A 142,003-nucleotide genomic window follows, 5' to 3' on the forward strand; every position below is an offset into this window, starting at 1 on the left:
GGACAGATGAGGACCAAAAGCAAAAATTTGAAACAACAACAAAACAGGAAACCTTTCAAAATAAAACAGGAAAGTGAACTCAATACATGACAGAACAAAAGAGAAACAGAACACAAAAGCAAAAAACTAAAACCGTAACACCCCAAGGTAAATTGAGTTTGAGACCCCTGCCATACACTGTTTTTTTTTTTGACAAACCTCAATATCAGTGACCTTATTTAACCATTTTTCAAGTTGCATAGGAACCAAACTGAATGTGAGACAAATACAGCATTCTCCTCTCGGATGTTTTATACATGAGCTCAGTTGTCTCTGCTCTTGTCTTTGCTCCATAACCTCTGTCTGAATAAAAGTGAGACCTAACAGCATTATGTCAGAGATTGTCTGGTGCCATTAACCCCCTTTCGATCAGATGCTGCTAAAAAAATAAACATTACAAACATTCAAATAGAAGATTACAGCTTTTCTGCTGGCACACTGTGGTGAGAGGTCTTTTAGTGTCTCCAAGCTTAGCTGTGGCAGGTCAGCAGGAGCATAGCCATAAATGTAAACTTCCCCTAAAGTCAGCTTTGTGGCATTCGAAAAAAAACAAAGGGCTTTGAGCAATGTACCCTGATGGTATGATCTGTGACATTGTCAGAGGTAAGCAGTTCATGACAATAATGTGTTAGAAGAAAATATGCAGTCCTGTAGACATAACACACACACTCACGCGCACAACACAGTAAAACCAGATGTTAGAAGCAACCTGACCAAAAATGTTTATCAGGTCTTATCTCCACTGATCAAATGAAAATGAGTAACAATATTTTGTATCTAAGCAACAGGTTGGTTGCCTGGTGACAGATCCAGAGTCGGAAGAGCAGAGTTGGTGACAATTCCACATGAATGAGCAGCACATCAGTCCCTCTACATCGCAAGCTTTTCTTCGGCTTTCATCATCATTGTCACCATTAAAGCAGCTTTGTTCTGTTGGAACGTCCGACAAGTAAACGCTAAAGATGAACAGAAAAGAGGAGAGTAAAACTGAACAACAGGAAACATGTTTTATGCACCTTTTTATTGCAATTTATGCAATCATAACAGATCACTAATGTAAGAGGGTACTTAATTCTGAAAAGTATTCATGAAACCCACAGCTGATCCAGCAGTTGGAGCCAAAAACAGTCAGAAGTGGTGAGATTCTAAAGATGATCATTTCCAAAACAGTTTGGCAATCATTAAAAGTTTTCTTCACCCCCTGAGCTGTATGTGATTGCTGGACACTTTGATGTAGATGCTTGGGCCATTTGTTTAGTATCAAAAGAAAAATGTTCTAGAAAATGGACGATGGTGTTCTGACTGACCTTTTCTTGCAGGTTTTCAATGGATTCAGACTTACGGAAAACATGTGCCTTAGCTGTCAAAAGAGCTAACCCAGATGGATCACTGTGGTTACCAACTAGCAATACAGTCTGGCCATGTTCAAAACCTGTTATGGAAACAGATTTTGATAAGACTGGGCAGACTGTTCGCTTGAAACCCAGCACTATACCATCTGTGTTACCACAGCAGCAGGCAGGCAACTCGAAACTCGTAATACAAGACACAGGAACTGGGGAACATCAGATTATGGACCAACACAGGAGGAAGGGAAAGACAGGACTTAATTACATAGACAAACGAGACACAGGTGGAAACACTCAGGACAGATGGGGACCAAAAGCAAAAGTCGAAACAACATAACAGGAAGCCTTTCAAAAGAAAACAGGAAACTGAACTCAAAACATGACAGAAACAATCGAGAACCAGAACACAAAAGCAAGGAAACTGAAATCGTGACATAATCTCCCCCTTCAAGGAACCGCTCCAAGGTAAAAAAAAAAAAAAAAAAAGTCAACCAAGGAAAGAGGGGGGACCCGTTGGCCAAACTAAACGGGATCAAGAGTTCATGTAGGCCGGGCCAGGGGCTGGGCCCACCACCTAGGCAGAGACCAAGAGTCCGGAGCACGGCAGGGAGACCGCACAGTCCGACGAGGCTGGTCCGGAGGACGGCCAGGAGGCCACGCAGTCCAGCGAAGCGGGTCTGGGGGAAGGCCAGGTAGCTGTGCTACCTGGCTAGCGGGTTGACTCAGAGTCCGGAACAGGCGGGTCAGGCTCAAAGTCAGGAACTGGCGGGACAGGCTCAAAGTCAGGAACTGGCGGGGCAGACCAGCAATCGACTGGCGGGTCAAGCCAGCAGTCTGGGACAGTCGGGTCAAGCTGATAGGGCTCAAAGTCAGGAACAGGCAGGTCAGACCAGCAGTCGGCTGGCGTGTCGGGCTCGGAACCTGGAACAGGCAGGTCAGACCAGCAATTGGCTGGCGGGTCGGGCTTGCAACCTGGAACAGGCAAGTCGGACTAGCAGTCGGCTGGCGGGTCGGGTTTGGAACCTGGAACAGGCAGGTTGGGCTCTGAGTCCGTGGCTGGTGGGTTGGGCCAGGAGTCTGGAACTGGAGGCTCGGGCCAGGAGTCTGGAACTGGCGGCTCGGGCCAGTGTACATCCGGCACCTCGGCACCTCCCCGGAAGCAGGGAAGGGTCGGGGTGCATCCGGTACCCCCCCACCCCCCCCACCCCCAGGCAGCTGGGGCGAGTTGGGGTGAGTCCGGCACCCCCCAGGAAGCAAGGGCAAGTTGAGGTGCATCCAGCACCTCCCAGGAAGCAGTGAACGTCTGGCTCCTCCCCGGGAACCAAACTGGGACGGCGAGAAAGGCAGCGGCGGCGAGGACCGCCCCCTTTCAATATATTTACCATAGACTCCCGACGAAAAACGAGGAGGGGAACTGGGACCAGTCACTCTTTGCTGGGTACGAGACTGGCTGGTCCATAATGTTACGACGGGGAATGAGGGAGTACCCAGATGCAGAGAGGAGGAGGCAGGAGGCTTCAGGCAAAAGGTCTTTAATAACCAAAGAGTCCAAAAACTAAACAAAATACCACTGCAGCAGGCAGGCAAAATCGAAACTCGAAACACAAGACACAAGAACTGGGGAACATCAAACTATTGACCAGCACAGGAGGAAGGGAAAGACAGGACTTAAATACATAAACAAACGAGACACTCAGGACTCAGGACAGATGGGGACCAAAAGCAAAACTCGAAACAACATAACAGGAAGCCTTTCAAAAGAAAACAGGAAACTGAACTCAAAACATGACAGAAACAAAAAAGCCACGTATCTCTTCCATCTTATTATTCCTGCAGGGTATCTGATTTATTGCCCAGGACTTATTTTTGCCATTGAGCTGGCTTCTCAGGAATTGCCTTACTTGTTGGAGGTATTTAGCTGTTGCAGCTTTCCTTGTTGCCTGCTCCAGGTTGCCATTTGCCTGTGGAATTCCAAGGTACTTGTAACTGTCCTCAATGTCTGTTATTGTTCCTTCTAGGAGTGAGACCCCTCCTGTGTTGACTACCTTGCCTCTCTTTGTCACCATCCGGCTGCATTTTTTGAGCCCGAATGACACGCACAGGTTGGTGTGTCGTGACCTGCAGTCTTGAGCGACTGTTCTGTCAACCAGGAGTTGGTGTTTGGCTCCTCTGGAGTCTCTACCAATGCCCTTCTGTGTGTTGCTCATGCATTGATCCATGTGCCTATTTATCTTGGTTGCAATGATAACTGACATGAGCTTCCATGTTGTGGAGAGACAGGTTATTGGTCAGTAGTTGGATGGGACTGCACCCCTTGAGGGATCCTTCTAGATGAGGATCATTCGCCCTTCTGTTAGCCATTTCGGGTGAGTCCCATCTCTTAGCAGCTGGTTCATTTGTGCTGCCAGGCATACTCGATTCTGATTGGCTGCTGGGTGTGCATTAAAAAGTGATATACCACAGGATAACCGCACGGTGAAAAAAGAAGTTCCAGTCACCTAGCTTAAATGTTTTGTATCACTGTGCCGGCTTCTTTAAAACAACATTTTGCTTCATAATTTGTACAAAAACAGGCGGTAAGAGGTGAACTTTCTCTCTGAACTGATGCTTTATTCAACCCATCGGAAAGATCAGCATATATATATCGCCGAGTCTTGACTCCATCGGTGGTGCAGCGTGGCGTAGAGAATTTGTCACAACGCGTCGCACCACGTAACAAATAGTCCGCTTTTTGTGAGAAAAGCGGTCCAAATTGGAAAAAAAATAAAAATTAAAGACTAAAGACGTGTTACTATTTATTTCTTTTGTAAGTGACCTTGGTATAAGCTGGTCAATGGCCTTCGAGTTATGCATTATCACTTTTAAAGGCACTACGAACCGTACGACGCGAAGGCTTCCACGGCGTGAGTTAAAAAGTGATATTGCGTACTTCGTCGGCCATTTACCCTTACATACATATATATGTATATATATATATATATATATATATATATATATATATATATATATATATATATATATATATACATATATATATATATATATATATATATATATATATATATATATAAACATATACATATATATATATATATATATATATATATATATATATATATATATATATATATATATATATATATATACATACATATAATGTGTGTATATATATAATGTGTGTGTCTGTGTGTATATATATATATATATATATATATATATATATATATATATATATATATATATATATATATATATATATATATATATATGTCTGTGTGTGTGTGTGTGTGTGCTTTTATTCAATTTATGTATATAGAGAGCATTGTCATGTGGGCGCGACGACCTCACCAAGATGGCGTCGCGTTCCGCCACCGTTGGCAAGGCTTCCCAAGTGGACATGTGCTTCTAGCGATTGATCTGGATGATTAAAGAAAAGCATCGTGTGTTCATTACTGTTGGCATTTTCTTCTGTTTTCATAGTTGGTGAACTATAAATACGTTCTTTTGACCACTTGATTTGAGATATATTTAGAATATATTATTTATGAGTACTTTGAAAGAAAAAGAAAAATGTATAGAAACTTTAGGGCAATTTGAAAGACTTCTGGCTGAACTGCCACTGCTTTACGTTTGATTCTTTTGCGTCTTTCCCCTGAGTGCTGCCTGGCAGGCACTGTGTTTTGCCATCATGTGCCCCGTGTAAAACCTTGCAGGCAGAACGTTAAACACTGGTATTCAAGGATTTAATGCTGTTTCAGTTTATAAGTACGTTTATTTAGTTTAAATCAGCATAATATTGAAGTTGATTTAAGCTGTCCAGACTGAACATGTTAATGTTACTGAATGTTGTTTCTAATTTTGTGCATCATAAAATGATGGGAATCAATGGTCAAACATTGGCGCATAAGGTGTGTTTGTATATTTGCTTTTGTAAAGAATAGAGAGACCTGGAGAATTGAAAGATTTTATTCAATATTGGACTGGTATACATTGATTGTTTAAAGACTGCAGTTTTGAAAATGCTGAAAGAAAACTTGGCACAGATGAAAAAAAGGGTTTTATGTTAAGTGACTGTAAATAAAGAGAAGCAATCTGGACGACAAAAGATAAGCATCGTTTTTTCATTGCTGTTGGCATTTTCTTCTGTTTTCAACAGAAAATCTATTTTGTTGCTTTGACGCCACTCCTGGTGTCGGTAACACATGACTTTTTAAAGTGCTAGCAGCTACGCGCTAACATTGCTAACCGGTGGCTATTGATGACGTCATTGAGTGGTAGTAACGTACGAATTTGAAGACACAATTTTTTTTTAGTTGTAGGGAGAAACCGAAGGGGTAGGGAAGCAAATTAGATTCAGCTTTTGACTTAAGGACACCAGTGACGAAGCTTAATCAGCAGTTTCCCATTTTACGGAATTTAAAATGACAGTATGACTTTATCACAGTATCTATTCTTATTAAGGGCTTAGTTCTCTTCTTCAAATTGAAACATTTGTTGTAGAATGAGGATTATGGTGAGCAGCCACAAAAACCTCTGTCAGTGAGACCACTTCAGCTGCCGAGCAAGGATCATGTTCTTATATCAAAATCTGAAGCTCGGCTGACACCATGCCTAAACATTGTTTAATGATTATTACTTTTGGACTTTCTTATGGCGTTTCATGGCTGCCATTAATTAAATGAGCGCAAAGAAAACTGAGCGAGTGTATTCAGGAACTGAGTGAGCGCACCTTACAACCGAACAAGTTTGACACAAAGAGCTGAAATTTTTAACTGACCTGTTATATTCTGGTTTTCCTCCAAGAAACGTAACACAGAATATTTCAATTCTACCCAACAGAGCAGTACTTTTAATTAACTCAGGCAGGTTAAACTCTTACAGTGCAGCTCAGGTGCATGCTCTCATTCATTCAGACTGTGCAACTTTCAACTAGAAACCAAATACACAACAATAGTTCCTATTGTTACATCCTTTCTCTTTTTTTTTTTTTAAACAAAAGGTGTCAACTTAGACTCTGCCTAGTAAGTGCTCTACTGTGGAAAAATTAAACATATTCTTTACAATGTCAATAACATATTTCCATAACAAGTCCTGGTAAATTATAGGTCTGAATACTTTTACTCAAAGGAAAATAATCCTTACCAGGTAATACTTTCAATCAATTACCTGAACAGAACATCTCAAACTATCTTGACACTTTAACACATTTCTGAATTAACACATTTCTAAATTATTTTCTTCTTTCTTTTCCTTTTTGCATGACAAAGTCCTTGTAACGCTGTGGCAGTATCACTGTTCGGCCCGATCTGGTTGTGAGTTGCGTGCTACAGTTTCCTGTGTGCGTCCGTGCATGTCTGTGTGTCCACCTCTGAGCTTGTGGAGCGAACAGTCTCTGGGTGAGCGGTCTCACTGTGACCTAGTCCATGTGCACTTCTCAGATGTTTCCGGTTTCAGAACGCCTCCAGAGTCCATCTGCACCTCATATGAGCGTTCGTCAATTTGTTTCCTCACTGTGCCAGGTCTCCAGACAGTGTGAGGTTCAAATGGTTGTACTCTGACACGGTCTCCAGTTTTCAGAGTGTGCAGGTCTCTGGCAAATCTGTTGTAATATGAGCACTGGCGTTGCAGATTGGACTTCAAATCCAGCTGTGCTTGTAGAATTGTCGGTTGGGTGGAGAGGGAGCGTGATGCTGTAGTAACACGAGACCCAGTGAGACGAGTGTGGTGAGTCGACTTGGCGGCGCGTAAGCATTTGAACAAACATTTTCGATCTTGTTTCATTTTTCCGCCATATTAAAATATTTCCTGCAAACTAACATAACCTGTTAAGAGTATTAAGCTTCTGTCAGCCTGGAGGACCTGGAGAATTTCATTGACGAGTGTTTTAAAAAGTAAAATAGTTAGAGAAGAAACAATGAAAGCAGTAAAAACTTCAATCTTTACAATTTTAATACGTACAGTCTCTTCAAAGCTTTCTTTCGTTTGATTATCGCAACCAAAAAATGGAAAAATATTTCATGTCTGGTTGAAATCAACAAGCCAGACTGGTTGAAGGAATTAAAAAATATAAACATTTCAATATATATAAGTAAATAGAAGTTTCTAATTATATAAAAAGTCTGCTTTGCAGGTTAATTGAGAACTCTAAATTATAAAAATACCTTTTTAGTTGACTCAACATGGTTTCCACAGTTTCTGAGTTTAAAATTGCAGAATTTGAGCATTGCGCGATCACACAAGGAGCGGAAACTCCGGGTGAGGCTCTGGAGCACTTTGCCTCATGTGTGACTGCAGGACTCAATTTTCACAGTGATGTGCCGTCACAGCGGTGACTCTGAGGGTAGAGAAAAGGCAGCCAATGAGGCGAGCCTTGCCAGCAGGGGACAGACGTGAGCTGCCAGCTGCTTTGTAGCTATCAATGTGCAACAGAACAGACCAAGGAGGTCTTATTAAATTATTAAATGAAAGGAAAATAAGGAAAACTTTTACAACAGATCATAGAACTGTGGAGAAGGATCGGCGGATGGACTCAAAAAGTAAGGCCATGGTTTTCAATTTTGTTTTTTTTTAACCCTTGTGCTATCCTATGACTCCGCCCTTACATTGACGTGTTATCCCTACCATGACAAAGGTGGATAACGGTGAAGAGGATTTCATGTAATCCATGTAAACCAGTGAAGATCACAAATTATTAAAGAAAAAAGGTCCAGCGCACTGTCTAGTGGGTCTAGATGACCCAACTCCCAATGTTAAAGTGCCTGTTGTTAAAGGGTTACAATACTGTAGCGTCTCTTTCCCACACTGAGACGTAATCTCTTTTAGCTTCTTTATTCTGGTTACTGAAGGCCGTAACCCACACCGTACAACTCGCCCAGAAACTCCTAAAACTCCCCTAGGGCGCTCCCCCCAACTTTTTATTCCCTCGCTCCACCTGCCCTCCTCTTTTTTTCATTCGGCCCATACCTGAACCCCATTGGTCCAATCTCCCCAATGACAGGCTGAGCGACAGAACTGAGGCCCAACCAGCATCTCTTCCTGTTGCTTTCAATGAACCCCGGAGTATTTGAAAACTGAATTTTAGGCCTAAAATAATTATTTTTATAATCATTTTCACTGACAACATTTGATTACACGGATTAAAGCACCAGAATTTGGAAAAATATCAGAAATAGTTACTGAGGGTCAAAATAAATGTGTGCTGAACACATCTGTATACTTTAATTTGTTTACAGTATATATGAATAATTTACACAAGAAGAGTGTTCTATCCATGTCTATATAAGAAATATTCTCTGTAGGACAAATATGTTCTTGTGTGTATGCTATTTCATGCTGTTGGATAAATGGTGAAATATTCAGTTATTGCAAATTGTAAATCTGACTCCAGAGGAGCTGGTGCCTCACCAGCCATTAACCTCACCGCATGTCACTGGTTGATACAGTTGATACATCCAAAATACTGCAGGTAAATAATCTTTTACCAATAGTCTACCTACATTTTTTTTCTTCAAAATGTCTAAAGCGACAGCCGAACATAAATAAAATAAATGACTCAAAGGAGGCCAGAAGAAAAGACAGTTTATGTGAATCTGTCACATGGCATTTGTATTCACTCTGTACAGTATTACAGTTTTATTATACAGTATATCATTTTTTCATCCACAAATACAGACTCCAGAATAGAAAGTCTCCTCACAATAAAATATAGGAAACAGTGATTAGGATCCGGTCGGAGGACATGATGGAGAAACACAACATCCGATGACTTTCACAGGTCAGAGCGATGTACTCAACAACACACATATATACATGTTTCCAAAGTAAAAAAAATAAATATATATATATATATATTTACATTTTTGTTTTAAAGATACAACTTCATACTAAAACACACAAAAACTGGTTACCCTATAAGTAAAGAGGTAAAGCAGCATGTTCACTACGTAAGGAGAACTGTGGGTACTGGGGTGATTCCCCAACAGCTAGCCTAAAACTGTGCAGGTTGCTACCAACAGACAAGAGAGTTCTGCAGCTGTGTTTCATTCTTTTCACTTTCTTATTTGGGCTGCTTAAGTCACAGTGTGAATCGGTGATTTTTGTTTTTGGATGCTTATTGCAAATCTGATCTGATTGTTTTGTCGGATTGCTACAGTGCAGATGTCACCATTCTAAAAGTCTCTCTTAATCAGTTGGGAAAATTCTTCTTTTTGCGCCACAAGAGGAAAGGTTGGGAAAGGTCAAGTATGTGCTGTACTTTTCTTCACCATGAGGCTTAAGCTGGAGGAATTTGGTATGAATGATTTTGCAGCACTAATGCAAATTGATTCAGAACAAGAGACTTCTGAGCTGGCTTCTGCATCACAGGAGAAGCCTGTGTTGTTCATGCTTGTGCTAAAACTAACTCCTGGAAGAGTCAGCACCAGGTTTCCATTGATCTGGTTTTTCTCTTCATCTCATCACAGAGTTTTGTAGGATACACAAACATTCACACACATCTACATAGCAGAGCAGTTTGCCTATTGAAATTACTGATTTAATCAGAAGCGGAGATGACTCATGTCACATTTACAATATCGAACTTTTTGTCCTTCTACATTGTTACACTTTTAAAAATTTCATTAAAGTATATATTCCATTTCAAGAATACAAAGTGCACTAATAACACATCTCAATCTTGCAAAAGGGGGGTAACCACGGCAAGAAAAGGTGTTGGTGAGCATCATGACACTACTTTTCAACAAACCAACTACCCTGTCAATCCATTCACTCCTTAGCCCTGTGGTATTTACAGGAACTAAGTCCGCCGAGCAGAAAATGTCAGTTGAGGAAATTCTCCTGGAGTTGCACAGATCAAATCATGAAGGCTTATCAAAGTCCTTTCCGAAAGAAGCTGGATGGTTGACGGTCAAATGCTTCAAGTCTTTGCATTGTCCTAGTGGGTCTGTGGCTCCAAATGGGTTCCTCTGCTCAGGATGACAGTCTTATCCTGCTGTCATTCAAACAGAATCATCTAAATGAAACATAAACATTTCTCTAACTATGTGAAATGCACCAAAGCTTTGCATCAGAAGATTCTGTCGTGTTTAATACAGTGAAGCAGAACATGAAAGCAGCACAAACCTACAGTCCTCTACACACACATCTACAAGTCTCACTTCTTCTGGATGGAAAAAAGGGTGTGACTCCTCAGTTTGGTGCAGAGACGTGGAGAAAACATCCTAAGGGCCATTGTTCGGCTGCTATTCTTTTTATTTTTGCCAAGCCTTGTGCCAGATATGTCTAGCTTCGAGACAGTTGCTAAGCAACCTTGTGCTAAGGATATAGACATACTGTAGAGATGGGTGAGGCGCACTGCTACATGGGGGTATCTGCCAGTCCACACCTGTTGCTGATAAGACAATTTCTTCCTACTATGCTAAACTACTCAAATAAATAACAAACACACTCATAGATTATAAAAACAATGTGCTTTTTAAAGTGGATTTTCCCCTTTTTTTCTTTTAGCAAACAAATCAATTTGGGGCAAATATAACCAAATACTGGTCTTAAATTATAATAATGTTTTCTGTTTATATTACAGTATTAACACAACAGTAAGCCCCTTAAGATAATGCTATATGTGAATGAGCCATAATAATAATTGTTGAGATTGAGATGCTGCCACAAACAGATAAATGAGTGACTCCTGTATTAGTACAAATGCACAAAAGCAGAGATTTCAAACTGTTACGCCTCCTCTGATGCTATCAGGACATTAAAATAAAATACTGCTCCCTGCTTGTGTGAAACCACTAAAGACGACCTCTTTGCTTTTTCTGTGTCAACAAACCAAAAACGTATCTGAAATAGCAGAGAAAAAATGAAACCTTGGCCAGCATCTTGTGCATTTAGACTGGTGAGGCCTAAGACAAACAGAAAATTAACAGTAGTGAAAAAAAAAACTCTGAAACTGGAGCTGTGTTCAAACTGCCCATTACCTTGAGAAGCACTTTAGATACAAAAATGGGTTAAATGTGAAATACAGATGAAGCTAAGTTTAGCTGTAAGATGCCTTGGCTTTATATTTATGGTGAAGTAGTACCATTGTGATCAAGCATGAAGAAAAAATGCTTAGTTTTAGCTGTAATAAAACTATCTGTGACCAGAAGCTCACCATCTTTTGGGAAATGCTAATGTCACACAGCCACTACGTACATTTTCCACGTATGAAACTTTGGGCTTTTGTGATACATGTGACATACGTAATCCATAAGTGTTTCTTGTGTTTGTCATTCGTTGATGTGCGCAGATGTTTGTCGAGGGTTTCGGCAGACGGGTCTTTAAGTAAATTCGGTGTTCAAATTATTTGGTCGGTTGAGGTTTATGCAGTTACGCCTATTTTACCTAGTAGTAGTAGGTTTAGGGGCAGTCACCTGGACTTAATTATTAAAGTTAGAACATGTTTTACCTCTTACACAAAAGGTTTTGTCAATACTTTTATGTTACCTAGTCTATACGCAATTATTGTGTAAATCGTACACAATTTTGTGTGATTTTTGCAAGATGCACACACAAATTTGTCTTTCCATGACCGTTCCATGTATGTCTAACAGACTTTACGTGCACGTACCACCGATGTGTAACCTTTATTTTGCGTACATGGCGCTCATATCATGTCCTACGGAAGAGGATTAGGACCATGGAAAAAGAAGAAAAAAAAGGGCATAGAAATGAACCGAACCGAGACAGCCGTACCGAAACGGTTTGGTTCAACTACGTGTATAGTTATACCCCTAGCTGTTTATATGGGATTCATTTGTGATTTGTGCATCAATTGGGTAATTTTAACATTATGAAAGAGGATTAGGGCCATGCAAAAAGATAAAAAAAGGGCATAGAAAATTCTGACTTTTCATCTCAGGGGCGGGAGTCAAACTATTAAAAATTATGTCTGTAATTGAAATAAGTGACTTTTTGCATGCTCGAGGCTTACCGGAGGAGGTAATTTTACTAATGGACGACCTAAAAAAGAGATTGATTTACACGGATATGAGGTCTTTTTTTTATTGTGCAGGATGCTATTCGTTTATCGGGGTTAAATATATGTATCTGAACCACAAACCACAGTTTTACTGAGTTTTAAATTGTAGTTTCTTTTATTAATCTACCTTATGCACGTTTTTACAGTCAGAATTGAAGGGCTCTATGTCTAGACACTTTTAGCACCCCCCATTGTGCCCGTTATATGAACAACTACCTTATAATCTCATGTTTCATAGTCTTCAGAAAATACTCTCTCAACGTGTGTCTCTAAAAGATTGTCTTGTTTTGTAACTACGTGATACCCACCGATCTTTATTTACACTCCAGTACAATAACATTCCGTTTTCACCCTACTCATCACGTAACACCTTCTCTCTTTTTATCGTCAGGCCAGTGTTAAATTATCTAAAGTTTTTGGTTCCTGGCAGTTAATAGTTTTTCTTATTTTATTAAGCAGATCACCTACATCAGGGGTGTCAAACATACGGCCCGCGGGCCGTATCCGGCCCGCCAGGTGGTTAAGTCCGGCCCACACATGAAGAGTAAAAATCATAAGGATGGTTAAAAAAGAAAGCAAGTTTCTAGTCCATTCCTTTGGCGAGTTGTGATTTTTTAAAGAAATAACCGAAATGCGCAATTCCGCCACTAGGGGGAGCAAAGGAAAGACAAAACAGGTGAAACAGCATACCTCTGCACGTGGCAAAAGTGAAACCTAACAGCTCTGTGTCTGGCTAAGATGCACTTTGGTTCCCTATGAGCCTTACCGCTGTTAACTTGCTATAAGGACGATCAGTAGCAACACCCTAATGACCAAAATGTTGTCAAAAAGTGAAGTGGAGTGAACAGATTTCCAGGAAAAATTGACAGTTTTTTTTCTTTCACTAAGCTGAATGCAAAACCCCCATGCTTGTCATGTCATCAACAGGTTGCAGTGTTCAAAGAATATAACATTCAGCACCACTAAGAGACTTAACATATAGAAAAGTTTCTGGATTGCTTCAGTGTCAGATGTAAAATATTCAGTCTGTATAAAATTAAATAGACCAACTTTTTTTTAATTGAAATTAATTTTATTCAAGATCCATTGGCCCCAAGTGATTAGGCTACTATGTTGGTTGAGGCATTTTTTCAAATTGAGTAAAAAAAACTAAAACAAAGCTGTTATTTTGCTTTTATGTTATGGTCCGGCCCACTTGAGATCGGACGGGCTGAATGTGGCCCCCGAACCAAAATGAGCTTGACACCCCTGACATACATAGTTCAATTTTATTCATTGTTATGTAAAACCAATCAATGCATTTTGTGAGTAATTTTTTTCTGCCTTAGTTTTTGTACCCAAAAAATACAGAAAATAGATTTATAAAACTTTATTAATCTCCCAAGGGAGAAATTCAGGTGTCCGTCAGCAAAACACACACAATAAATAACAATAAAATACTATTTCATAAAATAGCAGTACGTATCAGGCAGATCTGTTAAACAGCAGTACCGAACCGAAATGTCCCGAACCAAGCCCTATGAAATTCTGAATCCAACCAAATTGAGATTTTAGCGCATCATTAACGTAATTGCGTAAACAGCGCAATAATCACGCACGCTTCCTTGTTGTTTGCTTGTTTACGTGTTCTTTGCGTGGTTTATTTGTACTTCTTCTGTGGTTTTAACGTGGTTAATTCGTGATACATCTGTGAATATTTCATGTGAAGACCACAACTTTTCTCTCTTTTTTCATTTATATTCACGTATGACTGATTTTCATCTGTGCATCAATATGTAAATTATAAGTAGTGACACGACCTTAAAGCGGAGTGCTTATTTTTCTTCTTGATGTCGCCGCCGTGCATTCTGCTTGTTTTCTCCAACAGATTTGGAGTGTACCAGGTATGATGTGTTAGATGTGTGCGCCTAAATTGGCTCAATTTTGGGCGGAACAAACCAAAAAATGTGCTTAATATTAGTTTAATTCATCTATGTCCTGAAGCCAACCACAAAAAAGCTGTATTATTGTAACAGTTTTTATTTTTATTTTATAACCCATTTAAAAAAGTGTGACACTTAAACTGTTAAACTCTGAAAGAAATCTTTCCCTCTGAATATGCAAAATCTATTTATTTTATTTTCATCAATTAAGCAGAAGAAATGCCGGTTTAGCTCGTGCTGGTTTGCAGCGCCTTCCGTCCGTGAAACCAGGGTTCAACTCCGGGCTGCTCCCTGTTCCCTTCTCTACTTCTGTGCCGGTCCCAAGCCCGGTTGCTTTGAGAGGGTTGCGTCAGGAAGGGCATCCGGCGTAAAACATTGCCAAGTTTACCGTGCGACTCGTTCGCTGTGGCGACCCCTGATGGGGAAAGCCGAAAGGGAAACAACAAACAAGCAGAATAAATGTGAACATTTCTAGCTGCAACAGTGGCTCAGTTTGGTTTTAGTGAAATGTTTTTGCAGGTAATTTCAATCTTTGGTTTTTTTTTTTAACGAAAGGCTTTAATACTCAGTGAACGAAAATCGAGTTCCAATCTTTCACTGAGCTATGGAATAATCTTCTAAGTTCTGCTTCTCATCATGTTGGGTTTTGGTGTAAGCTTATTTGGGATTTGCACCAGCGCTTAACTGGTGCATACTAAAGCAAATTGTGATGTAGTGAAGTACCGTGGATAATCTGAACACAGCTTCTAAAGTTACCTGTATCCTTTCTCACTCAATTCCCGATAGATTTTCAGTTATAGCACAGCTTAGTCAAGGTTTTCAAATAAAGAAACATTTACCATCCCTGATTAGTAATATGCATTTATGGCTGCTACTTTTCTGATGCTACAAGTTATTTTTTTTTATTTCAAGTTCCAAAGCACAACACTCTGAAACAAAAGTGAATATAAAGTGACGCATTGGATTAAACATATCAGTGAAGGATGTTAGCCAAACACATGTTCCTGTGATGTCATGACAGCCTTTACAGATTGTCCACGTTGTTAACATCAACTACAAGTTCTTGTCTGGTAGTCTGGGTTTTGGGTTCAGACGTGATACCTGAAGCCTCACAAGATGGAGGGAATGGGAGAGCGAGAACGACGCAGTGGGCAGGGTGATCCGTATGGCGAATTCACTGGAGACAACCTCAGGGCATTCCCAGTCATGCCAGTCATGCTTGCTATGTTGGTCAAGCTCCTAGATTTCTCATAGTCTTTAGATGAGGAGCGACAAAAGGTAGAGGTGGAAGTTAAGGTTGTGCAGGCACATGAACACACACAGTCAGGCAGGATGCAGGCCAGCAGGCAGGCAACGATCCACGTCCGAGCCAGCAGGTTGAACCGAGACAAATCAGGAGACAACAGTGAGACAGGAAGCAGTAACATACAGTATCATGTGTGCAGGCTCGGTTTATTTCCCACCCAAAAGGGACAGAACTCATGTTATGTGGTGGAGGTACTCCAGAAGAAGCTTTGACCTCTCTGAGTATGAACCCAGGTAATTCAGGCTTCTGATACAGCTAAGGGTGAAACTGGAAATTTGTTTTCAACAACCTTAGACAGAATGACTAAAACTAGAAGAATGAGACCTCAGAATTAGAAATCAAAGCAGCCGTTTCCTTTTTGTAAACATTGTTAGATTTAGCTCATTAAAATCAAGTCATCGATATGTTTATGTAAAGTTAACAGTGCTATTACATCTCAGGGAAAAATTTCTCCTCCTTCACCACTGTGCTTGACCATTAATATTAATGCTATTACACAGCTCACAGTTAGGGATATTGTTATTTACATGAGTTCTTTTCTTATTTGTTCTGAATTTCACATAAAAGTTTCGATTGATATCACTAATAATGAATGAGAAGAAATACCATTTTCATTAGTTTGATATGTAATACCCCAAAATGAAGACAGTAATAAAGATAAGTCCATACAACAAACATTGACTGTGTCAATAGCAGGCTTGACCTTGACGTCTCCTGCTCCTAAATAACTAATCCCATGATGTTGTTCTGAGGGGTTTCACTCTTCTACAAGTGCTACATGCAGTTCTGCCGAGTCACTTGGGGGTCCGATCATCCGGTCTCTGTTACAGAAGGTCCCAGATGTGCTCTATGGCAGTGGTCCCCAACCTTGTGCTATCCCAAGCCCTTTAACATTGGGAGTTGGGTCATCTAGACCTACTAGACAGTGCGCTGAACCTTTTTTCTTCAAGGATTTGTGATCTTCACTGGTGTCCATGGATTACATGAAATCTTTCCACCTTTATCCACCTTTGTCATAGTAGGGAGAACACGTCAATGCAAGGGTGGGGTCATCTAAGACAGCACAAGGGTTAACACCGCGGACCGGTATGACATCACCCAAGACCCAACCCTGAGCTTTTGATTTTACATTGTACATCGCACAGGTGTCATCCTCTCCCCTTCCCACACTCATGCAGAAAAAAAGAAGTACTGTCTATTAAATGTAGCTTTCGTTTTTTGGGGGAGTCGAAGGCTCCTCTTCTGTCACCTGGCTGGACCCTTTCCCCTTGGCAAAGAAACTTTCTAAAGATGTATTTTTTTTTACTCATTTTGCTAGCTCCTGGGGCCTCATTTATAAACGTTGCGTACGCACAAAAGAAGGCGTACGCCACTCTCTACGCAATAGTTGAGATTTATAAAAAGCAAACTTGACGGGAAAATGTGCGGTCCTTCACGCAAGCTCTGACCCAGGCGTACGCACAAAAACGGGTGAAATGAGAAACGGCGACGCCGTCGGCAGATGGAAGAAACACGTGAAAGTGAAAATGACAATACTGCCTCTCAGAAATAACATGAAGACTTCACAAAGCAAGTCTTACAATTAACAGCCTACACGAACACCCGTTGGACCGATCAGCAGTGAAACAAACAAACAAAAAAATCAAGCGAAAATTACAACAGAAATTCAAATGAACACATATTTGCAAAAAGAAAAGTGAAATATTTTCTGCAATATTGGCATGTTGTGCAATTCATCCTCATAAATAATATATTTAACAGAACGAAATAATGTACAAAACTGATATTCTCGTCAATGTGTCCGTCTGGCGGAGCAGATATAGGTGCAATTAGACAGACAAATGGATAGATAGAGAGAGATGCATTAATTGTCCACTAGGGAGAGTTGTTTTCATAGTAAAACATTTCTTCATAAGCTACAGAATTATGGTATTCATGCATATGCCTTTAGTTTGTTTTATTTTTGATGAAACAATGTATGGCGTATGTCTCGACCATTCAGAAAGCAACAAGAAATTACATTTGCGCTGATCAATTTCCCATTTCCACGTCGATTATTACCGACATCTGCAGCTTGTCAGATGTAATTAAATGGAGGGAAATAAAATGCCCCATAACAATGCGTAATGACGCACAATGGCTGATCTTGCGCTCTTAGAAGATGTGGCAAATGGAAGAATTCGGAGTGAACGCATCTTTAGACAGCAAGGAGACTTGTTGGCAAACGAGGACGAGTGGCTTATGAGCCGGTTCCGACTTCCTCTGCGGGCTTTTGGGGGTGTGTCACCCGGTGCATCTGGCGCGTCGGTGTCCCCCTGCGCCTCAGTCACCACTCCACTTAAAAGGGATTCCCCAATTATTGCTGCCAGTCTCTCATCAGGAGGGGTCAGCTCCGGTGTCCCCCCCCCCCCACACCCGTGGCAGACACGGGTGTGTGTGTGTGTGTGTGTGTGTGTGTGGGGGGGGGGGGGGGGGGGGTCCAGCGCTAGACGTTTTTTTGCCTTGACTTTTGATGTCCGACCACACTGTGCCCTCCAAACAACATTATTCTCCTCTTTTCCACCTCGCCAACGATAACTTCTACTTCACATTGAGTGAAGTTACGTTTTTTTGATTTTCTCTCCGTGTTTGGCATGGTTTCGCAATCAATGAATATTCATTTGTGGGCATTTCACGGACTATTTATGGGCAACTATAAGCGTGTCATAAAGCCGCAAAAGCTGCGCTGCGTTTAGAATTGGTTGTGATTTATTAAGGGAAAGATGCGTAGGATGTGCGTGCGCACGGTTTTATAACTCCGAATATTTCTGTGCGTACGCACATCCTATGTTTCATCCGTACGCCACTTCTGACGCAAATCCTACGCAAAGTTTTATAAATGAGGCCCCTGGATTTTATTTTAACGGTAACCTATCACGTTACCGAGAAGAGTGCCTTGGCCTTGCGTCAAGAGTGACATAGACGGATGTAACAGAGAATCAGGCAACCTTTTAAATTAAAACATCTTTCAGATTCCGAAATAAATAAAATGGAAGTTGTGTAAGTTATGTATTCTTTGTGCGACCCGGTACCAAATGACCCACGGCCCGGGGTTGGGGACTGCTGCTCTATGGGGTTCAGGTCAGGGGTCATTGCTGATTAATTAAGGCCACTCCAACTTCCCTCTAGTCCAGCTGTGACATTACTATTCATGAACTGAAAGTTGGGGGTGTTCTGGTGGAACTGGGAGATTATGATGGTTATATGATGTCTCAGAGATAAGAACCTGCAGCAACTGGACTATCTACATAAACCATTGGTTTTGCTCTGACTGGTGATGCCTGTCCAGACTTGTGATTCTCCTCCCCCAAAGGGAACGCTGGGGACCATGTTGACCTTAAGTTATCACTGCCATCGTCTATCATTCCAGTCAAAGCGGTGGAGCCGGTTGTGAAGGGTTGGTCTGGAAACCCTAGTACCCCTCACATGTGGTAAATGGGCCTGCAGCTGTGTGGCATTTGATAAACCATGTCTGAGGTCAGAGGTCCTTAGGTTCTGGTCATAGTTGCGGTCTGTCCCTGGCGGGGCTCCACTCCTGGGTTTGCAACAAACTCTGACTGTAGTGCTTTGTCTTGATGCAAGTCCACTGATGACACTTTGAGACTCACCAAGTTTACCTGCAACACTTGACTCTCTACTACCAACCTGAAAGCGCTAAGGCCAGGTGCCAGAGCTGCTCGTCCATGCAGCAGCGTGTGTTCATGACTGTTTGAATGACAACCTGACTGACAACCTGACTGACTAAATCAGGTTTATATACAAACAGAATGTTGACATTGATGAAACATTGAAAAGGCTTTTCTTTCAGAATATATCAAATATATATCAATATCAAAAATCTGTAAAGTGAAACAAACATCATGAATTCTACATCCACTGATTTTTTCACAATGTCACTACCTGATTGTGAATAGTTTATGTCTTGTTTGGTGTTTTATCATACTACTATTTTTAGCTGTCATGCTGTCTTTTGGAATATTTAACCCTTGTGCTATTCCATGACCCTACCCTTACATTGACGTGTTCTCCCTACCATAAATAGATTGATAAATGTGAAGAGGATTTCATGTAATCCATGGGGTTACGGCCCCGACAGGCAAACCTGTCCCAGTCTAGGGGAAAATCACAAAGGGGCCAAAACCTATGGACGATGGACACCAAATAAGTTTAGGAACAGTTTATTACGAGGAAGTAGTAACCTGTATCCTGTGAAACAAAAGAAAATGAATAATTACTGTGCTGGTCCCAACAAAAGACAAAACAGAGGGATTGGAGCCTTGGCCAAACATAAAATAAGTCAGGGAGACAACTGACCCAGCCAACGTTGACCGTCGGAGTCAGCAGCTCCCTGCTAAGGCTGCCTAACAGAATCTAACTATTGAAAGTAAATAAACAAAACCCAGCAGTATAAGACTGCTGAGGACCAAAAGGGAAACAAACCAACCAGTGGGAAAGGATAGACGTGAGAAAGGATACACGACACGAGACGACACGAGACGACACGAGACGACACGAGACGACACGACACGAGACGACACGAGACGACACGAGACGACACGAGACGACACGAGACGACACGAGACGACTGCTCCTCAGCCTCCTGCTCTGCTCTCTCTGCATGCCTCTCCTTTGGTTGTGGCCTCCTATGACTTAAATACCTGGCAGGTGCTGATCAAGATCATTGGCTTCACCTGCCAGGTGAGCAGAATGAAAGGGGATGCAGCAAAGCAGAAGCAGCAAGACATAACAATGGACACCAGTGAAGATCACAAATTATTGAAGAAAAAAGGTTCAGCGCACTGTCTTGTGGGGTCTAGATGACCCAACTCCCAATGTTAAAGTGCCTAGGATAACACAAGGGATAAATGACATCAAATTTTACTACATTCCAAACATTAAACCTGTTCTAAAATCTCCACAGCAGCGCTGCCTTTTAGAAATTCAACCTCCCAGTCTGCCAGTTTATGCCAGAAGCACTTCCACTGCTTTTTCAAACGGAAAAAAAGCCATTAGCAGTCATTGACTGTATGACATCATTATCAGTATTTTTGTTCACAAAGAATTGTTTGAAGGTGATAAATCTACGGTGGCCCAGAAGGGTCACAACACATTAACTTTACACACAACACATTAACTTAACACACAACACATTAACTCACAACACAACACATTAACTCACAACACAACACAATAACTCACAACACAACACAATAACTCACAACACAACACATTAACTCACAACACAACACAAGAACTCACAACACAACACATTAACTCATGGCCCAGAAGGGTCACAACACAACACATTAACTCATGGCCCAGAAGGGTCACAACACAACACATTAACTTACCTCACAACACTTTAACTCACAACGGAAGTAAAGCAGCAATTGAAGTGCTTTTATTCTGAAATTTGAGCGGCTAACTACCTAACAGAAAGTAACGTCACAGTGAGCTGTGGAGGGAGCATGATTTTTCTAAAGGACAGCTGTATAATTTAATATACCGTATTTTCCGGACTATAAGTCGCCCTTTTTTTCATAGTTTGGCAAGGGGTGCGACTTATACTCCGCAGCGACTTATATTAGAACTAAATTGAAATAAATACATTGTTAACCCTCCTGTTATGTTCATTTGTGAGGAACAGAGATGATGTTCCTGGGTCAATTTGATGGATGAGGTATGTTAAGTGTTAAGAGTATGTTAAGTGACTCAGAGAATCAGCAAACTTTTTTTACAGTAAGATCTTGAAGGCTAACAACATAATATTCTATTTTCCAATGATTTCATAGATTCAGAAATACAATAAAAATTACAACTGTTTCTACAAATACAGGATGAAAACAGAGTATTAGTTGGCCAATGATGCTTCATGAAAGGAATAAATAAATAAGTATGAGAAAGAATTACTGTGAAATTATGAGATAAACAGTCTGCTATGATTGTGTCATTTGAGGTTGTGCAAGTTATTAGTTCTTGGTCTCAGATTTTGTCAAATAAATTTCTCGTCAAAATGCGACTTATAGTCCAGTGCGACTTATCTATGTTTTTTTCTACTTTATAATGCATTTTTGGGCTGGTGCGACTTATACTCCGGAGCGACTTATAGTCCGGAAAATACGGTAAGTTTATTTTTTTGCTTGTATATCCCCTTGCGGTTATTTTGAACATTTGATGTACAGTTTGTTGTTCCTTGTTCTTTTGCTGTATGTCACTTTTGTTCTGCATCAATAAAATAAAAAAATTTAAAAAAATTCTAAAGGAGCAGCTAGCAGCAGTGTTGCCAGAAACTTTCTCTTTATTACGGTTCTCCTTCCTCTAAACACACACAACATGAACGCACACTCCTCCCTCCACTCTCACACCCCTCTCTGTCGCTGCACGAGTGCTCCTCTCATCTCCTTTCTTCCGCTCCCTCCTGTCACACAGGCACGTACGGTCCCCAACACACACACACACACGCACCCACACACACACGGAAGAAAGAGCCGCATAGAGCGGGTTAAGAAAATCAATGAAAGAAGGCCGGTCCGCTGAAGAAATATTCAATACTGTCCTCCTTTTATTAGATCAGGAGAAAGAAGAATACACAGCTTTCGTTGAGTTTTTCCCCCTACTGGACTGATTTAGCACCCGATCCGATGATTTTTCAAAATAAAAGACAGTTCAGACTAATAATAAAAGGATTGATAAACACAGACACCGATCCATGTAGCGATCGGACCATAACTTTAGCTGGTGTCTCCTCCTACACGCAGCCGCAGTGTCAGGCTTTAAAGAACACAATTTCTAAGAGGCGGGGCGTTGCACATCCCCAACAACAGGTTAGATGACAGAGCCCGTTAAGCGTCTCTGCCTGGTGCGTTTACTGAGCTTCAGTACATAGAAGTTCAACAGCCACACGGCCTCACGTAGTCCGCTATTATATATTCATGAGGGGAAAACAAACCCGCCGAACCGACCCTAAAATCGCCCAAATTATGCAAACCCGGCCAAAACCATTTTTGTTGAGAGGGAATTATTTCTAAATTTTTTAACAAACTCATTCTGCTTCAAGCCTGTAAAGACAAAAATACATTAAAATTACTGATTTTGAAATTGCTTTTTAAGTAGAATAAACAAGCAAGCCAAACCAGGAAAATCATTTATGGACCATCCCGATGCACTAACATAAACACTTCAGAGGAGTATCTGATGGAAAGGTTTCTTCTTCTGCATGCACCATCTCTTTGTCTTGCTGGAAAAAAGAGTACATATTAAACTGCCAGCCGGGGTAGTGAAACAGAGAACATTCAGAGTCTGCTCCATCAGGTAGAGAAGCCTACAATTTTATGCATCAGCATGATGTTGAGTGCAAGGCAGGACTACCAGCTAAGATGTTTGAAATGAAGATGCAATCTGCAGTGAGGATGTAGTCAAAATGAGCATTTTTATAATATTTAACCATCTTAACCTGGAGTTTTAAAACCAACTCCGGCATGTATATATTTAGCCTAAAAATGCTAAATTTCACCATGCATGATTTTTTTTCTTCTAAATAGACTGATGTCCCACTCCGATTATCTTTTGTTCTATTGTGAAATCGTTTTCAGAGGTCTTTTAATCATGATTTTTACCACCCAAAATTTAAAAACCTGAGTCATTTCTAGAATATAGTTTCTGCAGAGCACTAGCAATTCAGAAATTCACCTCTAAGTTGTGGGCGGGGCCATTGACACAGAGGAAGCCTGCCCCCTTTACATTCTCCATCTGTTTACACCTTTTCCCGCTAGCTTATAGCCCCTCACACCCCCAATCTAACATTAGCGCTGAAACAAAAATTGCTAGCAACATCAGAGCTATCTAACCGTGCAGTTTTTATCCAGATTTCAGCTCAAACGAGGAAAACAGAGATTTTTGATTTGATTTGAAATGGTTTATTTCAAGCAATCAAATAGGAATAATACACAAAAACAATACATTTATCAGTTATACATTCATACAATAACTAATCAAACTTGGAATAATTAGACATAAAATTAAATATTGCTTGAAAGGGAGTGGAAGGAAGCGAACTTATATAATCCCACCCCTGTTCTACTGTAACCATTTTATTACATGATTTATCAATATCCGGTCCCTAGCTTTTATCAGACAGAATTAAGAATCTTGAAATATCAATAAAGCACATGACAAGGATGAATTACTTAAATTATTTTGTAAAAAATAACTTTTAGAAATCAACATGGCAATGAAGTATCCAAAATATATGCAGATTATGTTACTTATAAAAGTCATTGATGTGATTAAAAATAATACTATATCAGTAAAATAGACATAACCCTGTTTCAGGAATTTTCATAGAAAAATTTGGTCAAGTATCATTATTATTTTTTGTATTTTTATTTATCTTTTTTTTTCTTTTTTTCTTTTTTATGATAAAGTAATGCTGTGAAGTAAAAAATAAATAAAAAGGGTCCATATTTGTCGAAAGACAAAGGCTGGTATTCCTTCTTCTTCTGCTGATTAACAGCCGATCTTCTGGGTTTAAACAGTTTATAGTTCTCTTCGCTGTTGTGTCTGCAGACATTAGACAGAGGTCCATATGTTTCTTCAGCTGATATCAGCAGCGCCTAAGAGTTGAGGTCAAGTTGTCTGCATGTCAGAACTTTGCTGATAATCAGGTCACTTCAGACTTATGGAGAAAGTGTTGTAACCAGGCGTAATATTTCTTGAAATTATTTGGCTCTTTGATTTATTACTGCATGTTGTTTCAGACGACTGTGATCAAACACTTCTCAAAGTCCTTCATGGTGTTCACAACCTGAACCTTGGACCGGTCCGGTGGACCGAGTGGTTTGACGTAAATCCTGCAGCCTTTAACCCAAGTGTTCTCAATCTGCTTACGCTTCCTGAGAAGCCTGGCATGTTTGGCGATTTCAGCATTCCTTCTGGTCAGATGGTCATTCAGATAAGCAGCCGATCCTTGCAGATTACTCCTTTGATTCATCAGAGCTAACTTGTGTTTTTGATTCACAAACCTGATGAGGATTGCTGGTTTATCCGTCTCCTTACCCCTGGGGAGCGGGTGGCAGGTCTCGATAGTATTGAGATCCAAGGAAATCCCTTTAGATGTGAGAAATGATTCCTCTTTGTGTTCCAGAGTCTCTCCACCGCTCTCCGTTTCAGAGCTCCAAGCGCTATTAGCATTAGCAATGCTAACTCCAGCTGCATTTAGCTTTGTCCGAGGTTTGATCGGTACACCAGTGAAAATAACATTATTCATCCTTACTTGTTGTTCCACATCGTCCAGTCTTTTCTCCAGAATGTCGACCCGGTTACCTCGTTGCTCGTTCCGAGCGCGGAGCCTCAGGAATTCTTCCAATAGCACTGAGAGCAGAGTTAGCTTCGCGTTAACTTGTTCCATAAAGGGATACAACGTAGCTTGGATATCATCAAGAGTCTTTTTAAGGTCTTCCTATTCCTGGTTTTTCTTAGGGGCCATGGTCAGCTCTCTTTTTTGGAGAAAATAAATTTTTTAAGTCGTTTGAAGATAGTTGTATAGCCGCCGTGAGCCCACACGCGTCCGTGTTGTAACCCGGAACCGGAACTGAGATGTTCATGGATCTATTTGTCTGAAGGTAGATGCGGATGAATGGAGCGGAGAAGGGAGCTTGTGACTGGCCGTAGTAACTTGTACATCATACTTACAAGCTATCGCCAACAATTTTTTTTTGTCTGCTCCTGATTCACAACGATTTAAATAAAGAAATACTCAGAAATGCAGTTTTAAGCATAATTTTTTCTATGTCCTCCATCATCAGAAAAATGCTGAAACTCTTGGTACAAACAGTGGTTTATGTGCTTTAAAGTGTGTGAAAACGCACCGGACGTATAAAAAGAAGAAATGTTCAAACCTCGTGGATAAGCTTTCTAAAAAAGCAATTAGCTGAAACTGAGCTCTTCCTCTTTAATGCCCCAAGACACACAAAATAAGATGGAGCCTTTAACACACACGTGTCAAACTCAAATTTGGCCCGCAGTCAAAACTTCATGAAAATGCAGTGTTCCCTCGCTATATTGCGGTTCACTTTCCGCTGTTTTATGGATTTTTTTCAGTGCAGTTCTTCATGTCTTTTTTGTCACCATGAGGAAGAAGGAACAGGAGAAACTATAGAAATAGCAGGGACTAGGGAAAGAACTGGAGAATGCCTGGAAGGCGAAGGTAACAGTTAGGGATTGCAACAGATCACAAAACTTATTGTTCGGATCGTGTCATGATTTCAGGCACGGTTCTGATAATTTCCCAGATCAGTACAAAATACAAAATACCTTTTAAATATAAAAAGTATCTTACCACATCCTATATGGAGTGAAATTAGACTCAGTCAGATTTGTGCCTGCGTAATTCTTGATTTGTGCGTAAATTAGGATTTGTGCATAAATTTGGATTTGTGCGTGATTTGTTACTCACATAATACGTTTTGTGTATAAATTAAAAAAATATAAAATGAAAAGAATACAAAATGCAATTTACGTGCGCACAAATTAAGATTACAACAGCTTGAAACTACCGTATTTTCCGGACTATAAGTCGCTCTTTTTTCATAGTTTGGCAAGGGGTGCGACTTATACTCCGCAGCGAGTTATATTAGAAATAAATTGAAATAAATACATTGTTAACCCTCCTGTTATGTTCATTTGTGAGGAACAGAGATGATGTTCCTGGGTCAATTTGATGTATGAGGTATGTTAAGTGTTAAGAGTATGTTAAGTGACTCAGAGAATCAGCAAACTTTTTTTTACAATAAGATCTTGAAGGCTAACAACATAATATTCTATTTTCCAATGATTTCATAGATTCAGAAATGCAATAAAAATGACAACTGTTTCTACAAAAACAGGATGAAAACAGAGTATTAGTTGGTAAATGGTAAATGGCGTATACTTATATAGCGCCTTTCTTCCTACAAGGACAAAGCGCTTTACAGTCACAGACCCATTCACCCAGTCACACACACATTCACACACACAGTCACACACTGTGACTGTGTGTGTGATGCTTCATGAATGGAATAAATAAATAAGTTTGAGAAAAAATTACTGTGAAATTATTAGATAAACAGTCTGCTATGATTGTGTCATATAAGGTTGTGAAAGTTAAAATGCGACTTATAGTCCAGTGCGACTTATCTGTGTTTTTTTCTACATTATAATGCATTTTTGGGCTGGTGCGACTTATACTCCGGTGCGACTTATAGTCAGGAAAATACGGTCCTTACACACACACATCTTTAAAAAAACACGCACTAATCCCTTGTTACGCACACACGAAGCCAAAGTTACGCACGGATCTACCGTGAGACTGTTTTGACGTCTCACAAATTCGTCCGTAAGTGCTGCGTTTAAATACCAGTGGAATGCTCGGTCATTAGAATTTTCCTATCAGCCTTCCCTTCTAAACGTATCCAGACAATGACTCAATCAAGACATGAAGACAGTAGACGTTAGTGTTGAACATAGAGGCTACTTACTTCAGGGCGCTGACCACCGAGATGGGCCGCCATTCTTCCCTTGACTCTCTCAGTCTGACTGCCTTTGATTTTCCCGAAGAAAAAACAGTGCCCCCTACTGGTCGTTCCTGTTACGCATTTTGTATCAATTCGGAGTCTCGGAGAATAAAATATTTTTAATATATATATTAGCGTTTTAAAGTTAACATCACATTCTCAGATAATAGATTTTATTTTCCTTTTTCCTTCCTGTTTTTTTAAGCCCTGCTACACCCACTGAAGGAAATACGTTTAGAAGGGAAGGCTGATAGGAAAATTCTAATGACCGAGCATTCCACTGGTATTTAAACGCAGCACTTACGGACGAATTTGTGAGACGTCAAAACAGTCTCACGGTAGATCCGTGCGTAACTGTAAAGGAGAAATATGTCTGCAAATTTGTAATTTTTATTTTGCCATTTGGAGTTTATCTTTTTAGCAGCTCAGTCATCCGTTTTGTGTCTGGTTAGTTTTCTTGTAAGTCCTACAAAATGTTTATTGTAAATCAGCTCATCTGTCTGTGATCTTTGTCCATCTTTTGAATGAATCCTGATGACTGTACTTTGGCTGAGCACCAGAGGGTGGGGGGTGCTGTCTGCTACTGTGAGATTGTAGTATAATAAACTGTTGTGACAGTTCTGAAGCACAATGTTCAAGATTATTTTATTTCATATATTTTACCTAAAGCATTTTGAGTTACATTATGTATATATGAAATGTTGACCAACTCCCACAATTACTGAATGTCATTAATTAATCCCACATCTCAATTTTTTTTAACCAATTTAGATCATTACAGTGTTGGACATTTTTAATTTGTTTGGTGTTTTGTTATCTTTTTTGTGTAGCCTCTTAAAAGAAAGGTAAATGTGAATATGCACCTGAATCAACTAGAAATTAAATAAATGTAACCTTTACACAAAAATGTGGTTTAATGTTGTTCATAAAGGTCTAATCAAATTGAGTGGACCAGATGGAAATGTTTGATTTGAATTTGTCTGCCAGTCCAATATGTTGTGGTGCATAACTGCCTCCCTGGCAGATGATAGCGAACAGTTCATATTGGAGCCAAAGATGGGCAACATATGTATGAACGGCCAAAAAAAACTGAGACCCAGAGTGAGACATTTATTCAAGTGTTTCCAGGCAACCAGGAAATCTGAATAGATAGTACGAAAGCAACAGCTCTGACTCAGCTGCACGGACACACAGCTAATTTAGAATGGCAAAAAGGATCTTCAGTGACAAGTTGAGACGTGTCATGCCAGCAGATTAGTTTACCTAAACCGATTAGCCTGAACAAAAGTCGCAGTAGACATTGATCAGCTGATGAGATTTCTGTTGCCTGTGTTTTTTGTACCCTCCATATCTCTTTTCTATTAGTACTAAAAAAAAAAACCAGCATGCTATCTTAGAGCTATCTACTTCATAAATAGTTTGAATATATTCGACTGAGATAGGATTTTCCTTTAATCTCACCTGCTTTTCTGATGCCTGGGCAGGTGTAATCACCTGCAGCGAAGAGAAAACACGTTCCTGCAGGGTAGTGGTCCTGTTCCTGAGTGCTGGACCTTCGCATGGGAGCGCTCTTCTCTCCTGACATGGTGAAGTCGCTGCTGCAGTCTGCTGACGGAACTGTGACAATAGAAATAGTACAAACAGTAACCTATGGTATTACAATTAATTCTGTTTGATTCAATCAACACTTTTTTGCACAAGTTTTTTTAATTCACGTTTATTTGTCATTTTTTCTAATTTATCCAATTGTGGCCACACTTGTCCATCGTGACCTAATAAATAATATGGTAGGGGAATACCCCCCCTCGTAAAAATAGGATCAGCAGTGAAAATTTGAAAACTGAATTGAAAACAGAGAACTGAAAGCAAAGAGGTAATCCTCTTCATTTGTAAACAGAAAAAAAAGTTGAAAATACAAATAGACATACTGTCATGGTTTGAGTTTGTTTTGTCTTGGTTTTTGTTTTAGTTCTTGTTCTGTGTTGTTTGGTTCTGTTTCCTGTTTTATTTTGAAAGGGTTCCTGTCTTGTCATGTCTTGAGTTGTACTTCCTTTGGTCCCCATCTGCCCTGATCGTGTTCACCTGTGTCTTGTCTGCCTTGTCTGTATATAAGTCTTGTCTCTGCCTTCCTCTTGGGCTGGTCCATTAGCTTGTGTCATGGTGTTTAACGTCTCTTATGTCTTAACGTCTTCATGCCTCGTCGTCCCGTCATGCCGTGTTCCATGTTTCATGTCACGCCACGCCACGCCACAGTGAGTTTTGTTTTGTTTTGTGATTCTGCTCTGCAGCACCTTTTGTTTTGAATTAAACCCCCTTGCCCTTGAACCGTGTGACTCCGCCTCTGCATTTGGGTCCTTACCTGCTCTCGAGTCCCCCCACCGTGACAGAATGGACCAGCCCTACATTTACCTGGACCCAGCAGAGCGGGACATGCGGCTGCTAGAGGCCTACTGCCAAGAAGCAGAACAGACCGGGACATATTGGTTTTTCGACCAGGCCCAGTTCTCCTTGTATGCCTGGAGTGGGAGCCACCTAGACTTTACTGGGAGCCGTCTTGCCCTGAGGGGGGGTCGTCGTCGCCGCCACCGTCCCCGTTCACGTCCCGTTTTTGTTCCGGCGGTGGTCCCGGACGCACCACAACCTCGTCCAGTGGTGGTCCCGGACGCACCACAATCTCGTCCAGTGGTGTTCCCGGACGCACCACAACCTCGTCCAGTGGTGGTCCCGGACGCACCACAACCTAATCCAGTGGTGGTCCCGGACGCACCACAACCTTGTCCAGTGGTATTCTGGACGCACCACAACCTCGTCCAGTGGTGGTCATGGACGCACCCCGACCCATCCCGGCTCCCAGGGAGGTGCCGCCTGCACCCCGATCTGTCCTTGCTCCCAGGGGGGTGCTGGCTGCACCCCGACCAGTCCCTGCTCCCAGGGGGGTGCTGGCTGCACCCTGACCGGTCCCTGCTCCCAATGGCATGCCTAACCCGCCAGAGCTCGGCTCCACGCTTGACCTGCCAGAGCTCGGCTCCACGCCTGACCCGCCAGAGCTCGACTGCTGGCCCGACCCGCCAGAGCTTGACTGCTGGCCCGACCCGCCAGAGCTTGACTGCTGGCCCGAAACCGCCAGAGCTCGAGTGCTGGCCCGACCCGCCAGAGCTCGACTGAACACCTGGCCTGCCGGCCGACTGCTGGCCCGACTGGCCAGCTGACTCCAAGCCTGACTCCAAGCCTGACTCCAAGCCTGACTCCAAGCCTGACTCCAAGCCTGACTCCAAGCCTGACTCCAAGCCTGACTCCAAGCCTGACTCCAAGCCTGACTCCACGCCTGACTCCACGCCTGACTCCACGCCTGACTCCACGCCTGACTCCACGCCTGACTCCACGCCTGACGCCTCCACGCCTGACGCCTCGGAGGACTCCATCCCGGACCTGCCTCGCCGGACCGGTCGGCCTCCTGGCCGTCCTCCGGACCTGCCTCGCCGGACCGCTCGGCCTCCCGGCCGTCCTCCGGACCTGCATCGCCGGACCGCTCGGCCCCCCGGCCGTCCTCCGGACCTGCATCGCCGGACCGCTCGGCCCCCCGGCCGTCCTCCGGACCTGCCTCGCCGGACCGCTCGGCCCCCCGGCCGTCCTCCGGACCTGCCTCGCCGGACCGCTCGGCCCCCCGGCCGTCCTCCGGACCTGCCTCGCCCGCCGGCGCGGTCTCGCGGTCCTCCTCTGAACTCATGTTCTCGGCCTCGCTGGTGTGCCCAGCCCGGCTTCCTTGGACTCTTTTGCCCGTCGAAGTTTGTCCTCCGGGCCCCCCCCCCTCAGTTGACTTTTGGAACCTCGGAGCAGTTCCTTGAGGGGGGGGGGGGGGGTGTACTGTCATGGTTTGAGTTTGTTTAGTCTTGGTTTTTGTTTTAGTTCTTGTTCTGTGTTGTTTGGTTCTGTTTCCTGTTTTATTTTGAAAGGGTTCCTGTCTTGTCATGTCTTGAGTTGTACTTCCTTTGGTCCCCATCTGCCCTGATCGTGTTCACCTGTGTCTTGTCTGCCTTGTCTGTATATAAGTCTTGTCTCTGCCTTCCTCTTGGGCTGGTCCATTAGCTTGTGTCATGGTGTTTAACGTCTCTTATGTCTTAACGTCTTCATGCCTCGTCGTCCCGTCATGCCGTGTTCCATGTTTCATGCCACGCCACGCCACAGTGAGTTTTGTTTTGTGATCCTGCTCTGCAGCGCCTTTTGTTTTGCATTAAACCCCCTTGCCCTTGAACCGTGTGCCTCCGCCTCTGCATTTGGGTCCTTACCTGCTCTCGAGTCCCCCTCACAGTGACACATACATTTTTGTATTTGGTAACAGTTTTAGATTTTTAAATATCACACTATAATTTTTAATTTACACTTCACTTCTTATTTTTAATATTTCTCTCAAGTTTACAATATTCCCAACATTTTTTTCCCTCAAATTTACAATCTGGTGGTGTTTGATTCACTTAAAGCTGATCCAAATCTGACCCCATATAAGTAACCTTAAAATCCATTTTTTGCACAAATGTGGAGATGTTTGGCATCTCAGATACATCATTCAGTGCAAGATGATCAAATCGGAAATAATATCATGTATGACTTGATGAGTTTAAATTGAATCAAACTTTATCTCTAAAGCGTTATTTATAAGCATAGGCATCATTTATAAACACAACGTATTTTGCAAAAAATATATCTAGTAAACTAAAACAAAACAAAACAAAACCAAAACACAGACCTTCCCATAAAAAAAACATATATATCCATAGCCTAAATAAAAAAATGCCCTAAACCCCACACCCCTTAAATGGGAAGCATAAAATTATATATAAAAAGAATAGAAATGGAAAAGTGCCTTGATGTTGAAGTAAGAACATTTTACTAGGGAGATTTCTCCACTGACCCTGCGGTAGACTTACAACCTTTTTCGGGGTGTAGCCTGATTTCACCCAGTGACCCTCACCCTTTTATCAAAAAATGGATGGATGGATGGATTTTTCCCCACTTATGATCACAGAGGGCATCACCATTGGATCCCACCAATCAAAGCAAGCAGCCAGACCCCGGAAATCCACTACCACATTCACTTAAAAGGCTTAGTCACTGGTGAGGAGATATCCCATAAGAAAAATTAGTAGTTTAAACAAAAACCATCTCAATGAAGAAAATATCTAAAACAGGGGTGTCAAACAGGAGTCATATCCGGCCTGGCAGATGATTTAATCCAGCAAACTCATAAATAGTAAAAATTACAAGGATGTTTTAAAAAAAAGCACATTTCTTGTCTGTTCCTGTGGCGAGTTATGTTTTTTTAACCCTTGTGCTATCTTAGATGACCCCACCCCATACATTGATGTGTTCTCCCTACCATGACAAAGGTGGATAAAGGTGGAAAGATTTCATGTAATCCATGGACACTAGTGAAGATCACAAATCATTGAAGGAAAAAAGGGTCAGCGCACTTGTCTTGAGGGTTCTAGATGACCCAACTCCCAATGTTAAAGTGCCTAGGATATCACAAGGGTTACAGAAATAACCGAAATGTGCAATTTCGCCACTAAGATAAAAACAAAACAGGTGAAACAGGATATCTTTCTACTGAGCCATTCAGGTGCTAGTGGTAAAAATAAATTAAAAAAATCGGATAAACCGTGCGCACGGTTTAGGCATCCCTGCCCACGGATTGCTTAACCGTGCGTATCAGCTCCGCGTCATGGTAAGGGAATGATCTCCTTTCTGATTCCAGAAAGCAGGTTATGTTAGCTCCCACGGTAAGTGTGAGGCTAAGGAAGTTGATATCCTCAGCTTTCGGTTCCAGAAATGGAGGTATGTTTCAGGGTATGTCAAGTTGCCATGGCAACTCATGCTCTGAACATAACCTGGTCTGGAGCAGGTTCAGTTGAAGGTTAGTTTGTGTTCAGAGAGTTGAATCAGCATGGCATATCCATTGGAAAATTTAGTGGATGAATAAGCTCAGATAATACTTTTTCCACCGTGAGAGGGTGATAAGACCTCATTAGAACGTTGGAAAAATAAACTTTTTTACTTTGATCTAACTCAGGGGTCGGCAACCTTTTTTACTCAAAGAGCCATTTGGGACCGCCCCTAATAAAAAAGAAAGCACTCGGAGCCACAACCCGTTTTGACATCATTATATATATTATGCATGTATATATTATTCAAAGGTGCTCATTACGTCGATCGCGATCGACCTTCAATGACATGAGTGTAGATTGCGGGCCAGAAAAGATTAAAAAAAAATTACTTCTTTAAAATCCACCAGCCAATCAAAATCCTCACTGAGAAGTAAGGGACTTGATTGACATGTAGATTGGCCAATCGGACATCGTCTGAAGCATACACCGCTGCAAATGCACATTATATTCTTTAAAGGATGATACCGCGGCCGCTTGTGGGAGGAGCTACTGGTTCTGGTCTGATCGCTGCATGGAGCGATGTGTTTATCAATGCAGTATATGCATAACTCTCAGTATGTCATCAGCGAATTGGTCTCTGCCCCACAGCACGTCAAGTTCCAGAAGATCGGAGTGTTTATTGAAGCCGCCCCGTGTGCCTCTCCCTGTTATCAGCTCTGCAGGTCTCGCCCGATAAATACGAGCTCATTACGAAGCTGTTTTGTACGTGGCACTCGCTTCGTGCGGAGCCAGCAGCGCCTTTGAAATGCCATGAAAAATGAAAAAACTAAAATAAAATTTAATTATTATAAAATACTCATTATTTTCCAAAGTCACAGGGAGCCACAACAGATGGATGAAAGAGCCACATGTGGCTCCGAAACCATGGGTTGCCGACCCCTGATCTAACTTAATGATTTGCTTCAGTTAAGATCAATCTTTTTTTTTCTTAAGTCAGCTTAAAAATAACACATAGTTTTCAGACATTTATTTTACTTTCATTCAAATTAATTCAATTAAGTAGGTGTAACTTTGATGCTGCTATCAGATCGGAACCGCAAGGGATAATGGGATACCATTCCCTTTGCCTGTCTGGACGGATTTGGGTTTAAGTGTGGGTTTTTGACCAAATGTGTTTAGTTGTTTAGCTGTTTTACTGTGTTTTGCCGAGTTATTTTGTTCTACTATGCTTAAGTCTTTGCACCATGAGTGAGAGGGAGGGAGAGGATGATGAGTTTATATAGCACCCCTCTACTAAGTGCTGTAATGACAATGATGGCATGACTCTGTGCATATTGTGTCGTTCTTTTTATTGTTATACAAATGAGTATATATCTGCCGGCTCAAACTTAGACATATGAGAGTTCAAGAATTATAATTAATTAAGATGGAAAAAATATTAATTGAATTGGAGTAATAGGACATTTAGTTAGATAAATATGTAAATTTGAGTTGTATAAACAATTATTGAGTTTTATAGACGTAAGAAATTAGGTTGAATACATTCAACTCAATTACTTGTTACCAATAGAAGTAATTCATTTTAGATGGCAAAATTGGATAAGTTATATATGCGTCACAAGGAAAATGGAAATGAGATATAAACTTGTGCGTTTACTTTGTCTGTTCATTTTCTACAAGCAGAAACTCTTTCTTTTGATGATGCAGCCGTGTTACTTTTTTGATGGGCGTATAATCTTCATACGCCGTCATTAAAATCCCAGACTCCATCGAACTGAAGTGTAGCGCTTTTTTTTTTTCACCATGCTTTTCCATGGTGACTCCCTAAATCGGAAATCCATTGAGAATGTCTTTATGTACTTGACGTGCACGTGCATTAATCCAGGGTTACAAAGTCGAGCGTAATTATGCAAACTCATATCCGGTCTTTTGGAACCGACATACCCAGAGTAAGCAAGTTCAGATTTTAGCAAGAGTTCAGGCTTAAAGTCAGGCTAGTTTAAACATGCTTCCTGGAATACCCCCCAGTAGTGACATCCTAGTTACAAAAATGTTGTCAAAAAGAAAAGCACCCCCTACACTGCCAGCAAGCAGCAGATGTCCTGTCAGCACCCTGCCCGCCAGTTTTAACTACACCGTAGACATTTAGGGCCGGCCTTCTCTATTCCATCTATGGGTGGGCCTGGTCGGGTCATAGTAACAACACTTCTTGTGGACCCCACAGCCCGGGGCGCCTTCCACCTGGGCAGGGGTGGCTGGCCCCTGTGTTGCTCTCACCTGGACCAACTATGGACTCGGTGGGCGGTTGTCTGGAGCGTAGGCCGGGTCTCCCTTGGGGGGCCCGTGCCCGGGGTCGAGGGATGCCCAGAACTCCTGGGTTGTTTGTCTGGGGCTGGGGGGTGCTCTCCTGAGGCGTGTGTGAACATCAGTTGTATAGTTTATATGTTGACGTGTTTTGTATGTGGGCATTTTTGGAGTCCGCAGGTACGTTTGTGGAATTTGGGTGTGGACAGGCCACAGGCATTTTCAGATGGTGAACTTGTGAAAAAGTGCATGCTGAAGGCTGCAGAAGTCTTGTACCCCAAAAAACAGTCGAGTTTTGCTAACATAAGTCTGTCAAGGATTACGATTGCAAATTCAACATCTCTGAGGAGACTCTGCCTAACAAATGAAGGAATCCTGTCATTCATTGTATTTTCGGTGGCTATTGATGAAAGAACCAACATCGCAGATATTGCAAAAATGTGCATATTAATGGAAGTGTTAATGAGAGTTTTTTGAGTTGGTTCCTATGATGGACACAACAGCTGATGACATAGTAAGCTCTCCAGTTAATGCGCTGGACAATGTTGGAGTGAACTGGTCACATGTCAGTCTGGCCACTGATGGCGCCCCATCAAAGGTCAGGAAGAAGGCAGGTGTTGCCACAAAATTCAGGCAGCAAACCAGGAAAATATTCTTGGACATTTTGTTTCGTTAAGCACACTTGAATGACAGTACAATGTGTTGCTGCACAGGATATAAATCCTGATATTGATGGCAGAGTGACGTTTCAGGAGAGAAAGAGAGGTTAACTCCAAATTCTTATGTTCACAAATGTTTGCAAGTTCAATTTTGTGTAATTTTTCATTGATTTGCACATTTGCATTTTAGGCAGTGTTAAAAAAAATCTGTAGCCCCCTCTTGAGTTTACTATTGGGATTGCTGATGTAAATTATTCAGTCTGTACAAAATTAAATAAACTAATTTTTTTTTAAATTCAAATACATTATATTTGAGATCCAATGGGCTCTGTGAATGAATGTGTAATAATGTTGATATGTGATTAGGCTACTATGTTGGTTGAGGCGTTTTTTTCCAACTGAAAAAAGGACAAAAACAAAGCTACAGAAAACAAGCTGACCATTGGTTATTTTACTTTTATGTTACTGGTCCGGCCCACTTGAGATCAGACGGGTTGAATGTGGCCCCTGAACCAAAATGTGTTTGACAGACCTGATCTAAAAGTACAAACAGATTAAATAAGATGTAGTTTGGCTCCTCGTGAGCCTTACCACTCTTACATTGCTATAAGAATGATCAGTAGTGACACCCTAATGACCAAGATGTTGTCAAAAAGTAAAAAAGGTTAAAGTGAAGTGCTGAGCTTTCCAGGAAAAATGGAAAGAGTTTTATTTGTTCATGCTGTTTTTTGCTCTTGTTACTGGTCCAGCCCACTTGTGATCATACGGGTTGAATGTGGCCCCCGAACCAAAATGAGTTTGACACCCCTGGCAGAGATCAATGTCCCATGAACAGACAGTGCACAGGTAAAGGTACCGTAAAGGGAGCAGGCAGAAATTGTGGCCTGTTAACCAAAACTTGAGTCATAAACTTAGCAGGCGGGGATGCTAGGGAAAATGTAAAACGTAGCATGAGAAGGGCTAGGTTCTCGCCTTGCCATATGTTCAAGTGTCCTTGGGCAAGACACGGAACTTCACCTTGCCTCTGGTGGAAGGTTGGCGCCAGTGTTCGACAGCAGAGTGTTTCAGTTTGTGAAAGTGTGTGTGAATGCGACTGTGACTGTAAAGGGCTTTGGGCCTTCAAGAAAGGTAGAAAAGCTCTATACAACTATATTCTATTTCCCTGTATTTGTGGTAAAATTGTCCATTTCAGTGAAGTGTGTTTTAATATTATTACTTTATTATGAGTTTTAGCTGTACCTCCATAAATCTCAAGAGTACATACTCCTAACGTCTATTTCAAAATCAACTTAACTAAGTGCATTAGGGTTAGGACAATTTAATTTTTTCAGGGTAATTGTTTACGACCTTCCTCTAAAACAGGGGTGCGCAAACTACGACCAGCAGGCCAAACCCGGCCCGCCTCCATTTTTGGTCCGGCCCCCTAAACAATATCAGAGCCGCATGATTTTTTTTTGTTTTCCTCTGGCCACTCAATCGAGACCCACATAGAACATATTTGAATCCATCGCTATGCAGTCTGTGCCCCAATTTAAACCCCTCTAAAAATCCCTGTCAAGTAGAACAGAAGACAGTGTTCCCTTCGTATGTTGCAGTTCATCTTTTGCGGTTTCGCTCACTCTGTTAGAAAGATTATGCTGCTTGTTTTTTCAAACAGGGCCCCCTGTTTTGTGTCCTGATTGGCTGGAGATCTTGACATCAATCTCCTCAGTGCCGTGTCACCTGTACAGAAACGCACAGCTCTTCAGATCTACATAAATCTTTGATCGCGATCAGATCTCTAGTTTTCATTCTATACTCCTGGACTTAATTACTATGAAGGTTTAAACTTTGAGAATTTAAACAAGAGAGAAAAGTGTAAAAATGTTCATGTCTGTCTGAGAACAGTGTATCAAGTGGGTAGTGAGGAGTTTTACTGCCATAAAACTTCTGTAATCCTACTCCGCGGATTTCATTGTTCGCAGTTTCTTTTTAGAACATAACTCCTGAAATAAACGGGGGAACACTACTAGTGAAAAGGTAATGCAGATATCTGTCCAGCTGCAGCAGAAGACGTAATAATTTGACTCTTTTTTTCATTATCACTCTATGAGAAACAGACGAGCTGGACACAGCACAGCTCCTCAGTGTAATTTGTGAAGTTTAGCGCAAACTATGAGATGTCCAAGGAGCTGCAGTGCTTCAAAGTCTCAATGGGACTAAGATGGGAGAGCATAGACTATTTATTAGTTTTAATTTTGCAATTAATTATTATTATTTTTCCTGACTTTTTTTCTTTGAAGATCACAAAGAGAGTTATTTGGTTCTTTTTTATTTCATAAATAGTGTTGTTTGTTTTCTTCAAAGGAGAACGAATGAATGAATGAATGAATGAATGAATGAATGAATGAATGAATGAATGAATGAATAAATAAATAAATAAATAAATAATTAAATCTTGATTCACATAGCACTTTACAACTCCTTTAAGGTACCAATGTGCTTCATAATAAAAGACAGACTAAAGAAGTTTAAAATTAGACAAATCATAGAGGACAAAAGTAATGTGGACCTCACAAGAAACGTTTGGGGACCACTGCTCTAGCATCCATGTGGTGTTGGAAGATTTGTTGTTTTTCATCCTTCCAATTATTCAAACACCACATGAAAGCAGCAATTCTCTAAGTTTGCGTTTTACATGAGGTCAAGCCATTGGTACAATTGGCTCTAAAATGAGAACAAAAGTCACAGATTTGAAATAAAAACTCAAAAATGTTCTTTTTTAAATGATACCTTATTTTCAGTCAAAATGTTTTCATCCAGATTCTTATTTCTTTCTCTTATAATGTGTATTACCTAAACACTTCTATCAAAGGGTTCTATCAAATTTTAGAACCCCTTTGTGGCCCACGAGTCGAAACGTTTGCCCACCCCTGCTCTAAAATAAGGCAGTTTCAGAAAATTCTAATTTTCATTGTTTGTTCCAACTTCCTGAATTCTCAATAAAATTCTTTACATTTGCCATAGAATGGTCTTACCTGATCGGTTGCGTTGCAGTACTCTACTCCCTTTGACATGGCACAGGTCGGCTTGACTGCTGTTGCAGGTCATGTTTAGATCAGCTTTGGAGTAGGTCGGAGATCCTCCCTGCACTACCTGAGGGATGTGTTTCTTCCTTTTTTTGGGAAGCTTCTGTTTGGCCATGGCCAGAGAGTAGTACATGCCAAAGTTATTGACAATCACAGGCACAGGCATTGCTATTGTCAGCACACCAGCTAAAGCACATAAAGCGCCCACTACCATGCCTGACCAGGTCTCTGGGTACATATCTCCATAACCAAGAGTTGTCATAGTTACGACAGCCCACCAGAAGCCAATGGGGATATTCTTAAACTTGGTATGTTGGGAAGCAGTAGGGTCGTTGGCCTTAGCGCCAATACGTTCGGCATAATATATCATGGTTGCAAAAATTAAAACTCCCAATGCAAGGAAGATGATAAGCAGCAGAAATTCATTGGTGCTGGCACGCAATGTATGACCAAGCACCCTTAACCCCACAAAGTGGCGTGTCAATTTGAAGATACGCAATATCCGAACGAAACGCACAACTCTGAGGAAGCCCAGCACATCCTTGGCAGCCTTTGAAGATAGGCCACTCAGCCCTACTTCCAGGTAAAAGGGCAAAATTGCCACAAAGTCAATGATATTGAGAACATTTTTAACAAACTCCAACTTTACTGGGCAGAAGGTCACTCGTACCAAAAACTCAATAGTAAACCAGAAAACACAAACACCCTCCACATAGGTAAGCGCAGGGTCCGTTTCTATCTCATACTGTGGAACCAAGTCTTGGCAGCTGTTATTCCGCATGTTTGTCTTGTTGATGATGGTATTAAATGCCTCATGAGTCTCCAAGCAGAAGGTGGTGATAGAGACCAGGATGAAGAATAAGGATGCAAAGGCAACAAACTGCAAGAGAGAAACAGAGAAAAAATAAAATTAGTAGATTATTGTCAATTTGTCATGCTACTCCTATTCTAAACACATGAAGAAGTAGACCAAGTCACATTTTTACATATATCTTACTTTTCTCCTTAACTTTCCTCTAACCATCCTGGCATCCACTGGTAAATCCTGGCTACTTTGTTCTGAAAAGGTTGTTTCTCACTCATATTTGGAGTGCATGAAAAACACACTTTCAAAATTCAATTGCCCCAATATGGGTCAGCCTTACACTCTGTGTGAGCTCTACCTCTGCATCTTGTCAAAACAATAACACGCAAGCATCTTTATTTCACTGTAAACTCTGGTGTCTTCATTTCCTCCATTCCTCAGTCATTGCTGCAAAAAGGGTAACCTTCAATTTTTGATAACTATTTTTTTTTTTTTAAGTTTGGAATTTGCATGTTCTCCTGGTGCATGCATGGGTTTTCTCCGGGGACTCCGGCTTCCTCCCACCGTCGAAAAAGATGATTCATAGGTTAATTGGTCAATCTAAATTGTCCCTAGGTGTGAATGTGAGAGTGCCTGGGTGTGTGATGTGGACACTCTACCCTGCGACAGACTGGCGACCTGTCCAGGGTGCCCCCTGCCTTTACCCAAAAATGGGCGGGATAGGCTCCCGCAGCCCCATGACCCCGAAAGGGAATAAACGGAAGAAGATGAAAATGCCAATCTCTTAAGGCCTCCTAAACAAGCTGACCTACTGAGCTGTTAGTCCTTACTTGAATCTAGTGAAAGTTGCAGTTTAAATCATGTGAGCAGTGAGAGGCCAAAGGTTTTACCGGTTTAACAGTAGTTCTTCTCCTCCTCAGGGCTACAAATGTAGGCTGAAGTAAACAAGTTATCATTGTTGCACTGGTGTTGTAGGCAACCCACACATTCACAGAACAGTGTACTGTTCTTAGCTATTAGCAAGTGCCAAGAATAAAGAAACTGTTGCCAGTTAGTCTTTGAGGTTGTTTCTTTGTGATCGTTAAACAAGATCAGAATAAATTCATATTAAAATGAATTACTGCCTCTTATGAGGTTTGTTAAAGACCTATCAGCTAATCAAATGTAATAACAAAAAGAGGCCTGAGAATTGAGAATCATTATTCCTCATTCTTTAGAATTTTACCTAATTTTAGAGCTTGTTTCCAGTACAAATTCGATCAAAACAGCTGGTTAAAAAAATAGTTATTTGAAAAAAATCATTCCCTGGACATCATCTATAAGGCTTCTGTAGTCTGGAAACGGTTATTTTAATTTAAAACATCAGAGATGAAAGTCGAACAAACAAGAAAAAAAAAGTAATTTTTTTGTGATTTTTTTCTCTTTGCGTGTTACAGAAGACTTTTGCAGCAGCAGTCCATGTATGGCCAGTATTGACTCCTGACCTGAATCCCGTAGAGCACATCTGGGACCAGCTTAACCCTTGTGCTATCTTAGATGACCCTACCCTTACATTGACGTCTTATTCCTACCATGACAAAGGTGGATAAAGGTGGAAAGATTTAATGTAATTCATGGACACCAGTGAAAATCACAAATCATTGAAGAAAAAAGGTTCAACACTGTCTAGTGCATGGGTGGCGGACAAGTTTGACACCAAGAGCCGAATTTTTTCACTGTGGGAGGCAAAGAGCCACACCACACAGTGACCTGCCAAAACGTACACACACAAACACGCAATTAAAGCCGTATTATTTTCCATAACACATTAAATACATTACATTTCAGTTGTGTGCAACTTAAATTAATTTTTATCTTCATTACAATATCTTGCTTTTATAGGTTTTTATATTTAAAATTTAATGACTGACTTTTGCATCAAAAGCAAGTAATTTATCATATGTTAATAAGACATTGCAAGGACTCAGTTCATTCTTAAATGTAGTAAGCAAACAAGTGCTAAGTTGTCATTAAACTGGCTGCGTTATTTGTGCCCACCCCTGTCCATTTTAAGAGCCAATCAACTTCAACACACATATACAGCCAAACGGCTTGCAAGTCACTTCTGCTCACAGCTCCCTGGCTCATGGTTTTACACTTAAGATTCCCCACTTTCCATTAGTCTCAGGAGCTGAAGGCGGGGCAAACCCCCGGACCAGTTGTAGCCTCTCTGATCGGTTCCTTTACGTGAGTGTCAGTCAGAACGGACCAATCCCTTGATTTCACGTGTTTCAAGGTAATAAACAGGGACTGGCAGACATATATTGAGGAGAACATCAACAGCAGCTTGAGAGCAGCTCTTTTACACACGGCTATTTCTGTGTTCTCCAAAATGTAACAGGGCCTTCTTTCAAAGAGATTTCAGCTCAATCATCTCTAGTTTGCTCGCTGCCTCATCAGTGACAAGCGGGCATCTCAGGCTGTCAGTCTCTGCATTAAAGGGTCCATGAGAAAAGTGATCTGCGGTCGTTTCCGTCCAGTTGCGCAAGCAGCGTCACGTTATGCGCTTTATTCATTTGGATCGCTGCTTTCTGCTGTGAGCTCCACAAAGAAGGTAAGTGGAATGATGGCCGTTTTGAATGTGCACTTTGAAAAGCTTCAACTTTTTAATAAAGGAGACATTTTTTGTCAGATCAGGAAGTTTTGTTCTTTTCTGCCATGAACTATTTTACTGCTTCCAAAAGCTCATAATAATACACACAGTGACTTGCTATTCTGTTCAGTAAAAAAGTATATTCTATATATACTGACCAAAAATATAAACGCAGCACTTTTGTCATTGCTTCCATTTTTTATGGCATGAACTCAAAGATGTGAAACATTTTCCACATACACAAAATAACCAGTTCTCTGAAATATCAGAATCAGAAATATTTTATTGATCCCACACGTGGGAAATTTGTTTGTCACCATAGCAACTGACAGCAGAGGGCAAAAAAGACTTAGAATGAAATAACAAACAAGAACAAAGAAAATGTGGCATAAATGCAAACATCAAAGTAGTAGTATAATTTAAAAAGCTATTTACAGAACAGTGCAGGTAAAAAGATGTGCAAAAGAAATGTGCAAAATAGAAAAAAACGAAATAAATAGATAGTAAAAATGTGCAAAGGTTATCTTTTACATTGTGTGTTGTTGTACAGGGTTATTGCATTGGGTATGAATGATTTTTGGTACCGGGCAGTTTTGGAGCGGAGCTGTCTTAGCCTCCTAGAGCAGGAGCTCCGCTGTTTGTCCAGAACATGGTGGAGAGGATGGTCTGGGTTGTCCATGATTGAAAGAAGTCTGTTCAGTGACCTCCTCTCCATCACTGTTTCAAATGTGTCCTGTTTGCAGCCAATGACAGAACCCGCCTTCCTGATCAGCTTGTTCAGTCTGTTGGTGTCACTGACTGCGATACTGCTTCCCCAGCAGACCACAGATGAGAATAACGTTCTGGCTACCACAGACTGGTAGAAGATCCCCAGCATCTTGCTGCACACATTGAAAGACCTCAGCTTCCTTAGGAAGTAGAGTCTGCTGCAGGCCTTCTTGTACACAGCAGTGCTGTGGCTCCTCCAGCTCAGTCTGCTGTCGATAGTCCCACCCAGGTATTTATAATCCTCCACCACTTCCACATCCTTGCCCAGGATGCAGAGAGGTTGTAAGACTGTCCTTTTCCTCCGGAAGTCGATCACCATCTCCCTGGTCTTGTCCACATTGAGCAGCAGGTGATTCTCTCCAGCCCACTCCACAAATCCGTCCACCAGCCTCCTGTACTCTTCCTCCCGTCCACCGCTTATACACCCCACAACCACAGAGTCATCAGAGAATTTCTGTAGGTGACATGACTCTGAGTTGTGCTGAAAATCTGAGGTGTATAAGGTGAACAGAAATGGAGAGAGCACAGTGCCCTGTGGGGCTCCTACACCACTCAGCACCACGTCAGACAGGACGCCGCCCAGTCGGACAAACTGTGGCCTGTCTGTCAGGTAGTCAGTGATCCAGGAGACGGTGGACGCACCGGCACCCATCAGCCTCAGCTTATCACCCAGCAAAGAAGGCCGGATGGTGTTAAAGGCACTGGAGAAGTCAAAGAAGGTGATTCTCACCATGCCTCCACCACCATCCAGGTGTGAGTGAGTTCGCTGCAGCAGATGGATGACAGCATCATCCACCCCCAGGCGCGGCCGGTAGGCAAACTGCAGGGGGTCCAGAGAAGAGCTCACCAATGGTCTCACTTGAGCCAACACCAGCCTCTCCAGCACCTTCATCACATGAGAAGTGAGGGCAACTGGACGGAAATCCCCGGTGTAAGATGGAGAGGTCTTCTTGGGTACAGGGACCAGGCAGGAGGTCTTCCAGAGGAGCGGCACCCTCTCCAGTCTGAGGCTCAGGTTGAAGAGATGCTGGAGAATCGCAGACAGCTGGTGGGCACAGGTCCTCAGGGTACAAGGGCTGACGCCATCCGGGCCGGCTGCTTTGTGCTGGTTAAGTTTCTCCAGCTGTTTCTTCACCTGGCAGGCTGTTACAGTCTAAAGGCCTGTTCACACCGGGACGAATTTCGCCGGCGATTTTCGCCGACGTTTAACGCCTCGTGACTAAACAAAGGGCACCAATGTGAGTGTGCACACCGACGCGAAAAAACGCCACGCGCCAAAGCGTCAAAAAAAAAAAACGCCTCGGGTTCTTTTTTTTTTTTTGAAGCGTCGCGTCGAAATCTATTCGACCAATGAGAATGGCGGTTTTGCACACGTGTCTGGAGCTTCTGAAGTTACAGTAAAACACAACTTGGGGGCGCTCAAACACAAAACTGCCTTGCTGAGCACACATACCAGCGAAGAAGATAGACGCCAAGTAGCGTCTACACTGCCGCGAAGAAATAATGACGGACATTCTTAAATATCCCCTTACCAAGTACCAGTTGGAGCTACTGATGCTTGAAATATTCATGTTTTCTTTGTATGATTCTGACAAGGGCGTAAATACTTGCTCTCTTCTTCTGAGTGAAAAGCGACTTTAAGAATCGTAAAGTTGCGCAGCGCCACCTTGTGTACAGGAGTATTTCTGTTTACATTAAGCGCCATCTAATGTCAGGGAATGAAATTGCATGTTCGCTCGGCTCATCGTCAGCGAAAATCGCCTGGGTGTGAACACAAAAGACGTGGCTAAAAACGCTGGCGAATAACGCCTGGCGAATATTCGTCCCGGTGTGTACGGGCCTTAACAGGGAGGGAGGGGGGTGGTGGTTGGACTGGGGGGAGGGGTGATGGACTGTGGGCCCAGTAGGTGTGGTGTATTAGAGGGGGGAGAAAGGTGAGGAGGTGTGGGGGGTTCATAGGGGGGAGGTCAGAAAGCTGAGAGGCAGCAGGAGCGGGGTGGTGGTGTGGTGGAGGGGGGGGGCTGAGGCATTCAGAGAGCTAAACCTATTGAAAAAGGTGTTAAGCTCGTCAGCTCTCTCTTTGCTGCCTGTGATGGGTCTGCTTCTCCCCCCACATCCTGTGATCTTCTTCATTCCAGACCTCACCGCTCTCATGTTATCCTGCTGGAGTTTGGATTCCAGCTTCCTCCTGTAGGAATCCCTCCCGTTCCTCAGCTGATCCCGTAGTTGGTGCTGCACCCTCTTCAGGTCCTCCCGGTCTCCAGACCTGAAGGCTCTCTTCTTTCTGTTCAAGAGGTTCTTCAGGTCAGATCCAGGGTTTGTTGTTGGGGAAGCATCGAACAGTTCGAGTAGGCGCAACGGACTCCTCACAGAATTTAATATATTCAGTAATGCAGTCCGTCATGCTGTCAATGTCCTCCCCATGAGGCGTGCATAGAGCGTCCCAGTCTGTGGACCCAAGACAGTCCTGCAGGGCCTGCTCCGTTTCTGGGGTCCACCTCCTCACAGCCTTTTTGTGGACACGTTCCCGCAGGGCAATAATGAATGAAAACTTTATTAATCCCAACAAGGAGAAACTCAGTTCCAGTACATCTCGATGAAGAAGGTCAGACAAACAGCAACACAGGATACACACACACATCTCGAGAGGTTACTGAGGTCAATGCAGCCGAGCGCCTTAGATGACCTGCGCCGGCGCACCTTTGTATAGCATGCAGATGGACCACGAAGGGGGCCGGGGGTTGGGTTTGGTGACAAAAAAAAGTCGTATCCCTACACTGCGTACAATGTGTTGATACAAGAAAAAAACTACACCGTTTAAACACAAATAGCACATATTCAGACAAAGACATAGTACATGAGGCTCAGGGGGCAAACGGTGGTGGACGGGAGTGGGGGGCCCCCCATGAGTCTGTCCATCAGGTGCAGCTCCGTGAGCCAGGCACATCTTCCGGGCAGCTCACAGAGGAGGTAGGGAGGGGGTTGGGAAGCCGAGGACAAGCAGGGAGGGGGTGAGTTGCAGTTATCAACCCTCAAGAACAGCTGCTGTAGTCCACTCTGTAGAAGCGGCTTTGTTTTGGTGGAGCCAAGGACAGTTGTCCATAGCTCCTTCGGGGAGTCTGATTAGATAAAATACTTTTGGGCGCCAGCAGGTTGTTTGTACTGCCGGCAAAGTCCTTGACTGGCTCTTCGCTTTGTGTGAGGCAGAGATTGATCCGAATGAGAAGTGGGTGAATTTAGCTTTTCCCGGGTAGAACAGTTCACATACTGAGTGAAGTCCCCAAGGGCTCTGTCCATGGTGATGTGGTTGAAATCTCCAGTGATGATGCAGAAGGAGTTAGGCTTCTGTGTCTGCAGGCGGGAAACGGTGGTAGTGATGACGTCAGCGGCGGCCTCAGCATCGGCAGATGGAGGAACATAAACATTCACCACCACAACCGATGTGAACTCCCTCGGCAGATAATAAGGCCGGACTCCCACCGCCAGCAGCTCCACATGCGGCGTTCAGAGTCGCTCCTTCACGCAAACGTGTCCGGGGTTACACCACCGCTCACTCACGTAGAGAGCAATCCCGCCTCCCCTCTTCTTACCGCAGGCGGCTGCATCTCTGTCCGCTCTCACAGTCGTAAAACCGGGAACTGCGAAGTTGCTGTCCGGGATGTGGGAGTGCAGCCACGTCTCAGTGAAGCTCAGTAGGCTCTGCGACCCCGACGTCTCCTGCGTATCTCCTTCGGAATCTCATACCGAGCTCCATGATACAGGCTAGGCTCCTTCAGAGCCAGCAGCTGGTCACGCGTGTAAACGATGGCCATGCTTTCCAGTGTTATTCCCTCCGATGCGAGAATATCAAGCGAGAGAAAAAAGTAAATAAAAAGCACAAAAATGACAGAAATAATTGAAGAACAACAAAAAAAGGGAAAAACGTAAAGAAGACGATGATTACAGACTTGAGTAAAAGAGCGATTACAGGAGCTATGGCAACAGGCGTCCGTTCACGGCGCCATCTTGGAATTGTTGACAAATCTGTCTAAATCTGTGATAGTGAGCACTTCTCCTTTGCCAAGGCACCATCCCACCTCACAGGTGTGCCATATCAAGATGCTGATTAGACAGCATGATTATTGCACAGGTGTGCCTTAGAGTGGCCACAAGAAAGCACTTAGAGGACTTGGTAAAGTTAGAAAGATCCTCACAGATTCGGACTTCCTGCTTCAATAACTCTTCTGATAAACGTTCAAATGCGACAGCAAGTCTCTCGATCATTTTGTATTAAAACACGCCGAGCTCCGCGGAGAAAAGAGAGGCCAAGGATCCCAGCCGTCGGTCAGCGGGATCCTCGACCCTTCCCTACATGATAAATGCATTTGCACAACGAAATAACGCTGGAACACAGAATAAGAGGCCAGACAAAGAGAGTGAAAGAGAGATCTTGATGCGCACTCGCTTCATTACGGGGAGAAATTCTGCAGCCGCGGTGCGTGTTTGCCTTTTCAGTTCCCCTGTCTTAAGTTTATGCTTGACTTCTTGCTGCTCCATATCAGGGATACCTAAACAAAATAGATGCGAACTTGCGGAGGGAAGATTACATTCACGACACATGCGCAGAGCTGCGGGTGGCCTGTGCTGGACCACAGTGTATTCTTTCCAAACTCTTCCTAAAGGTGTTTGATGTTATTGGCCCAAAGTGTCACTGAAATGGTAAACCTTTCGCTTCCATTGGTGTGTTCCCAAACTCATTTAAACAAGCCATAGTGGAGCCTTTGCTGAAAAAGTCTAATTTGGACCCCTTAGTCTTCTAGAATTATAGACCTATCTCCAATCTTCCATTTCTTTCAAAAATTCTGGAGGTAATCGGTGGTAAGGTGGTCTGTGAACAATTATCAGAGTTCTTAAATAAAAGGAGCATCTATGACACTTTCAGCCAGGTTTTTCCGTAAACATCACGCCACAGAAACAGCCCTGCTGAAAGTGTCCAGTGACATTTTGATGTCTGCTGATTCTGGCAAATACACTGTCCTAGTTTTACTCGATCTTTTATCAACCTTTGACACGGTTGACCACCAGATCTTATTGGAAAGATTGAGGGACCTGATTGGTTTGTCAGCGTCAGTTCTCCACAGATTTTCCTCTTACCTATCTGGTCAGAATTTCAGCTAACCACATAATGTCTCAGTCAGCAGACTTACTGTGTGGGGTTCCTCAGGGCTCTGTTCTGGGCCCTGTTCTGTTTTTTACGATACACGTTCTCCCTTGAAAAGGTCATCCAGGAGTTCAGCGATTTCTCCTAGCACTTCTTTGCTGATGATATCCAGCTATATTGCCCTTTTAAGCCCTCTGAGACACAGAAGCTGGATTCTCTGATGAACTGCCTGATGCAGATAAAACAATGGCTCTGTAAAAACTCTCCGCAGCTGAACTTAGAGAAACGCTAGTTATTGCCCCTGATGCTATACCAGGGATAAAGCAGCATTTCTGTTCTCTTGGCCAGGCTGTCAAACCTAGTCTTAAAAACTTGGGTGTCATTTTTGACAAAGATATGTCGCTGGAGCAGCACTCCAAACAGCGGACCAAGAACTGTTTCTTCCAGTTAAGGAACATTTCTAAGCTCAGGAAAATTGTGTCATTTGGAGATCTTGAACTTCTTATTCATGCCTTTGTTTCTACACGTCTAGACTATTGTAACAGTCTGTTTTCCTGTCTGAATAAGAAGGAGCTGTCTCGCCTGCAGATGATCCAGAACTCTGCTGTGAGGATCTTGACCCGCACTAAGAGAAGAGATCACATCTCCCCTATCCTTAAAGCTCTTTATTGGGTCCTGGTTGCTTACCCCTTTCAATAAAAAATCAAATTGCTGACTTTTAGGGCACTCCATGGTCAAGCTCCTCCATACGTTTGTGATTTGATCGCCCCCTAGAGATGTTGTTGATGGTCCCTCGCACACGGTTCCAGACAAGAGGAGACAAATCCTTCCAAGCTGTTACTCCTTAACACCGGAATGAGCTTCCGTTGTCCCTACGTTCCCTGGAATCTACGTATAAATTCTTTTAAAAGTCAACTAAAAACTTTTTAATTTTGCAAAGCATTTTAACTTAAAACTATTTTTATTTGGGCTTGGGATGATTTTTTTACGTGGTATATGCTTTTGCCTTTTATGTTTTTTACAGATACAGTACAGACCAAAAGTTGGGACGCACCTTTTCATTCAAATGAATAGGAAGTTGTTTCCAAACTTTTGGTCTGTACTATAAATATTTTAACCTGTGAAGCACCTTGTGACTTCTGTCTGTGAAAGGTGCTATATAAATAAAATTTACATACTTACTTTCTTACTAGGTACCACACAACTAACAACAGGGGGCACCAGCTGAGCTGCCTGTCACACACACAGAAATGCATGGTCACATCCACAACACCTTCCTCCCTCGTTCTTCTATGCAGACTTGGAGCTCAACCCCAGCTGGAAGCTGAGACCCATGAGCAAATGCATCCTTCCGTCTGCTGCTTTTCATCTGTCACTCAGTGGCGTTCTATCCTTCAAAGCAAAACCTGTGCTTCTTTTCTCATCACTTCATCTCAATTTGCTGCCAACATGCTGGGGAACAACACAGATCACTTAAATATTACCGAGTGTCACCATGAATTACCCTCATCTTTTTCTGTAGGTGTGAACCTAACCCAATTAATTAGGACTTCTATTCCAAACTGGGAACTTACTTTCAGCTTTGTAAACACCAGATTTGAGGTTTTTGTTAAGCAGACTGGAGACCTGGATCCACTGCAAAGAATTGTAATCTGGCCATGTTCCTCAAAAGGAAGTAGTCCTGGGATTCAAAACTTGTGAGGAATGAAATCCATGTGTACAAAGGCTGACAGAGCCTACAGACAAGAGGCTGGCTGTCGGTGATTCAGAGGAGTAAAAATCTAGTACAGTCATCTGAAAGGATTATTAAAAAAGACACATCCCATCGTTTTAATTCTGTGGTGACAAGTAATGTGAAATAAAGCAGCTGCCTGGGAAACAGTAAGTACTACTAAGGAGCAATAGCAACAACTCCAACAGTAAGGAACAACAGGATTGCCAATAACTAATGACAATGGAGAGAAAAAATAATAGAAAGTTGGAACATTTTTCAGTTGCTCTAACAGAAATCAGCCCCCCCCCCCCCCCCCGCCTGCATGTTTTACGAGTGCAAGTTCACTGCAGAAAATAAAGGGGAGAACACCAATAACGACAACTTCATGCTTTTGAGAGAGTCAGCCAGATGATCTGTCTCATAAGCACCAGAAAGAAGAGGAGGTTGAGGATTTCGGGGAGAGTCAACAATCGTGCCCCACAGGATGGTGCCTCACAGGATGGTACCACTCATTGGACCTAGGAGCCTAAGGTCAAAGCCTCAATGCCTGACTCCTCTGCTAGTCCTGCTGGTTGTCCGTCTGGATGTCTGTTGTCCCTCCTAATCTCATTATCCAGGTGTTAAAGTGGGGAAACTCTTCTCGCTTGGCGTGCTACCCTGGAATTAGTTGGACTGCTTTCCTTGCGGCTCAGCGTTTTTCGTTCCCAACTATGTCCTTAGATGTAACAGCTTTTATGACCTCATGCCCAGTATGGGTGCATCGAACCCTTACAGCTGAACTCATACAGCCTCTACCTATAACTTCCAGACCTAGGTCCCTCATAGCCATGGACTTTTAAACTGACTCACCAGATTCAGGGTTAAAACCGTCAGTTTGGTGACTGTAGACAGATTCTACAAGTTGGTTCATGCTTTCCCCTTGCCCAAGCTTCCATCTCCCAGAGAATTAGCTGCAGTTATCTCAACATGTGTTTCACCTACATGGACTTCCTATAAAACATCACCTTGGATTGGGGACCCCAGTTTGTGGCAGCTTTCTGGAAGGAGTTCTTCAAACTCCTTGGGATCATGGTCAGTTTGAGTTCAGGGTTTCAACCTCAGACATGACCAGGTAGAGCACTATAATCAGGATTTGAAGACCACTCTGCGAGCCATGTGCTCCCAGCACATGGTCTGTACAACTGCCGTATGCAGAGTACCTCCATTCCAACTTGAAAGGTTTTTTCCCCCTTCCTGGATATCAGCCACCTCTCTCCCCCCACCAAGAGCAGTTTGCTTCCACATCTGGGGCCTCATTTATAAAACTTTGCATAGGATTTGCGTCAGAAGTGGCGTACGGATGAAACATAGGACGTGCGTACGCACAGAAATATTCGGATTTAAAAAAACGTGCGCACGCACATCCTTTTTTTAGATTTATTAACATCTAAAATCTTATTAACACTTTCAGGTATTTGCAAGACATCTATAATGCTAATAAATATCTTACTAGCATATGACACATTAATAAAGACTATTAATTTGTTAAGTTAGTTAATAAAACTTATTAAGCTTATGAACACTTAGGCTTGTGTCGGGCGTCTATGATGCTAATAAATATCTTACTAGAACCCCAAACAATAATAATACTTCTTAATTTGTTAACAAAGGTTGTTAATAAATCTTATTAAGCTTATTAACACTGACACATTTGTTTAGCACCTATAATATCAGTAAATGCATCATTAGCATCTTAAAAACATCCTAATAATAATGCTTGTAAATGTGTCAACTAAGTAATTTAATAAACCTTATTAGACTTATTGTACTAATAAATGTCTTACTAACACCCTTATAAATTCATTTATAATGCTTGTTAATGTGTTAACAAAGCTTGTTAAGGAATCTTAATATAAAGTGTTACCCACTTTTCTTTTCGCAAATAAGTGTTCATTTGAATTTATGTTGTAATTTTCGTTTGATTTTTTTTGTTTGTTTCACTGCTGATCGATCAAACGGGTGTTTGTGTAGGCTGTTAATTGTAAGACTTGCTTTGTGAAGTCGTCATGTAATTTATGAGAGGCAGTATTGTCATTTTCACTTTCACGTGTTTCTTCCATCTGCCGACGGTGTCGCCGTTTCTCATTTCACCCATTTTTGTGCGTACGCCTGGGTCAGAGCAAACCAGACACCTATACCATTTGCAGGCTGGGTGGAATTAAAGTTCAGGCTTAGAGCGGAGACCCAACCACAATTAGAGTTACTTGTGCCAGTTCTGGTGTCTAGCGAGCCTGGAATTGCTGAACCCCCAATCATAGGCTACAATGTGATTGAGCTACTGATTAAGAATGGAATGGAGCAACAACCGGAGGTGAAAAGCAGGGCAGTTGGGGAAGCATTCTCTATCACCTGCAAACAGGCCAGAATGCTGATTCAGATTGTGAAACATAGTGATCAAATCGACAGGGAGGGCGTGGTCAAGGTCGGAGGTTTAAAAGCTACTGTTCCTCCAGGTCAGACCAGAGAGATCAGGTGTTTTGTCAGAACAGGTCCACTTTCCTCAAAACAGGATGTGCTTTTTGAACCTGAAAGCACTTGTAATTGGCCTGAGGGTCTGAGCATAAACGAGACAGTTGTTGTTTTGCAAAGAGGAAATCATTCGAAAGTGACAATCCCGGTAGCAAACAACAGTAGTCGTGATATTACAATCGTGCCTCGCACAGTGTTGGGACGACTGCAGCAAGTGAAAGCAGTTTATCCAGTAGCGGTAAGACCAGTCAGCTCAAGTGAACAGACCGTAGGAGCTACTAGCAAGGTGAAAGATGGTGATACTGACATCCTTGAAAGTGTCACATGTGAGCAAAGACAGCCCGAACTAGATAAAAGGGAGTTGTGGGATCCTCCAGTTACTATCGACCACTTGAGCTCAGACCAGCAAGAAAAAGTGAAACAAATGCTTCGAGAAGAGTGTAATGCATTCTCCAAAGATGACAGTGATGTAGGATGTATACTCTCCTTGCAGCTAAAGATCAGGCTGAAGGATACAACACCAGTGAAGCGTACATACACTTCAATATCGAAGCCACTGCTGAAAGAGGTGAAAGAGTATTTGGAGGACCTATTGAATAGAGCAAGGGTCGGGAACCTATGGCTCGCGAGCCATATATGGCTCTTTTGATGGTCACATGTGGCTCGCAGACAAATCTTTAATTATAGTTTTTTTTTCATTAGACCAGTCCTTCTCGGGCGCGATGCGATGCCAGAGGCGCGCAGTAGTAGCAGTGCTTAGAGAGAGAAATCTGAGCCAGCGCTATCAGTTACTATTATCTATTATTTCACAGAGTTTGTACCAGCTGGAAACCTGTGAATTGCCGTGCCTAAAACTGCGCGCTCCCGTCTCTGAGAAAGAGCGCGCAGATGCGGGGACGGGATGTGTGAGGGAGAAAGCAGAGGGTGGGGGTGAGGGGTTGTGGGGACAGCAGGTGAATCGCGCAGGGATTGTAAAAACGTAAAACCCGCTGCCTGTCACTCACTGCAGCGTGTGAGTATATGTTTGGCTCCCCGTCTGCATGTGAGCAGTCTTTCTCACATCTACAGAACATTCAGACCTACGATCACGTTTAAAGGCTCAACGCCTGCACGAAGCAGAAACTCACCACGTATCAACCAGACTAGACCATCAGCAAAACTACCACGAGAAATACTCATCATTTATTAGCAACAGAATAACAATGTTATTAAAAAGAATCCACAGACTTATTGTACTTTAAAAATGTTGAAATTAAATCAAATGCACACATTCATTTGTATATTTAGTTTTAAACAAATTGTCGCGGACTAAGTTGGATGGCTGTTGGGCCGCGTTAAAAGTTCTGGAGTTCATTGAACGCGTCAAGCAGAGATCTGATTGGCCCTCAGTTCTGTCGCTCAGCCTGTTGTTAGGTAGTTTGGACCAATGGGGTTCAGCTATGGGCCGAATAAGGGAAATGGGAGGGCTGGAGCGGGAGTAGGGGAATATAAAGTTGGGAGACGCGCTCTCGTCTCGGCGGGAGAGATTCAGGAGTTGCTGAATTAATTGAACGGCCTTTGTTGCGGTCTGCAGTAATTGGAATAAAGAACTTTAAAAGAGGTTAAGTCTCCGTGCCTCAGTGTGGGGAAGGGACACTACATTATTGTATGGCTCTTTCGAAATTACATTTCAAAATATGTGGCGTTTATGGCTCTCTTGGCCAAAAAGGTTCCCGACCCCTGGAATAGAGGATGGATCCAGAAATCTAGATCTCCTTATTCATCCCCCATTGTCTGTGTTCGTAAAAAGGATGGAGGCTTGCGCCTGTGTGTGGACTATCGTGAGCTGAACCAGAAGCTGATACCAGACCGTCATCCCATTCCTCGAGTGCAGGATATTCTAAACAACTTGAGTGGAAGTGCATGGTTCTCAGTTTTGGATCAAGGAAAGGTATACCATCAGGGCTTCCTAGAGGAGAATAGTAGACCACTCACAGCCTTTATTACACCTTGGGGACTATATGAGTGGGTTAGGATCCCCTTCGGTCTATCCTCAGCACCAGCAGAGTTCCAGCGCAGTATGGAAGAGTGTCTTTTGGGACTTAGGGATGAATCATGCCAACCATACCTCGATGATAATCTAGTTCATAGTAAATCATTTGAAGATCATCTGAATGAGGTGAGAGAGGTGCTGCGTCGATATCAGGCACACGGTGTTAAGCTAAAGCCGACCAAATGTGAAATATTTAGAGATCGAGTGAAGTTACTGGGAAAGATCGTAACCAAAGATGGCTACTGCATGGATCCAGCTGAAGTTGCACCTGTGCTAGCTCTCAAAGGTCGTGAACCAAAGACAGTGGGTGACCTTAGAAAAATGCTGGGCTTTTTGTCATACTATCGCCCTTACATTCCAAACTTTTCACGTATTGCAAAGCCACTCTATGATTTGATGACCGTTGACAAGAAAACATCCAGTGAGGTTAAACGAGCGATCCCAAACCAGAAAAAGGGGAAACGGAACAAAGCTGATCAGTTACTATCGAGCACACCAATTAATTGGTCCAAACAACATCAAGATGTCCTGTGTGAACTACTCGAATACCTGGTTTGTCCCCCTTTACTAGGATACCCTGATTTTGAGAGCCCATTTATATTGCACTGCGACGCCTCTCAGGAAGGTCTTGGTGCAGTATTGTACCAAAGGCAGCAGGGAAAACTGGTTGTCATCGGTTACGGCTCAAGAACGCTAACTGCTCCAGAGAAAAATTACTACCTGCACTCTGGAAAGCTAGAGTTTCTAGCAATGAAATGGGCAATTTGCGACAGGTTTAGGGAGTATCTGTACTGTGCACCATCATTTGTTGTTTATACGGATAACAATCCCTTAACTTATGTGTTAACCACAGCAAAGCTAAATGCTACCACGCACAGATGGATCGCAGAGTTAGCTGATTTCAACTTTTCGATAAAATATTGGCCCGGAAAAGTTAATGGCGATGCAGATGGCCTCTCAAGGATGCCACTTGACATGGAAAAGTACATGCTCACCTGCTCACAAGAAATGGACCCAGAAACATTTACGTCAATTACACAGGCAGTGGAATTGAAATCGCAAGAGTGGGAGCCATGGTTGTGTTCAGCAACAATCACAAAAGCATGTAGTGATAGAGAGAATGAGAAAACATTGAGATCAGTGGCCGAAATTCCGCTGCAAACTATAAAAAAAGCACAAGAGGAAGACCCAGTGATTGGCAAAGTGAAAGACTATGTTGTGAAAGGACAGTGGCCTCGTTTTAATAAGAGAAACTGGCGGGATGACATCTCTGTGTTGACAAGAGAAATGAAAAAGTTGTTTGTTGATGAAGACGGCATTCTGTACAGAAAGTCAGCCACTAAAGTTCAACTCGTGCTACCTAAGGTATTCCATCAAGTAGTCTTTAAGGAATTACATGAAGAAATGGGGCACTTGGGGGTGGAAAGAACACTTGGATTAATTCGTGACAGGTTCTATTGGCCTTTTATGAAGAGGGACACAGATCACTATGTGACAAAGGTCTGTAGCTGTCTAAAGAGGAAACGACCAAACAAGCCAACAAGAGCTCCACTTGTTAACATAGTCACTACATACCCGTTTGAGATGGTTTCGATTGACTATATGCACTTAGAGAGTTGCAAAGGAGGCTACGAGTACATCTTGGTGGTCATTGATCATTTTACCCGTTTCGCCCAGGCGTATGCATGCACAAATAAATCAGCAAAAACAGCTGCTGAAAAGATCTTTGGGGATTTTGCTCTCAAGTTTGGATTTCCAACGAAATTGCACCATGATCAAGGCAAGGAGTTTGACAATAGACTGTTCTCTGAGCTTGAAAAGTACAGTGGAATCCAAGGTTCTCGCACAACACCATATCATGCTGCAGGAAATGGTCAAGCGGAGAGATTTAACAGGACGCTCCTGTCTATGTTGCGAAACTTAACAGAACAAGCCAAGTCGGACTGGAAGAGCTCATTAGCCAAAGTCGTTCATGCCTATAATTGTACGCGAAGTGAAGTGACAGGATATGCGCCGTACTACCTCTTATTTGGCAGAAGTCCCAGATTACCTATAGACATCATGTTTGGTTTGACTCCTGGGGATCAGAGCACTTCTCACAGTGAATATGCACGAAAATGGAGAAAGCGGATGCAGGAGGCCTACAAGTTGGCAACAGAGACAATGCAGAAAGAACAAAACAGAGCTAAAGTAATGTATGACAAAAAGTGTCATGGGGCAGAACTGCAGCCAGGATGTAGAGTGCTGGTACGTAACTTCAGAGACAGAGGTGGGCCTGGAAAGCTTAGGTCTTACTGGGAAGAAGATGTCTATGTGGTCACAGAAAGAAAACACAAAGATAGCCCTTTCTATGCTGTGCATCCTGAAAAAGGTTCAGGAAAGATAAGAGTTCTGCATAGGAATTTGTTATTGCCATGCGACTTCCTACCACTTGAGAAAGAACCTGATAAGACAGTGCAGACAGAAAATAGAAAGCGAAACAAAGACAAGAGACGAAAGAAAGCTGAAAAAAATGGAGATTCTCACAGTGATTCAGAAGATGAGAACCCGAACGGAGCCAGCTGAACAGGGTGAACATCAACCCAGACTTGTTGACGAGGAGATACAACCAGAATCAGCTGATAAAGAGCAAGAACTATGCAAAACAGCGATGGAAGCAGTGGCTGAGCAGGAGTCATTTTCTGATGAAGCTGATGACAATGAAGCTGAGGCGGCAGCAACCTCAGATGAAGCAGATGAGAGGGGAGCTGAAGCAGTAGTATCATGTGATGAAGAAGACGAGGAGCACCCGGAGGAGCAGTCATCTCCTGCAAAGCTATATCCTTTCAGAAACAGACATCCACCTAAGACACTCACATATGATAGATTAGGTCAACCAAGTTTTGTGACTAGACCATAGTAATATTTTGTTTGTTAAAAGGAAAAACATTGTTCATTGTGTCTTGTTCTGTTAAACACAATACAGTTGAAGCAGAGTTTATTATTTTTATTTCCGATTAGAGTGGATCTGCAGAGCTGAGACCATAATCACATGTGATAGTACTATGGTGGAATGTAAAGCTTATAGTGATATATGTGGGTCTGAGTAATTAGTGAAAAGGTAAATGTAGGTTAACACCTTTCAATCTGAGACACATCGCCTGCAAAAGAAGCAGAGTATTATTTCAGATTTCGCCTGGCCAGTGATGTCTACTATTTGGAACGTGGTGTGAAGAGGGAGATGCATGCCATGTTCATGAGTGTGACTGTGCACCGTGTCTTGTAAGATTGACTCCCAGAAAATACCTTGGACTATCTAAAGATTGGACTGCTTAAGATTCCTCGATGTCGGGACGACATTTTTTTTTTGGAGGGGAGAGTGTGGGGGACCACAGATGACCACATGTGATCTGATGTCATTTAAGAATGTAAAGCTCACAGATTTTAAGATTCAGGCAGTTTTGGACAGCTAAAGGGTCCTGAAATGAGGTCCTGAGATGCTTTTTGGGTGTGAGCGCTGGGGGGTGAGAGAGAGAGTGACGAGAGAACCACGTGTGTGATGGCGAGAGTCGTGAGGTCCGAGCAAAGATTGTAAAAGAAAGACGAATTAAAGAAAGTTCTACAAACTTATGCACGCCTGAATTATCATCATTCAAGAGTGTGCAACAATTCTGCACTTTATTCTTTGGTTTTGGCTTCATGCTTTTCCTCCGTGTGTGCTGTTTGTTAATATATCCTTGAGACTCTGTACTACCTCAGCTTGTGGTTCTTCCTGCATCTGGGTCCTCACCGGCTTGCCTGATCATGACAGTAACTGCATATCAGCGCAACAGTGCTTTTCTCAGCTTCAGAATCCATGGTAATTGTGTAAATGGTTGAAGATGTTTGGTAAGTCATAAAATGTCAACAATAGCACTTAAGTGCTGTTGTTAAAAGCACAAGTATTTATTTTTCCTCCTAGCATTGCATTTTACGACTTCAAGTGTTTTTCCCCCCAGATTCTGCTCCAAACAAGTTGCTGAGCCCACAAATTATAAATGACTCTGACACATTTGTCAAACTAACAGCTGTATATTTTTCCTCTCATCAGTGACAGCACTATTTTCCTTTTTGTGACTTGGTAAATGTGAAGGGAAAGGGAGCCAGGTAATAAGGAAATGAAAGGTTGTGTCATGGTTTGAGTTTGTTTTGTCTTGGGTTTTGCTTTAGTTCTTGTTCTGTCTTGTTTGGTTCTGTTTCCTGTTTTATTTTGAAAGAGTTCCTGTCTTGTCATGTCTTGAGTTTTACTTCCTGGTCCCTATCTGTCCTGATCATGTTCACCTGTGTCTTGTCTGCCCTGTCTGTATATAAGTATTGTCTCTGCCTTCCTCTTGTGCTGGTCCATTAACGTCTCTAACGTCTTCATGCCTCGTCGTCCCTTCATGCCATGTTCCATGTTTCCTGCCACGCCACGCCACAGTGAGTTTTTGTTTTGTCATTCCTGCCCTGCAGCGCTTTTTGTTATTAAAACCAATGAGTTATATCACTAGAGGAGACACGCCCGGTTTAGAAGCCTGGCCGACGGTGGCGGAGCGTGACGCCATCTTGGTGAGGTCGACGACGCCCACATGACAATGATTTCTATTGCTTTTAGTGGTGTCTAAGTAGCTTTTATATACTATATATGTTTTTACAATTTATATATATTTATACATATATGTAAATGTATTATCTTCATATATATAATATATATATAGATACATAATTTGTTGTTGTTAAAGAAGAGAAACAGTCAGCCTTAAAAGCTCAAACTTTAATGAAAATGCATTGTTGCAGGACTTCTTACAAATAAAGAAATTATTACAAAGAATTAAAAAAAAATATTTGTAAACATTTAGGAGTTTTAGACCTCTGTAATTTAAATTATTTAGAAAAACCCAACAATAAGTCAATAATAATAATAATAATAATAATAATAAATCAATAGTAAGTCAATACAAACCATAAATAATAGCAATACATACATAATAAGTCAATAAATAATAAAATATAAGTCTATTAATAATAATAATAATAATAATAATAATAATAATAATAATAATAATAATAATAATAATAATAATAATAATAATAAATATTCAAAAGAAGTCCAAAAGTGAACAATAGATTTACCCTAAAATAACAACAACAAAGAAAAATAATAGATTTATACTGATTCATGTGAGTAATCAATTTGTGTAACACAGATGTTATGGTGTCGGGTTTCAAGCAAACAGTCTGGCCTCTCATCAAAATGTGTTTCCACAAAATGTTTTGAACAGTCAGACTGTATTACTAGTTGGTACCACAGTGATCCATCTGGGTTAGCTCTTTTTATTGCTAAGATCCACTTTTTCCTTAAGTCTGAATAGTGAAAAGTTCAGTCACTGAGTCAGAAATGTATAAATCTATATTACTATAATAGCCTAGTATGCTGTATACAGGTTTAGCAAAATAAAATGTACATTTATGTTGACAGCAAATTCTCCGTACATCATGCAGCATGTTGATAATAGCCCTGCAGCATCATGCATGTCAACATGTGTTCTATTAATAAAGCCCCTGCAGCATTAAAAGAAAAAAATTATAATACTTATCTGTGAAATTATATATTTCCTCCTTCATGGACTCAGTTCTCTGATTTTGGCAGTTGAAACACAATGAACTGGTATTATGCAAAAAATGTATTCAAATGCATTCACTGCAGCAGTAACTTGACCTCACCAAGATGGCGGTGCTCTCCTCCCATGAAGAACCACGTGATGTCTCCTCTAGTGATATAACTCATTGATTAAAACCCTCTAGTCCTGAACCCGTTGGCCTCCCGTCTCTGCGTCTGGGTCCTACCTGCTCTCCTGCCCCCCACACCTTGACAGGTTGCTCCTCAGCAGTAAGGAGGGTGGCCTTCTTTCATAAATCCCAATCAGTTCCTTCTCCTGAAACCAGTTGGGTTTTGATATTGAGCAGTTTTATGAGGCCTGCTCTAATTGAAGATAAACAAAAGGACAATCATGAGCTGCATGGGCAAACTCTAAAAGAAAACGTGTTTTACTGAGCAGTGTGATGTTTCTTTTGTTGCATGGTCATGTTCCCTTTATTTGTACAGAAACACATGTGCTTTCTCCTAGTTCTCATTGCACGGCTCGTTGTAAAATGACAGCTTGCATACTCAGGGAACCCAAAAAAAACAACATCTTTAGCCAACCAAGCACACGTCAGGCTAAAAATAGATTATCAACATAATACAGGCAGTCAAATTAGAATTTTTCACCTTAAAAAGATGAAGACACAGCTGGAGAAGAAGATGTAATTAGAAATCTATTTAATATAGATAATTGCATTTAGTTACTTTACAATTTCAGAGCTGAAATATTAATTTCTCTGCGTCTGCTTTTTTGCCACTTGTTATTTTTTCTATTCATTTTGAATTATATGGAGATTTGTTAATTAGAAGGGTGGGGTGTATTGTGTTTTCCTCCTGTCTCAGTCTAACCAGATTCAACAGCTCTCTTCAATTAGGTTAGTCATCCTCACTTTATTTGAATGTCTGGGTTTAAATGTCACCCTCCGCCGGTGGTTTCTCCTCCAAGCTTGGGTCCTCTACCAGAGGGCAAGAAACTTGAGGGTCCTGAAGTACCTTAGCACTACGCTTTTCTGGACTGAGATGTCTGAGGTCTTTCCAGGGATCTGCTGTCTAACTGTTTCTACATGATTACAAAGAATAAAAACATAAAGACATGCATTTAAAAATAGTTGTGTCCTTTTTATTTTTAAAATCAGTTCCGTTGCTCCAAAAAACATTTTCCTTCTAAAAATAGCCCCACTGGATTGAGGAGGAAGATGAAGGCATGCAGCATGCAGACAGCTGCGTATCGTAACATCACTCAAAACCCAACAACAAAATCTGCCCTCTCTCTCCAATCAGACAAAAATACTCCCTCTCAGATCTCAGGGAGACAGCAAAACTAAATATAACTTCACATCTCTGTTCTCACAGCTTATCTCTTTTATCTGCCCATCCATATTTCATGGCTTCACCAATAGCTCAGACAAACATAAACGCCTGTGTTTATAGGAGCTTGTCAGCAGTCCTGGTGCAGCAGGGATTCTTCTGAAGGTTCAGGTCCAGCCTTTGCCTTAGCTGGACCAGAACCATCATTCACACTGAACCGTCATTAAATAGAAGGCTGGATATCTGATTTTCAGGTTTCACTTTACTTCACATCATTCTTTGACAGGAGCAGAAAACGTGATCAGTTTTGTCAGCAGTGTATTTCTTTAGATTTCTTTATTTTTCTTTCATTCAAATTCTACCTCTCAAATCCCCAGATAACATCCTCCACTTTCTAAGGCAGCAACACTTTTGAAGTCCACACTATGATCTTAAGATGAGGGGATAAGAGATGTTTCAGCTGAACTAAAGACAGCTGAAACATATTCATATTCATATTCTCTGTAGCCCCTCTTGATTTAGTGTGGCAGATTATGCTGTCACTTCTAAAACATTTGATTTTTAAAACATCCGTTTACTCAAGGATCAACAACCAGAAACAAAACACAAACAAATTGGCCAGGAGCCTTTGCTTGGCAGTTTCCAGTGCTTCAGATATGGGCATCTGGCTGTATCTATTAGGCACTTGCTTTTTTCATTGCACTTCTTTGGGCCTCTGTCAGCTGTCTTGATTTTAGCTTCCAACCGTTGCTTCCATGGTGGGTATTGTTTTCTCCTATGGTTGCTCTTATAGCCAAACATCTCAAACATTGCTGCTGCTGAAGTGTTAACCAGTTCATTGGTTTCTGTGATTGTTTTGATAGGGATTGCCCTCAATGCTTCATTCACAGTTTCCAGGAGACTTTAAGTTGGTACACCACTTAACCATTGTAGCTGGTGTCAGGGTTACCTGGTGTTTATTCTCGACATGATCTTGTCTTTCAGGTCAGTTGCTGCCTCGCTCAGCGTATCTGAAGTTATTGGGGATGTGTTCCCAAGATCAGGTTCGGACTGTAGTATAGCCTCCTCTCTGACCTGGGGCCTCATTATAACCGTTGCGTATGCACAAAAGAAGGCGTACGCCACTCTCTACGCAATAGTTGAGATTTATAAAAAGCAAACTTGACGGGGGCTGCACGGTGGCGCAGTGGTTAGCACTCTTGCCTCACAGCAAGAAGGCCTTCGGTTCAAGTCCCGGCTGGGGGATGTGAAAAACTTCATCGACGGGGGACCTTTCTGTGTGGAGTTTGCATGTTCTCCCCGTGCATGCGTGGGTTCTCTCCGGGGTCTCCGGCTTCCTCCCACCGTCCAAAAACATGCTTCATAGGTTAATTGGCAACTCTAAATTATCCCTAGGTGTGAGTGTGAGAGTGAATGGGTGTGTGATTGCGGACATTCTACCCTGCGACAGACTGGCGACCTGTCCAGGTTGTCCCCTGCCTTCGCCCACAAGTGGCCGGGATTACTATTAACAGCCTACACGAACACCCGTTTGATCGATCAACAGTGAAACAAACTAAAGAAATCAAACGAAAATTACAACAGAAATTCAAATGAACACTTATTTGCAGAAAGAAAAGTGAAATATCTTGCAATATTGGCATGTTGTGCAATTCATCCTCATAAATAATATAGTTAACAGAACGAAATAATGTACAAAACTGATATTCTCGTCAGTGTGTCCGTCTGGCGGAGCAGATATAGGTGCGGGCGTGCGGACGGACGGACAGACGTACTAATTGTCCACTGGGGAAAGTTGTTTTCATATTAAAACATTTCTTCATAAGCTATGGAATTATGGTATTCATGCATTTGCCTTTAGTTTGTTTTATTCTTGATAAAACAATGTATGGCGTATGTCTCAACCATTCAGAAAGCAACAAGAAATTACATTTGCGCTGATCAATTTCCCATTTCCACGTCAATTATTACCGACATCTGTAGTTTGTCAGATGCAATTAAATGGATGGAAATAAAATGCCCCATCACAATGCGTAATGACGCACAATGGCTGATCTTGCGCACTTAGAAGATGTGGCAAATGGAAGAATTCGGAGTGAACGCATCTTTAGACAGCAAGAAGACTTGCTGGCAAACGAGGACGAGTGGCTTATGAGCCGGTTCCGACTTCCTTGAGCCATCCTCTTGGACCTCTGCGGGCTTTTGGGCCCGGCGTTACAGAAAAGCACTCGGAGGAACCACGCGTGTCACCCGGTGCATCTGGCGCTCCGGTCCCCCCCCCCCAGTGGCAGAGACTTTGATGTCCGACCATTCCTTCTTTATTTCGGCCACGGTCCGAGGTTGTGAGGCCACAGCATTTGCCGTCTGCCACCGTTTGCCGCTGCTCTACAAGTTAAATGGGCTGCATTTAGAATCGGTTGTGATTTATTAAGGGAAAGATGCGTAGGATGTGCGTGCGCACGGTTTTATAAATCGAATATTTCTGTGCGTACGCACGTCCTATGTTGCATCTGTACGCCACTTCTGACGCAAATCCTACGCAAAGTTTTATAAATGAGGCCCCTGGTGTTCTGGCACTTCCTTCTCTGTTCTTCTCCAGAAACATCCTTACAGCAACAACTTCAACACCTTAAAGAAAACATTGCTTCTGACCTCGCTTTTGCTTCCACTACTCTTTTCTATAACTTCATTTTGTGACTCATCAGCTTTATTTCTCAATAGTTTCCAAAACAGAAATGTATAATTTTAAGCGATGCTTACACCTCTGATAGATTCATTCCTGATCCATTCTGGTCACTCCCAAAGAGAACCTCAGGATCTTCATCTCTGTTTCCTCAATCTCTCCTTTCTGTCTCTAAACCAACATGGCTCCACTCGCCACAGTTGGCTACACCTTTCCCTTCACTCTTCTGACACTCTTTGGTCACATATCACACTTGGAACTTTCCACCATTCCAACTTGTGTTTAAATTAGCATTTTTTTAGTGTTCTTATAAAGTCTAGGTGGCAGGCATTTGTTCAGACATACAAAGATTATCTGAATACCCAGATACATTACTGCCCTTTAACCCTTGTGCTATCCTAGGCACTTTACCATTGGGAGTTGGGTCATCTAGACCCACTAGACAGTGCTCTGAACCTATTTTTTTCAATGATTTGTGATCTTCACTGGTGTCCATGATTACATGAAATCTTTCCACATTTATACACCTTTGTCATGGTAGGAATAACACGTCAATGTAAGGGTGGGGTCATCTAAGATAGAAGGTCACTTTCCTTTAAAGAGTTTGTAAAATTCAATGCCTGCGAGTGTATAAAGCTGTTCTTTTAGTCAGCAATGTATGTTTAGGTCGAACGAGTGTTAGCATTAATCGATTTTCTCAATCCAGCCCTATCAATCTCTTTACCTCAAAAGTTTTTTGCTCTGACAAGTTTCCTGATCGACATTTTACGGGCTTATTTTAGATAAAAGCTTAAATAAAGTAGGTCAAATACAAAAATTAAAATATGGGCTTTTCATAGCAGACCTTTATCCAGCACAAGCATCAACACACCCCAGATGTGTTAGCTTTGGATACAAATCATGACAATTGTCCATCTCCCAAATCAGAAGGAGGAAGAAGGTATTCCTCACCTCATTGTTCAGAGCTTGAGACTCAGCAGGGCATCACTTTTATACCGTTGACACTGAACAACAGATTAGGAAGACAGGTCTATGTAGAGCAAGTAATAAAGAGGGAATCATATCTGGGAACCAAAGCAAAGTAAAGGATTCTGTTCTTTTAGGCCACCTGCACTTTAACCCTTGTGCTATCTTAGATGACCCCACCCTTACATTGATGTGTTCTCCCTACCATGACAAAGGTGGATAAAGGTGGAAAGATTTCATGTAATCCATGGACACCAGTGAAGATCACAAATCTTTGAAGAAAAAAGGTTCAAGGCACTGTCTAGTGGGTCTAGATGACCCAACTCCCAATGTTAAAGTGGCTAGGATAGCACAAGGGTTACAAGGATGATCTCAAAGCAATTCAGCTTTGGGGTAAAGTTGCTATAACCAAAAATATCCACCATTTTGTTGTTGAAAAGTCTGTCTTATTTCTTTCTGGTAACCATGAAAATGTTTGTCTGAAACTCAGATCCAAAAATTTAGGGTTAATGTGGTTTAATTCTAAAATAAACATTTCAGACGGACTGTTTTCTATGGAAGCGATTCTGTAGCAAAATTAAAAATAAATTTTTTTTTTGAAAATTTCATTTTCAAAATGAAGCTGCATTTTTTTGAATTACAATGAAAAAGCAATCCTTCAAAATGCTTTTTCCTTTTCTACTTAAACACAGCTTATTCTGTCACTTAACTATGTTAAAATGATAATGAAAATGGTATTTGACATTTCATTTTCAAAAAGTTCTCTGGTAAATGTGTAGCAAAATTAATTTAGAAATGTCTAATTTGACAATTAAAATGAATTAAAATAAATGCTGGGCTGCACGGTGGCGCAGTGGTTAGCGCTCTTGCCTCACAGCAAGAAGGCCCCGGTTCAAGTCCCGGCTGGGGGACATGATAAACTACATCAACGGGGGACCTTTCTGTGTGGAGTTTGCATGTTCTCCCCGTGCATGCGTGGGTTCTCTCCGGGATCTCCGGCTTTCTCCCACCGTCCAAAAACATGCTTCATAGGTTAATTGGCAACTCTAAATTGTCCATAGGTGTGAGTGTGAGTGTGAGAGTGAATGGATGTGTGATTGAAGACATTCTACCCTGCGACAGACTGGCGACCAGTCCAGGGTATCCCTTGCCTACGCCCAAGTGGCCGGGATAGGCTCCGGCAACCCCGTGACCCCGAAAGGTCAAGAAGATGAATGAAAAAAAAAAAAATGATGAATAAATGCTTTTTAATTTTCAAAATGTAACTGCATCAAATGACTCGTGGGAGCCGGTTTAGCTAGTGCTGGTTTGCGGCGCCTTCCGTCCGTGAAACCAGGGTTCGACTCTGGGCTGCTCCTTGTTCCCTTCTCTACTTTTGTGCCGGTCCCAAACCCGGTTGCTTTGAGAGGGTTGCGTCAGGAAGGGCATCCGGCGTCAAACATTGCCAAGTTTACCATGCGATTCGTTCGCTGTGGCGACCCCTGATGGGAAAAGCCGAAAGGGAAACAACAACTGCATCAAATGACTCAAAATTAAATAAAATAGCAATCCACCAACATGCTTTTTCATCGTATACTTTAAAACCGCTTATTCTGTGTCATAGTTTAAACGAAAATGCAAAGAGGCGATTGCATGCATTTTAACAACCACCCTGCGAACATTGTCTCAATATTCAATTCGAATAAGCATTTCCAGCCGGGAGGCGGGGCGATGACATCAGTGCTTTCTTCGGCTGGCTGGCTCCTAAGAGACACAGACACACCAGGAGCAGTGGAGCTTTGTGTTAGCGGCAGACAAGAGGGCTTTGTGATGGTTGTGAACTTCTGATGATTGTTCACAGCTTCTCAGGACTACGTAGCAGCATTTCCGCCTTCTGAGGTCCTCCTTCATTTCGAAGAAAGTGTCCTGCAGCTTCGCGCTGAGTGCGTATTGGTCCAACCAGCAAACGTTTAGCATGGTGAAATCTGTCTGCTAGCTGTTGATGGGGCTCCAGCTGTCATCGAACAGCAAAATCAGCGCGAAGCTGCAAATAAAAATGTAAATATGTGGGAATTACATCATCCTTTATTTTGTTCTGGACACCACTGGACACACAAATTCATATGATGGTTTCACAGATTATAGCAGTATTTCCGCCTTCGGAATTGCCCGTGAATTGATGCGGCGCAATGCGCAATTTAGCCAATCAATTCATATAGTCCGCTTTTTGTGAGTTTTTCTTGATCTGACTGCAGAATAACCACCCACATTGATCAAAACTGAAACATTTGAATACATTTCTCTATCTAATTTATTTGTATTTCTTAATTACCATGATTTAGTTTAGTGCAGTGGGTTTTTTTGTGCTGTAAAATTTTCTCATGTGAAATTCACTGCATTTGTTACCGTTTTGATACTTTTAATCCATCCAACAGCCGCTGTTTCATTTCTATTAAAGCCCAAAAATGAAAGTCCCGCCCCACTGCTTGACATGCAAATTTTAGCCAACCACTGAATACCGCCCCACAAGTGACAAAAACGCCCCCTTAACACTGAGGGTAAATCCAGGTGAGCACGCAAAAATGATCTGACCGAGCAAGATCACTGCTCAGTTAGGATTGCAGCTGTGCAATTGTAAAATATGGGTCGCTTGGTTAGAATTACGCCAGTGCGGTTGTAAGGTTCACTCACTCAGTTCCTAAATACGCCCGCTTAGATGTCTTTACGCCCTTTCAAGTTGTCTTTACGCCCTTTCAATTTATGGCAGACATGTAATTCCATAAAGCTCCACTGCTCCCGGTGTGTCTTTGTCTCTTACCGGACAGACGAACAAAGCACTGCCGTCATCACCCCGCCTCCCCGCTGGAAAAGCTTTTTCGAAGTGAATATTGCGACAATGTTTACAGGGTTGATGTTAAAATGAAAATGCAATCCCCTCTTTGCATTTTCGTTTTAATTATGACACAGAATAATCGGTTTTAAAGTATACAATGAAAAAGCATTTTGGTGGATTGCTTTTTCATTTTAATTTTGAGTCATTTGATCCAGTTACATTTTGAAAATTAAAAAGCATTTCTGTTAATCCATTTTAATTGTCAAATTAGACATTTCGAAATTAATTTTGCTACACATTTACCAGAGAACTTTTTGAAAATGAAATGTCAAATACCATTTTCATTATCATTTTAATAAAGTGACAGAATAAGCTGTGTTGAAGTATAAAATGAAAAAGCATTTTGAAGGAATGCTTTTTAATTTTAATTTTGAGTCATTTGATGCAGCTTCATTTTGAAAATTAAAAAGCATTTTCTGGTTTTGACTTTTATTTTTAATTATGCTACAGAATCGCTTCCATAGCTTTCATGATCTGCTTTCCTTGTTTCCCTCTCAGGCTGGTTTACATTACAAGTCACATCTGTTCATCCTTGTCCTTGCTTGAGAATCTTTCAGGTTACTTACTTGATGTTTCACAAATGAACTGGTACAGTCACAGATTCAACATTGAACTTTTGACTGTTTTAATGAAGTCTACACCCTTTTACGAGGCAAAGTTCTTAGATAAAGATGAATTGATCAGACATCAAATGTTATTAATGAAAATAGGTACACATGCTAAAACCAGGAGAAGCTGTTTTAAATGGCCTCATGATGGAAAGTGTTATAACAAATTTTACAAAACAATTCTCTATTTAAGAATGATTAACATAATAAAACTGTTAAATGGTTCATTTTAAGTCTTTTTTGTAAAGGGTTTGTAAAAATGCTTTCTTGGGCAGAAACTAAAATACTAAACTATAGATAGATCTGATTTCTAGATAAAAGTTTTAAAGTTGCGTAGGAGTGTGAGAACAAAGCCGAAAGGTAAATTAAATCTCTTTTGGATGGTTTTCCTTTCGAGATGACAGTTGGCCCAAAACATCAATTGAATTGTTGAATGTATATAACAGTGTGTAGCAATAGACCAGGACTGTCCACAGTTTCTTCAGTGAGGGCCTACTGCCGAAAAATAAACATACACTAACACATAAATACTGTTATTCAAACTGACCTATTATATGAAGAACCTTGCCTTTAGTGGAGTTGGCCTGAAGGATGGCTGACCAGTCAGGAGAAAGGTCAGAGGTTGAGACACAAAGGACTTCACGTCATTCTGGTTCTCAGTCTGCTTTCGTTCAGATTTAACAGAAAAAGTGTTTGCTTACAGATGTATGTTGAACCAAAACGACAAATTATTATTTTTGTTTGGGGTCCCATAAGAGGAAACTTGTCATTATCCAAACTCTGAAAGGAGTTTGTTTCATTGTATTCTGATTATAGGTAAATCCACTAAAAATACCAGGCCTGGGAAGAAGATCCCTCTACTCTTCAAGAGGCAGACCCTTCTCTTTCAAAAACTTGTCAACAACTGACTACCACAGAGACTAGGCCAGCGCACATCCCAGTGGTAAAGTACATTCAGATATTTTGTATCCACATCAGATAGGCAAGCTTGAAATTCTCTGTGGTACAGTCCTCTGGCTTGAATTAACATTACAGTTTGGACAAAAGTGTTCATTACATCACCTCTATTGTACTCAATGTCTGCTATTGTCCCTCTTGGGAGTGAGACCCCGTCTCTGTGGACTACCTTGCCAATTTTTGTCACCATCCGACTGAATTACTCTAGCCTGAATGACGTGTCGAAGTCAGTGCTGTGGGTTCTTAAAGGTGTGGATCAGGGAGTCAGTGTTGTTCTAGCTCTTAGTGTATATGATTTATACAGTGTTTATATGCCCACCACATATCCACTCTGACAACAGTCAGGAGTTAAACAGACAAGCACACATAGATCTGCAGTGCAAGTGACACTCCAGCATATTTATTTTTGCATCACTGCCCCAAAACTAACAAGTTGCCTCACATGGGGTCAATATAGGTTCACGCTCTGATAGATCTCTGAAATTAGCTCCACAAGCTGGTCAGATCTCAATGAAATTGTGATAAGTGATGATGTTGTCATGGCACCCTGACAGTTTAGTTTTTAACCTCCTAACCGCTGCAGGACTGCTTCCACTGCACAGACTGGCAGATCTTCAAGTAAGGAGCTATCTATGAGGGACAGGTGGACCTGGAGTACTGGACATCAGTTGTCCTGATGTGCACAAAGGATGTCACCAGCACCATGACCTAGCAGGGACCCTTCACATGGATTTGGATAGCTGAACTGCTTCTCTCTTGTGTGACTTCAATTAACATGTTTGCAAACAGACAAATTGCAGACAAACAGATCCTTGCACGTCTTAGTTTTCCCCGTCTGACCTGGAATCTGGATCCAAACTGTACGGATGGATAGCTCCAATATTGTTCGCCATTTTTGATGCACTGATAATGTTACGTTGGGGTTGTGAAGGGCTATAAGCTAGCAGGGGAGCTTGTAGACAAAGGGATGATGGGATATCAGCTGAGGCTTACTTCCGCTCCAACAGCGGAAGTAAGCTGCTGTTGTATCACTCGCGAGCCTCTGACTACGGTAGCCATAATGCGCCAACAATCCACCTCTGAGAAATTCACGACTAAGAGGTGAATTTTGAATGAATTTTAAATGAATTTCAAATGAATTTCCTGGCGCTCTGCAGAAACTGTGTCTTAGAAAACGACACAGGTTTTTATATTTTGGCTACAAACAACATCTTTATGATTAAAAGACCACTGGGAACACATTGAAAATAGATCATAAAATGATCAAAGTGAGACTTCAAAATGACTTTGAGCCTGACACTGACACCGAGTAACAGAGGAAAACATTGGAGTAAAGGAAAACTAATGCAAGCCACACAAATACCCCTCTGACCCTGCAAGCTAAGGACATAAAAACTGGAATACAAAATAAGGTATATAGGTGTTGACTTTACAGTCTGAACTTTTGAAATACGAAATTAAAGAAGTACATGTGTCTGCCCCCTGTTATTCATAAATGCAGAAACCCTGCTGCATTTGTTTGGTGGTTTATTGGCTCCAACTGTAGACTGAGCAGAGGGTCATGATGTTATCTTTGAGGATGAAACCAAAGCTCTTCTATTTTGAGTAGAAATGAAAGAAGGTCAATTAGTATGGTAAAAAGCTCCAAAAATATCGATACAAGAGTATTTGATCAATGAAGACTTTTGGCTTGCTGTCCTTCTCCTTCTATTTGCTGTATGAAAGCAATACAGCAGAAAACATTGTAAGGCATCCAAGGTGACCCTTTAAAGGGAATTCAGACGTTTTTATACACAAAAAAAGAAGATAAATAAAAACAACAATTAAAAGAATTAAATAAATAAGACATCTGCTTGCCTCAAACCTCTGAAACAAATAAATAAAGGTTCAACCTTGAATATTTGTAAGAAAGAGATCCAAAACTAACTGTCTGAAGATTTAAAACATCTAGATTTAAATTAGTAGAAAAGGTTTAATTTAACAAAAATACATTTGCAACAGTAAAGAAATTGTATTAGCTTATTTTTGAGACGTTTTTGCTAAAGGTATTTCAGTATTTTATATAGAAACTTTAAACAACTAGAGGATTAAGTCTAGTGTGTTTCAGTTTTAGAAAATGTACTCCTAATGAAAATTTCAAATTTAAGCATAGAAGGAATTTGAAACTTTATCATTGAGTTTAATTACTGTACTTTTTGGGTCATAAGGCAGACTTGATTATAGGGAGTAATATTATTAATCTGAGCTGGAACCGGCTGTCGTGAAAGGCCTATATAAAATAAGAATTATTTTTATAATGAATATAAGACACCGGGTCATATGGTTAAGCAAAACAAAATAGTTAGATAGTGTAGTATAACTACACTACTGTACGGTCTAGAGGGGCCAAGAGGCAGGCGATTGGTCACATGGGTTGATAGGAAGTTTCCCTTTTAACTACAACAGGCAGCCTTTGCAGAAATGTTGCAACATGGGAGAGAATGTATTTAAGTAATTCTCCAAATTCTCAACATTAATCATTTGTAAGCAAATAAAATATGTTAAAAAAAGACTTAATTTTTCAGTTCGTGGTGTTGAAGCGCAGTTTGTTTGACTCTGCGAGGCTCCGACTACGGTAGCCATAATGCTCAAAAAATCCATCAAGCAAGGCCACTTTATGGTTTACCAAAGTCACACAGAAACATTTTGACAGATGTTTTAGTATCGTACCACATAAAACCAGTTCAAAGTCAGTAAAGCACAACCAAGCCTCACACAAAAGACACTATTGATTTTAAAGAAAATTAAAGGATGCTGTTTAAATACAGCCACAAATCTAAATGACAGAGGTTTGCTGACTACAGCCCTTCACTTTAACTGATCATTTGTCAATGTTGAACTCTTCCTAAACTCAACTCAATTCTAAGCTTATAGCAAAGCACATATTCCAACTCTGTCTCTAACAACAGCTTTCATCCTGACCTCCTGCATAACAGTGAGAGACAGCGCCGTCTCCTGCTGTAATACCCTTCAGTTTTGAGAGCTGCTGAAAGGACCCCCCTGTTCATGACATCTACAGCACCTGTCTCATCCGCAATGCTCTCCACATCGAAGGTGTCACAAGAACAGGCAGACAGCTGGTTCCAAATGCAGCAGGTTTATTAGCTCAGCTAAAAGTCCACAAAGCTAAATCAGGGTTAGGCAGGCAGGGGTCAATAAGGCGCATGGGAGCATCAGTCAGGATCCAAGCGAGATTCAGGGCAGGCAGCAGACAAACTGAGTCAAATACAAAACAGGATCAGGGTGATCAGAGGTGATGCTGTAGTATCGCGAGACCCAGCGAGACGAGTGTGGTGAGTCGACTTGGCGGCGCGTAAGCATTTGAACGAACATTTTCGATCTTGTTTCATTTTTCCGCCATATTAAAATATTTCCTGCTAACTAACATAACCTGTTAAGAGTATTAAGCTTCTGTCAGCCTGGAGGACCTGGAGAATTTCATTGACGAGTGTTTTAATACCTGCAACATGGTGAAGCCCAGAACCGCCACCACCACCCCCTCCGCCATGCGTGAACGGCCTGAGGACTCTCCCGGGGCTGTGTCCTCTCCAGGCAGCGGAATGAGCGATATCCTGGATTCGATTGATAAAAAGCTCTCCAGCTTTGATGGCCGCCTCAATTTGCTGGAGATCCTCCATAGAGAATTTCAAGGTCTGCGGGAGTCTCTGGAATTCAGCCAGCAGCAGGTGCGGGAGCTCGCAGCGGAGAACCAGGCCCTCAGAGAGACCGTCAAGATCCTGGGCAATGACACCGCCCGTCTCTCCGAGGAGAACCGATCCATCAAGGAAACCCTCCTGGATCTTCAGTCGAGGAGCATGAGGGACAATCTAGTGGTCGCGGGGGTTCCAGAGGAGGCAGGAGAAGACCCCGAGGCCACCGTTAGATCCTTTTAACAGGTCCACCTGAAGCTCCCCAAGGAGGAGGTGCAGAAGATCTCTTTCCACAGGGTTCACCGCCTCGGAGGAAGAAGGTCCGACCACCAGCGCCCGCGTCCTATTGTGGCTAAATTCGAACATTTCAAACAGAAGGAGTTGGTGAAGGGCCGCGGACGGGAACTGAAAGGCACGCATTACAGCGTTAATGACCAGTTCCCGGCAGAAATCCTCCGCAGAAGGAAGATCCTGTTCCCGCTGAGGAGGAAGCATCTTGCTGCTGGTTCGAGAGCGATTGTGGCCGTTGACAAACTTTACGTGGACGGCCGGCTGTTCCGGGACCCGGAGATCACCCCCTGGCTGTGCTGAAGGCTTTCAGACCCGCGCTGAGAACATCTGCGCTGCCCAGAAGAAACCCGCTAAATTTACTTCAATGAATGGAAAACCGGATCATCAATAATCCACACCTCGATCGCAGGAAAACAGTCTTTTTTTTTTCTTCGTCACCTCAGTCCCACTGATGTTTCTATTGTTGTTTTGTTGTTGTTGTCGTTTTCCCTTCTATCTCTTTTTTTCTTTCCTTTACTCCCCCCCCCCCCCCTCTCCCCCCTCATTTTATGTAAATCACCTGGAAGCAACTCATCCTCGGTAAGTATTTATTTATGCACGGAACGGGCGCGCGCACACACAAGCGCACACAGGGGCGTGCACATGCGATCCCGCACACACACGCCGACATACTGCAATCACCTCACACAGGCTCTCATAGGACGCACGCGACACGCAGCTCACATAGCCAGAAAACGTTCACGCGCACAGCGCTTCTCAATGCGGGCACGCGCACACGGACTGGTACACAAGCACTACTTAGCTTTACACCTTTTCAGTCAGAGCAGTTATGAACAGTCTTAACATCGTTAGCTGGAATGTGCGTGGACTTGGCTCTGAGCCAAAGAGACTGAAAGTGTTAAATCACCTGGATGGTCTAAAAGCAGATATAGCTCTACTGCAGGAGACCCATTTATCGAATTCTTTGAATCACCTTATGTGCTGCTTACAATTTCCAGTTATATACTCTGCCAGTTACAACTCCAAACAACGAGGAGTTGCTGTTTTAATTAATAAAAATCTTAATTTTACTCATAAGGATACAGTTACTGACCCAGAAGGCAGATTTGTAATCATTAATATATCCATTCAGAATAAGGACTTTTGTATAGTGAGTATTTATGGTCCTAATGTTGACGACTCTTCCTTCTTTCACAGATTCTTCACCTCACTCTCAGTTCACTCTGACTCCACAATCATTATAGGAGGAGACTTCAACCTTGTTTTGGACCCTGAACTTGACAGACTCAGCACAGCAGCAAACCAGCGTACATGGCGATCTGCAAGTATTCTAAAGCAGTAACTGAATGATCTGGGTCTCTGCGACGCGTGGCGCTCATGTCACCCAAGCACTAAAGGGTTCACCTTTTTTTCTCCAGTTCACTATTCACACTCCCGTTTAGACTATTTATTAATCAGTAACTCTCTTTTAAAAAATATTCAAAGCTCCAATATCCATCCAATTATTATCAGTGATCATGCACCAGTCTCTGTAAACATTTCTAGGGAAAAATCCACACCCTCTGGTACAACCTGGAGGTTTAATACGTCTCTGTTAAAGGACCAGGAATTTCTTGAATTCTTTAAAAAAGAGTGGGCAACCTTCTTAGACTTCAACAATACTCCAGACATCCCACCGTGCGTTCTTTGGGAAACGGCAAAGGCAGTCATGAGAGGGAAAATCATTTCTTATTCAACGCACAAAAAACGCAAAGAGAAAGCAGATTTATTAGAATTAGAAAATAAAATCAAAACCCTGGAGACTGCTTATGCTGCTTCTGCACAGGAACACATTCTGGGAGATCTGAAAAATTTAAAGCTGCAGTTAAATGACATCATTAATAAACAAACACAATTTCAAATACAAAGGCTACGACTTGAAAGATTTGAAAACTCTAATAAATCTGGCAAATTTCTGGCTAATCAGCTTAAAATTAACAGAGAAAAATCATCAATCACCTCTATTATGGACCAAACAGGAAATGTCACCCATGACCCGGTCAAAATTAATAACGCATTTGAAAACTTTTATAAAAACCTGTACACACCGCAGATCAATCCGTCAGAGCAAAGTATTGACTCATTTCTTAATAATGTAAACCTACCCAGGCTAAATGAGGATCAAATCACAAACTTAGATTCTCCGCTCTCGCCGTCTGAACTTCATGAAGCTCTGTTACTTATGCCCAATGGTAAAGCACCAGGGCCTGACGGCTTTCCTGCTGAGTTTTATAAAGAATTCTGGGAACAACTGGCACCAACATTTTATAAAACTGTCACATCTATTAATGAGAGCCAATCAATGCCACCTAACATGAACTCAGCCAACATAATTCTTCTTCTAAAACCAGACAAAGATCCCACTAGTCCTTCAAGCTATCGCCCTATTTCTCTAATCAATGCAGATGTAAAAATTATCTGTAAAGCACTAGCACAGAGAATAGAAAAAATCACTCCTCACATAATTCACTTCGACCAGACTGGATTCATCAAAGGCAGACACTCGGATGATAATGTCCGTAGACTAGTTAATATAATAGACTTTGCCACCATTAAAAACCAGGAAATGACGGTACTATCGCTGGATGCTGAAAAAGCCTTTGACAGAGTTAATTGGAAGTTCCTTATTGCTGCCCTCCATAAGTTTGGTTTTGGAGAAGCATTCATCAATTGGATCAAAATATTATATCACAACCCCAATGCATCAGTTAGAACTAATAAACAGACTTCAAACAGGTTTTTTCTTGGAAGAGGAACCAGACAGGGCTGCCCACTCTCTCCTTCTCTTTTTGCTATATTCATTGAGCCTTTAGCTGCAGCAATAAGACAGAATGAGAGCATTATAGGAATAAAAACTAAACACAGCCATCATAAAATTAGTCTTTATGCGGATGACATATTACTGTTTTTAAGGAATTTACATTCTGTAAATGAAACAGCAATGATCATAAATGAATTCTCCTCCATATCAGACTATTCCATTAATTGGAATAAGTCTGTTTTATTACCACTCAACAGGAATATGGAACAAAGACTCACAATTCCAGTTAAAACAGGAAATATCAAATATCTGGGTATCTACTTTTCCCCCAAACTATCAGAACTGGTGCAGCTAAACCACACCCCATTACTGAAAAGCATACAGGACGATCTAACACGCTGGACCAACCTGCCTCTGTCCCTTATGGGCAAGGTAGCCACGGTTAAAATGAAAATCTTACCCAAAGTTAATTATCTCTTCTCAATGATTCCCACACAACCGCCATTAAAATGGTTCAAAACATTAGACTCATCCATATCAAGCTTTCTATGGAACAACAAACCTGCAAGAATTAGTCTAAAAACTTTAAAATCTGCAAAAAGCTGTGGAGGATTAGAACTACCTAATTTCCACAAATACTTTCTTGCAAATAGATTACAATATATCTTAAAATGGTTAAAAAATAATCCAGAAACCAACTCATGGTTAGACTTGGAACAGGTGTTATGTGGAAAGATCAACCTGTCACAGCTACCATTTATTAGCCAAACAGTTAAAAAACAGGATTGTTTCAAAAGCATTAATATAAATGCCACCTTAACAGCCTGGTGGGAATTTCTCAAAATATCAAAATCATCAATTCAACCGTGCAAAATGACACCCTTCTGGAACAACCCGGACATCCTTATTAACAAAAAAATGATTCACTTCCCAGCCTGGCAAGCAGGGGGCATAAAACAACTAGAGCACGTAATTATTGATAGAAGATTCATAACCCCCCAGGAACTTCAAGACAAACATGGAATAAATAACTTCTTGGAATATCAGCAACTTAAATCAAGTATTACTAAAAAGTATAAAATTAAAGACGACGATTTAAAGCTACCAGATGTAGTTACCACTCTGATTAATTTTTCAATGAATAGAACTCTCTCCAAAATATACAAACTTTTATGTAATTTAGATAACAATATTGCCCTTCCAACAAAAAAATGGGATGCAGATTTGAGCATCAGCACAGATGAAAGCTTCTGGTCAGAACTTTGCCTAAACACCTTTAAACTGACAAAAAGTCCAAATCTGCAGCTAATCCATCTCAAAACTCTTCACAGAATTTACTACACTGGACAGAGGATGTTCAAGATGGGTCTCAGTAACTCAGACATTTGCGAGCACTGTGATAATAATCTACCCGACAGCTACATGCACGCACTGTGGTTCTGCACTCCTGTCCAGGCTCTATGGCAGCAGGTATGTGCCGATTTATCAGTCTGGCTTAAGGTTTCAATCACTGCCTCACCGTCACTTTGTGTGCTTGGTGACATGAGTGCCATCGATATAGAAGAAGGATTAGCATCTATCATTTTCATAACTCTTTGTATTGCCAAAAAAACTATTTTAATAAATTGGAAAAACAAGAAAAATATAAACATAAGTCAACACAGAAATCTGCTGTTTGATCATATCAGCTTGGAAAAAATGTCAGCCCAAAGCTCAAGTAACTTTGAAAGAATTCAGTCTCTCTGGTCTCCTGTGGTTGACTCCATGACACATGACACATGACTCCTTGCCCTTCTGCCGTGGTTTGGGGTGGGGGTTTGGGGTGGGGGTCGGGGCTTCCGGTGCCTGGCGGGGGCGGTGGGGGGCTCCGTTGGTCGGGGGGTCGGGTCCGGTGCCTGGGTGGGGCGGGCTGGGGCGCTGCGTGGTCCTCTGGGCTTGGGTGTGGGGGTGCGTGGTGGGGGGGTGGGGTGGTGGTCTGGCTTGGCTTGGGGGGGTGGTCCCTTTGCCTGTGCGGGGGGGGGTTGGCGGGGGGCCCTGCTCGGGTGGGGGGGGCCCAGCGGCGCCGGATGGGCTGCCCATCTGCACCTGGGGCTGGGATCGGCCCTTCCCTGGCTCTGGGACGGGACGGGACAACCCTCTCGGGGCCCCCGGTCGCTCTGGGTGTCACCCGCTTCGGCTGCGGGGTCTGGGGTGGGGTGGGGTGGGGGGCTTGTCGGCCCTGTCCTGTGGGGGGGCGTTCTGGGGGGGAGGGGGGGCCCATTATTAGTACGGGTCGGGGGGGCTAGCGGGTCGGGGTCTCCGCTGAGGCAATCAGTGGTTGCCTCGGCCGGTTGGCCTCCTCGGTCCCGTCGAGGCCTGACCAGAGCTCTTCTAGGGCCGGCGTCTGGGGGTGGGGGCCTGGGCTTGCTCCGGGGGGGGGCGACGCTTTCTGGCTCCTCTCTCTCTGTGTGGGGTGGGTGGTGCCGGGCCTGGGGTGTCGGCGCCTCCGGGGGTGGGCCCCTGGGCTGGGTGGCCCTGGCCCCTTTGCTGGGGGTGGGCTGGGGGACGGCTGTTTGACCACCGGGGGACAGTCTACCAGCTGTCCCCAACTTACCCCCTTCCTTATATAACCTCATATTAGGGTGAGGGGGTGGGGGGTCTAGCCTGCGATGCGCCTTGGGGGGGGGCTACTTGGGAGTGGCCCCCCTCCTATGGTTGCCGTATGGAGTGGGCCCCCCCTCTTTCGGTTTTATTTGCACCTTAGACATGTAGGGTCCTTGGTAGGGGGGGTGCTTGGACATCACTGCAAGCAAGCAGCAGATGTCCTCCTGGCACCCTACCCGCCAATTTTAACCGCACCTTAGACATTTAGGGCCCCTTGGTGTGGAGGGTGAGGGGACATCACTGTGAGTAATCAGGAGATGTCCCCTTAGTGCCCTACTCGCCAATTTTAACTGCACCCCCCTTAGTACACACACCCCTCCCCCTTCAATATATACATTCAAACATAAACACACACACATGCACACAAACACCCTCTCAAACACCCATACACGCACACACATTTTACAAGGAAGGTGGGACCTGGGTCCATCTGTCCCCTACCCCTTCCCTGGTGGGGGGTGCGGGCCCCTTGGCGATGGCGGCCGTGTCCCTTGGGTGCCGGCTCCCTGGGCCCGGCGGTGCTCTCTCCGCACGGTGGGGGGGTTCATATTACACCTGAGCCGGGGGTGTTCGTGTCCCTGGGGGGTGGGTCCTGGTCCTTGCCCCTGGGCGCTGGGCCCCGCCAAACTTCCAACATGGCCGAGCCTGGTCGGGCCATATTTATAACATCCCTTGTGGGCCGCCCTTTTTTCCCCGGAGTTCCCCCCTCCTGGGCGGGGGCGGCGGGCCCCTGCCTTGCTCCTACCTGGACCAACCGTGGGCCGGGTGGGTGGCTGCCTGGAGTGCGGAGCGGGTCTCCCTTGGGGGGTCCTGGCTCGTACCTGGGGTCGGGGCGGGGGGATGCCCGGAACTCCTGGGTGGTGGTGGGGTGCTCGTCTGGGGCTGTGGGCGTCCCTCTCCGGTGGGGCCCTGCGTTGGGCTCTTCCGGCGCGGCGGGGGGCTGCTTTCCTGGCTGGGCTGGGGCGGCGCTCTCTTTCCCTCTGCGCCTCCCTGCTCTCTGGCTCTGGGGGCCTCGCGGCGGTCCTGCTGGCCCTGGCCTGGGTGGCGGTCTTGGTCGCCCGGGGGGCGGTTGTTCCCTGCCTGTTCCCGTGTGGCGTTGGGGGAATTCCGGCTGCCGCTGCTGCTGCGGCGTGGGTATGGGTGTGGGGGTGGCTGGGCGCTCCTCCTCCTTCTTTTCACATTCCACCATCCATTTTAGAATAACATAAACACTCACCTGAGCACAGGTGTTAGCTCACCTTTGCACTAATAGTTTGCATGATTGAATGAATGAAAGATTTCACACTAGTTGGTTTAAAGGCATAGGTATGCGTTCGTGAACACTATCTGTTTTGTGTGCATGTTGACATGTGGACATTTTTGCGGCTAGCAGGTGTGTTGATAATATTTGAGTGTGTGTGAACAGGCCCCGCCCTTTTTGTACTACATTTGAACCGTACCGTAACGATAAACAACCAGTGAACCTGTCTGCTCTATGCTGCTTCATGGTCTTACCCCCCTTCCCCTCCTATTATCACCCTCCTACCCCCCCCCTCTCTCTAACGTCCCTCTCTCTTCTTCCCCTCTTTCCTTTTCCGTCCTGTCCAACACCAAAAAAAAAGAAAAAAAAAAAAAAACAGGATCAGGGAATCAGAAGATCACATCTGGATGTAACGCTTGGTAATGCAGGCAGAGTGGCACAAACAATACTTCGCACTGAGTGAGGCTCAGTGCAGTGCTGTGAGTGATTGAACATGAGAGTCAGGTGTGTGGCATCCAGAAACTGTGCACCGGGGCTGCTGGGATATGAAGTGCATTTAAAACTCTGGAGATAGTTCTCGCTGGTGACCAAAGGGGGAGAGAGACTTCTGACAGATTACCTGTCAGATCACTTGGATCACCTTCCAACTTCTGACAGAAGGTGATCCAAATCATCTTTACCCATCAGAGTCTCCCGTCCAGAACCAGTAGACTAAAGCTGTGTTTTTCATACGGGGTACAAGAGATGGTCAGGTGAGCCGCGGAAATGATTCAATTTCACCTATTTGGTCTAAAAATGATTTACCATTGCATCCAACTGTGTGTACATCCAGACAGGTCCAGGTTTGACACTCAGTAGGTGGAATTATGAAAGACTTTAATTCTGTGCTTATTTGATTCTTATTTTTGCACTTTTTTTACACTTTGATGAGAAAGACTTTATGTTGTTAATACCGAGTTTCTTTCTTTGGTTGGTGGTGTGCCTTTTTATTGAGGAAAAGTGCTACCTATGTTGGTTTAAAGAAGTTTGAAAAACCCTGGACTAAAGGACAGCTTTATGCAACTGGTGCTGAAGCCCCCTTCCCAATACTGCCCAAGCGTCCATCCCCCATCCCCCACATATAATATCAGGCATTTTTTTTAATGAAAGTAACTTAGAAGTTCAGATTTAGTTTGTGTTAACAATCTCACAGGTGTATTTTAGGTGAGATAGGCCCAATGTTTTGCCCCTTACTTAAAGAGAAGTGCTGACAGTGCATTTGAATTCAAGATTAAGGCCTTATAATCCCCTTCCATTTAATTATCTACTACTGAACAAATGATTAAAAAACTTCTATTGCTACCCACTATAAAGAGACAGATATAGCACAAGCCACACAAAACATGACACTGTTTCCCTCTTAAACGCTTGAATAATTGATTTTCTTCAAAAGTTCATTAAATAAGATTTTTGTCGATGAAGAAATCAAAGCAGGAAAACCCACAAACAGCCTTTCTGTTCAGAAAAGTCAGTTTGACCCAAAAATGCAGGAATAATGGAGCTGTGACCCACATGACTGAGTGATGCGCAGCAGTAGAGGTCACGATGGCTGTGGCGCGTGTCTGGCACCAGCTTTTCCTGGACATAAATGAACCCACGACCAATGAATCAATGACTCACTGAAAAGCATTTCTCGTTACTTGAAGGCTTTTGTGATGAACACTGGGGAGTTGTGCATGTGGAGCTTTGCGTGCGCTCTTACCCGCGCTGCCCTGGAGGAGTAGGGGTCCTCGAACAAGTTCCAGATGACTGGCTGCCACTTCCTCCACAGTCCCGCGTTCCCGTCCACATGGACGTCCTCGATGCCGAGCCCTCCCCCAACGTCGTCGTCCTCGTCTCCATTGTCCACGTTGAGCTCGAAGACGTCCAGCGCCTCCTCCGCGTCCCGGTGCTGCCGGTATGTCATCCAGCAGCAGGGCTCCACGTCCGTCTCATCGATGCCCCAGAAGGAGAGCTCCTCCTCGAACAGCGGCCCGCACACGTCCGCGGGGCAGTGCAGCTTCCCGGTGCGGTAGTAGTTCAGGACGTAGGCGAAGACTCCCGGGTGTCGGTCAAAAAAGTACTGCTTGGTCCGTGCGTTGTACTCGATGAAGCCGGGGACTTGTTGCAGCTGATCCAGCACGGAGTCAATGTCTGAGTCGGAGGCGAGCAGCGCCAGGCGTGTCCCCGGCAGCGTCTTCAGGGTGCTTTTGTACGTTTCGTGCCTGGTTCCTCCGACGTTGAGGATTATCCTCTCGTTGTCGTCAAACTTCCCCATCGCTCCGTTTCAGACATGGCTCGATGAAGGGAGAGTGAGGGCGTGCACTCCGGGGGTATTGGCGAGCCTGACGCGCACACTCCCACAGTGCTGATGATGGAGCTCCGCGGGTCGCCGCTCATCCGCCGCTGAACTGTCTGTCTCTACTGACAGTTGGGATGCGCCCATGGCTCCTTATCTCTTCGGTTAATGTTCCACAGCCGCCAGCACAGAGGACCGATCCTCTCCGGTGGCTCCGAGCAGACTGCCTCGCCGCTGCGCATCAAGACTCACGACGAGCTGAAGGCGTCTGACTGGTCTACTGAGAATGTGCGACGACAGAAAACCGATGTTCTCCGAACAGAAACCTATAAAACTGTCAAATCCGCGAAGACTTTATCTGTATGTGTGTTCTATTTTTTATGACTGGAAATGAGAGGAGAACGTCCAGCTGGAACCTTTAATGATAATACTGCAAAAACAGTTGACAAATCCACTACTTTAAGTTTTAACTACCTACTACATACATTTTGCGCATATTGCACGGATAAAAATTGGTCATGCGTAAATATACATGGAAAAGTGAGTTATGTGAAATGTTCACAGATGGATCACGAATTAACTACGATAAAACCATGTATAAGAATATGTAAATCAATGTTCTACCAATGTAGAACATGAACTGTGCGACAATTGCACTGTTTTTATGCAATTCATTAGTGATTCATTCCTCAATCACGTTATTTTAATGTGATATGTGCGCTGTATACGCAATATAAAAGTTATACATCAGCGGTACATGTGTTAAAAGTTCTGTAGACATAGGTGGAACGGTCATGAAAGATACAGATTTGTCTATGCATCTCGCAAAAATCACGCACAATTGCGTAACATTTACTTAATAATTGAGTATAAACTACTTAAAGCACGTGTAAACTGCATAATTCTCCACCGACCAAGAACTTTGAACACCTCAAAACCAAATTCCGTAAGGCTGAAACCACTGGTGTCAAGCCAGCCCTCTCTCGTCGAACGGCTGTCAAGTGAGCCCTCTCTTAAAAACAGTGTGCCGCGTTCTTCCGTACATTACGGTAACAGCAAGAAGTAATATTTTTTTAAAGGTAAAAACATAGTTTAAGAACTGTCATTACATTTATATGTATGTACAAACATGCCCCCGTATAAATATATATCTATATCTATGTATATATTTAAAAGTCTGAGTAAATTTCAAAATAAAACACAATTCAAATCATGAATTGAGGAGTACTTATAATGTTGACATGGGTCTAAAAATTCTGCTAGTTTTCAGTGAGTCATTTAACTTCTCACTGATAGTAGCCTACCTGGTGATGTCACAATGAAAGTTTCGGAGGGATCTGATGTGGAATTTCAAAATAAAACCCAAGTGAAATCTGCTATAAATGTGTTTTTGCCATAGGTTCACATACGTCTAAAAAGATAACTGCTAGTTTTCAGAGAGTCATTTCACTTTTCTCTGATAGTGTCCCACCTGGTGATGTCACAATGAAAGTTTCGGAGGGATCTGATGTGGAATTTCAAAATAAAACCCAAGTGAAATCTGCTATAAATGTGTTTTTGCCATAGGTTCACATACGTCTAAAAAGATAACTGCTAGTTTTCAGTGAGTCATTTCACTTCTCACTGATAGTATCCTACCTGGTGATGTCACAATAAAAGTTTCGGAGGGATCTGATGTGGAATTTCAAAATAAAACCCAATTGAAATCTGCTATAAATGTGTTTTTGCCATAGGTTCACATACTTCTAAAAAGAAAACTGCTAGTTTTCAGAGAGTCATTTCACTTCTCACTGATAGTGTCCCACCTGGTGATGTCATTAAATAAGTTTCAGGCAGATCTGATGTGGAATTACAAAATAAAACCCAATTGAAATCGGCTATAAATGTGTTTTTGCCATAGGTTCACATAAGTCTAAAAAGAAAACTGCTAGTTTTCAGAGAGTCATTTCACTTCTCATTGATATTGTCCCACCTGGTGATGTCATTAAATAAGTTTCAGGCAGATCTGATGTGGAATTACAAAATAAAACCCAAGTGAAATCTGCTATAAATGTGTTTTTGCCATAGGTTCAAATATGTCTAAGAAAGAAACTGCTAGTTTTCAGAGAGTCATTTCACTTCTCACTGATAGTGTCCCACCTGGTGATGTCATTAAATAAGTTTCAGGCAGATCTGATGTGGAATTACAAAATAAAACCCAATTGAAATCGGCTATAAATGTGTTTTTGCCATAGGTTCACATAAGTCTAAAAAGAAAACTGCTAGTTTTCAGAGAGTCATTTCACTTCTCATTGATAGTATCCTACCTGGTGATGTCACAATAAAAGTTTCAGAGGGATCTGATGTGGAATTACAAAATAAAACCCAATTGAAATCGGCTATAAATGTGTTTTTGCCATAAGTTCACATAAGTCTAAAAAGAAAACTGCTAGTTTTCAGAGAGTCATTTCACTTCTCACTGATAGTGTCCTACCTGGTGATGTCACATAATAAGTTTCAGGCAGATATGATGTGGAATTTCAAAATAAAACCCAATTGAAATCGGCTATAAATGTGTTTTTGCCATAGGTTCACATAAGTCTAAAAAGAAAACTGCTAGTTTTCAGAGAGTCATTTCACTTCTCATTGATATTGTCCCACCTGGTGATGTCATTAAATAAGTTTCAGGCAGATCTGATGTGGAATTTCGAAATAAAACCTAATTGAAATCGGCTATAAATGCGTTTCTACCAAATTTTCACAAAGGTCTAAAAATAAAACTTTTTTTTTCTTTTTCCTAATGGGGGCCTTGCAGAACATAATTTAGAAGCACTTATGTAAACCAAGGATCTGCTATCTAATGCTCCGGAGCTGTCATGCAGCTCTGTTGCTTTAAAGAAAAATGCTGGTAAAAGTTAAATTTTTCCATTTATCATTATATATTTTTCAATGACGTCATCTTACCCACTCTTGACATAACACTAAATTTAGGAGGCCTTGTATGCTTGATGATGGTTAAATCCACTGTCAGAACTATTTATTATTAGATTCAGTTCAAAACACATTCCTATGTTCTGTTGCACCACAACACCTTCTGTTCAGAGAATGCACTTAAATTATAGAATTGCATTATAATGATAACTGCAAGTAAATCTGCTCAGCAGGAGGATTGTTTTTGACACAAGGTAGCCAGTTATGCTCATTTCAGTCATTGTTTTGGGCATTTTGACTCCAAACGGTTGTTGTGTGTTCAGACGTTTGAAATTTAAAATTAACAACCAATTAAAATCACTGAAAGTGCCCCACCTGGTGACGTCACATGCTAAGTTTCAGACGGATCTGATGTGCAATTTCAACAACACTTCACTCCGTAGAGTTCTAAAGTTGTCCTCCATTGCGTTCTCGAACCGAAGTCAAAATTCAATATATAAAGCGCACTGCACCACAGGACACTACGTACATCTTTGTGGAAATCTGAAGACTTTTACGCGCGCCCCATTGTTGCAATTCATCGAGAGCAGGAAGCGGAGATGTCCAAGAAAAAACCTGGGTGAGTGATCTTATCTGATAACTTATTAATATGTATGAAAACATTGCTAATACAGATAGGGTAGGATTTGTCTTTGTAAGTTGCAATGCTGTTCATTTAAAATTCCACATCAGATCTGTCTGAAACTTATTTAATGACATCACCAGATGGGACACTATCAGTGAGAAGTGAAATAACTCTCTGAAAACTAGCAGTTTCTTTCTTAGACCTTTGTGAAAATTTGGTAGAAAACGCATTTATAGCCGATTTCAATTGGGGTTTTATTTTAAAATTCCACATCAGATCCCTCTGAAACTTATTTAATGACATCACCAGGTAGGACACTATCAGTGAGAAGTGAAATGACTCTCTGAAAACTAGCAGTTTCTTTCTTAGACATATTTGAACATATGTCAAAAACACATTTATAGCCATTTCAATTAGGTTTTATTTTGAAATTCCACATAAGATCTGTCTGAAACGTTTTATGTGACATCACCAGATGGGACACTATCAGTGAGAAGTGAAATCACTCACTGAAATCTAGCAGTTTTTTTCCTGAGACTTACGTAAACATGTCAAAAACACATTTATAGCCGTTTCAATTGGGTTTTATTTTGAAATTCCACATAAGATCTGTCTGAAACTTATTAAATGACATCACCAGATGGGACACTATCAGTGAGAAGTGAAATGACTCTCTGAAAACTAGCAGTTTCTTTCTTAGACATATTTGAACATATGGCAAAAACAAAATTTATAGAAGATTTCAATTGGGTTTTATTTTGAAATTCCACATCAGATCTGCCTGAAACTTTTTATGTGACATCACCAGGTGGGACACTATCAGTGAGAAGTGAAATGACTCTCTGAAAACTAGCAGTTTTCTTTTTAGACGTATGTGAACCTATGGCAAAATCACATTTATAGCAGATTTCACTTGGGTTTTATTTTGAAATTCCACATCAGATCCCTCTGAAACTTTTATTGTGACATCACAAGGTAGGATACTATCAGTGAGAAGTGAAATGACTCTCTGAAAACAAGCAGTTTTCTTTTTAGACGTATGTGATCCTATGGCAAAAACAAAATTTATAGAAGATTTCAATTGGGTTTTATTTTGAAATTCCACATCAGATCTGCCTGAAACTTTTTATGTGACATCACCAGGTGGGACACTATCAGTGAGAAGTGAAATGACTCTCTGAAAACTAGCAGTTTTCTTTTTAGACGTATGTGAACCTATGGCAAAATCACATTTATAGCAGATTTCACTTGGGTTTTATTTTGAAATTCCACATCAGATCCCTCTGAAACTTTTATTGTGACATCACCAGGTAGGATACTATCAGTGAGAAGTGAAATGACTCTCTGAAAACAAGCAGTTTTCTTTTTAGACGTATGTGATCCTATGGCAAAAACACATTTATAGCAGATTTCAATTGGGTTTTATTTTGAAATTCCACATCAGATCTGCCTGAAACTTATTTAATGACATCACCAGGTGGGACACTATCAGTGAGAAGTGAAATGACTCTCTGAAAACTAGCAGTTTTCTTTTTAGACTTATGTGAACCTATGGCAAAAACACATTTATAGCAGATTTCAATTGGGTTTTATTTTGAATATCCACATCAGATCCCTCTGAAACTTTCATTGTGACATCACCAGGTAGGATACTATCAGTGAGAAGTGAAATGACTCACTGAAAACTAGCAGATTTTTAGACCCATGTCAACATTATAAGTAAATAGTGAATTGTGTTTTATTTTGAAATTTACTCAGACTTTTAAATATATACATAGATATAGATATATATTCATACGGGGGCATGTTTGTATATACATATAAATGTAATGACAGTTCTTACACTATGTTTTTACCTTTAAAAAATATTACTTCTTGCTGTTACCGTAATGTACGGAAGAACGCGGCACACTGTTTTTAAGAGAGGGCTCACTTGACAGCCGTTCGACGAGAGAGGGCTGGCTTGACACCAGTCTGAAACCCTCGATGGACATCTGAGCACATCGATGAATGACGAACGCAAGAAACACTTATGAATGACGTACAGTAAATCAATCATGGATCAAGAAAGACCGAAATTCATACGGGAAAAAATGCAAAAATATGCTGAATGTATGGCACGTGTAACTGTCATTCCAGGGCATATCAAGGCCCAACTGGCCCTAAAAGCATGGAGCTCTTATCTTTTAATCCTAGGGCCCAATTTCACAGCACAAGGTGGCCTGGGGGGCATATAAACAACAAGTCAAGTGGATCTTGATTTAATTTGTATTTCTTAATTAACTATATATATTTACTAGAATTACAGAATAAATCTCGTGAAATTAATATGATACATCACATAACATGGTAATTGTTCAGATTATTTACTACAAAAATGCCTTATTTAAACAAAAATCTTGAGAAATTCTAATCAATAAAATTATGTGAAAAAACATTTTAAACAATAAACATTTCTTCAAAGAGAGTAAAAGCAATCAAAGTAAAGTGCAAACGAAACTGTTACACTAAGGATTTCATCATCTGTTAAAATCATCCTCTCCACCCTGTCCTGGACAAACAGCAGAGCTCCTTCTCTAAGAGGCTCAGACAGCTCAGCTCAAAAACTGAGATCCAGACAACAGATACTATCTGGGTGGAATAGGGGGTTGAGATTGTTGGGATTCCCCATTTGTCGCCACAATGGGGACTCCTGACCTACATTTGTATTTATGGGTTATGGGTGATCCTTTGTGACAATTGTTAGGTAAATTCTTAATTTTGATTGTGAAGTTGCTTTTTTTTAATAAGCTTATCCGTTGCATAAGTCAGTGTGTATTGCAATTACAAGATTTTCTGCTCCTTTTAATTGCCGTAGAGCAAATTACATTGGCAGAAAACAGCAACCACATTTGTTTCACACCCACTCAATTCTCCCCTGAATTCTCTAAAAATAGAATGGCCAGGTCTTTATCCAGAATTAAACAACAGAGAAAGAAAAGTATTTGAAAGACTGACTTAATTTATGTTACAGAAGAGCATTAGTTTACACCAGGGATGTCCAAAGTCCGGCCTGTGGGCCAAATGCAGCTTATGTTAATTTCTACTAGGCTAAACAGGCTAAATTAGGTTTTGTAGAGAGAGTAGAGACTACTGGTTTTGCCAAATCACAGCAACAACCTAAGTCATTCAGAGTCTTTATGGAGTTCAGAATTTCTGCAACTAATGACATTTTGCAGGGCCAGCATGAGTCCTGCCAATGTTATTAGGATCATAGTGTACCTCCTCAATGACTTGTTGTTTGTCACCTTTTAGGCATATCCCTTTAGAGGTTGCCACAGTAAATCAGCTTTTACTGATTCACACAGGTGGTTTGGCAGAGTTTTTTTTTTTATCCTGGATGTCCTTCCTGACACAACCACATCTTTTGTCCGGGCTGGGACTGTCACAGAGGGACCGAGACTTGGGCCCCCTTGGGGCTATATAGTTTGGCTGAAGGGTTAAAGGTCTTGCCCAAGGACCCACACTGGATGAGGTTCATCGCGCCCCATGGGAACGCTGGTTCCCCATGTGACAGTCAACTGAGCTGTCAACTGGGCTCTCAAGACATCTATAATAAAAGTTTTAAAAAAATAATTAACTTCTTTGTGGATTTTGTCTTTTGAGGGTTATTTTTAAAACATAACTCCTGCAATAAGGAAAGGACATGAAAGTCAGATTAGAAGAAGCAGTACGTTCCACACACAAAGTCCTGTAATGCAGCGATCCCCAACCTTTATTGCGCCACGGACCGGTTTGATGTCTGGCAAAATTCTCACGGACCGGTATGTTATATGTGGCGGACACACGCTGCAGCAACGCAGCAATAAAGGCAGAGACACATGCACTTTTATTTTGACAGGCTAAACAATGTACACCGCACAGGTATCATCATCCTCTCCCCTTCCCACACTCATGGTGCTAAAAAGAAGTAAACACAACAGGAAGAAATAACTAAGGGTGAAACAACATAACTGCCAGATGAAAGGACCCGTAGGCAAAAAGAAACACCCATGCTCAACCCATTTTGACCAAAGCAGGCGAAGGGGATTGATTTAATTCCCTGTGATGCCAGCTCCAACAGTAGCCCCTGCAGCCTGCGGAACTCCGACAGCAGACCAAACATGCATGTGACCGACACTGCAGTACAACAAAATAATATGACTTGCATGAAAACTGTGGTATTTTCTGAACATAACAATAAACACAAATTATGACATGAGCAACGTCCTCTCTGCCCGCAACACTCCCTGGTCGCTATTATTATAAATTTAAACATGCCTTCAAAATAAGCATGGAAAATCAAACTCACCACAATGCTGGATGGTTCGAGGGAATCTCCCGTTGGGATAAATCCGTATTTTAAGTAGGACACCTGATACTGTCTATTAAATGTAGCTTTCTTTTTTTGGAATTCAAAGGCTCCTCTTCTGTCTCCTGGCTGGCCCGGTACCAAATGACCCACAGACCGGTGCCGGTCCGCGGCCCGGGGGTTGGGGACCACTGCTGTAATATTTTTCAACACTTCATAATCTTGTTATATTGACATTGACATATTTGACATGAGATGCAACTCAGCCTGAAAACATTAAAACACTAGGTATCATTCGATATTATTATTCATCTCAACAGCTATCTTAGAACGATACCTTATACAATGTAGGGAACTTCCAGATTTTGATTACAAAAACACTTTGAATTCACTAATTATACCTCAGTTTGCTGTGTGTAGGACTGGTACTGATTCCCAGGGGGTGTAATGAGCTCCCTCCAGTGTGAGTCCTTGGGCAAGACCCTTTCTGTTACTGCCTTACTATGTACCCACAAAGAGGCCCAAATTTGGATCCCAGCCCAGATAAAATACAGGATCGTGTCAGGAAGGATATGTGGCGTAAAAAACTCTGCCAAACTACCTGTGTGACTCAGTGAAAGCTGATTCACTGTGAAATAGCTGTCCCCCAGCCCACACGAGCATCCAGGTCTCCTCAGCCCAGGAGCCCTATCCCCTGAAGCGCTGACCCCCCAGGCCCCTTCACCACACAAAGAGAGAGGGGGGAGACAAGAAAGCGCCACTCGCTGGGCTGGAGCAAGCCCAGGCCCCCGCCCCCCAAGCGCCCCCCTTGGAAGAACTCTGGTCAGGCTTCAACAGGCTTCAGCAGGCAGCCAACCAGCAGGGGCAACCACAGATTGCCTTAGTAAAGACCCCAACCCACCAAACCTCCAAGGTCCCGTACCAACAGCAGACCCCCCCCCACCCACCCACCCACCCAAGGAAAGGGCCAGCAAGCCTGCCTACCCTCCCAGCAACACTTTTTAAGACAAAATGTTTCTACAAGGCAGGTATTACACTGCCCAGACTGTCTGTACTACTTCTGTGTTACTCTGGCGCCATCTGTTGGTACCTTTGAGTCCTCAACTTTTCCTTGTAACCCTTGGGCCATCCTAGGCACTTTAACATTGGGAGTTGGGTTAACAAGACAGTGTGCTGAACCTTTTTCTTTGGATTACATGAAATCTTTCCACCTTTATCCACCTTTGTCATGGTAGGGAGAACACTTCAATGTAAGGGTGGGGTCATCTAAGATAGCACAAGGGTTAAGCATCATGGTGCAGGGGTAGGGCAGTCGACCCATGATTGTAAGATTACAGGATTGATTCCCACCTTACACGCTCATGTGTCGAAGTGTCCTTGGGACACTGAACCCCACCTTGCCTCTGGTGGGAGGTTGGCGCCAGTGCAGCAGAGCCACCCGCCATCAGTGTGTGAATGTGTGTGTGAATAGGACTGTGACTGTTAAGCGCTTTGGGCCTTCGAAAAAGGGTAGAAAGCGCTATATAAGTATACGCCATTTAGAAAGCGCTATATAAGTATACGCCATTTAAATAAGTTTCAATGTTCACTGTTATTTTACGGAAATTGACAAGAGAAACGTCATCCTTGAACATACATTACAGAATCGCCAACTCCAAAAGGTAGGAGATGAAATAAACAATTACTTAAAAATAATGAAGTGTTGATAGTTATGACATTTGTTAAACTTGTGCATTTATTGTCTGTTATTTTCATCAGTGACAAGCGGGGATTTCAGGCAGTCAGTCTCTGCATTAAAAGGATCGATGAGAAAAGTAATCTGCGGTTGTTTCTGCTGCAGGTCCTCAAACCGCAAAGTAAAGATTCCGTCCAGCAAGCAGCGTCACGTTCTGCGCTTTATTCATTTGGATTGCAGCCTTCTGCCGTGAGCTCTGCAAAGAAGGAAAGTGGGATGGTTGCCATTTTGAATGTGCACTTTGAAAAGCTTCAGCTTGTTAATAAAGGAGCGAAATTGTGTCAGATCAGGAAGAGCTTTTTTCTTCCCCAGGATACGTTTTGTTCTTTTCTGCCATAAACAATTTTACTGCTTCCAAAAGCTCATAATAATAAACATAGTGACTTGCCATTCCGTTCAGTAAAAAAGTAAGAATCTTCCCGATCTTCCAGAAACGTCCTGTGTTTATCTTTATACTCTTAAAACCCTTGTGCTATCTTAGATGACCCCCCCTTACTTTGACGTGTTCTCCCTACAATGGCAAAGGTGAATAAAGGTGGAAAGATTTCATGTAATCCATGGACACCAATGAAGATCACAAATCATTGAAGAAAAAAGGTTCAGCGCACTGTCTAGTGGGTCTAGATTACCCAACTCCCAATATTAAAGTGCCTAGGATAGCACAAGGGTTAAGCCATTTTGACCATGAGGGTAACAGTCTGCACGCACATAAAATGTTTATTTTCCGGCATTGGGCGTAACCCGCGTAAATGATTGGCGATCACTTATGTGTGAGGAGCGGTATCAAAACACACACTGCCAATTTACTTTTGTTATTTATTTTTAAAACCCTCTGATGGATTTTAGTGTGGTTTAAGAGGAAAAAAACTATAAAATGAGGAACAGTATATAGAAAATATGATAAGACGCAAAGAGCCGCATGCTTATTGGCAGAGAGCCGTGTGTCTGCCACCCTTGTGCTAAATGATTACGGAACCCAAGAAGATCCTGTCGGGCAGGTAAGGGTTGTTTCCTGGATGGAACCTCTTGAAAGAGAAAGTCCAAGACTTCAGAAGTTTATTCCTAAGGTATATATTTTATATATATTTTTTTACCATATTAATGCTTGTAAATAAAAGACAAAACAGTTTTTTGATTTTATTTTCTATGACAAATTGATTAATTTTCTAAGACATGCAACATTCAAAAAAACAAGGCACAAAAACACTCAGGAAACGAGATGGCAGATGAGAAACTTCTATGTCGTGATGAAAGACAGCAACTTGTGAAAAAAAATGAAAACAGTCATGTTTGTCTGCATTACTCATCTTTTCTGACAGTGACAATGGGGGGAAAAACAATGTCATCCAATCATTTAGTGAAACCATTAGTGGCATTTTTTAATTTAGCTGGCATCATAACGGATGTAATTTACAACTGCAAAAAATGCATTTGTACTTTTCGTCAATAATGTAACCCCACTGCCTACCCCCATTCAACAGTGACACGTCACAAGTTTGTGCAAATTATCCATATCTGGGACAAATTTGTTGATTATGTTAAACAGAACCAAGAATTGCAATATTATACGCATCATGCAGGAATTATGTGCACAAAACAGAAAAAACATATCGTAGTGTTCAGAATACATGCTACGAGCACACTTTACATTTAAAGTTTGGTGTCATCCAACTGCATCAGTATAAATCTCTCCTTGATAAATCAAAACACCTGAATAAAAAAAAAGGTAAACTATTTCTGGTTTGCCTTTCTTGCTGCTATACCCATAAGTTATTATCAGAACTGTGGGATGTTTAAAAGTCCAGCAGAATCTTCTTGCAGTAAGATCTACACATATTTTGCCTAAAATTAATTTAAACAATAAAACTACAAACAGTATTTTATTTATTAGCTACATTAGTCTTAATGTAATAATAAAAGTCATTAAACAAAAAATAAATTAATATAAATAGTTTTAAGGTAAAATGAATGAAAAGGATTAGCTAAATCTTTAATTCAATGTTAATGTCAACGTTTTAAACCAAATTAGAAACATTTTCTGCCTCCCACTTCTAAAGACAGGATGATTACAGAGCAGCTTGTCAGCTCATGGTAGTAACTTTAGCCTGATGGGGGAATAGAAACAGTATATCAGTGACCTAATTGTTTAATCTGGATGTAGGAGCAAAACAAGGGTATAAGTTGTGCACCACTGTCAAACTTCTAAAAGCTTTTTTTTTTCTTTTAGTTTTGAAGGTTTTCTCATTATTTAAATTTAGCAACTGAAGGATTTCAGACCTAAACAAATCCTGTTTTTTTTTAAGTAAATTAAGTTCAATTAAAGAGGTTTTGCTCACACTCAGCCAATTCAAACTGAATTTTTATAATTTGGCCTCTTTGAAAAAAATGAACATCTGAATTTCGAAGTAGAAAAAGATTTCCCTTACACTTACAGATTACCCTTATGAATGTTCTTTTTTATATTTGCAAGTTAAGAAGAGAATTTTATTGCCTTTAGGAGGGTTAATCGAGAAAACCAGAAACAGACTGGTGAGACCAGCAGCCTGCCTCTGTTCAGGTTTTTTCCTGCCATTTTTCTGATCCCTGTTAGATTTTAAGTGTTTTTGAAGGATGGTCAAGGTTCCGTCCTTAAAGTAAAGCATGAACTGGTGGGGCAGATGAGTCCAAGTCATAATGTATATGATAAATAATTTCAATAAATATGCAGACAGCCTTTCATATATGGAATATTTCTAATATTTCTAATCTTTTTGGGTCAGGAAAAAGTAAGAGCCGTGCAGAATTCCTGTGGAGTTCATTCAAGTCTGTTGCGTCGCCTTAGACCGGTCACAGGCTGCTCTGCAACCCCTTCCAGAATGTTTGTCTCACATAACTGCTCAGAAGAATCAAACATCTCTGACTCCTGTTCCTCCAACCCCTCATCTGCTCCATCTTCCTCCTCTATTTTAGGGCTGATCTTTGTAATCTCTTCATCTTCCGTTGTAGCATCTTCCTGATCATTCAAATGCTTTTCGTGAAATTTCTCAGCTCTCTTCTCAGAGGGCTGACAGTCCATGTCTCCAGAGGTGTCTCTGGCCCCCAGAGACTCGATAAGCTCATCCAGATTTTGTCCACAAGAAGCTTCTGAAAGAAATGAAGCATCAGTGGCAGATGTTAAAAACACTGCTTGTTGTTTTTATGTTGTTGCAGTAGTTTTATTGGTTTTGTGGGCAGACTCTGGTCACCAAGCCCCAGGCGTGAATGAAAACCTGTCACGGTTAGGGAGGTTCTGTGCAAACGCGACTCAAACCACTTTCAGAGAATTCAAATGAGATGCAAAATGTACTTTTGCCTCTCCACCTGGATTCAAAACTGTGGGTGACTGCAGCAAAATGCAGCTAGAATGAAACTTTGTGTTTGAAAGTCATCACCTGTCAGCATAAACACTACAGAAATACAAAACAGGATTTACTTTCATACACAAATCCGACCAGTCCTAAAACTCACCGTTGACACTCAGCGGTGGACAGTCCATTCCTCTCTTCTTCATCAGGTATCGGATGGTCTGGAGCTGAGACATGATCTCGTTTTTCTGCTCCTGAGCCACAGATTTCACACTGAAAAGAAAACAACAGACAGTCAGCAGTTGTGAAGATCTAAATGCCTCCACCATTCACTGTTTGGCCCCTTCCACAATTCTGAGGAGATGCACTCTGAGGCTGACACAGAATGTGAGAGAACTGGACTGAGTGAGTATGACGTGAACCACAAAAATTGTTTATTCCAGCTCCAACCAAATGACGTCAGTTCAGTCGCAATTTTTACGCAACACGTACGCTGTCATGTTAAAACCCAGACGTGATCAGTAAGCAGTGATTGATCCAAGTCTGTCTGAGTCAACGTTTCCATGGCAATCACTCGAGTGAGCTTTTTGGAAGGCCACACCCCTTGAAAGTAGCCCACACAAAATCTGTCAATCAAATGCTTGATTTTATTGAGGCATCTGATAGGTCAGTTTATAACTTGAAAAACTTGCACTACAGAAAAATTATCCCCCCCCAAAAAAAGAGGATGATCATGAACATGTTTAGAAAAGGTATCAGAGCCAGAATGGTTATTGCGAACTATAGAATGACTGAGTCTGTTTCTCAAGTTTATGGAATTTTGGCTATACTTTTTTATTTTTATACCACTATTTTGATGTTAGCATTTATGCTACATTTTCTTTGTTCTTGTTTTTTTTTTTTTCATTCTAAGTCTTTTTTGCCCTCTGCTGTCAGTTGCAATGGTGACAAACAAATTTCCCACGTGTGGGATCAATAAAGTACTTCTGATTCTGATTATTAGAACTAGCGGGTACTTCCTGTTTGGAACGCCAGGGGGGAAGGGTCACTCAGTCCAGTTCTCAGATACAGTGAGGATCAATGGGTGGGTGGGATCAAACAGTGTTTTTGGTCATGTTAAAGTACTAGTCCAACAACCCACAAAAACCATCAGGAACCAACATCAGTAGAGGGATGGGTTCTCCTTCAGCAAATACATCATCATAGAATATTTAGACAAAAGTAATAAAATCAAACCAATGAATGACATTACTCAGTTAATTAAAAAAAGCACTTTATTACATTACTTAGGTAAATGTAATACGTTTTTGTCCACCACTCACCAGTTAGTGAGTGGGTCCAGCTGTGTAAGGATGGAGTTGAGCATGCGCTCGGTCTGAGCCAGCCTTTGTTCCAACTCGTTTAGCTGGTTCTCTGAGCAGAAACAAACATGGAGTGGATATGTGGAAACCACACTGATCAAATCCAGAACAGGAGTACAGAGGAATACACACCTGCCTCCACTGACTTTTTAGCGCCTTTTGTGAATTTATCCTTCTGTGCTTTATCATCTGAAGATCGGATCTGTGATGAGGATAAAATAAACGTATATTTTGCAATAAAACAGGTTCAAACAGCAATAGTTCAAACCACTGAGGCCTGATGTGTCAGCCTGAGCTTTTCTAGGAAGTTATACCTTTAGGAACTTGTAAGCAGCAAATACTCCCACTCCGATGGCATACAGAGGCATCAGAGTGAAGACGTAGCCCTTATTGTTGTATTTGTACTTGTCACTCTTTAGCTCTTGCTCCATTCGTTTCTTCATCTGCTGGATGCTCTCAGGACTCTGGTGGGAGCCGGGATGGTTCATATTGATTGGATGAGCTTTAGCAGATCCAGGTCCTGGACCTTCAACAAGAAACAGAAAGCCCCAAAGTTACAGCCCCAGCCTGTTTGAAAGTCCAAATGCTGACGGGGCACTCCTATTTAGAAGATCTGTACAATGTGTGAAAGCTGCATATCTGAAAATTCACAGTGACAACTGCATTTTTTATTTAAAAAATTCCTCCTGTCGGGTTAAACAAGGGATTGGTACAAAAACAGAAACTCTGTGCCATGTTGCTGCCAGTAACACATAAAAGGCAGATTGTGGTCCTTTTTAGCAGCTCAGATAAAAAGGAAAAGCAGTGCAGCTGCGCAGTGGCTAATGCACTTAGCATCGGCTAAAATGCTATCAGCAAAGCGGGCCAAAGTTCTGCAGACCCTCCCAGCAATAGATTCTAGTTTAGCGACCTGATGGATCAGAGGGATGTGTACAACACTCTGAAAAAAGGCAGACATCGTGGCAATCAGCGTTACTAGTTTATTTCCGCGTATGAGAAAGCGTGGCTGCAGCGGTGCAGAGAAGATGGATATGTAAACAAAGCCTCTTTGCAACATTAAAGCAGCATTCCTTCATTCTGTGATGCTGCCTCATCATCACACTTTAATGTTTCTGGAAAGAACCAGTGCCCCCCACCCACCCTTTATTTTTGAAGCACCATTCAGGCCCCTGAACCGTTCAAAAGTACTGGAGAAGCTACATTTAGCAATGTTGAAAATAAACATCATTTTATTTCCCCAATAGAAACTTGTTGGTTAAGGCACACTCATTCTTTTTTTCTTGTACTGAAGAATATTTTGTGGTGGAAATCAGACAATGTTGACTGTTCCCTTCCTACAAGGGAAGAGAACAGTAAAAGCGACAAGTCGCTTTTATTATTAAAAGCGACTTGTCCAGTACCGATAGCAGAACCGTTGGTCAGATCTTACCGATACCGCAGTCTTGAAGAATGTTGCCCCGGGGCTCGTTCAATACCGGGGCTCGGTACCCATTCCTATACACAGCTGAACTGAGTCGCAGGGAAAGTGGGAAAGGGTTTTTCTGAATTTTTACATTTGTTTTTGTTTTGTAAAACACAAATCATATAAGGAACCAACACAAAACCATGATTCAAAATTTGAGGTTTGAATCGAGTCGTAGGGAAAGTGGTTTAAGGGTGTTACGATTCTTTTTAACGATTTTATTCATATCATAATTTGTGGTTGTTGATCTCATTCATAGTCCATATTGGTTCACTGGAATGATCCAATCAACTGACCTAACATGGATGTAGGACATCTTTAAGCAAAACCTCAACCAGTGTGACTCAAACAGAAATACCTGGGTACTGAACAGTCCAGGTGAAGTTTTCCAAATTCCTTAGATTTCTTCAAAATAATCAAGTGTAAATGAAATAGTAAATATATGTACGAACAAACAAACAAGTAAACAAGAATATATGTCAAATCCATTCACATTTCAGTTTCCTAAAGTTCAGCCCATGGCTCCTTTTCCACATCCTAAGAATCCAAGGGGAACATTATTAGAACATCCAAGCACATAGTATGGTCACATGTCTTTGCTAAATTCAAAGTGTTTCCACACATTGGACTGGAATTATGGACTGATCAGTTTTTGCTGCATCACGTGTTGTCCACTGTGATGCACTTGGTTGTTTTTATGTTATAGGTAAATACACCTTCTGTACCTCAATCCAATCCAGATGTTTTTTTCCAACATTGATATAAAAAATTACCAAATTGTGATTTCTTTTTTTATGGCTAAGGTCTATTCGATTCTGCCATAGACAGATGGGTCTGTTTGGATTGTAGGAATAGAAATGGATTCATGGTCACATTTCTAGAATGTCTGCATCCCTGCTGCTTACATCCTGTTTACATTAAGTGCTTATTTTATCACATTACAGCAGGCCTAGGGTTTTCTTTGTTCTATCTTTGCACATTTAAAAATGGATTGTTCTGAATATTTTAGTGTTGTAGAACACAAATCATATATGGAATCGAAACAAAACCGTGACCCAAAATTCAAACTGGACTACTGAAACCGTGGGGGCGGTGGGTGGTTGCATCTGTACGGTTTTGGACGACGTGTTCAGTGTCCAGCATTAGAATCACATCTCTGCATAAGTTAGTGTTTGGATGGAGGTAATCACAGCCGGATTCAGATTGCAGGTCCTGAAGGAACCAACCTGACTTTAGTTTACACGACTAACGACGTAGTCGTTTGCTGCTCGGTTTAAAAGATAATCTGCAGCTGGTTGAGTGAAAGCGACCCGCGAGTTAAAGAAAAACCAACCTTTTCTGTTGAAACGCGGGTCCAGTTTTGTTTCTTTGGTCGCCATACCGACACCGAGCAGTCTGGGCAGGACCACAAACATGAAGAGCACAGCTGTGAACGCCAGAGCGACTTGTTGGGATATTGACAGAACCATCTTTCCTGCTGAGTCAGCAGATGTCCGGTTGACGGGGAGAGAAGAACCGCAGAGACGGACGGTCCTCGCGGTGAGAGACGGAAACACTGAACAACAACACAACACTGTTCCGAGAGGTTTCTAACCCATTAGGGATCGGCCCGAAGCACCTCCCGGAAACTTGACTTCTTCTCGTGTTGCTGTTAGTAAACCGCGTCATGGTGCAATACCGCCACCTACTAGTCTGGAGTCTGAGTCCCTACTAACAAGCCATATGAGATCCAGTCGATGAACAACACATTTTTGTTTGGTTTATAGTCCAGGCTTACAAACTGTAAATACTTATTTGGAAAATCAAACTGTGGAGCGAGGGGACAAGAGAACGTTTACAAACATTGATGGTTTACTGTAATATTAAGAGTGATGTTTTGTGTGTGTATGTGTCTGCTTCACTGTTGTTTGTCTCTCTGCAGCTTCACTAGCAGACTAATGTTGAGGCAAACAAACATGAGCTCAGTAGACAGATCCTATCACTCCAGTTGAAATAATTTAATTCAAGAAATGTACAACTCATCCTTAACATGGACATGTTGCGGCCACTGACTGTGGCCATGTGTAAAAATGGTTCAGTTTTAGCTCCAGCCAAATGACAACAATTCTGTCGCCATTTTGTTACAGTAAAGACACATGCTATGTCCAAATTTCTTCACTACTCGATATATAGTGAGTTTGCATTTTTGTAGTGCTGTCCGATCAATTCCAAAATCGAGCGTCCTAGAACAGTGGTCTCCAAACTTTTCCAGGCTGACCGCTTTAATGTCAGACAATATTTTCACTGACCAATCCGAAGGGAGCCGAAGTTTGGGTTTAGTATTTTTAAGATTAGTTTAAAAAAAGCATTTTTTTTATAATTAAAATCCTACTAGAAATTTAGTTTATAAAAAGATCTGAAAGCATTATTACATTTTTTTTCAGATGACGAAGATTTAATGAAAAAAAGTTGTTGATTTGTAGAAGCGGTTTCTAAATTGTAAATACTTTAATAAAAGCAACCATACAGGGTTTTTTTCATAGAACACCATTTTAACACTCAGATTATCTTTCAGGGAAAAAAGATCATCCTATTTTATTTTTACATAAATCCTGATTCAATGTGTATTTTTTAACACAGAGGAACATTTTCTGTGTTAATGTTTCTTAACAAATGCTCGCCTAGGTTACCCTTGCTGAAGGAAAATTCATGTGTCCCTTTTTACAAGTTTACACGAATCAGAAACAACTTCATTTGATTGAACGTTCATTCTATTTAAAATGTTTGCGGCTGGTTTGAACTTAAACTTTGTGATTAAGATTTTTACCTTTTACGTCAAAGTGGATGCTAACAACCGGACACTTACTAATAATGACTCGACCAATGTAAAACTGGTATTTTGTGAATATAATGATAAACATGAATCTCCTGTGTCTGCAACACTATTATCTGCAAGTGTGTCACTGTGTTGCCACAAAGAGTCTCAGTTATCCATTCCAAAAGTCATCTAAAAACCGCTAGGTCTCAAAAAAAAAAAAAAAAAAAGCCAAATAAGGTTAATCAGTGATTAATTAGCAGAAACTAATCATCCGTTATTTTTTTTTTTTTTTTAACTTTTCCTATCCAACAGTTGGGCAAACAGATGAGAGCTGAAGGCCTCTTGTGTTGGACATATTTTACTTTAACAACAGGGGTTCTGAATTTTTTCACAAACCAGAGGTATATCTGAATAAACCCCTTTTGTAATCGAGGCCAAACTTTATTCATTTTAATCGTATTTGAAGATTTTTTTGCGTTGGACCGGACGGAAAAGGTAAGGAGGGAAGAAGAGAGAGAGAGATGTTAGAGATGGGGGTAGAAGGGTGATTGTAAGGGGGGGGGGGGGGTAAAACCATGAAGCAGCATAAAGCAACAAGTTGCTGGATGTGGATGGATCAATACGGTCAGGTTCAGATGTAATACAAATCTATAAGGGGCGGGGCCTGTCCACACACACTCAAATGTTATAAACTCACCTGTTGGCTGCAAAAACGTCCACATGTCAACATGCACACAATACCGATAGTGTTCACACATGCATACTTATGCCTTCAAACCAACTAGTGTGAAATATTTCATTCAATCACGCAAAATGTTTGTGCAAAGGTGAGTTAACACCTGTGCTCAGGTGTGTGTTTATGTTCTTCTAAAATGGATGATGGAATGTGAAAAGAAGGAGGGAGAGTTCCCAGCCATCCCCACACCGAGACCCCCGCCGCAGCAGGTGCGGCAGCCAGAACCCCCCCAACGCCACTCGGCAGTAGGCAGAGAACAACCGCCCCCCGGGTGACCACATCCGCCACCCAGGCCAGGGCCAGCAGGACCGCTCCGAGGCCCCCAGAGCCAGAGAGCAGGGAGGCACGGAGGGACAGAGAGCGCAGCCCGGCCCAACCAGGAGAGCGCCCACCGCGCCAGGAGGGCCTAGCATCGGGCCCCACCCGAGAAGAGTGCACGCAGCCCCAGACGAGCGCCTCATCACCACCCAGGAGGTCTGGGCATCATCCCGCCCCACCCCAGGTACGGGTCAGGACCCTCCAAGGAAGACCCGCTCCGCGCTCCAGCCAGCCCCCACTCGGCCCACGGTGGGTCCAGGAAGGAGCAAGGCAGGGGCCAGCCACCCCCTGCCCAGAAGGAGGGCACACAGGAGAAGAAGGGGTCCACAAGAGATATTGTAAACATGGCCCGACCAGGGTCACCCAGAGTTGGAAATTTGGCGAGGCCCAGCACTCAGGGGCAAGGACCAGAACCCACACCACAGGAATACGGACACCCCCGGCTCAGGTGTGATGCGATCCCCGGCTCTTGGCCTTGCCAGAGAGCTCAGGGATCCCTTTCCCTGCCTGGAGAGAGCACCGCCGGGCCCCAATCCCTAGTAGCTCCCCCCCCGAAGGTGCATCGCAGGCTAACCCCCCCACCCCCTCATCCTGATATGATATTATATGAGGAAGGGGGTAAATCAGGGACAGCTGATAGACTGTCCCCCGGTGGTCAAACAGCCGTCCCCCAGCCTCCCCCCACCCCAGCATAGGGCCCAGGTCCCCCCAGCCCAGGTTTCCCATCCCCCCGAGGCGCCGATACCCCAGGCCCCACACCACCCACCCCTCACGAGCGAGAGGAGCCAGAAAGCGCCACCCCTGGGAGAGCTCTGGTTGGGCCTCGACGGGACCGAGGCAGCCAACAAGCCGGGGCTTGCACAGCACAGGCAAGGAGACCACCGCTCAACCTCCCCCACCATAGATCCCCACACCCGAGCCCAGGAGACTGCGCAGCGCCCCAGCCCGCCCCACCCAGGCACCGGACCCGACCAACGGAGTCCCCGCCGGGCAGCGGAAGGCCCCGACCCCCACCCCGAATCACGGCAGAAAGGCAAGGAGCAGTGACGACTAGGCCCCCCACCCCCTAAGTCATGGAGTTATCTATGGGAGACCAGAGAGACTGAATTCTTTCAAAGTTACTTGAACTTGGGCTGACATTTTTTCCAAGCTGATGTGATCAAACAGCATATTTCTGTATTGACTTACAGTAATATTTTTCTTGTTTTTCCAATTTATTAAAAAATTTTTTAGCAATACAAACTCTTATGAAAATAATAGATACTAATCCTCCTTCTATATCGATGGCACTAATGTTACCAAGCACACAGTGACAGTGAAGTTGTGTTTGAAACCTTAAGCCAAACTGATAGATCGGCACATACCTGCTGCCAGAGACCCTGGACAGGTGTGCAGAACCACAGTGCATGCATGTAACTAAAGATAGATTACTATCACAGAGTTACTGAGACCCATCTTGAACATCCTCTGTCCAGTGTAGTAAATCCTGTGAAGAGTTCTGAAATGGATTAGCTGCAGATTTGGACTTTTATCAGTTTAAAGGTGTTTAGACAAAGTTCTGACCAGAAGCTTTCATCTGTGCTGATTCTCAAATCTGCATTCCATTTTGTTATTGAAAGAGAAATATTATCTAAATTGCATAAGAGTTTGTATATTTTGGAGAGAGTTTTATTCATTGAAAAATTAATCAGAGAGGTAACTACCTCTGGTAGCTTTAAATCGTTGTCTCTGTATTTAAACTTTTTAGTAACAATAGATTTCAATTCAACCGTGTCAATTTCCACGGTTGAATTGATGATTTTGATATTTTGAGAAATTCCCACCAGGCTGTTAAAGTGGCATTTATATTAATACTTTGGAAACCATCCTTTTTTTTAACTGTTTGGCTAATAAACTGTAGATCTGACAGGTTGATCTTTCCACATAACGCCTGTTCCAAGTCTAACCTTGAGTTGGTTTCTGGATTATCTTTTAACCATTTTAAAATGTATTGTAATCTATTTGCAATTAAGTACTTGTAGAAGTTAGGTAATTCTAAGCCTCCACAGCGTTTTGCAGATTTTAAAGTTTTTAGACTTATTCTTGCAGGTTTATTGTTCCATAAAAAGCTTGATATGGATGAGTCAAATGTTTTGAACCATTTCTTGGCGGTTGTGTGGGGATCATTGAGAAGAGATAATTAACTTTAGGTATTTGGACTGTGGCTACCTTGCCCATAAGGAACAGAGGCAGGTTGGTCCAGCGGGTTAGATCGTCCTGTATGCTTTTCAGTAATGGGGTGTAGTTTAGCTGCACCAGTTCTCATAATTTTGGGGAAAAATAAATACCTAGATATTTGATATTGCCTGATTTGACTGGTATTGTGAGTCTTTGCTCCACATTACTGTTCAGTGGTAATAAAACAGATTTATTCCAATTAATGGAGTAGTCTGATATGGAGGAGAATTCATTAATAATTGTTGCTGTTTCATTTACAGAACATGAATTATTTACAGAACGTGAATTACTACTAATCATCCGTTATTTATTACTTCCCATTTTGAACAAAAGTCCAACTATGAGACATTTTCAATTACATTACGTACACAGGTTTGCCACTAGTCAGAGCAAAACAATCCACAATAGTGACACAGGAGACGTGAAACCAAGGGAGGTAACCCAGATGCAGGAAAGACAAGGAGGCTGAAGGACTAGGAAGGCTTTTTAATGCCAAGGACGAAAGCCAAACAAAGATCATCCAAAACGAAACGATGCGACAAACACAGACAGAAACAGAACACCTTAAGAAGGATCCAAATCAAAGCAACATGAGAAACAGGTGTGGAGAAAAAGGGCTGACAGAGGAGGAAGGGCGACCTCCAGAGGGAGTGCAGCTGAGCCGCAGGGACTAAACGTGTCATAACCCCCTCCCCGATGTGCGGCTACCAGATGGACCCCGTCGAGGCTGATACGGGTGGAGGCGATGGAAGCGGGCGATCAGCCCGGGGTCGTAGATGTGACGACCCACTGCCGATCCACAGGGCCGTAACCCTCCCAGTCCACTAAGTACTGAACGCCACGTCCCACTCTCCTGGAGGCGAAAAGCTCCCGGATGGTGTAAACAGGTCTGCGTCCACCATCCGAGAAGCAGGAAGAGGGGCTGGAGCCGGCTGTAGAGGAGAGACTTTAGCAGGCTTCGACTTGCAAACGTGGAACACCGGATGGATATCAGAGAGCGAGGCAGTTCCAGTCTTACAGCCACAGGGTTGATAATTCGGGTAATGGAGAACGGGCCGATGTACCGGGGCTGCAGCTTCCTAGAACCACCCTTCAAGGGAACGTCGTTAGTAGATAACCACACCCTGTCTCCCACCTTGTACTCCGGGGCGGGGGTCCTCCGACGGTTAGCCACCACGGAGAGCCGTTCCTGGTTCCGCAGGAGCTCTTGTCGGAACCTGCTCCAGGTACGACGACACCTCCTCACGAAAGCCGCCGGGCCTGAAGAGGAGGCCAAGTGTTCTTGGCGCGGAGACAAGGGAGGCTGAAATCCATACGAGGCCTGGAAGGGTGAGTATCCTGTAGAGTTAACCAGGGAATTGTGGGAGTACTCTACCCATGAGAGTTGTGAAGACCAGGTCTTAGGATTCTTGCTGCACATAGCCTGCAGGGACGTCTCCAGATCCTGATTGTACCTCTCTACATGGCTGTTAGTCTGAGGATGGAATCAAGAACTCAGACTGACCTTGATCCGAGGATGTTGCAGAACTCCTTCCAGAAAGCCGCAATGAATTGGGGGCCCCGATCCGAGACGATATTAAGAGGGAGTCCATGAAAGCGAAACAGATGCTGCGAGACCAATGCTGCTAGTTCCTTGGCCGAAGCGAGTTTCTGCAGGGGAATAGCATGGGCTAATTTGGAGAAACGGTCGATGATAGTAAGGATTACCGTTTTAACCCCTTGAGTTTGGCAGTCCAGTAATGAAGTCCATAGCAAAGTAGAACCAAGGTCTGGAGGGCACAGGTAGAGGGTGGAGCAGACCGGCAGGGGGGGTCCTGGGGGTCTTAACACTGGCACAGACGGGAAAGGCAGATACAAAAAAAATTATGTCGGAGGACATTGAGGGCCACCAAAACCGCTGGGCTATGAGAAACCCAGTTCTGGTTACTCCGGGATGGCAGGCTAGCCGGGAGGAGTGCCCCCACTTCAACACCATGGTGCGTAAGGCAGAAGGCACAAACAAACGGACCTCAGGACAGCCGGAGGGAATGGAGGCCGGATCAGGAGGAGAAGCCTGTACCTTCCATTCCAGGGACCAACGGGTGGTTCCTAGCACCATGTGGGATGGGATGATGGGCGTGGCCTCAGTGGGGTTCTCCTCCACCTCCTCCTGTTGAAATTGGCGTGAAAGGGCGTCGGGTTTAATGTTCTTGCTCCCTGGTCGATAAGACAGGGAGAAGTTAAACCTGTCAAAAAACAGAGTCCACCTCGTTTGGCGAAGATTAAGGCGCTTGGCTGATCGAATGTACTCAAGGTTTTTGTGGTCCGTCCAAACTAGAAATGCCTGCTCAGCTCCCTCCAACCAGTGTCGCCACTCCTCCAGAGCCACCTTCACCGCCAGCAGTTCTCTGTTCCCTATATCGTAGTTTCTCTCCGCAGGAGTGAGCTTGCGGGAGAAATACGCACAGGGATGGACTTTATTATCAGACGCTCTCTGTGACAACACAGCCCCTACCCCAGACTCAGACGCGTCCACCTCCACAATGAATTGTTTGGAGGGATCAGGCTGAGTCAGAATAGGGGCTGTAGAGAAACGTCTTTTCAGCTAGTTAAATGCCCTCTCCGCCTCCTTATCCCAACCCAAACAAAGCGCACCTTAGCTGAAGTGATCTTATGAAGGGGTGCAGCAACGCCACTGAAACCTCTGATGAAACGCCTGTAGAAATTGGCAAATCCCAGGAAGCGCTGTAGTTACTTCCGACCAGAGGGAACCGGCCACTCCAGCACAGCCTTAACCTTGGAGTTGTCCATCTGGATCCTCCCAGGAGAAACCACATAACCCAAAAACAGAGTCTGCGTAGAGTGGAATTCGCACTTCTCGGCCATGCAGTAAAGGTGGTTCTCCAGGAGGCGCTGGAGTACAGCTCCAACGTGCTGCACGTGGGACTCTGGGTCAGGAGAGAAAATCAATATGTCATCAAGATAGACAAACACAAACTTGTTAAGCATATCTTTCAGCACATCATTGATTAGTCTCTGAAACACTGCTGGGGCATTAGTTAGGCCAAAAGGCATCACCAAATACTCGAAGTGCCCGCTCGGCGTGTTAAACGCAGTCTTCCACTCGTCACCTTCTCTCACTCGACCCAGGTGATAAGCATTCCTGAGGTCCAACTTTGTAAAGATACGGGCCCCGCTTAACAGGTCAAAAGCAGAGTGCAGCAGTGGCAAGGGGTAAGTATTACGGATAGTAACAGTGTTCAAGCCCCTCTAATCAATGCAAGGACGCAGGCCCCCATCTCGTTTACCCACAAAAAAGAAACCTGCTCCTGCTGGAGAAGAGGACGGTCGAATGAGCCCCGCCTGTAAACTCTCCTGCAGGTACGAGTCCATAGCCTCTCGTTCAGGCGGCAAAAGGGGGTAAATGTGACCCTTCGGTGGTTGAGTCCCCGGCAGGAGGTCGATGGCACAGTCACAGGGGCGATGGGGGGGAAGAGACCTAGCACGTACCTTACAAAACACAGAGCCCAAATCATGATAAACAGACAGGACATTACAGAGGTCTGGGGGGTCTGGAGACTGTCGAACCTCAACAGCTGTATGGACTGAGGCAGAAGAAAGGCAATTAAGCAAACAAAAGGGGCTCCATGACAAAAACCGCCCCGAAGACCAGTCGATGTGTGGTTTGTGTCTGCTCAACCAGGGAAACCCTAAAATAACAGGAGGGTTAAGGGACTCAACAACATAAAACGACATGGTCTCAGAGTTGTTTCCAGAGATAGACACAGAAATATTAACATTACAAAAAGAAACCTCATGTATGAGGGATCCATTAATGGCATGAATGTCTAATGCTGGAGACAGAGGTTCAGTGGGGATTTTAAGTCTGTCCACCACCTCCTGGGAGATCAGATCCCCATCAGACCCCGAGTCAATAAAGGTGTCAAACTCCACCTGGGCTCCAGCATATGCCACCAAGGCCTTGGTAGAAGGGCGTGAGGGAGAGGAAAATGAAGAGTTGCGGCCCACCAGTTTCCTCACTGCTGGAGAGCCCTGGTGTTTCCCGGACAGTTGCGCACAACGTGTACCGACCGTCCACAGTAAAGGCAAAGGCCCTCCCGCATGCGGCACTGCCGTTCAGCCGGCGAGAGACGGCCAGCTCCTAGCTGCATGGGTTCCGGGGAGGAGTTGGAAAGAGGCGGAGAAACCTCCACAGGCAGCGGGGGGCGGAAGCCCTGGAGGCTGCGTTGTTCTCGGCCTCGTTCCCTCATTCTCCGGTCGATACGGACCACCAGGTCGATAAGCTACTCGAGGTCCTCCGGAAGCTCCCTTGCCGCCAGCTCGTCCTTGAGAGCGTCGGATAGACCCCGCAGGAAGACGTCAAGCAGCGCTTCATCTGGCCAGCGGGTGCCGGCAGCCAGGGTCCGGAACTCCACCGCGTAGTCCGCGACACAGCGGGATCCCTGCTGAAGACGAAAGAGCTCTGAGGCAGCACCACAATGAGGTGTGGTGGGATCGAATACCGTGACAAACCGGGCGGAGAAGACTCGAAAGGAGCGGCACAGCTCGGATCTGCGCTTCCACTCCGCCAGTCCCCATCGTTTGGCTCTTCCGGTTAGGTAGCTCAGACCAAACGCCACCTTGCTCTGCTCAGAGGGGAAATGACCAGGATTAAAGTCAAAATGCAGCTGGCAGGAAGTGAGGAACGCCCGGCAGTCTGCAGCAGTCCCACCAAACGGCTCAGGGTGACCCAGTCTGGTCTGCTGAGGAGGAGGTGAGGAAGCATGCTCCAGGTTGGAGAGGCGTTAGTGAAGCTGCTGCATACCCGACATGTATCCCCGCATCTCCTGAGCCAGGTCTGCCCGCTCTGTACCGGTGACGGAACCACCAACGGCGGAGGATCCAGGAAAGTCCCGTCGAGACGAATCCCCTGCTGGGTTGGACATGGTCACAGCGTAATGTTACATGAAACCAAGGGAGGTAACCCAGATGCTGGAAAGACAAGGAGGCTGAAGGACTAGGAAGGCTTTTTAATGCCATGGACGAAAGCCAAACAAAGATCATCCAAAACGAAACGCTGCGACAAACACATACAGGAACAGAACACCTTAAGAAGGATCCAAATCAAAGCAACATGAGAAACAGCTGTGGAGAAAAAGGGCTGACAGAGGAGGAAGGGCGACCTCCAGAGGGAGTGCAGCTGAGCAGCAGGGACTAAACGTGTCATTTTTGCCCAAAACTTCAAAACCAAAAACGCCCAATCTGGCAACACTGATATATGCAAAACGGCTTCTACTGTCTCAATAAATCCATATTTGTATGAAGAATCCTGGTTTTGTCTGTAAATAGCAGCTTTATTTTTCTATGAAGTTGAAGGCTCTTCTTTGGTTTCCCTGCTGTCTCTTTTCTCCCCAAAGAAACTTTCCAAATACCTTTTATGGTTAGGTTTTATTAGCCCATTTGCTTAGGCCACTTACTTAGCCGCCGGAGTAGCTGCTTAAAGTCACATGACAGGTCAAGAAAGACAGATGTGGTAAACAGAATCCGGTCATGGACCGGTACCTGGGGGTTGGGGACCACAGCCCTTGAAATTTGGCAGAAGTCTTTGCGAAAAACAAGTGTGCATCGGTCATCGATATATACTACTGGATTGGCTGTCACGTGACATACGATGTGACACACATGTGCCATTACTATGCATTGAGTCTTGCCTGTCTTGCCGTGAGAAGTAATGAAGAGGTCCAAACAGGCATGCAAAGAATCACAAAAGAGAATGCAATGGTTTGCAATCAACTGCAAATTTAACTATGTCTGAATTCCCTCCCTAATCCCTTAATGCAGGACTATCTAGTCCCCTGGATTTCAAAAGCAATTGGATACCATGCTAACTACTTTTTTCCTTTTTTTCAAACGAGAAATATTATGTCATGATTTTACGAGGGGAAAATGTAATTTATGATCACTTCATGAGTCCACAGATGACGATGTAAATATTGATGGCTTATAAAAAGATTACATTTAAACACATTTTTGTCCCAAAAAGTGTTCAAACACAATGCATTGTGGTCTATATTCCCAAATCTGGTGAGTATCAATACACACAGTTTTTTTCGCAGAGACTTCTGGGAAATTTCTAGGGCACTGCATTTTTAAATTGTAGATTTTGACAGAACTACAAAATAGTGAAAGCTTTACATAGTGCACTATGGAGTAGTTAAGAAATTTGGAAAATACAGTAATGTATCTGTTTAGCTTACAGCAGTAGAGACCTGCCTTTGCCTCAGAGTGTGAGTCCACTCAACCAAAGGCGTGGCCACTTTCTGGGCCCTGCTTTGGGGATCCTGCGTGAGTGAGGTCTGTACTGCAGCCAGCTTGTCAGTACCTCAACTCGCAATTTTTCTGTTTGGCCCTATGTTGGCTCACAATGTCCTTCTTGCAGCATCAGCTAAAACCTTCATCACATCCAATTTGACTCTTTCAACATTTTGGGTTGCCGACCCCTGGCCTAATGTGTAGTAGAAGAAAATGGAGTGAGGTAGGGAAAAAGATATAAAGACCAAGTGGAACCCAACTGCTGTGTCACTGTCTGCAATTTTTAACTGTGTATGCTTCTTCTGGCATATAACCCTCAACCGATTCAGTAAGGGAGGGATAAGCAGAGAAGTATGTTGCTCCCACACGATGACGAATATTCAACATAACAACATGAGTGTCACTTCTATTCAAATCCACCTAACTCATGGTGTGGGAATCAACACTTCCCATGAGTCTTAGTGGCCATGGGCGGGGCTAAGGCCCGGATCCCAACACTTGTTAACAAAATGGCTGAAGCCCTGTTTGAACTGCAGCTATCAGCTACACGGAGGAAAATAAAAAATAAATCAAACCTAACTCAGATTTGCTCCTGCTGTTTTTTTTAAACACACATTAAGTGTGTATGTGTGTGTGCTTTAACCTGCTGTTTTCGCTAGCGCATAGGAGGAGAAATACAGAGAGAGACTGGCGAAGCCTGTGTGTGTGCTAAAAGCAGCAGCAAGGAAGACAGGAGACTGTAATATTGATGAGTCAGGACGACCTCCGATGTTTGAACAGGCTTTAATTATAACAGACTCGCCATTCACCTTGCACTTCAGCCACATGTACAACACCGCCTCCTAGTGTGTATCTCGCGATAACAAACAACTCGCATACGTCACGTCACCCTTTTTAACAAGTAATGAAACAAATAATACATTTGCATTATACTAAAAAATATAACATCCCAACCCATAACAACATTTCCTTAGAATGCTAAGTAACTGAAATTTACTCTGTATCTAGCAGGTAATCCCACTTGTCTGCCAGATATGGTTCTATAAAAGATAGATTGGTTAGGAGTCTCATTGTCATGAGCATCAACAGTCTGTTCATTGTCATTGGGTTGCTCAGTATGTTGACTCTCATCATTGTTGTTGTTTTCCTCATTCATACTCTGTCCCTCTGCTGGTGGAAAGGTGTTCTCCTCTGTTTTCCTCAGATGTTTCCTATTTCTTCTGTAAAGTCTTCCATCAGGTGTACGAACCACAAATGAACGTGGTTGCTCATGCTTGTGGAGAACCACTGCAGGCTGCCATGTTGTTCCTCTCTGCATACTTACATTCTCACCTGAATGTAAGTCTGGAAGATTTCTTGTCTGTCTGTCGAAGTAAAGCTTTTGCTTCTCCTGTCTTCCTCTTAGGTGTTTCTGTGCTTAAGCTGATCCCTTTGGAGTGAGTAGAGAAGTGGAAGTTGGTAACTTTCCTTTGAGTCTTCGTCCCATTAGCAACTGCACCGGGGATAAGCCTACACTTTCCAGTGGTGTATTGCGAAACTCCAGGAGTGAAATATAGGGATCTCCTTTTCCATTTTCTGATTTCTTGAGCAAATTTTTGATTGTTTGTACTGTTCGTTCTGACTGACCATTGGACTGGGCATGTGTGGGACTAGATGTGACATGCCTGAATTCCCAGCTTTCAGCAAAGTCCTTGAACTCAGCACTGCCATACTGAGGTCCATTATCTGAAATCACAACATCAGGTGCCTGGCAAATATTGATTTCAGAGCCACTATGACACTGTGACTGGTAGTGTCTTTCAGTTTCATGATCTCTGGAAATTTAGAAAAGTAGTCCACATATAACACAAACTCTGCTCCTTTGTAGTGAAATAAGTCTGTGCCTACTTTCTCCCATGGTCTGTCTGGTACTGGGTGTGATAGTAATGGTTCTCTTGGATTACTGTTCTTGTTCTCGTTACAGACTGCACACTTTGACACTGTCTCTTCAATGTGTTTGGACATGTTTGGCCAATATAAAATGTCTCTGGCTCTTTCTTTGCACTTGACCATTCCCAAGTGTGATTCGTGAATTTTTTCAAGCATTTCTTGTCTCAACCTTTGTGGTACTATGAGCTTTGATCCCTTGAACATCAGTCCAGCTGTGTGTGTGATCTCTTTCTTGAATGTCCAATATGGCTGAATGTCTTTATGAACAGCATGCCGCTCTTTTGGCCATCCTCTCTGAACTCTCTCTTTTAGATGTTGTAGTTCTGGATCTTCTGCTGTAGCTTTCTTAAACTTATTCAGCTTTTCCTCTGACATTGGCAGTTGAGGTGTAATCGTGTTTACCTCCAGCTCTTTTCCCATCAAATCTTCCTCTTTCTCTCTTAAGAATGCTCTGCTCAGTGTGTCTGCAATATGGAGTTCTTTGCCGGGTTTGTATGTCACTTTTAGGCTGTATCTTTGCAATCTCAGGAGCATTCTCTGTAATCTCATGGGTGCTTGGTGCAGAGATTTCTTAAAGATGCTCTCCAGTGGCTTGTGATCACTTTCAACCTGAATGTCTTTTCCATAAACGTACTGGTGAAACTTCTCACAGCCATACACAATTGCTAGCAGCTCTTTTTCTATCTGAGCATATCTTTGCTGACAATCTGTTAGTGCTCGCGACCCATAGGCTACAGGTAGTCCATCTTGCAGTAAAACTGCTCCCAAGCCTTGGGAACTTGCATCAACCGAGAGTGTCACTGGCTTGTTGACATCATAAAACTTCAGAGTTGGAGCCTTGGTGACGAGCTGTTTAAGATTTTCAAAGCTCGTTTTCTGTGCTTCTTCCCAGTGCCACTCTATGTCTCCGTCAAGCAGCTGTCTCAATGGTGCACTGATGTCTGACAGGTTTGGTATGAATTTGGCCAAGTACTGGACCATTCCTAAAAACCTCTGTAGTTCTTGTTTGTCCTGAGGTGGGGGTAGCTGCGTCACTGCTCTTACTTTTTCTTCATCTGGTTTCAGTCCTTTATATGTGAGTGTGTGTCCAATATATTTGATTTCATTAGTTCTGATGACACATTTGCTTCTGTTCAGTTTCAGGTTGTATTGTCTTGCTCTGTCCAGCAGCTTTCTCAGTCTGTCATCGTGTTCCTCTTTCGAGTCGCCCCATACTAGCAAATAGTCTATGATGTTTACAACACCATCCAGATCCTCAATCATTTGTGCTACCGCTCTCTGGAACACTTCAGGTGCTGATGAGATGCGAAAAGGTAGTCGTAGAAACCTGTAACGACCGATGGGTGTGTTAAATGTACAGAGCCTTGAGCTTTCATCATCCAGCTTGATCTGCCAAAATCCTTGGTTAGCGTCTAACACAGAGAAGTATTTGGCTTTTGGCATACGAGACACAACTTCTTCCACAGTGAGCAATGGATAATGTTCTCGTTTTATTGCTCTGTTCAAGTCTTTTGGATCCATGCATAGCCGAATTTTCTTGGGTGTAACTACAGTCACCATGCTGTTAACCCACTCTGTTGCCTCTGTCTGTCTTATAATAACTCCCATGTTTTCCATTCTCTGCAGTTCTTTGACCACTCTGTCTCTCAGGGCTACAGGAATCCTTCTGGGTGCGTGTACGACTGGTGAGACTGAGGGGTCTATTTGGATGTGATGCTGACCTGGCAAACAACCAAGACCATCAAACAAATCATTATAGTCTTTGAGAATGTCTTGTTCTTTTCCAACTGCATATACTCTCTGAACTAAGCCTATTTTTAAGCATGTAGCTCCTCCAACTATAGTGCTCACATCTTCCTGAGGGATTTCAAACTCAATCTTGTGCTTTTTTCTTTTGTACTCACAGATCAGTTGTTTCTTGCCTATTGCTGCCACCTTGTGACCAAAACAGGGAACTAGTTTTGTTTTACTTGCTTTCAATGAACCTGCAGCTTCAAGTGCAGTGAGAGTTTTCACAGACATAACATTACAATCTGCTCCTGTGTCCAGCTTACATGACACCTGTTTTTTGTTGATCTTGAAGTTTTCTGTCCAAATCTCAGTGTTTGTATCTCCAGAATCCATTACAGAAATTACTTTTTCCTCTGTGTTTACTGCTCCCAGAAACATGTCATTTTCACTTTCTCTCTGCTCCACTGTATGCACTCTCTTTCCTTGCTGCTTCCTTTGAACTTGTGATCTGCACATTTTAGCAAAATGATTCTTTTTCTTGCACAAATTGCATGACTGTCCAAATGCAGGACATTTTTTAACTGCATGCTTGAGTCCACATCTATTGCAGTTTATTTCTTTCAACTCTGCTTTCACAGGTTTGAATGTTCCTTTATTTTCTTTTGTCATCAGTCTACTCACTTCTGCCTCTTCAGTGAGAGCTTTCACCTGGCTGGTCGTTATTTCACTGGCACGGCAAATATTAATGGCCTTTTCAAGTGTCAGATCTGCTTCTCTGAGTAATCTGCCTCTCACTTGGTCATTCGTAATGCCACACACAATTCTGTCACATACCAGGGAATCGTGTAAATCTTTGAATTCACAGTCCTTGGCTTTGTTTCTTAAATCTGTGACATATGCATCAATGGTTTCTTCCTGTTTCTGCGCTCTTGTGAAGAACATGTGCCGTATGTAAGTTAAGTTTTTTCTAGGTTCACAATAGTCCTTAAACTTCTTTTTCAGAACTTCAATTTTGTCTTTCTCGTCGTCTCCAAATTCAAAAGTATTGTATACTTTTACCGCTTCATCTCCCGGGACGTGAAGAAAAGTTGCACATTGCACCTTCTCGGACTTTTCCGCGATGCCGCTGGCGGTACAGAAGAGCTCAAAACGCTGACTCCAGTTTCTCCAGTTTTCCGCCAAGTTTCCTTGCAGACTTAGATTCGACGGTGGTTGAAACTGCGCCATTTCCTCTTCTTTCCGAATTCTTTTCTTCTGACACCATGTAATATTGATGAGTCAGGACGACCTCCGATGTTTGAACAGGCTTTAATTATAACAGACTCGCCATTCACCTTGCACTTCAGCCACATGTACAACACCGCCTCCTAGTGTGTATCTCGCGATAACAAACAACTCGTATACGTCACAGAGACGGCACGCGCAGCGCACCTCTGTGTGTGTGTGTGTGTGTGTGTGTGTGTGTGTGTGGGTGTGTGTGTGTGTGTGTGTCTTTAGCACTTGTGTAGGATAAGGAGGAAGGGAGACAAGAGTGAGCGTGAGTGACCATTCAGTTTGTGTTATTCAGTTAGGGAGAACAGTAACAAAAAAAAATGTCAACATGCCCGCGCCTTAACACCCGGTGCACCTTTTGTATGTGTCAAAGACGGATAAAATCCCCCGTGACTGAGACCGCGCCCTATCATCCGGTGCGCCCTATGGTCGTGAAAATACGTCCTTATTTGCGGGCTTTGCTTGTTTCTTTGTCATTAGTTAGATTTTGTTAGGCAGCCTTAGCAGGGAGCTGCTGACTCCGACGGTCAACGTTGGCTGGGTCAGTTGTCTCCCTGACTTATTTTGGCCAAGGCTCCAATCCCTTTGTTTTGTTTTTTTGTTGGGACCAGCACAGTAATTATTTATTTTTGATTTACAGGACACAGGTTCTTCCTTCCACCTAAGGAACTGTGTTCCTTAACATACTGATGTCCATCTTTTATATGTTTTGGCCCTGTTGTGATTTACCCTAGACTGGGACAGGTAATGTTGGGGGCCGTAACAACCTCTGACAATTTGATATTAAAATCCATTTAAAATATTTAGCATCTATGATTGCAAATAAAATTAGTGTGTATGGTGTTATGTCCGAGCAAAAATTTGGCATATATTTTACAAATACCTACAATTAAGAAACTTTATTAGAACAGAACAAAGAACCCTTTTAAAACCACAAAAATCTCAACTAGAAGAATTAGTTACCAAGGACAATAAGAGAGGAGCTATTTCAGAATTTTATAATTTAATACTTACAAACTCAAAAGAAAATGCAAGAATGAAACTTGATGCATGGAGAAAAGACCTAGGAACAGATATATCAGAAGAAGAATGGCAAATAGCCTGCACAAAGGCACAAAAGCAAACAATTAGCTCAAGATTGAGGCTATTACAGTACAAGTGGCTGATGCGAGTTTATATTACGCCTGTTAAATTAAATAAATTCAATGCCAACATACCAGACTCCTGTTCAAAATGCAATGAGGAAAAAGGTACACTTTTTCACTGTGTATGGGACTGTAGAATAATAAAGCAGTTTTGGTCTGTAATCAGAGAAACCATTAAACAAATAATCTCAAAAGAAATATCATTGGAACCAGCCATTTATATTTTGGGAATCTATCCCAAAGACAATAGATATTCCAGATCAGAAAAATCACTTATAGAAATGTGTTTACTGCAGGCTAAAAGATCAATAGCAATTAACTGGAAAAACTGCTCAGGACCAACACTAAAACAATGGACTAAACTGATGTTAACTGTACTGCCGATGGAACGCATAACATTTTTCATAAAAGGAAAAAAGAACTCGTTTGAAGCAGTTTGGAGACCATTTATTACATTTGTTGAGGGGACTGATCTGTCAGACAGGGATGTTTGAAACTTTAGCATGTACCCTGTACTGTGAACTATAAGCTGAATTACTGTTTTATTACTGTTTTACTCTTTTTTTTTCTGGGAAAGTCTCTGCAGGAAACATATCAAGGTTTCGTGTTTAAGTATTCAAACTCATATTGAATATGTTATAAGACAAACAGCCTACGGTGTCTGAGAGGAAAATGTTTATTTCTTTTGTCTTTATATATTTTTATTTTTGTCTTTAATTTTGTGCTAGTTTGTGTTTGTGTGTGTTGGAATGTAAAAAAACAACAAAAGAAAAAAACAATAAACATATTGTTGGAAAAAAATTTGGCATATATTTGTAATCATAAGGTTACGTGGTTTGGAAGCCATTTAAGAAAATGCCAGAATATTGAGTTTAAACCATTTGCGCCAAAATTTGACATATTTGCAATCATAAGGTTACATGGTTTCGAAGCTAGTGAACGAAATACCAGAATATAAACTTCAAACCATTTTTCTTGTAAAAACATTGCAAAATAAAAGACATCCTTCGACCACAACTTGAGGGAATGTTTCATTGTAATGTATTTTGTTTTGCAAAGTATTTAGTCTTGGGTTTAATCTAAAATTTTTGCCATATCATGCACTTCTAAATTTGTTGACGGTCCCTAAGAGACATCACTCGGGATCCATGCTGAATGTCTGTCAAATATCTAACCTAAAACTTACTTCACCGAGGTTTGATTCTGAAGCAGATTAATAAAATTACCTACAACTCATTAAAACTTGTTATGTAATGGTTTTCCTTTGCTTTGCTGTGACCTCTCCTGGAGGCCCTCCCTTTCCTGAGGCCTGCTCTGAGACTCACAGGTGTATCTCATTATGATTAAGGTTCCTATTTAACATTTGAGTTTCTGTTGTACTGTGTCTAAGCGTCTTTTTGGACTTGCTCTTTCGAGTTTGCTGTTTTTTGCTCTTTTTTGCTCTTTTTTGCTCCGCCCAACTCCTCGTTGTATTCGACCCTTCCACGCCCCATCGAGCTGCTGCATCCGAAATCCTACGTCTCAAGCAAGGGACTCGCAGTGCCTCGGATTTCCCCGTAGAGTTCCGTACGCTGGCTGCCAGCACCCGGTGGAAGCCTTGGTGGATGTATTTCTTCAGGGTCTCTCAGACATTCTCAAGGACGAGCTGGCGGCGAGGGAGATTCCGGAGGATTTCGAGGAGCTGATCGATCTCGTCGTTTGTATCGACCGGAGGATGAGAGAACGCGGCCGTGCTAAGCGCAGCAACACCGGCTTCCGCCCACTGCCTCTGGAGGGAGTTCCCTCGCTCCCCCCCAGCACCCCACGACGGGCTTCTCCTCCTCCTCCTCCTCCTCCTCCCCCGGAACCCATGCAGCTGGGAGCTGGTCGTCTCACCCCCGCAGAGCGACGCCGCCGCATGGGAGAGGGACTTTGTTTATATTGGGGTCAATCAGGACACTTTGTACGTAACTGCCCGGGAAACGCCAGGGTTCACCAGCAATGAGGGAACTGGTGAGCCGTCAAACCTCCTTTTTTTCACCCTCACGGCCTTCTACCAAAGTTTTAGTGGCCTGTGCGGGAGCACAAGAGGAATTTGAAACTTTAATTGACTCTGGCTCTGATGGTGATTTGATTTCCCAGGAGGTGATGAATGAACTCAGAATCCCAGTTGAACCACTGTGTCCCATATTAGTCATTCGTGCCATCACATTCGTGGTCCACAATTCATTGCTGCCTTCTGGAAGGAGTTCTGCAACCTTCTTGGGATTAAGGTTAGTCTCAGTTCAGGCTCATCAATTCATCTGGTTTCTCCCCCTTTCAAGCAGCTTACGGCTATCAACACCCTCTATTTCCCCACCAGGAACTGTTGGCCTCCTCTGTTGGTCCTGCAGCTTTCGTGAGGCGCTGTCAGCGAACCTGGAGGAGATATAGGCACGAACTCCTGCGGAACCAGGAAAGGGTCACTAGAGTGGCTAATCGTCGGCGGTCTGCGGCTCCGAAGTACAAGGTGGGGGACAAGGTTTGGCTTTTTTCTGCTGATGTTCCCTTAAAAGGAGAAGCTGCTGCCTCGCTACATCGGACCTTTCTCCATCACTCAAGTAATCAACCCTGTGGCTGTGAAACTGGACCTGCCACGCTCTCTAAAGATCCACCCCGTGTTTCATGTCAGCAAGATCAAGCCAGCCAGAGACTCTCCTCTTCAACCCGCTCCAGCTTCTCCTCCAGCCCCTCGTTTCAAAGATGGCGGCCCGGTTTACACCGTCAAGACACTCCTCGCCTCCAGAAAAGTGGGTAGAGGATTACAGTACCTTGTGGACTGGGAGAGATACGGTCCTGCGGATTGCCAATGGGTCCCTGACCGTTTCATTGGGGGGGGTTATGTAATGGTTTTCCTTTGCGTAATGGTTTTCCTTTGCTCTGCTGTGACCTCTCCTGGAGGCCCTCCCTTTCCTGAGGCCTGCTCTGAGACTCACAGGTGTATCTCATTATGATTAAGGTTCCTATTTAACGTTTGAGTTTCTGTTGTACTGTGTCTAAGCGTCTTTTTGGACTTGCTCTTTCGAGTTTGCTGTTTTTTGCTCTCAGCATTAAAAGCCCTTTTTTTGGATTCAGAATCTGAGTTTTTGTCTTTCCTGCTCTTGGGTTTTTGTCCCTGGGTCTCCCCGTGACAAAAACTGTGGTTTGCGTTTGTCAGGTAAACATATTTATCCCTGATAAATAGCATTCTGCACATTAAAAAATTGACTTCATATCTGTGTAAATGTCTGATAGCTATTACAAAAGGCTGGCATAGTCAGCTGCACTTTCATTTACAAGATCCAGTTTAAAACGATTTATTTTTTACTTTCCTTCTATTTTTCCATTTGTGAAATGACCTCCGGTAAGCCTCAAGCCCGCAAAAAGAATCTTATAGACGTAATTTTTGTTGTTTTCACTTTTGCTGGTAGGCTGGACTCTGCAGTACTCAAGGATGTGGCTTGTAGTTCAGAATTCTGAGATTAAAGTTATAATTTTCTGTGCCCTTTTTTTCCTTTCTCCATGGCCCTAATCCTCTTCCACAGTTGTGAAACACCTTGGTGTTTGAAATTTGTTCTCCGCCTTTAACCCCTCCCCTGGGCGAGTGATGAGCTGCAGACACAGCCCTGCGCTCGGGAACCATGTGGTGTGTCAAATTAATATAAAAATATTAAGATCGCAAAAAAACAAATCCTACCTTTGCGTCCAAATATGTGGCTCTCTAAAGTCCCCCATGGCAATGTCAAAAAAACATTCCCGGTGGTGTTTTTTTACACATTTAATATTCATAACCAAAATCCCACAACTTAAATGTCTTCAAAATACACATTTCATGTTTATCTGTAGCTTCTGTTTCCAAAATTTCCTCTATATGGGCGTGGCCATTGGTGCTGAACTGAGTAACCCTGCCCTTGACCCTCCCTTTATGCAAGCTGCATCTTGCATGAGAGAAAAGCTTGACACAAGGGGGGGGGGGCACAAACCACACCGACTGACAATATCCAAAGTTTCTTTTATTGTGTCTTTCCAGAAACAATAAAGTGTGATGATGAGGCAGCATGACAGAACGAAGGAAAGTTGCTGTAACCCTCGTGCTATCTTAGGCACTTTAACGTTGGGAGTTGGGTCATCCATACCCACTAGACAGTGCGCTGAACTTTTTTTCTTCAATGATTTGTGATCTTCACTGGTGTCCATGGATTACATGAAATCTTTCCACCTTTATCCACCTTTGTCATAGTAGGGAGAACACGTCAATGTAAAAGGTTGGGGTCATCTAAGATAACACAAAGGTTTCGCTGTTTACCAGGAGTATATCACATCAACACAGATTCAGATGTCAGTCCAATCGTTCTTTTTTTTTTCAGTCCAGTCGTTCAGTGCCTGTTACTCTGAAAGTGCCTGTCAGACCAAATTAAAACAGAGCTGAAAAGAATCGAAAGCTTAGGAGTAATATACAAACAAACAGAGTGGGTGAATGACTGTAACAAAACCTAACAAAGTTTGTATCTGCATTGACCCACAGACCTGAATGCTGCCATTGAAAGAGAACTTTATCAACTGAGAACAATTGAGGAAGCCGTAGCTGAGATGCCAAATGCCAAATATTTTTCAGTTTTGGATGCAAACCATGGATTTTGGCAAATACAACTGGATGAAGAAAGCTCTCACCTGTGTACATTCAACACAGCATTTGGCAGATACCAATTTAAAAGGCTTCCATTCGTTATTTACTCAGCTTCGGAAGTGTTCCAGATGTGCATTGTCAGACACCTAGAAGGGCTAGAGGGTGTGGTCAATGTAATACATGACATCCTAGTTTGGGGAGAGAACATTGAGCAGCAGGACTGTCGACTGAGGCAACTGCTAGAAGGCATTCGAAACATCAATCTGAAAATGAATAAAAGTGTAAGATAAGGGTGACAGACATCACCTACATTGGTCATGTGCTCATTGGGAAGGGACTCATGCCAGATCCAGAAAACTTCTGAGACATTCAAAACATGCCTGCACCAGAAGATAAAGCCATGCTCCAGAGCTGGTTATTGCAATACCTCTCTAAATTCATCCCTAACCTCTTTGACATTAGTGCCCCTCTGAGGAAGTTGGAAGGAAACATGGAATGGGATTGGGGAACAATGCAGCAACAGAGTTTTGACAAACTAAAAGCACTAGTCTGCCAAGCGCCAATACTGAAGTACTATGATGTGAACAAACCAGTTACGTTGTCTGTGCATGCAAGTTCAGAGGGTCTGGGAGCTCTGCTACTTTAGGAAGGACAGCCGGTAGCATATACAGTAGCTTCAGGGCACTTACTGACTGTCAAAAATGTTATGCCCAAACTGAGAAAGAGTTGCTTGCTATAGTTTTTGGCTGCGAGAAGTTCCATCAATACCTATATGGAAGACATCTCCATGTAGAAAGCGATCATAAGCCACTGGAAGTGATATTCAAAAAAATCACTCCTCAGTGCTCCAGCTAGACTGCAAAGAATGCTCACGAGACTGGAAAAGTACAGTCTGGAGGTCAAATACAAACCAGGCAAGGAGATCCATGTTGCGGATGCACTAAGCAGAGCATGTCTGAAAGAACACAAAGAAACACTCATAGATGAAGAGATTGAAATTAACTGCATCAACCACCAACTCCTAGTATCAGAGCAAAAGTTGCAGGAGTTTAGAAATGCAACAGCAGAAAATGCTGTGTTAAGATTGGTCACAAAGGCAATTCAGAGTGGGTGGCCAGAAAAGCAGAGACAACTTCCAGACAAAATCAAGCAATACTGGACATTTAGAGAAGGACTAGCATATGAGGATGAACTCATTTTCAAGAACTCAAGGTTGGTAGTAACACACACAATGAGAACAGAAATGCTCAGAAAAGTCCGCAAATCACAAATAGTTAAGTGTAAGGAGAGAGCCCGAGATGTATTGTACTGGCAGGCATGGCTAAACAGATAGAGGAAGTTGTGGCTCATTGTGCTGTATGTAACACAAAAAGAAACAATAATCCCAAAGAGCCACTTGTGCCACATCCATTTCCTGAGAGACCATGGGAAAAAGTAGGTGTGGATTTGTTTTACTTCAATGATACTGAGTTCTTACTGTGTGTGGATTATTTTTCAAAGTTTCCAGAGATTGTTATACTGAGTGGAACCACAAGCAAACACATTATCATCTGTGTGCCAGATGAGTTATTCTCAGACAATGGCAGACAGCTGGTGAGCTAGGAGATGAAGGATTTCAACACTGCAGGGGGTTTCAAACACACAACCTTCAGCCCCACTTTCCCACAATAAAATGGACAGGCTGAGAGGGTGGTCCAGACGGCAAAAAAACAAACAATTAACAATATCCCTTTCCATGAAATATATTCAGACTCACATAAGTTCAATCATAGAGGTCTGTGCTGTCCATTATTCATGACCTAATACTTATACCTAATACTACCTAAAGCTTTTCTTTTTACTGGCCCATTATCATGCCATGAAGATGAGCAGAGAAGCAAATTACAAGAGATTCTGAAGGCATTAATAAAACCGTTAATGTAAAGAACTGTGGTTAAGATGAAAACGCTGTTGGGTTGGAAGTCCATCACCAGATCATGAGGCAGCAAAAAGCAAGCTCTTCTTTTAACCCTTGTGCTATCCTAGGCACTTTAACATAGGGAGTTGGGTCATCTAGACCCACTAGACAGTGCTCTGAACCTATTTTTTTCAATGATTTTTTATCCTCACTGGTGCCCATGATTACATGAAATCTTTCCAACTTTATCCACCTTTGTCATGGTAGGAATAACACGTCAATGTAAGGGTGGGGTCATCTAAGATAGCACAAGGGTTACAGCCTTTACTGATTTCATAGTTATTTGATATGATTTGTGATAAATCAGCCAGTAAAGGTGAGCAATCTGTACATTCAATCTTTTATCATTTTGAAGCTTTTATTTTGAAGGATTGAGACCAACCCTGTGTCCAAATTACCGCCTTAACCCCTATATAGTGCACTATATAGTGTGGTCGCCATTTTGTAGGGTTGTCCGAATCTACAGTTCCAGAAATTTCCCAGGAGTTTCTGTGAAAAACCAGTATGGATCGATGCTCACTAGATTGGCGAATATAGACCACAATGCATTGCGTATGGACCACAATGAATTGCGTTTAAATTATTCGAAAATTGTGGACGGTTGTGCGAAGAAGACAACCTAAAATTGTAACTGTTTTAAGAAGAATCAATTATCTGTTGTAAAATATATTTGTGTGGCAGCTCAAGGAAAAGGGGTCTACAAGGCCACCCGGGGCTGCTCAGCCCCAGTGAAAGATTAAAGAAAAGCAGGTCCTGGTCTAAACCAAGGCGGAGGCTGTGGTTTGTTTTAAAATATAATTTATTAGATTTCAGTTAAAAACAATGTTAAGAAACCCCTTCATAAAAACAACAATCCTGGGGGACTCAAGATGGCGGCGTAGAAGGGTTGATTTTCTCTTAGCTCCGCACCACATCACTGTTTTTTTCAGCAGAACCCCACCAAATCTGTCATCTACATCCTTTTTAAGGAAAATAAGGAAAAACTGGCTTTTGATTATGAGCATTGATGAGTATTTTTTGAAGTGCCAGGACAAGATGCCACCGAAAGAGAGTAGAAAATCGGCTAAGACGAGCAAGCCCGAAGCCACTGCTAGCTTGCCCAGCCAGCCTTCGATAGCTAAATTAAACGATAGCTAATTAAACGACTGTTTAATTAAAACAAAGCATCGCGAGGGCCCGCGGCGGGTGTTGACGCGATGTGATTTCTGCCCAGTGCTCTGAATGTCAAAGTGAAGAAATTCAATGAAGCGCGGGTAAACGGCGGGTGGGTCATACCAAGGGTCTTCAAGGAGTGCAGGACTAAGCTGCTACCGAAATCCAGCGACCCGGTCGAGTTGCAGGACATCGGCGGATGGAGGCCGGTGACGATTGGGTCGATGGTGACTAGGCTGTTCAGTCGGATTCTAACGATGAGGCTAACCCGAGCCTGTCCGATCAATCCGAGGCAGCGCGGTTTCCTGGCCTCCTCGAGTGGATGCGCGGAAAACCTGTTGATCTTTGACGAGATCGTCAGGCGCTCGAGGCAGGACGGGGGGCCGCTGGCAGTGGTGTTTGTGGACTTTGCGAGGGCCTTTGACTCCATCTCACATGAACATATCCTGTGTGTTCTCGAAGAAGGCGGGCTTGACAGGCACGTTATCGAGTTGATCCGAAACTCGTACGTGGATTGCGTGACCAGGGTGGGTTGTGTCGAGGGCATGACACAACCCATACAAATGAAGGTTGGAGTGAAGCAGGGAGACCCCATGTCCCCCTTGCTCTTCAACCTGGCTATGGATCCCCTCATCCATAAACTCGAGACGGCCGGAACTGGACTGAAATGGGGCGATCTTTCAATCGCCACGCTGGCCTTTGCCGACGATCTGGTGCTGGTGAGTGACTCCGAGGAAGGCATGGGGAGGAGTCTCGGGATCTTGGAGAAGTTTTGCCAACTGACTGGGCTGAGGGTTCAGCCCAAGAAGTGTCACGGTTTCTTTATGGACAAGGGCGTGTTGAACGGCTGTGGAACCTGGGAAATCTGTGGGTCACCGATCCACATGATTCCCCCGGGGGAATCAGTTCGTTATTTGGGAGTCCAGGTAGGCCCGGGGCGCGGCGTGATGGAACCGGATCTTATCCCTACGGTCCACACGTGGATCGAAAGGATCACGGAGGCTCCTCTAAAGCCCTCACAACGCATGAGGGTTTTGAACTCATTTGCTCTTCCCCGGATAATTTACCAGGCCGATCTAAGGAAGGTTACGGTAACCAAATTGGCCCAGATAGATGGGATTGTCCGGAAGGCTGTGAAGAAGTGGCTCCATTTGTCACCATCCACGTGCAATGGACTGCTGTATTCACGGAACCGCGACGGTGGTTTGGGCCTCCTAAAGCTGGAAAGACTGATCCCATCCGTGCGCACGAAGCGCATCTATCGGATGTCCAGGTCTCCGGATATCTGGACACGGCGAATGACCAGCCATTCTGTGTCAAAATCTGACTGGGAGATGTTGTGGGTCCAAGCGGGAGGTGAGAGGGGCAGTGCACCTGTAATGGGTGCCGTGGAGACTGCCCCGACCGATGTGGAGAGATCGCCAGACTACCCAGACTGGCGGCGTGAGGAAAACCTGGCATGGTCGGCCCTGCGGGTGCAGGGTGTGGGTGCAGACCAGTTTCGAGGCGACAGGACCAGCAGCTCTTGGATCGCCGAGCCCGCTTCGGTTGGGTTCGCGCAGCGCCATTGGTTGGCTGCCCTGGCGCTGAGGGCTGGGGTGTATCCCACTCGGGAGTTTCTGGCTCGGGGTAAGGAAAAGTCAGGAGCAGCTTGCAGACGCTGCCCGGCCAGGTTGGAATCATGTTCACACATACTTGGGCAATGTCCGTTCGTTCAGGCGAACAGAATTGCGAGGCACAACAAGGTGTGTGTGCTCTTGGCCACGGAGGTGGAGAGGTTCGGCTGGACGGTAATAAGGGAGTTCCGTCTTGAGGACGCCGCTGGCGGTCTCAAGATACCCGACCTGGTTTGCAAGAAGGCCGACACAGTTCTCATTGTCGACGTGACCGTCCGGTACGAGATGGATGGAGAGACGCTAAAAAGGGCCGCATCGGAGAAGGTGGAACACTATCTCCCAGTAGGGCAACAGATTACGGACAAGGTCAGAGGGCGTTGCTTTAAAGTCATGGGGTTCCCTGTAGGTGCTAGGGGAAAGTGGCCAGCGAGCAACAACACAGTTTTGGCTGAGTTAGGCGTCCCTGCAGGTCGGATGAGGACCTTTGCCAGGCTGGTGAGCCGGAGGACTCTTCTTTATTCTTTGGATATATTGAGGGACTTCATGCGTGAGCCGGCGGGCAGGGGAACTCGGGTTGCTCTCATCCCCGCGGCAACGGGTGCCGCGAATTGAGGAGGACAGCTGGGAGTCTCGGCATGATTACAAATCTTGCGCTGCACTCGGATGTCGTCCCCGTGACGGACACATTAATCCGGAAAGCGAGTGGTGACTCGCCTCAAGTAGCCAAATGCCTCGTCATCTATGTTAAAGTCGTTAGATGTGGGCATCTACCCTTTTTAGAAGGGGGAGGATGTAGCCCGGTCTTAAAAGACGAAAAACATTAGTTGTTCATTTAAATAGTATTTTGTCATAAAAATATCTATATTTGTTTAAGTTCTCTTTTAGATAAATAGTGAAGTTATCCATTTTAAGTTAAACTGTTGGCAAGGAATTTAACTAAAGTATTATCAGTGTTTTATTATTTTTTTAAGTTACTGTGAGTGTATAAAGTGTGCTCAATGTGTAGACTAACCTAATTGGATGTCAGATTGTCTATCAACGGATTCTGTGAGTGTTATTGGTTGGTTTTTGGATTTTAATCCAAACACAACATCGGAGGGCGAGACAACTGGGAAAAAAGTGTGTGCGTGTGGAAGAGACTACGTACAGAAGCTGGAAGCGTGGTTCAAGTTTCGACTTGATTTATATTCTCTGACGGTGGTGGATGCAGAGTTCGCCAAAGGAATTCAGAGCATATGAAATACTGCTGAAGGTAAAGCGGTTGACAACATTTGTGTATGTATTTGCGCTGAGTTTTTACGAAGCACATGTTGTATGAGAGGAATGCTACATGTGACTAGCATCATGTAACTTGTTAGCAGCGGTTATTCTGTGACCCAACTTTACGGTAAAAAAGTAAACGGTGCTAATGTTGTAAAGTATAACAGTTATTAAACACACACTCAAACTGAGAGGTTGTGTGAGGATAGTAATGAGGCATGTATGTGCATTGACTGAGGAGCAGGACCAGGACGCGCTCTAGGAGTTTTTCCTGTGGGCATCAGATGGAGATCCAGAAAGTTCCCGCTGGGACCCGGGTGGTGCTCAGTCAACATCGAACGGGAGTCCAGTTCCAGTTTGGGTCAAGTTCCTTTCCCCTAGCTCATTTCCAAGACAATACATCATAGAATCCGCACTGACTGAACTAGGAGGCCGCGAGTACAAAAACACTGCACGTGCTTATTTTGTTTTGCTTTCTAAGGCCGCCTTTACACTGCGTGGTTCAAGTGACCCAATTCCGATTTTTTCCTCTCATGTGGCACAGATCGGATATGATCAGTGAACGTGTAAGCAGGACAAAAGTTCATGCATTCCGTTTTTCTCAGATCGGATACAGGCCTCTCTCATATGTGGAAATAAATCGGAAACGAATCGGATACGTGCATTTGCGTGTGCCATGTAAGCAGACAAATCGGATATTCCCCAGTAAATGCGAGTTGTTCCTCAGTGACATCAACTCAGGACACCACCAACTGAGATCACATGACTTATAAAGGTGCTTTTTGTGCTGATTTTGCTGTCAGCGTGTTACCTTTCAGCCTCAGGCTTAAGACCGTAGTTGGAAACCGCTGTTATGTCTGGTCCGGACGCAAACGGTAACTAATGAAGCGGGACACCGTTGCTATGGACCGGGCTAGAAGCCGTTTATTTCTTTGGGGGACGTGTATGATGGGGACCTTGTGTGTGTGTGTGTGTGTGTGCGCGCGCGCGCGTGCTTGCGTGTGTGTGCGTGTAACTTAAGGAGAGGAGAGCGGGTGTGAGCGCGGAGCGGGGGACTGTCGGAGAACCGAAAATTAAAAAGAAGGTTTCTCGCCCAAAAGTTTTGGAGTCTTTCTCAACCCCCTCTGGAGGCTGAGGGTTCAGAACGGAAAAGAGAACCCCGAGGAAATCTTCAGTGTGTTTCTGACTATGGTCGGAAAAGAGAAGTCATCGTGCAGGAAAGGTTCAACACTTGGATTTAACTGTTAGTACAGCACGTCTGCAAACACTTCCTCATTCAAAACGCAGAGAAAGCCGAGCAGCCCCCCTTCTTTTCCTCCCCCGTGCGTCCCCTCAGGAGCGCCCAAGGCAACGCCTCCTTCCGTCGCCGCCTTGCCTCCATGACGACCGCAGTCACAAAAGTCTAAAGGAGGTCCGCGGAATGCGGAAATACAGCTATGTAGTCCTCAGAACGTCTACGTTTGATAGTTTCAGCATTGCATAGTGTAAATGCAGAAATCAGAGAAGGGTCACTTTTAAAAGATGATGTAAGCGGGTCGTCAAAAAAATCGGATATAGTCAGAAAATCGGATATGAGCATCAAGACCTGCAGTGTTAAGCCGGCCTTAGTGAAGCGGTCATTAAGTTTTAGACCTCAACGCTCCCGAGCGACGACACAGGCCTGCAACGGGTATTTTATTTATTTAAAAAGGGAAATTTTTGAGTTTGTAAGCGTATTTATTTTCCCATTTTCTTGTGGATTTGTGAACTAAGATTCATACTTTGTATTGATTTTTGTATTTGTTTTAATAACTAAATTTACAGTTTATTTAAACGACACTTCTTGTCTGGAGTCCTTGAAGGTGTTTTTCTTGAAGCTTGGAGAAGGTAAACTACAAAAAGTTTTAAGTTATTAGATTTGAAGTATGTTTTGAAATTATTTAATTTTGACAATAATCAACTACAAAACACCTAGAAGTTGAAGGGATTTGTGACGGCACCAAACCATAAAAATCACACCCAGGGCCCCGCCCATAGTATTACATTATTTGAGTTGTTTACAGTTTTGTTTATTACATGGGACGGGCGCTACAAATTAATGACACCTTTAGAAGCTTTTACACTAAACTATATAAGTCAGAACACACCAACAATGCCAAAACCCTAATAGAGGCCTTCTTTTCTGAAATAAACCTCCCAACTATATCTCAGGATTCAAGACTTAAATTAAATGCCCCGATATCTGCCCCTGAACTACATCAGGCTATTAATCACCTCCAAACAAGCAAAGCTCCGGGCGGCGATGGACTCGGAAGCGAGTTTTATAAAGAAATTAAAAACATTCTCATAGAGCCTGTTAAATATGTTAAATATGTTCAATCATTCATTTGAGTGCGGAACTCTACCCCCTTCGTTAAGAGAAGCTAATATTTCCCTTATCCTTAAAAAAGGCAAACCCTCCGAGGAATGCGGCTCATATAGACCAATTTTGCTGTTAAATATTAATCCAAAAATCCTCTCAAAAGTGCTAGCAATACTCTTGGAGAACCTTCTGCCACTTATTGTTAAGGAAGATCAAACTGGGTTTATTAAGGGTCGGAACTCGTATAATAATGTTAGAAGGCTATTAAATATCATTCAACTCTCTGACCAAAAAGCTGGGGACGTTTTGGTAATATCTCTGGATGCGGAAAAAGCCTTTGACCGAGTTGAATGGTCGTACTTATTCTTCACATTTCAGAAGTCCGGTTTGGGTGATGACTTTGTTAAATGGATAAAGGTCTTATATAGTCAGCCACTGGCTGCAGTTAGAACTAATGGCTTAAGGTCAGCTAATTTTGTGGTCCAGAGGGGTTGCAGACGGGGCTGCCCCTTGTCACCTCTTCTGTTTGTACTGGCAATAGAACCATTAGCAGAATATATCAGGCAGGACCCTCTAATGATAGGACTGGATCTGGGGGGGAAATCACACAAGATCACACTATATGCGGACAATGTATTATTATTTCTGAGAAACCCCTCTCTTTCGGTCCCTCGCCTTAGTCATATCATGACAAGGTTTGCTGCCTTCTCGGGATACAAGATAAATTTATCCAAATCAGAGGCAACGCCCCTTGGTAATTTGCAGCAACAGCCTGACAGCCCCAATCCTTTTCCATTTAAGTGGTCCCCTGCAGGCCTAATATATCTAGGTATACATATCACTCCTAAATTTAACCAGATGTTTCGAATAAATTTTGACCCATTATTCAACAGAATAAAACAGGATCTAGAGAGGTGTAGCCTCCTTCCCCTATCGTGGCTAGGCCGGATCTCCTTCCTGAAGATGTGTACCCTCCCATGTCTACTTTATACAATACAAATGATTCCCATTCTGTTTAATTGTGTGTGTGTATGTACATTTTATGTATGTATATATATATATATATATATATATATATATATATATATATATATATATATATATATATGTAATTTTGTTTCTGTACTTACCACAGTGAATTTTAAATAAAACAACTCAGATGCCATTGAAGTTCAGACTTTCAGCTTTTATTCCATCGGTTGATCAAAAAGATTGCATAAAAATGTGAAAAAACTAAAGCATTTTTTTAAACACATTCCCTTCATTTCATGGGCTCGTAAGTAATTGGACAATTGACTTCCATGCTATTGCATGGGCAGGTGTGGGCAATTCCCTTGTTATGTCATTATGAGTGAAGCAGATAAAAGGCCTGGGGGCTGTTTCAGAAAGGAGGTTCAACCAACTCTGAGGTTAAATTTGAACTCTGAGTTGGTAAATCGAGAGATTAACAACTCTGAGTTTTCTGTTTCAGAGAAGCTGATCAGAGTTAGGTCAATCAATTCTGAGTGGACTGATTCGGAGTTAAGCGTCCGCACCGCGACTATAAGAAGCCATTATCAATGGAGCGCAGATATCACGAGTCACCATGGCAACCGTGAAAAAAAAGAGGTCTCCATATTTTTCGCCAGCTGAACTTGACGTGCTGCTGCAGAGTTACAGTAAATATTAGCACATATTCCAGAAGAAAAGCAACACCGCTGCATCTGCAAAACAGAGACAGTTAGCGTGGGAAAACATAGCTGCTCAAGTTAATGTGCAAGATTGCATTTAAATCATTGTTATAAAATATTGGCTGTAATAACTTTCTAAATAGCGTAAAGTGTGAAATAAAAAATGGCGATATTTAGGTGTACTTTTGAAGTGTTATTCCTGGTGTAATTGTATGAAATGCTGCATAGTGTACAGAACCAATCGGGGGGGGAAAAATGCATTTAACGTCGGTAATGTTTAGAGGACTTTTTTGTTAACCTTCCCCTCTTGCAAACTTTGGTCTTTAATTTAATATTAATACATGCAATTGTAGCCGGCCTCACAGGGTTCGGTGTCGGTAGATGTGAATGAAATTATGGCGCTCAGACACACACGTCTGTTCACTCCACAGGTCTCTTTATTATAAATCTTGCACAGCAGAACACATGCCCCCTACAGTCCCACTACCGTAACTGCAGTAGTAAATGCATGAACATGAGACACTGCATGGGCTGCTACAGAATTGTGTTTTTAAAAGTAAGCTTTTGTCTACCCTTGTATTGATCAAGTGGTATAGGTTTATATGGGATTAAGAAAGTAAGCAGTGCTAGCAAATTGTGTTTCCAAAAAGTAATTGTTACATTAATCTAATTCAATGTCCCTGATTTCATTTTCATGTAGATGCAATCCTGCAGAAATTAAAAGAACACGGCAGCAGCTAAAAATGAAGTATAAAAACATAATTCAATCAGGTCAAATTTGAGCATGTCATGGATGTAGGCTTTGTTGACAATATTTGACATATGAAACATCTACATAGCAATACATATCTAATGTTGTTTTCATTGTATATATGTAATTGACTGCAACGAAAAACGGTAACGCTCAAACAAAAACGTATGGGGAAATGACAAGAAATCGAGTCTAGGTCTCAAAATCCTCGCACGACGTAAATGTAATTCTCTAGGAATTAATGCAGCCTCCTCGTCTATTGGGTCCTCCAAAAAAGGACAAGCCATTCTTGTCACTTGTCTCTGTGTGACGGAAATGTGGGCAATGAAGGTTAAAGCGAAAAATACCGCTTTGTCTTTAAAAAGGGGAGGGGACCGGCAGAAACCTTGAGTTTAGAGAATAAAACCTGCTCCCGACCAGGTTAGGTTCACAGCGTAAGTAACCATGGACACTGACTCCGAGTATAAGTTACCTCTCTTTCAGAAACGGGTTTGACTTACTCTGTTTACTCTGGTTTAACAAACCTCCCATTCTGAAACGGAAAACCCAGGGTTTCCCTGATTTCAGGGTTAACGCACTCAGAGTTTACACTTAACCTCCTTTCTGAAACAGGCCCCTGGAGTTGATTAGAGGACTCGTGCTTGCATTTTGAAGATTTTGCTGTGAACACACAACTTGCGGTCAAAGGAGCTCTCCATGCAGGTGAAAGGAGCCATCATTAAGCTGAGAAAACTGAAAAAAATTAGGGATGGGAATAGAAGCCCAATGAAGCTTTTTTAAAACAAAACAATATTGTTAACGATAATTAAAAAAAACAAGGTAAAACAACACGAGTTACTTTTTCTGTTAGAAGTGCTTGACACAGCAAAACACACATCACATGAAGAAAAGAAATGCAAAGCAAAAAAAAAAACCTTGTAAAACATCTTGTTTACCATGTCTTGAACCCAGGTTCTCTGGATGCAGATGCTATGACTTTTCCACTGAGCCATCTCAACTATTGCAGTAGCATCCTCATATATTCATAGAAGTATTTTCTTTATAAATAACGTTCATAGTGCATTATGTTATTAGGAGAAACTCAATAATGTTCAAAATGTATTGTCTTATTAGGAGAAACCAAGTAACAATCCTGAGCCACAGTACGTTTTTTTTATTTTTTTTTACCAGGAACCATAGTGAAGTGCAATGAACTGACGCTGATTCCATTCATTCATTCATTCATTTTCTTAACCGTTTCTTCCCTTTCGGGGTCACGGGGTTGCCGGAGCCTATCCCGGCCACTTGGGCGTAGGCAAGGGATACCCTGGACTGGTCGCCAGTCTGTCGCAGGGTGGAATATCCTCAATCACACATCCATTCACTCTCACACCTTTGGACAATTTAGAGTTGCCAATCAACCTATGTAGCATGTTTTTGGACGGTGGGAGGAAGCCGGAGATCCCGGAGAAAACCCACGCATGCACGGGGAGAACATGCAAACTCCACACAGAAAGGTCCCCCATGTTGTGTTTTTCATGTCCCCCAGCCGGGACTTGAACCGGGGGCCTTCTTGCTGTGAGGCAAGAGCGCTAACCACTGCGCCACCGTGCAGCCCACGCTGATTCCAATAAAGGGGAAACAATAGAACTTGTCAGGAAACGTTCTGGATTCCTTTGTATTTCCAGAGAATAGCGCGCCCAACTGTTCCAACACAAGTGACATCTGTACCCTGGTTCGACCAAACGATGCATTTGGCGCTTCATACGTCATCAACCACGTGATCTGCGCTAGTTGACACACACCCAGAAAAATTGTGCCGAACCACTCAGTTTCATGAAGGTGTAACAAGCACCGGAGCATCCGTGTCAAAAAAAACATGGGAGAAATTGCTACAGTATTAGGAGTGGCAAAATCAACAGTGTGGTACATCCTGAGAAAAAAAAGGACTGGTGAAATCAGCAAAGCAAAAAGACCTGGGGCCTCATTTATAAAACTTTGCGTAGGATTTGCGTCAGAAGTGGCGTACGGATGAAACATAGGACGTGTGTACGCACAGAAATATTCGGATTTACTAAACCGTGCGCACGCACATCCTACGCATCTTTCCCTTAATAAATCACAACCAATTCTAAATGCAGCGCAGCTTTTGCGGCTTCATGACACGCCCATAGTTGCCCATAAATAGTCTGTGAAACGCCCACAAATGAATATTCATTGATTGCGAAACCATGGCAAACACAGAGAGGAAATGAAAGAAACTTAAGTTCACTCAATGTGAAGTAGAAGTTATCGTTGGCGAGGTGGAAAAGAGGAGAAAAATGTTGTTTGGAGGGCACAGTGTGGGCATTACTAATGCCAAAAAGGCACGTGAGTGGCAGGCGCCGTAAATGCTGTATGGTCGGACATCAAAGTCGAGGCAAAAAAACATCTGGGGCTGCATCGCCAGATTGTGTCTGCCACGGGTGGGTGGGGGTGGGACACCGGAGCTGACCCCTCTTGATGACAGACTGGCGGCAATAATTGGGGAATCCCTTAAGTGGAGTGGTGACTGAGGCGCAGGGGGGACACCGATGCACCAGATGCACCGGGTGACACCCCCCCAAAAGCCCGCAGAGGTCCAACAGGACGGCTCGAGGAAGTCGGAACCGGCTCATAAGCCACTCGTCCTCGTTTGAAGGAAAGTCTTCTTGCTGTCTAAAGATGCGTTCCCACCGATTTCTTCCATTTGCCACATCTTATCAGAGCGCAAGATCAGCCATTGTGTGTCATTACGCATTGTGATGGAGCATTTTATTTCCCTCCATTTAATTACATCTGACAAGCTACAGATGTCGGGAATAATCAACGTGGAAATGGGAAATTGATCAGCGCAAATGTAATTTCTTGTTGCTTTCTGAATGGTTGAGACATACGCCATACATTATTTTATCAAACATAAAACAAACTAAAGGCATATGCATGAATACCATAATTCCATAATTTATGAAGAAATGTTTTACTATGAAAACAACATTCCCCAGTGGACAATTAATACGTCTGTCTGTCCGTCCGTCCGTCTAATTGCACCTATATCTGCTCCTCCAGACGGACACATTAACGAGAATATCAGTTTTGTACATTATTTCGTTCTGTTAACTATATTATTTATGAGGATGAATTGCACAACATGCCAATATTGCAGAACATATTTCACTTTTCTTTTTGCAAATAAGTGTTCATTTGAATTTTTTCGTTTGTTTTTCTTTTGTGTGTTTCACTGCTGATCGATCAAACGGGTGTTTGTGTGGGCTGTTAATTGTAAGACTTGCTTTGTGAAGTCTTCATGTTATTTATGAGAGGCAGTATTGTCATTTTCACTTTCACGTGTTTCTTCCATCTGCCGACGGTGTCGCCGTTTCTTATTTCACCCGTTTTTGTGCGTACGCCTGGGTCAGAGCTTGCGTGAAGGACTGCACATTTTCCCGTCAAGTTTGCTTTTTATAAATCTCAATTATTGCGTAGAGAGTGGCGTGCGCCTTCTTTTGTGCGTACGCAACGTTTATAAATGAGGCCCCTGGCCTTCCACGGAAGACAACAGTGGTGGATGATCGCAGAATCATTTCCATGGTGAAGAGGAAACCCACTAACAACAGCCAACCAAGTGAACAACACTCTCCAGGAGGTAGGCGTATCAATATCCAAGTCTACCATAAAAAAAAGACTGCATAAAAGTAGATACAGAGGGTACACTGCAAGATGAAAGCCACTCATACGCCTCAAGAATAGGAAGGCTAGATTGGACTTTGCTAAAAAGCAGTTAAAAAAGCCAGCACAGTTCTGGAAAAACATTCTTTGGACAGTTGAAACCAAAATCAACCTCTACCAGAATGATGGCAAGAAGAATGGAGAAGGCGTGGAGAAGCTCATGATCCAAAGCACACTACATCATCAGAAAAACACTGTGGAGGCAGTGTGAAGGCCTGGACGTGCATGGCTGCTAGTGGCACTGGGACACTAGTGTTTTTTGATGACGTGACACAGGACAGAAGCAGCCCAATGAATTCTGAAGTGTTCAGAGACATACTGTCTGTGCAGATCCAGGTGAATGCAGCCAAACTAATTGGGCGGCGTTTCATAATACAGATGGACAACGACCCAAAACATACAGCCAAAGCAACTCAGGAGTTTATTCAAGCAAAAACCATTGTCAAGTCGGTCACCTGATTTTAACCCAATTGAGCATGCATTTCACTTGTTGAAGACTAAACTTCAGACAGAAAGGCCCACAAACAAACAGCAACTGAAAGCCGCTGCAGTAAAGGCCTGGCAGAGCATTCAGAAGGAGAAAACCCAGCATCTGGTGATGTTGATGACTTCAAGGCTTAAGGCTGTCATCGCCAACAAAGGGTTTTCAACCAAATATTAGAAATGACCATTTTGTTTTCAGTTATTTCATTTGTTCAGTTACTTAAAAGCCCATGAAATAAAAGAGATTGTTTAAAAAATGCTTTATTATTTTCACATTTTTATGCAATCTTTTTGTTCAACCCATGGAATAAAAGCTGAAAGTCTGCACTTCAATGGCATCTAATTTGTCTTATTTAAAATTCAGTGTGGTAATGTACAGAAACTAAATTAGAAAGATTGTGTCTCTGTCCAAGTATTTATGATAACATGTTTGTTAGTTATGTTTGTTCATTGTTGTTTATGTACTGATAAATAAAAACTACACAGTAAGATTACACAAGAATACTCGTATTAACAGATGAGGTATTTTATTACAAAACGGAAAGCAGCGACCATTGTATGTCAATGGGGGGAGCATGACATTTCAAAGGCGCTGCTGGCTCCGTGGGGAGCGCGTGCCAAGGAAAACATTGCTTCCGTAGTGAGCTCGGATCCATCGGGTGGGAACTAGCAGTAGGAGTAGCAGTAGGAGACACATGAGGCTTTCCGAGCCTCAAACACCCCAGTGGTCTTCTGCCAGGGACTTGACGTGCCGCGGAGACTTTCTGATGACAGACATAATTTGCGCTCAGTAAATTAAAACATGCATGTACAGTGACGTATGTATCAGAGGATGTCCGTTTGGCCGTTCTGCATGTCAATCAAGTCCTGTACTTCTCGGTGAGGATTTTGATTTTGCTGACGGATTTTTTGGAGGTATTTTTTTATTTATCTTTGCTGGCCTGCAATCTACCGTCATGTCCTTGAAGATCGACCGGTCGATCGAGATCGATGTAAATTGAGCACCCCTGCTCTGAGAATTTAATCTCCTCATCCATAGCTCTCTTCCACTTTCCTGATTCTGTTGATGACATAGCTTCTTAAAACGTTAGTGGCACACCGCAAACTGTTTGGTAGCAGTAGTCTATGCTAGGGACAGTGACATGCGGTGAGGTGAATGGCTGGTGAGGCATACAATTGCAAGAACTGAATATTTCACCATTCATCCAACAGCAGCTAACAGCTTATAAAATACACACAAGAACATATTTGTCCTACAGAGAATATTTCTTTTACAGACATGGATAGAACACTCCTTGTGTATAAATCCTTCATATGTACTGTAAACAAATTAAAGTATACAGATGTGTTCAGCACACATTTGACCCTCAGTAACTATTTCTGGTATTTTTCCAACTTCAAATTCTGGTGCTTTAATCAGTGTTATCAAATGTCTGTAAAAATTATCATAAAAATAAATTAAGATATTTTACTTACAATTTTATCCACTTACTCCCATGTTATTTTCAAAAAACAAACATTGAAAAAACGTGTTTGGCCTTACTTTTTGAGTCCATGAGTCGATCATTCTCCACAAAAATCTCTGATCTGTTGGAAAAGTATTCCTTATTTTCCTTTATTTTTTTATGAGTTTCCAGTATGAGTTTTTTTACAGCACCAGTGTAGCTGAAAAGCAGCTGTCAGCTCACGTCTGCCCCCTGGTGGTGAGGCATTGCTCACCTGAAGCCTTTTCTGCGGGCCTGTAGCAGGGCTTCCACCGCCCGTCTCTGTTAACATTGAGACATGAGGCACAGCGCTCCCGAGCTTCACCAGGAGTTTCCGCTCCGTCTGTGCACTCAAATTCAGCAACTTTAACCTCAGAAACTGTGGAAAACGTGTTGATTTGACTGAAAATGTATATTTAACTCAGATCAGTGGAAAATAATATTTAATTTACCTTTTTCTATTTCATCGCGATTATGACAGGTGAGGCTCTGCCTCACTTCCCTCACCTGACCGCTGTCACTGGCTAGGGAGCTATCCCCCTGAATATAATCTTTCAGATCCCCCGGGGGTTTACGCTCTCTGGTGGGGTATTTCCTACTGCTCGAGACCTGTGTCATCACTCTAGGACAGGGGTCGGGAACCTATGGCTCGCGAGCCATATATGGCTCTTTTGATGGTCACATGTGGCTCACAGACAAGTCTTTAATTATACTTTTTTTTTTCATTAGACCAGTCCTTATTGGGCGCTGGGGGATGCCAGATGCGCGCAGTAGTAGTGGTGCTTGGAGAGAAAAAACTACGCCAGCACTATCAGTTTACTATTATCTATTATTTCACAGAGTTTGTACCACCCGGAAACCTGTGAATTGCCGTGCCTAAAACTGCGCGCTCCCGTCTCTGAGAAAGAGCGAGCAGTTGCGGGGACGGGATGTGTCAGGAAGAAAGCAGAGAGGGGGGGGGGGGGGGGGGGGGGGACAGGCAGCAGGTGAATCGCGCAGGGATTGTAAAAACGTAAAACCCGCTGCCTGTCACTCACTGCAGCGTGTGAGTGTGTGTTTGGCTCCACATCTGCATGTGATCAGTCTTTGTCACATCTACAGAACAGTCAGACCTATGATCATGTTTAAAGTCTCAACGCCTGCATGAAGCAGAAACTCACCACATATCACCACGTATCAACAATCAGCAAAACTACCACGAGAAATACTCATCATTTATCAGCAACAGCATAACAATGTTATTAAAAAGAATCCACAGACTTATTGTACTTTAAAAATGTTGAAATTACATCAAATGCACTCATTCACTTGTATATTTAGTTTTAAACATATTGTCGCGGACTGAGTTTAACTTGGCTGTTGGGCCGCGTTAAAAGTTCTGGAGTTCATTGAACGCATCAAGCAGAGATCTGATTGGCCTTCAGTTCTGTCGCTCAGCCCGTTGTTAGGTAATTTGGACCAATGGGGTTCAGCTATGGGCCGAATAAGGGAAATGGGAGGGCTGGAGCGGGAGCAGGGGAATATAAAGTTGGGAGAAGCGCTCTCGTCTCGGCGGGAGAGATTCAGGAGTTGCTGAATTAATTTCACGGCGTTTGTTGTGGTCTGCAGTAACCAGAAAAAAGAACCTTAAAAGAGGTTAAGTCTCCCTGCCTCAGTGTGGGAAAGGGACACATTATTGTATGGGTCTTTCGAAATTACATTTAAAAATATGTGGCGTTTATGGCTCTCTCGGCCAAAAAGGTTCCCGACCCCTGCTCTAGGACGTTCTTCTGCATCATTCTCTGGTGATTGTAGATCATCTGTCATTCATCTGATGGGTGCATTGGGCTGCAGTGCCTCTCTCTCCTCATAGTCTCCTAAGGAGTCGACATTTAGTTCCTGAGTCTGAGTCTCATTCTCACAGGTTGTCTTTGTGATGAATTTCACCAGTCTGCTTTTGTAACTTTCCTTAACTTACATTACAAACATCATTTTCATCACAATTTGTAAGTAGTACATCCTTTTAAATAGATGAATGGTAAATTTGGTGCCACCAGGAACCTCAAGAACATCTTTACCTTCATCAAAGTGTACTTTGGCACGAGTAGCAGTGGTACACTTCACCGAGAAGAGTTCTTGTGGGAATGAGGGGATGTAGAGGGCGTTCTTCAACGTCACTGAACATCGGCGCCCGTTACTATTGAGGAGACATACCTGCGCATCTCCTCTGCCTTGTGCCAACCCAAAAGTACGCTTTCTGTCTGCCAGCTCCTTGCTGTGTCTCTCTGGCTTGAAGGTGCTGTTGAAGCTCTTGAACCGGCTTCTGTCGTTGATAATGTGGGACGACGCGTCTGTGTCCACGAATAGACCTTTTATCTGGATCTGCTGGGCAGCTCTGCTGGCGTCTGTAGGCCCCGCCTTAAACGTGAAGTCTTCCTTTTCTGCGGCTCCCCTGGTGTCGACCCGCCTACGATCCGCTTCATGGCTTCTGCTGTCGCAGCAGTCCTCTTGAGCACACCGAAAGCCCCGTCCATGTTCTTTCTCTCTGCACGCTTTGTCTGTGTGACTTGTGCTCTTGCAGGAATTACACCAAGCTTTCTTTGAGCCGTCATCTTTTCTGTGCCGCTTTTCTCCACATCTCCAACACACCAGGTCAGTTGAGGGGCCGCTTTTTTTCTTCGGAGCCGCTCGGGCTTTCAGCACACTCTCTCCCGTCACGTCCGCTGCAGGGTCTATATCTTCAGAGGCCTCAAAGTTCCTCAATTTGGCTTTGAACTCTCCCAGCTCCGTGTCTGCAGAGCTGTGCGTAACCATCAGCGTGAATGGCTTGTATTTTTCTGAAAGTTCCCTCATAATCATCGCCATCATCAGTCCCTCACTCTGTGCTTCACCTGCACTCTTGAGTGCTGTAATGATTCCTTACGCACTGATAATATACTCCGTGCCTGCTTTCTTCAGTGAGGTTAATGTTATGTACAGGGAGAAAATCCGGTTCTACCTTTGCAGATGTAGTGTTCTCTTAACACTTTGAGACTCTCTCTGCCCTTGTCTTTAGTGTCTCTGAACATCAGTCCCAAGCTGGTGTTATCCAGTAATGGTGCTAGCGCGCAATATGCATCAGCATTGAGCTTGTCGTCACGCACTTGTTCATCCACTGACAGAGGGCCGGCAGGCTCATTCAGGATAGTCTGTCGGCTTCAGTCCTGCACTGTCCATGCAGCATAATATCCCTTCTTCCCAGAGATCATACTCCTCTGCTCTCCCATCGAATGTGGGTCTCTTAATCTTGGTTCTGTTCGTCATTTTGAGTCCGTAGCCAAGCTAGCAATAGCTTCCAGTTAATTCCTGCTTTGCGTTAGCAAAGTCATACCATTATCAATATCCCTCTCCAATTAAAATCCTTAAAAATTGACATGTACAAATACTGGTAGGCATTGAAAAAAAATAGATGTTTAGGCAGCACATTCATTTTGATGCATCTCATTCTACCCGCGTGAGATAATGGCAGAAGGGACCAACACTGTAAGTCACAATTAATTTGATCCAGTAATGGGTTAAAGTTGGTTTTGAAACGATCAGAAAAATCCTTAGTCACTTGAATGGCTAGATACTTAAAGACACATGGAGAGATTTTAAAAGGTAAGTCTGATGTGGGGTAGGCCATGGCCTCCGGATTGATAGAAAGAAGTTCACTTTTATTTAGGTTTAATTTGTAGCCAAAGATCTGACCGAACTCCCTCAGTAGAGCTAGAACTGGAGGCATGGAGACAGCTGTATCTGAAATAAATAATAAAAGGTCATCTGCATATAAGGCTAGTTTATGATCTACACCACCCTTAAAGATACTGCACATAGAGCTAGTTCTAATGGCCGCCACGAGTGGTTCAATGGCTAGCGCAAACAGAAGAGGGGAAAGAGAACAGCCCTGTCTAGTTTCATGGCCCAAGAGGAAGTATTTCGAGTAGTCATTAATAGTGCAAACTCGTGCCACAGGTGATGTGTACAGTAATTTGATCCATGATAGGAA

The 142,003-nt window shown here is 42.8% G+C and overlaps 2 protein-coding genes and 1 long non-coding RNA gene across 5 annotated transcripts; all 3 read right to left on the bottom strand.

Moving 5' to 3' along the window:
• Positions 1–8,949: 8,949 nt before the first annotated feature.
• Positions 8,950–83,021, bottom strand: kcnc2 (potassium voltage-gated channel, Shaw-related subfamily, member 2). 3 transcript variants are annotated; one of them, XM_078941901.1, is made up of 5 exons: positions 82,176–83,021; positions 39,087–40,017; positions 28,686–28,841; positions 15,432–15,585; positions 10,279–10,398 (listed from the first exon to the last, which is right to left on the bottom strand). In XM_078941901.1, exons 1-4 carry the CDS (start codon positions 82,728–82,730, stop codon positions 15,440–15,442), a joined length of 1,788 nt encoding a protein of 595 aa, XP_078798027.1. In that variant the 5' UTR covers positions 82,731–83,021; the 3' UTR covers positions 10,279–10,398; positions 15,432–15,439. The 3 variants fall into 3 exon arrangements, with proteins under 3 accessions (XP_023808215.1, XP_078798027.1, XP_023808214.1); XM_023952447.2 differs by lacking the exon at positions 15,432–15,585 and having other exon boundaries at positions 8,950–10,398; XM_023952446.2 differs by lacking the exon at positions 10,279–10,398 and having other exon boundaries at positions 15,179–15,585.
• Positions 83,022–93,475: 10,454 nt separating this feature from the next.
• LOC101168514 (uncharacterized) lies at positions 93,476–100,221 on the bottom strand. Its single transcript, XM_011492579.4, has 6 exons — positions 99,831–100,221; positions 97,350–97,561; positions 97,168–97,237; positions 96,997–97,087; positions 95,838–95,947; positions 93,476–95,474 (listed from the first exon to the last, which is right to left on the bottom strand). Exons 1-6 carry the CDS (start codon positions 99,964–99,966, stop codon positions 95,146–95,148), a joined length of 948 nt encoding a protein of 315 aa, XP_011490881.1. The 5' UTR covers positions 99,967–100,221; the 3' UTR covers positions 93,476–95,145.
• Positions 100,222–106,149: 5,928 nt separating this feature from the next.
• On the bottom strand, positions 106,150–107,116 carry LOC144989293 (uncharacterized). The gene is made up of 3 exons (XR_013653429.1): positions 106,812–107,116; positions 106,625–106,714; positions 106,150–106,394 (listed from the first exon to the last, which is right to left on the bottom strand). It is a non-coding gene; the product is annotated as an uncharacterized LOC144989293 (long non-coding RNA).
• Between the last annotated feature and the right edge of the window lie 34,887 nt (positions 107,117–142,003).

The sequence above is a fragment of the Oryzias latipes genome, chromosome 23, assembly GCF_053564925.1.
Source record: "Oryzias latipes strain Hd-rR chromosome 23, Olatipes_Hd-rR_3.1".
NCBI classification, from domain to species: Eukaryota; Metazoa; Chordata; class Actinopteri; order Beloniformes; family Adrianichthyidae; genus Oryzias; species Oryzias latipes.

Coding starts and splice junctions, on each gene's coding strand:
- kcnc2 (XM_078941901.1), bottom strand. CDS start 82,730: ATGGGGAAGTTTGACGACAACGAGAGGATAATCCTCAACGTCGGAGGA. Junction 28,842..39,086: donor ACTGCAACGCAACCGATCAG/GTAAGACCATTC, acceptor CTATTGTCACAG/TTCCGTCAGCAGACTGCAGC. Junction 15,586..28,685: donor CCCAGGCATCAGAAAAGCAG/GTGAGATTAAAG, acceptor CCTCATCTAAAG/ACTATGAGAAATCTAGGAGC.
- LOC101168514 (XM_011492579.4), bottom strand. CDS start 99,966: ATGGTTCTGTCAATATCCCAACAAGTCGCTCTGGCGTTCACAGCTGTG. Junction 97,562..99,830: donor CCCGCGTTTCAACAGAAAAG/GTTGGTTTTTCT, acceptor TTCTTGTTGAAG/GTCCAGGACCTGGATCTGCT. Junction 95,948..96,996: donor CTGGACCCACTCACTAACTG/GTGAGTGGTGGA, acceptor TTTTCTTTTCAG/TGTGAAATCTGTGGCTCAGG.